The sequence below is a fragment of the Salvia splendens genome, chromosome 20 (assembly GCF_004379255.2).
Source record: "Salvia splendens isolate huo1 chromosome 20, SspV2, whole genome shotgun sequence".
In the NCBI taxonomy this organism is placed as follows: Eukaryota; Viridiplantae; Streptophyta; class Magnoliopsida; order Lamiales; family Lamiaceae; genus Salvia; species Salvia splendens.
The window spans coordinates 1,217,344-1,352,520 of NC_056051.1; the positions used below are offsets into that span (position 1 = coordinate 1,217,344).

Consider the following 135,177-nt stretch of genomic DNA (forward strand, 5'->3'; position numbering starts at 1 on the left):
TTTTCTTGTCCAATAGTTTGTCTTTCTTTTTCTTTTCTCCCCATAAATATATCTTTATGTACTTCCAAATTTTCCATCCAAAAAGGACACTATGGTAATTTCTGAAGAAGTTTCACAATCGTCCCATTTAGATATGTATAGATGAGTACTTCCAATTGTAAATCACTAACAATACATTCTCTAAGTTTAGGTCATAACATTCTTTAATCATCAAATGCTTTTTGTCTCCTTTTATCACACAAACATAAGAATTTTAGTACAGTAACATTCACCGGAGCTCGAACCAATTGCCCATAGTAGTCGGTTAGCTTAAAAAAACTCTTCACTTTCTTGATTGATAGGAAAATTGAGAATTTAGTACTAGAGGCATTTCTTTTTTCCAATCGTTTTGAAAAAATGATAGTAATAAATAGTTAAAGTAGAAAAGAAGTGGAGAAAATGATAATAAATGGATAATTAGTAGCTTCAATCTAATTAACTCTTTAGCAACAACAGTAAAAACACCGGATAGATGTGTTGCTAATCTGCAACATGTTCTGATCATAAATAAACAAAACAAAATTAGATAATTATAAAAAAGAAGACTAACAATGTTTACTTCAATCAAACTTCATCTTTTCTAGTCATGCTTGAAGTTGAACATGAAGCGTCAACCAGAATCCTAGTATCCACTGGAACGTACATACGGTCAACTAAGTCTTTTAAGATTTTGCAGTAACCTCTATAACCCCACTTGGGGCGCCATGAATTTTGACAAATATAATATTTGACCTGCCCTCATGTCCATAGCCAACAAGGGTTATGGCATGAAGCGACACGTCCTTTATGAATTCCATTATTATATTTTTTGGATTCCTTTATGGGCACAATAGAACCGGTCACTGGTTGCTTACACAACATCTGTTCAACATGTTTTTATGTATGCAAAATCTTTAATCCAAATTTTTTCATCTTATACCAAAAGTCAGCGATTAAATTCAATATAAAGAGTTTTTTTTTCAAAAAATGCATATAAGGTAAATTTGATTGCATATTTTATTTCATGTTCGCCTATCTTCACAACACCAGTTATCATCACAAGGTTCATATTTTAAATATAATGGGTCTTCCATCCACCGATAAATGTTTTGGGCTTATCCATGTCCCTTGACATAATCAAATGCGGTTTTCATACCTGAAACTCCAACACATGAAGGACGCTTGAAACGATACAAATGGTCCATGAACTCTTGAACTAAACCAAGACAAGAATGTTTCCTATACACACGACCTCTTCTCCATACATCGTCGTCGTGACAACGTGTGCTTAACACGTGCCCGACAACAAACAAGGAAAAATATCAACTTTTTATAAAAAGTAAAGCAATGATTATAGTAAAATAAATAATATCTCTATCTAATCTGCTCTCTCTATCTACGGTTATTGAAGTGTCTTCTCAAAATTCATTAAAAACAAATGATTCCTTAAATCTATCAGATTTTCGCATCCTCAAAACCTCATACCATTTGCTCTTCAACCCATGTCCACTCTTGTTCTCAAGGCGCATAGCCGATTCGTGAATTCTAGATTTGGTAACAAATGGTATAGGGATTAGAGGCGTTTTCCACTCAATCCTGACTAGAGTAACATTCACCGGAGGTAGAACCAGTGGCACATAGTCATTCACGAAGTTCTTAGTAGTCAATTATCTTAAAATAACTATGAGGTTGAGTAATTTCAACTATAAATCGCTAACATTACATCCCCTAAATCTTTTACGCAAATAGAGTTGGTGTAACTGAAGTTGAAGTTGTTGTTTATAACATTGTCCCTCATTCTTCTCGATTATTACATCAATATATGCACTGCATGTTGTCAAATTGATAATGTTAAGAAGAATTTTGGGTTGTTTGCACTATGTAAACAAGAGAAACGTGCTTATGTATTATTAAGTATTTATATTTACCGATAGTTTTAGCCATCCTTCAATGTGATTTTATTGTCATGAAGATGGGGCAATGTTCGAGGCACATAACAAATATCTCCATATTCATCCTAATTTAAAGAATGATACATTGTTCATAGAGGTTTACATTTTTGCATTTTTTTTTGCATATGATGTTTTTATTAATTAAATTTTAATAATATAGGCACATTGGTTTTTGCTGCTGAAAAATTGCGACCGCATTCTCCCAGTCCCAGACCAAGGAATAACAAGTGAAATTTAAAATTAGATTCTCTATTTTGAGTATGAGCGTTGCCTTAATATCAATAAGAATTAATTTTTCCTTGTTTGTTGTTAGACTTTGTGCTATCTATTTGTTGTCATCGTGACGATGTAACGATGTATGGAGAAGAGGTTGCTAATAGGGTATCTACATGACTTGTTCTGGTCAAGAGTTTATGGACTATATTCATTGTTTCAAACATTCTAAATATGTTGCAACTTCAGATCCATTTAATGTCCCTTGAAAAGTTTACATGTAAACAGTTTACATGTAATTACATAAATTCATTTAAATATGTTAAGAAACATGACATATCCTCAGAATCAGTTTATCTGTGGGTTTGTTATCCATCTTCTTTAAGATATGAACCTTGTAATGGTAATTGAGATGGTATTGTGAAGATGTGCGGACGTCAAGTGAAAAAATTGGGTAAATTTTACATTACATGCATTTTTATAGAAATTATTGCTATGCTAGGGAGATTGAGTACTGATATAGAAATTAGAAATTAAAGATATGTATATGGCCAAAGGCATGAGATGTGATTAATTACTAATTAATTAACAATTTAAAATTAAGACTAATTTTTAACCATTAAATTAGGAGATTTGGTGGTTGATATAATGCCAAGTGGATTATATTTTAAATTTAAATAATTATTAAATAAAATTAAATGGTATTATTGTCAACTCTCTCTTATTAAAATTATCCTAAAACTTTAAATTTACGTAACTCTCTCTATTTAAATTATTTTTTCGCAAAAAAATATCAAATTAAAGGTACTTTTACAAGGATTGTAACGATATCTCAATTGCATATGTTCCGACGACGTTCAGGGGATTAAATTTGATGATTTTTATTTCAATCTTCGTATACGTTGATAAGCAGATTTTTTATCAACAAATACATCAAAAAATCTCAATATAATGCATGTCAAATCTCAATATAAATGCACGTAAAATCTCAATAAAAATGTGTTGATATTTTCGTGTACTTGTGTTGAAATACGCATGTCATTGTATTGATATTTGTAATACACTATGTTGATATAAAAAAACACAAAATTTATGATATGATAACAGAATAACGATTTTACCCTTTAGTTGAAATTCGTAAGATTTAATCTTATCCACTCATTTTAAAATTTAAGGATGTAGATTTGGTCTTTATTTTGGATTATGACGCTATAAGCAGTGTAAGAGTACTTATGAGATATATTAATAGGAGCATAAAATATCTTTTGATGGTAAAATAAAGCAATTTTAATAAAATAATATTTTTTTATAAAATAATACTTTTGAACATTAAGAAATATTTTATACGTGTCATAATTTATAAATCAAATTTCGTGACAAAAATAATCATTATTCCTTTAATTAAATACACCGTAAGATGTGAAAGGAGGTTTTTCTGCACACGAATTAAAATTCAATATGTAATCCAACAAACAAATCCAGGAGGGAAATAAATTTATTAATTTAGGGATTTCTCTGAAATCTGGAAGCCAATGATCTCCAGCGTTACAGCGCCGGCCGACACGGCGGAGGACGGTGTCCCTGCATTACAAGCCCTCACACCGCCGGACTATGACGCCCTTCCTCATTCTCCAAACCTAGAAACCCTCCCTCCGCCCTTCCTGAACTCAATTGCCGAACTTAAAAACTTCTCCGCCGCGATGTCCGCCTTCCTCCGATGCTACGATGACCTCCACAACCACCTCCAATCCATCAAATCCTCTATCTCCGCGATGCTGCCGCCAGAACACCCTCACTTTTCCCTACCTTCCCCACCGAAACCCCAAGCCCTAGCGGAGAAAACCGCGGAGAAGCACCAGGAGGATAAAATCCCCTTGAAATCAGAGCTCGAGGGCCTCTGCAAAGCGATGTGCAGCCGCGGCGTCAGGAAATATCTGGTCTCTCATCTGTCTGATCTCCCAATGCTGAAGGGAGAAGTTCCCAAGGCGTTGAGGCAGGCGCCAAACCCTTGGAAGCTTGTTTTGGAGTGTTTGGGTAAATTCTTTTTGCAGGGGAGTAAGGCCTTTACTAGGAACTCCCCGATGATTCCTGCTCGCGAGGCGTCTATTTTCGTGTTGGAGTGCTTCTTGTTGATGATGGGATTGGATGTTGCCGGTGAGAGTGATAATGGGATCTTGGACATTGGGAAGGCGGACAAGGAGGAGGCGGATGTTGCTGCCTTGGCGTGGCGGAAGAGGTTGATGACTGAAGGCGGTTTGGCCAAGGCTAACCAGATCGATGCACGGGGGCTTTTGCTGTTTGTTGCGTGTTTTGGGGTGCCAGCTATGTTTCGTGTTGAGGATATGCGGGATTTGGTGATTGCGGGGAATGCCAAGGAGATTGTCCATGTGTTGCAGAAGTCTCATTTGCTTATGAGTAAAATTTCGGGTGAAATTTCTCTCCTTGTTAATTTAGAGCATGTGTAGTTTAATACTACTATCTGATAAAGCACTATATAAAGGTTGTGATAATGTGTTTGGTCTTTTCTGTCACACACCAGCAATAGGCAAGGCTTCGCATTTTAGTTGATGTTATGAAGAAGTAGAACTAACAGCTGCAAAAATGGTTAGAAGTGAATCATTTTTGCTGGTATAAGCAAATAAAATTTTAAAGAAACTTAGAATGGGATAATTGAGTCTCATCTATCTTTTTGCCTTGTGCTCTCCAATAATTGAATTTTTCTCCATTGAAACGAGGCATGGATAAAACGATATTGTGGTGGTCCATTTATTGCCCTCTCCCTCATACATTGAACCCTTCATCTATTGCTCTCTAAACCCTTCCTCCACCGGCTCCAGCACCATCCCGCCACCCCAGCCTCTGGTTTAGCCTCTAATACTGATCCAGCGCAGCCCCACCACCCCAGCCTCTAAGACTATTGCTAGTAGGAGTGACATGTGTTTATCATTTTCTAAAATTTTGCATTTAATATTTTGATGCCTTGTCTCAGTTTTTCCGTCATTAACGCCATTGATAACATTGTTTATTTGTGCACCTTTTCCCCCTAAATGTAAAAACGCCTTTTTTTTATACTTAGGTGGAAAAGATTTCTAAATTTTTTTTCTCCCGTTCATCTCTCTCTTTGTGCACATTAACCACAATAAGTGACCATTCAACCATGCACTACAAAAAACATTTGCTTGATTATTTGCTTTTCAATTAGCTAAGAAACCCTTCAAAACAATTGATCAAGAAATTCACAGGCTTCTTGTTTTTTACTTTCCAACCCCTCTTAAAATTTCCACGACCAATTAGGGTTTTGGTGAATGGGGGAGGGGGGTGGATGCATTGTCCATTGTGATTGTTGAGACAATTGAAGGTGAATCAAAGTAGGCATAATATTATGAGCTGCATTATGGTGCTTGATTGCTTGACCTGTAATAAGAAGTTTTATAATGTGTTTGATGAGAGCAAAAGAGAGAAGGTATTTAGTGAGAGCAAAAGAGAGGAATTAATTATCCTCCATCCTCACTCTTGGTTACCCGAAATATCCAATTTCCATCCTTTGGCTGATTTTCTGCTTGTGCAACAATTTTACAGAGATAGTAGAGGAGATGATGAAGAAGAAAATGGAAGTAGATGCTGTTGATATTGTTTATACATTTGGCCTGGAAGAGAGGTTTAATCCACACACAATTTTAATTTCATTTCTACAAGAATCTAATGAAACTTGGAAAAAGTCAAAAAAGGGACCACAGGGTTCCCCAGCTACACTTGTAAGTGATAATCTTATACTGTGAAATAATTCATAAACAAGTTGTGTCATCCATAGAATACTTCCCTTTCCCCTCAAAATCGGTGAACATTTTTTATCATGGTGTTTTATTTTATCCCTTCATGCAGAATGCAGCAAATAAGAAGCAATTGGATATTCTGAAATCTATCAGGAGGTGTTTGGAAAGGCACAGCATTGATCCAGCAAAACTTCTTCCTGGATGGCAAATCAATGAAAAAATTGTAAATCTAGAAAAAGACATCACTGAATTTGATAGGAAATCGGAAGTAGACAAAGCATCTCAGAAAAGAAAACCGAGTGAAATGGAGACGCCAAAAGTCCAAGATGCAAAACGTGTGCGCCATGTTAATCATGGTGCACAGCAGCAGAAAGCTAGTGCTCATGTTGATAGCAGAAGGGGTTTGTTGGATAACAGACATTCTAACCGTGTCAATAGCTATGCTGCTCCAGCTGTGATGTACGGAGGACCTGGTGCAGGGTTACTACCAGAAAGTATGATTCCGTCTGGAGTTGGGGCTGCGAGCCATGGTGGCATGCTTCCGACATATGCTCATCAGGAGCCAGTTTTGGCTGATCCAACAAGTCAGCTTATAAACCGGGGCACTCATCCCTACATGTGGCATCGGGATTCATCCATACACGAAAGGTATACTAGTCAACCTCCACCTACAGGGCTTGGGCTCACTTCCTTATACCGAGCATCATCATCCGTTGACGGCTTCGCAGGGAATACTACCTCATCAGTAAGTCATGGAAATCGGGATCTATATCAGTTTGCTGATTCGATAACAGAGAGTGAATTGCATCCAAGTAGTGTTCCTCGGAGTGGTGTGTCTGGTTCTTGTGTTGTGCCGTCTCATCTTTCATCATATTTTTACCAAGCTTAGCCTCTTACAGCCGTTCAATAGTACATGCGATGATATGTTGCTCCTTGTGCTCTTAATTTAAACTTGTACTATTTTTTCTTGTTGAATAGCTTTGTAGGTATTATAACCCTTAAGGAAGAAAAGTTAATATGTCTGGCTTTTCAAGAATGTGTATAATACTTGCAGAATGCCCACTCAAGTAAAGGTCTCACATAAACCGAAATGACGCAAAATATCAAACATTTTAACGTTTTACACAAAGATTCAATTTAATGGACATGACGATAACATTTATACGTGCGATCAATAAAATTAAATTTTCATAAAACTATGCACGACCTCTTTTCAACGATCGCATTTTTTTTAAACGACAGTTAGATTTCTCCTAAGAATATAACCAGTTGAAAATTCGATTGAGAAAAACAGGAATAGTTCGAACAACCTAATACATGACGAAGAAGACACTTTTTTTCCTGTAAGCGGCTGCAGAAATTCATGTTTTTTGACAAGTACTACATTGCTCGCAGCAAACTCTGTCTCACAAATAAGTTGTTAGCAAGTGCTCTCCTTGCCTATTCATGGCTACTCTGAAATCTTCGTCCGAGAAAATATCAAAGATTACAAACACAGTTTTGCAACATGAAGTGGGCATTAATCATGTTCGGAAGGATACACGATGAATATTAAGTGCTGAATATTCATATGGAACAAACCTATTCCTGAAACGAAAAATGTAAACAAAGTATCTGTTAGATTCATATGTTGAGAGAACAGATCAAAACTGATGGGCTAGATAGCAAACTTAATTTATCACAATCTTACAGTGAAACAGCATGAGTGCAGCTAAACCAAAAAAGACCAAAGGTCCACAGCCTATACACATGTAACATTTAAACATGAATATACCTCTTCCATTTCTGATGGCTCGTCTTTCTTTTCTTCAGGCTCACTTTCGTTAGGTTCATTATTTGCTTCTTTTTCATCTGTGATCATATTATCCTCCTGTTCAGTAGCCTCACCGTTAGGTGCATTGCCATCATCATTGATGTTGAACTCAGCTGGAAGCTGTCCTGATTTTAGTGCCTGCGTTCAAGGATTATTAAAACTCTTGTGGTAAATTTCTAAATGAGGTAGGTAGGTAACGAGAACATGGAAAAAATTCAATATAGACTAATGGACAAGGACAAAATTCAAATATTTTTTGTAAAGGAGTGGCGGGTTGTATATTTCATAATTCAAAATTCATTAGACTATCCTATTTGTATGCAGGGTTGTGAGATAACCTGTTCCAGTCTTGCCACCTCTTCAAGAGTTTGTGAATTCACAATGGCAGCCTGCAAAGTATAAGAGAAATTAAGTAACAATCGATGATGAGAGAAAAATATAACCAGGGTGGACAGTTGGATAGAGGAAAAAGAAATCTCAATGCATTTTGTTTTCTGAGACAAATCTGAAAGCATTCTACAATCAGCCAAAACCCAAAATATATGAAAAACTACTTAAGCTCATCATTTAAAGGGAAAGTATGAGACACTCCAATTTCACTCACATTTATAACTCCCTGTTAAGAATTGGCATGTTCTTTACCTTTTCTAAGTCTTACACTTGGAATTTCACAAATATAAATTTCCCAAGTTACCACCAGAATGTATAGTATTTCATGGTGACCCTTGAAAGATAGGGAGAATGACAGAAGTCTCAGAAAAAAAAAGAATATAAACATACCTTAATAGCCAAAATTTGTTCTGGTGTAGGTGCAGCTGGTTTAGCTGTTTGTTGCTCCCTTGCAGATTCTTGGGTACTAGGAGTCTCAGCAGGTACAATCTTTGCAGATTGCCTTTTAACCTCTTCTTCAGCTTCTTCTGATGCAAACAAAATTTTGGCTTCAGCACGCTCCTGTATGATGTGTAACAGTATTTTGTAAAGTCAGGCCAAAAAATTACTTCAATACAGTGTGAAGCAAATTGAATAAACAGAGCAGGGTAAACTTGGAGAAAATGAGAAACAAGTCAATTCCCAAACAGAAAGAGGTCTGTAACGAACTAATGATACTGTTTGCACTCTGTAATGGCAGCAAAAAGGAGAAAAGGTTATATGCACATAAAGTAACAGTCATAACCTACAATGTAAAGTGACATAACTATAACACAATTTTAACATAGCTCAAATAAACTATAATAAGATACAACAAATTGAACATTTTATATATAGAAGGGTGCACCATTACAATATGATTCTTCTCAAATCACATCCAGGACAGATTTAATCCATGTAGTCAGTGTTGTTATGAGAACGGGGCGCACCAGGGCAATCAGGTAAAACTCAGGTTGTGGGGCGATGGGGCAACGGGGCACACTAAATATGTAAGTATGTTGAATATTCACAATGCAATAGTATAAATTAATAATGAGAAGTTTCTTCTCTACTACTAGGATCACCAATTCAATAATCTTGTAAGGATTAGTGTTCCAACAACTTCCTTAAGGTCCTAAATCCTAATCCATATAAAACTTTCAGTTTCTTCATACCACTTTGGCTAAGCCAGAAAATAACAGAGAAAATTCTACTATCTAGCAGCTGATATTCAAAAAGACCATTAGCTCCTTATACGTTGAACAAACTAGGACACAAACAGCTGCAGTTACAAGGGCTAAAATGCATACATTGTTGTATTTCCTTTTAAGCATGTAATCAAAAAAGGGATTTCATCAGCTCCCAAGAAATGATGAAATAAAGAGCATACATAATCACAAGGAGTAAACATTTGACTGAATTAACCCTGAAACCTAACCGTAATAATTAGGCTAATAGAAATTAAAAAAATTAATGAACTTAGTAACTTCTGGTTTGTTTAACTGAGTTTCAAACACAAAGAACCCAGTTTTAAGACCACCGAATCATGTTCAAGATCAGATACTGGAAATTCGAGTATTAAGCATTGACATAGTGCAGCGGATGCTTAACATTTCGAGTTACTGCCAAGGTATTTAAAAAACAAAGATTTTAATTACATAATATAGGAATGACATTTTTAGTTCCAAATTGTATATAATTTGGTCAACTTAAATTATTATTCATTTTCGTATCTTTCCTAATTTTCAATTTTCACGGTGTCAAAGTGTTGATATTTAAGGACAAAAGAAATGTATATACTCAGATCGTCAAACACAAGATCCAGCATAAAAACAAAGGTGAATGGCAACCGGCTGAAGCCTATTATATTTAAAGAATCAACAGAAATATTCCATCCAAAATTGCTCACAATATATGATTGCATGCAACTGATGTTTAACTTATATTGCTTCATTTGGTGCCAATTGATAAACAACCATGCCTTACAAAGACAGGCAACTCCCTACCACAATGACACATCATTTTTGTGGCATTTCAAAACATATGAAGTGCAGCAGAACAATGAAATTATTATATTTCGAATACTAACCTTTTGTTTTACTTTCTTGAAGTCCAGAACACGCAAGGACTTCAACTTGTGGATAACATACAAACGATAATTAGGTTTTTTCGTAATATTGTTGTCAAGCAGACTAAGGAACTGCAGCTTGGGGAGTGATGCAAGAGGATCGATCTCAGCCAAGTTAGTTAACCTATTGTTGGTGAGGACCAAGGTGTGCAGTTTCGGCAAAAACTCTGCGCAATTCCCAACACAATAACTACATAGCTCAAGGTTGCTCATATATAAAAGTAGCAAAATTGAATTTGTTAAAGTAATGAATAAAATAGGGTTTATACCTCCAAGGTTAGGAGTGATGCGAGTGATTCGGTTATTGTTCAATAACAAGGTTCCTAGGCGATTCATGAGAGGAAAGTTCTCAAGCTTGACAATCTCATTATCGGATAAATCAACTGTGTCGAATTGGTCCTGTTAAAGCAAAATAACAAGCGGAAACCTAAACACATTCATCGCTAAAAGATAGAGGAAGCGAGCATAACTAAAAGTAAAATGCGAAATGAAGTAGAAAGGGGAAACAGTTCACCTCAGTAGCGCCAACGTTCTCTATAACAGGAATTTTGTTCCCTGCTCGGAATTGTAGAGAGAGAAAAACATACCCAAGGAGTTACACACAAACATCATTATGCTTAAAAAATAATAGGGTTTGGAAAAAAAAAAGAAACCTCGGAGATCGAGTTCTCGCTCGCGAATGGCATTGAAGAAATGGGGGCTTTTCCAGATCAAATCCGCCGTTAATCTCACCATTTTATCACCTCTCTCTCTCTCTCGGCAGCGGCAACAGCAGGATTCAGAATTAGAGGTTTAAGAATCCGAATAGAGTGATCCAAACCCGGATTAAATACTCCACATTTGAATAAACTTAATACTTGGAATTAGATTCATTTTTTATTAATCAATTTACACCAACTTTTCATTTATGTAAAAATTGATGGACATATCTCACTACCAGGTCATTTTATTCATATCTAAAAATAAAATCTCTAGTCTCACTTGTTTTAATTTAATTCTCAAAGCACAATTCTTTTAAATATCATGAAAAAAGAAACTGTCTCAAGTAACATTATGTATAATCGTCTCAAAAAACTATAACTATTTAATTTTGAAAAGGATGAACGGATAAGTCGTCATTCCACTAATTTTTCAATGCTAATTGATACACATATTAAATTTTGGTATTGTCATTTATTCCACTAAATTTTCAATGCTAAATTGATACACATAAAATTTTGGTATTGTCAATGAATGACGACGTAAATGTGTATTGATATTACATGGACTAGTAAACGATATCATTTCAAGCTTAATAAACTAAAAATAATACTAGCATAAATTCAGTCAAATTAGAGAACTGAAATATTTTATTAATAAATCAGTTAAATCGGTTCTGCAGTTTTACCTATCGGTTATCAGTTGCTACTGATCTCGTCCTTGAAACAGGAACCGGGACTGAACCAAACCCCAATTAGGTTAGTTATCGGTTCCCCGAGAATCGATGTTCAGGTTCGGGAACCTTTTATGCAAGTATAGAAAGATAATTTTTTATTAAATTGAAATTCAGAAAATAAATTAGGTACTGTAGTATATATGATTTGTTGTATATGTTACAAAACTATTAAAAAATATGTATATGGAATACTAGTTTACAACAAGGTGGTAGTACCATGGAGAATGGGCTTCAATTTTTACGCCCATCATTATATATGAATCGATTATTTACATGTTGGGTTAAAAAATATACAACTCGATCCCCTTATAATTTGGAGCTCGTATCGGATAATTCGATCCTATTTGATTTGTTGGTGACGACCGGATTCCCAGAACTATCGACATCGATTACAGCAATGTCACCAGCCTTGTATTCACCAGAAAGTAGAGATTCACTTACCAGATCTTCAATTATAAGTGTGACTGCTCTTCTGAGAGGCCGAGCCCCATAGCTCCGGTCATAACCTTGTTCGCATATCAACTCCTTAATCGCTTCTGATATCTCCAGAACGATTTCCAAAGATGCCAGACGTTCTTTAACTTCAAGTAGCATTATATCCAATATTTCAAGCAACTGAAACGAGGGGAAACAGTTCAGAAGTACGATTCTCGTGACATTGAAGAAATGAAAAAAAATCACTAGCCAAACCTGAGGTTTCTCAAGAGGACGAAACACCACTACTTCGTCTATTCTGTTTAGTAATTCTGGGCGGAAATAACCCTTTAGCTCTTCCATCAGCAATGCTTTCAGCCCTACATATGATGCTGACTCATCTTCATTGGTGAAAAAACCAAAGGAGTTGTGTCTGCCCTTAGCAATGGCAGCAGATCCCACGTTGGAAGTCATTATTACCAGTGCGTTCTTGAATGATACTCTTCGACCCTATTGAATGAATCTTAAGCAGATTAGTGGTGCATGAAAAAATAAGGCCATTCGAAATAATCATTCGTGGAAAGAAACCTGAGAGTCTGTTAGGTGACCATCTTCAAACAATTGTAGCAAGATGTTGAATATATCTGGGTGAGCTTTCTCAATCTCATCCAACAGCACAACAGTGAACGGCCGTTTTCTTATAGCTTCAGTTAGAGTGCCTCCTTCTCCATAACCGACATAGCCAGGAGGAGATCCGATTAGCTTGCTTACAGTATGCCGCTCCATATATTCACTCATGTCCAATCTTAGCATGGCAGACTCCTACAAGATGAAGTAGAAAAGTATTTCACAAACCGAGTCTTGAATCATACTTCAAGGAAGCAAGAATAATGAAGAAAGCAATAGTTTGATGCATTAAACTTCTCATATCAGGTTTGACCTTGTGAAGATAATAATAAAAGGTGTAGCAAGGAATGATTTTCTTACAGAACCGAAATAACTTGCTGCCAAAGCTTTAGTGAGTTCAGTTTTCCCAACACCAGTAGGGCCACAGAAGAGCATTGCAGCGATTGGTCTATCTGGGTCCTTCAGGCCTACACGGGATCTTTTCACAGCCCGGGAAATAGATGCGACAGCCTCATCTTGACCAACAACTCTTTTCTTCAGCTGCTCATCAAGGCCCACCAGAAGCATTCTTTCGTCAGCTGTTAGTTTGTTAACTGGGATTCCTGACCAGAATGAGGCAACAGAAGCTATATCCTCAGGCCCAACCACTGTAATTCTGCAAGAGATGTAAAGACTAAGTTCTTAGCTCTCTAGGATCAGTCAGAGATGTCATAAGGCAGAACACATACTCATCATCTGAGGAAGAGGACACCAAAGATGGATTAAAAATATGTCTTCCATTCTCATCCAAGCTTGAGCTGTCATCATTTTCTGCCACTGTTGTTGCCAGTGACTGGTCAAATGCAAGACATCAGATACGGACGTGTGAATATTAGAAAGAATCAGCAGAAAATATATATATAGCACTTGTAACAATGAATGCAAAACGTATTTAACATACTGCTTCATGCATGGCCTGAACCGTTCTAATTTCTTGCCAATAATCACTAGGTGACTTTGAAAGTACAGAAGTTCGCTTTTCCTTTTTGCGCTTGGATGCTTCCATTCGAGCTCTACTTCCAGCCTCATCGATAAGATCAATAGCTTTATCAGGAAGATGTCTATCTGGAATATATCTAGCAGACAGATGTACAGCAGCATTAATGGCCTCCAAAGTGTATACACATTTGTGGTGGGACTCATATTTTTCACGCAAGCCCATCAGTATCTGAACAGCGTCGGCCTAGAATATGTTTGAAAATACATCAAGGAGCAATAGTCAAACTGTGACAGTTTTGAGTAATGTGTGTTTCCTGATTGTCAATAAAGATGATCTCACACCTGACTCGGTTCATTAATCAAAACAGGTTGGAATCTCCGTGCCAATGCTTTATCCTTCTCAAAATGCAAGCGGAATTCATCCAGAGTTGTGGATGCGATACACTGCCACAAGAAATTAAAAATAAAATAAAAATAAAAAAATGCAAGCAAATAAAATATAAAGATCTGCCTAATTCTTTGCTAATGCATCCAGCAAGACAACCTACATATTCATTCTCTAATAGGCTAACCCAGGAAACAATATCCTTTCATCTTCATGATCATTTTTTTTCTTGTTCTTGGATGGTCAGCACTCAGCAATGTATCCCAATCTTTCACTCATAGACTTAATGAAACGAAAGTAACAATGATTACACCCACAGCAATGTTGTAAGGCCAGGTACTGATACCAGAGATTGGTGTGCAAAATGCAAGTAACTGTATGATAATTGTCCCTGGATAGAGGAGGTTTCCCTGTTTCCTGCTGATCGTCCCGTGTTCTGATACCTTTTAGTCGTTGATTCATTATTTCTGTTTATTGTTTTAAGGAGTCTAGTTAGTATTTTGTTAGGAGTCTTTAGTAGCTTCTTATAAATAGGGCTTTGTTTTCTACATTTTATTTGTAAGTAGTATAGTTTGATTTCAGCATTTGTTGTCGCCTTCTCAGAGGAATGACCTCTTTGTCCTGAAGGAGGATATTTATATATGTTCTATTTCCAGCAGCACCGCCTTTACTCCATATCAATTTGGTGCGGTGAATGATGGTGTCAACCTGAAGCACATAATCAAGGGTTGATGGATAGGAGACAACGGTGGAACAACTCGATACCAAGTTCGACAGCATCGATGCCATGTTCAACAACATCACCAAATCCAACACTTAAGATGCCAACTGCCAAGTAAGATGCACAATTATATAAGGGTCAGTTGACAACCAGGGTCCAATCCACATGAGGATCTTCCCTGTGTTGCAGGGGTTGCGTCTTCCACCTTCACTTCGTGCAACCCCTTCGTCTCATCCAACCCTCCGCCATGCCTCCGAAAGCACCCCTTTTTCATTCCTGCCCAGTTGTTCCACCATTTCAGCCCCCACCCCTGCCCCTTGCCCCCGTGTTTCGTCCCAGCAGCCGCTACCCATTGAGAATTTTATCTTTTGCCGACAGTTTCAACCATCTTCTTGGTTCAGAGTGCAGCATCTGTTCCCTCTTGTTCGTAGCCATATATTTTTTTGTTCTGCATTTTGACTCTTGTCCGAAAGCGTGAGTATGAGCCTTCACCAGACAAAGCAACATGTTTATATTTTGACCCTAGCCTTGAGGCAAGGCAGTTTTGACAGTTGGGCAGTTGATATCGATCGTCCAATAGAGAACGTTTCATGTTCCCTGCAGGTCGTCCCTTGTTCTGTTATCTTTTAGTTGTTAATTAATTTATTTAGCTGTTTTTTTTTTGCTTTAAAGAGTCTAGTAAGTACTTTTAGAGATAGGTTTTATCTTTTAAACTCGTCAGAAAGAGTTTTATTTCAATTAGGAGTACTCAATAGCTTCTTATAAATAAATAGGACTTTGGTTCCTATATATTTTATTTCTTCGGTATTATAGTTTGATTACCACAATTGTTGTGGCCTTTTTAGAGGATTGACTCTTTGTTCTGTAACGAGGAGATTTATCTTTTATTCTAGTATATTTTTATCGTTCCGTTCGTCCTTTTCTTTCTTCTTTCTGTTCTATTTCCAGCAGCATCCCTTTTACTCCATAACTCAGTAGTAGGTATGCATCTTAAAGAAAAATAAACCTCCAAATGATGCATCAACTAAAAAGATTAAGATATCAAGAATACAGCACAGAAGGATACACTACAGACTTTTCACCTGAAATTCACTCCGTCCAAGTGATGGCTTCAATAGATTGGCTATATCCAGACCAGAACCCTTATTTCCCCGTCCAACTGTGCCGGAACCAATAAGCGTGTGGACCTCATCAATAAATAAAATTATATTTCCTGAAAAGAGGCAACATCAAGCTGAGACAAGATCTCAAAGTTTTAAGAATCCATTAACAGTCCTAATGAAGTGCTTACCTGACTGTTTAATCTCTTTTATTAACATGGACACACGTCCCTCTAACTCTCCCCTCTCCTTTGCACCTGCTATTAGGAGACCTATATCCAAAGATAATATACGCTTTTCCTGGACGAAAAAAAAACAATGACAAACCTCAGCAAGCAACATTTCTAATAGTAATCAATTAAAAATATTAATTAAATAATATGTTATTGTGTGTTCAGATCAAATATGCCAGAAGAATATTAAAATGCTAGCGAGGACAATTTATTTGGATGGCCTAAATGAAGGAATAAATAAGTTGGTTAAAACATGATCTTACTCCAAAAATACATCTACTCCCTCCATCCCACTATAATTGAAGCATTTCTTTTGGGCATGAGATTTAAGAAAATGATAGTTAGTGAGTTAAGTGGAGAGAGAATAAAGTAAATAATAGAAGAGAAAATAAAGTAGGATAGATAATAAAGTATGAGGGATTAACTCAGTTGCTTTTTGCCAAAAAAAAAGAAATTACTCAACTATAGTGGGACAAGAACAAAAGGAATACAAGCGAACTACAATGGGACAAAGGGATTATTTTTCATAGTAATTTATTTTTTGGAGCTTTAAAACTTAAGAAGATAGTTTCTAAAAGATTGTAAAGAACTTACCTCTAACATCTTATAAGCTGTCGTAATAAGTTTATAAGCTCAGCAAAACACATTCAAAGTTTAAGTAACACCATCTAAGTATGTATATAACCATACATTTGACTATCTCAAAATATCCTAGAGTAGAGTAACATAAACTTTGAAGAAGACTTTTGTCTTTTGTAGAGAGTAAACCCACCATTAGAGGGACGGGAACAGTCCCATCAGCAATATTTAGAGCCAGTCCTTCTGCAATAGCTGTCTTTCCAACCCCAGCTTCACCAAGAAGAATGGGATTACTCTTGGTCCTTCGGCAAAGAATTTGAATGACCCTCTGTACTTCAGTATCTCGACCAATTACAGGATCAATGGATCCCTGGCTAGCACGGGCAGTAAGATCCACACAGAATAGGTCAAGAGCTTTTTTCTCTGTTAAAAGAGTAGTGAATCTCAATGTAATTATTGTGCTTCAGAAAAACTTATCCATAAACACCATGGAACAACAGGTAATATTGATCCTGACCTGTTTCCCTTTCAGGAGATTTCGACTGGTTGTTTTTCTCAGGAAAGATATTTCCCTGTAACTTTCTGAATGCAGTGGAAGCTGGTTCTCTTCCCTCTTTGGCAAGCTCTCCTTGAAGTCTGGAGACTGCTGCTGTTGCCAAACGGTTTACATTGACACCTAATCTGAAACCATTTGAGTCTAGTTCAAGAGATAACACATGAAAATCACTAAGCAACTATGTTCTCTTCAACTCAATTAGCATAAAGCGATGAAGAAAAAGAGACTCAGTGAGTTACGAAATAGCATCGTTATTTTGATTTCCAAATCCTTTCCGGCTTACATGTTGTGGCCACATGAAATAAACAAGTTTAGAGGAGAATTACCTACACTAGACAATTTTGTTAGGTTTCTATTATGATCCAATATCAAATATGTAGTATTGACTAAGAAATCCTTGACAGTTGACATTTTTATCGGATAAATATAATGGAATTATTGTCCTCTGAACATCTAATTGTATTACCTATAAGCTAATTACATATTCTAAACAAATGGATCGAGAAAGTATTAGCTATAGACATGCTAAAGTCTCCTAGAAGAACAAACCATTCACATTTGAGGTTGGCAAAATATATTGTAGGCATGCAAATAGAGAGACAGCTACAGCCAATCGCACATCCAAATGCAGAAACTAATAATATGCACAAAGAGAGGAGCAATGAGCATCACAGAGAATATTTTCTCCTTAGAAGCATCAGCCAGCTTAGCAGGCACGGAACCAGAATTCTGAATAAGCCGGTGCTAAACTTACTACTTCATCCGTCCCACTTTAGGAGTCTCGGTTGAGTCGTACACATGTTTTAAGAAAGTGTTTGAGTGTGTAATAAATAAATGTTGTACTGGATGTTGAGACCCACTTTCAACACTTTTTTACTTACTTTGAAGGCATTTTTTATTAGTTTATCCCAACAGGGACTCCTACAGCGGGAAATTGATCAACCGGAACTCCTAAAACAGGACGGAGGGAGTACTATAAAACAACAAAATTTTGTAATCGAAGGTGATGATTACCAAAAATTGAAAGTTTACAATTCAATATTCTGATTTCAAACATTATCAAACTGTGACCTAAATTTTACTAAGTTTTTTAATTTAAATGAATATTATACCATATAAAAATATATGAAATTTGTATTTGAAATTCAATTTGTAATTGTGTTTTCGTCATTTTATAAAAATTTTAAATAAATAAAGAAGGTAAGAAGTAAAAGATAAAAATATATAGTCTAAAAAATAAAGAAGGTAAGAATTATAGCAGTAGTATATACTGTATTCCCAAAATAAACAAAAGATGTTAAACGTAGGACCCACACAGCTGTAAAAATTAATTTGTCATAATTACTCTCTAAATCTACCCTATTTTTTCACTTTCACCTCTTTCTCCCTCTCTCCTCACCTTCCTCCTTCCTGTCAAGAAATGTAGACACAAGCAGCCATTGATGGGATTACCGGCACCGGCTAAGCCTCCGCTGGAGCGGCGGCTTGGCCCATGCCTGGGTCCGTCCCTGCAGCTTAGCACAAGACAATCTAACCATCACAGAAAAATTGATCTGCTACATTAGGAGTATCTATTTACGCCACAAAAACTAGATCGAAATCCCTACATACACTCTCAATCGCATACTATACAAACTAAAAATGATACAAATTGCAACTAAGGAGAAAGTTAATACAATGCTAAAATTGTTGAATAAACACTGGAGTACCTCTTAAGCACACGGTTAGCATTGCCATCATCGACGGTGAACAATCCAACAGCGATATGCTCCGGTGCTATGTAATTATACCCCCTAGTCCTGGAGTAGTCAACTGCAGCCTCAAACACGCGCTTCGTGCTAGCAGAAAACGGCACATCCGTAGCTGAAGTCTCCGACTGCTGCAAACTCCCGTCGTTGTGATTATCTTCCTCCCACAAACTCCGCACAACAGCGCGTGCAGCATCAACGGTAATGCCAGATCCAAGGAAACCACCGGAGGCGCGATCCTCAGCAACGAGGCCTAGCAAGAGGTGCTGCGTGTAAACCATGTCCTTGCCCATAGCCTTGGCTTCTCGCTGCGAGAACATCACCGCCTTGATCGATCTCTCCGTGAACCTCTCGAAGATTCCTGAAACCACGAAAAACGAACGCCTCCTCGTCTTCCTCAGAGCACCTGCGTTATTCCGATTGAATCCGCAATTTTGAGCAAGGGAGGGTCCGAAATAAGAAGAAGAGCTGCTGCTGGTGGTGCTGCAAGCACTAGAAGTGGCGGCAGATGGAGGGCAATTAGGGGAAAACGCTACTAATTGATGGCAACGGCGGTGCGCGGCGGATGCAGAAACACGGCGGATCGGACCGGAATTGAGCACGGAGTTGACGGAGAGCGGCGGTGAACACGACACCTCCATTAAATTATGTACTAAAATGTACAAAAATAAATATTGAAGATGAATGCGTGTGGTTAAGAAGAAAAGAAGAAGAAGAAATAATAGAAAAATGAAATATGAAGTTTATATGGTGGAATAGTTATAGCGTATGAAAAAGGAACTCTGCATTTGCAGAAAGATGGAGAAGAAAGGAATTGAAGGAAAGTCAAATGATCACGGCAGCGCAGCTCAACACAACCCAATTTTTTATTTTATTTTATTTTATATTGTATGCTTTCTCTTTCGCTCTTAGTTCAATAATGTCTGTGCCTTAAATTAAAATTAATTTCACGTTTATTACATGATTATTATGGCTTGATTATTATTCTACAAGTGGATTCAGATTGTTACAGGTTGATTATAATTTACAAGCGTAATTCGAAATTAGAGTTAATCGGATTTCAAATGGCAAGGTATGAATTTTGTAGAGAGAAACTTTTTTTTTAGGGCAGACAATTACGAAATGAAAATGAACGAAGTTAAAAAGTTTTGATAAGTATTATTAGGTTTGATATACTTGAAACGATGCACATTTACAGTCCCTAGACCTTAAAATTTCTCTAAATCCATAAGAGGATATTTGAACATTCACTCTCCAACTGCAAGCCACTCTTTCGCATGTCTTTGATTTTCCAAGATTTTAAAATGTTTTTGTCAAATCAATTTAAATCCCCCTTTTCGTTTTTCTGGTTTCTTCTTCTTTATAAAATGTGCTATGTGTTTAGCGCATCGCCAACGCTACGTGCCGGACCACACTTGGGTCCTGGCCCGCGACCCCCGGCGTTAAACGGTGAAGATTTCCTGTCTGGGACGGTCTCGGTGACGCAGTCGCGTCCCGGGGCCGCGCTCGGGGTCCGGCCAGGCTCAGGGTTAAGCGTCTCGGGACGGGACGCGATGCGGTCCGACCCAGCGTTAAATACGGTTCGGGCCGGACTTTTTTTTTTAATTCGAAAATTTATCTATAAATACCACTCCATCAATTTTTATATCTATTCAACTTCATTTCTCTCCCTCTCACACTATAAAATTCGAAAAAATGCCTCATCGCAGTGAAGGTCCAAGAGCAATCGAAACTCAAATGACCCGAATGTTAGAGGCGGCGATGCCGGCAATCCAAGAAGAAATCAACAACGAGGTGGAACGCTACCAAGTTGTTGTTCAAGCGTGGAACGAACAACACGTCCGGGTACCACGTACTCGGATGTATATCCACCGAGACCGTGAACAAGCTAGTTTGCGGCTTTTCACATATTATTTCTCTAGAGATCCTCGATGGAGTGATCAGATGTTCCGTAGTCGGTTCCGGATGCAGAAGCCTTTGTTCATGCGCATCGTCAACGCAGTTGTAGCTCGTGACTCGTATTTCATGCAAACCACCGATGTTGTTGGGTGGCAAAGTACATTTACTTTGCAGAAATGCACATCCGCCCTACGCCAACTCGCTTACGAAACGATTGCAGATATGTTTGATGAGTACCTCCATGTGAGCGAGCAAACTAGACGCGATTGCCTAGTTAGATTCTATCGGGCAGTGGTCGAAGCATTCAAGGATACATACTTGAGAAAGCCAACGACCGACGACGTTCGCAAGTTGGTGAACAGGCACGAGCGGACCCACTGCTTCCCGGGGTTGCTGGGCAGCATCGACTGTATGCACTGGCAGTGGAAGAATTGTCCAACGGCTTGGAGAGGACAATACACTAGCGGGCACAAGGGCACACATCCAGCGATTGTGTTGGAGGCCGTTGCCGACCAACGATTGTGGATCTGGCATGCCTACTTTGGTGTCGCTGGGTCGAACAACGACTTCAATGTGTTGAACGAGTCTCCATTGTTCAGCGACTTGTGTGCCGGGCGAGCGCCGAATGTAGAGTTCACGACCAACCGTCGTCGGTACAATATGGGGTACTATCTGGCAGACGGGATCTACCCTTGATAGCCCGTGTTCGTGAAGACTATCACATGTCCAACAACGGATAGGAGGGCATTGTTTTCCCAAAAGCAAGAGGTGGTTCGGAAAGATGTAGAGCGTGCATGGAGTCCTCCAATCACGGTGGGCTATGGTAAAGGGAGTGGCCCGTGGTTGGCACCGTCCACTAATCGACGACATCATGTATGCATATATCATAATGCATAACATGATCGTTGAGGACGAGGGAGAAAATGTCACTTTGTGGAGCGACGATCCGCTCTCCAGCACCACCAGTACCTACACTGTCACCGCCCCGCCAGTGCAGGGTGTTCCTCCTGACATGCGCAATGTCATGGCCCGTTCAGTTGCGATGCGCCAAGAAGAACTACACACTCGCCTCCAATCGGATCTAATTGAAGAAATTTGGACACACACCAACGTTTTCCAGCATTGACGTTAGGTTTTAATGGGTTTTTTTTTTATATTTTTAAATTTCTATGTTGTAATTTTTAATTTGTGAATGAAGAACAACTTTTCTGTGTTTGAATATGTTCGGTATTTTTAATTTCACGCGTAAAATAGGTTGAAGTTGTGAATAGTGCAATTTAAGAGTTGTGGTCTGGGATGGGGCCCGCAGGGTTAGAGGAGTTGTGGCTGGGACTCAAATTTAGGAGAATGATGACGTGGAAGGGACTTGGAGCCTGAATTGGAAACGAGGTTGGGGATGCTCTTAGTCCTTAGATCTCAATTTCTTCCTTTCCATATCTACCTTTCGCTCTCATATTCATATTTCCATCACTTATGTTAACAATTCTTTAAACCGAGAAACTGAATGTAGGTGGCTAAGATTCGAATATGAAAAATGTTGGTGTCGCGAAAGGGTTTATCTAAAAATAGTAGCCAATTGAAAGCGAAAATCCTATTGAATGCTCTACTGGCCAACTTTTTGTGATACAAGAAAGGAAAGAAAAGGTTGATACAAGCAGCAGTATGCTGAGGCATCAAGTTCAGAAAAAATAAAAACACAACTTTAATATACTGGACAACATTTTGCAAAACTGGCAAGATGATATAGAACACAAGACATCATCAGCTAACGAACAAGATGAATCCCTATCTATTCAGAACTTCCAACAGTTCCAGTTGTTGCGTAGAATCAATCCTTCGTTCCTACTTATATTAGCCTTAAGTACCTCTTTGAGTAAACTGGGAACAAATGTAGAGGTGGTGCCATCATTCCTCCATACGGTTATCAACTTTCTCAGGTTTCGACACCTTGACCTTGATAGGTAAGGTGAGTGAGGGGTCTCGCTGTAGAGCTCCTGGAGCTTTGACCATTGAAATGCTCTGTTCCAGTTCCCTCGCTGCCTCCCTCTGCAATTGGGCCTTCTTTGGCTTCATCCTGTTCAATTTCATAATTCGTCATATAAGTAGCTAGTCGAGGTAACAAAATATTGCAACAATATAGTGAAAAAACATCAACCTCTTGGCAAGGTGCCTGGCCTCTCTGTCAACCCTGACTTTGTCGATTTTCTTGATGGCTGCGAGAGTGTTCTCTGTCACATTCCTATCGTATCTCTCAGGTCTGTTCCGCTTTCTCTCAAACTCAAACGTAGAATCCTTTGGACGGACATAAAAGGGTCAGTAACAAAAATAAACACTTGAATACTAGAAAATGATTATACAACATTTACCTGTGTCATGTCCTTGCCATGCAACCGTCTGTAAGCCTTAGTCCATTTTACTTTGCGGGGATTTCTCTTCATCTTGAAGTTCTTGTGGCATTTTGATCGACAAAATCTAAATATCTGCAAATCAAAATGACAAGGGTTTATGTACTAAATCTATACATAATCAAGCAGCATCTAATCAACAATAACTAGATCAATGCACCATAGGCACCCATCAATTTCTTAATCAACCGAGAAATGCCAGAAACATATTAGACAGCTTACAAGGTCACTTCATAGTAATTCGCAATGGAGAGCAAATAAGACGAGTTAATGTGAACTGTAACTACTTGACATATTAGAAAAATAAGTCAAGACTTGATTACAGAAAGGCAGCAACAATATATCAATTTTGTTTACCACCGAAAAAAGAACACGAAATTCAGCTCAATATCAATTAAAACACAATGATCTCTGTTATTTTTTTAAAAAAAAAATTCACCAACCATGGCAGTTTCCACAGTGATAGTACACCATTCAAAATTTTCCCTTTTCTTTAGCCCAATGATTTAATTAATTCTTCAGTAAAAGTAATTAACAGAATCATATAGCATCCAGTTCCTCTATTAGGTTTCTACAAGTAATGAAATTTGATTCAACATCCTTACTTTCCATTTACTTAAAAACAAATGAAACTTTTTTATGTGACAAGCACTACAGTAGAAGAGATGTTCCTACAAGTATCGAAGCGACAAGCACCAATTCAAAAGAAATTAGAAATCAACACAAACAAAATTGAGCATTAGTAAAAGGTCTTACCTTTGCATCATTACGAACATATTGAATCCCATGGCCAGGATACACGGTAGAAGAACAGAACCAGCACTTCTCCAATCTCATATTTGCCTTGTTTTAAAATTTCTGATATATTCCAGAAAAAAATTAGGCTTAGAATGCTAAAAATGATACAAACATAAGTTCATAAACCACGGATTTCGCGAATCATATAGTACTATAAATTGTTGATCATTACCTGCGTTCGTGAAGACGAAGAAGGGGAGTATGCTGCTAGGGTTTCAAATTGAAAAGTGTTCGTTTATAGGCCTTCAAAATTGGGCTTACAAAATGGAGTAATTGGATTCGATTTTTTCAGATTTGATAAATGGGTTCGATGGTTTATAATTAGGTATAATTAGCTATTAAATTAATTGGTCATTAAATTTGTTTTGCTATGTTATATTTTAATTTAAGTTTGAACATTATTATAGTGTTTTTAGTGCATATAAACTTTTTAAGTTAGTGCAGTTGTTTTTCTAGATAAAAATATAGTATTTGACGCTCCATTCATCATATTAGATGTGAAGCATTTATTTTTCGAAACGAGATTTTAGGTAAAGTTGTTTTATGAGTTAAGTGGAAAAAGAATAAAGTCAAGAAGATGTTATTTTCATATGAAAATATGTTTAGATAGAGTTGTTTTATGAGTTAAGTGGAAAAAGAATAAAGTCGAGAAGATGTTATTTTCATATGAAAATATGTGACACTTTTAATGGAATAATCCAAAAAGAAAACATATTCAATTAGAAATATATAAATTATCAAATTCAATTAGAATATTTAAATATATAATTAAACTAGTAATCACTGGCGGACACACGTAGAAACTGGGTAGGGCTGAAGCCCTTACCCAATTTTTTTTTTATTTTCTACTTTCAAATTTTTTAAAATTTTTAAAAATTGTATTAAACCCTTACCAAATAATGCCACTGAAGAACAAATTATCTTGGAATGAATAACTGTGAGGGGCTGAAATTAAAGAAGGAAAAAATAAGCATCTGCAAAAGAAAAACGTAAAAATGGTGTTTGAAGAATAAGGAAGATGGAAGTATATTCACAAATGAATTAAATAATTAATAGTACAAAGGTAAAAGTCAGATGGACCCCACTTTATATTCATTGACTAGTTTGTAGAGTACCTTTTTAAAAAGAGAATGTACTCCTATTCTTTAAGTGCTATCACCTTTTCAAGTTGGCACACGTTTTTTTTATTAAAATTTAAGTAAAATGGGTATAAAATTTAAAGTACATACGTCTTTAGAATTTTAAAAAATTAGGGCTTGTTCATTTTGTTTGATATGAAAAGATGAGAATTAAAACATGATAGATTTAAGGGTGAGGGGTCCCACAGAATTCAAATCCAAAACTAATGCTCGGTATATAAGATATAAGCCATGTTTTGATTTAAGAAAAAAATAATGATTTTTGCCTGCTTTATGAGTAGACCAAAAAGCCCTCACTGCACTCATTAAGTAGTAGGGAGTCCAAAATAATGAGGCTAAAATGGTAACTTTGCAATCAATTCTGGGATCCAGCCTTTGAGACAGAAATAAATACCACCTCATTCTCAAGATTTGGAAAACGCTATATCTAAGATGAATAGTGCGGGTCAGACGTCAATACTCGGGCTTCCCATAAATAAATATGGGACACTGAACAGATGTAATCCCCCAGTTTTCACTCCAATTCTTGACATATCTTTACAAAGTGAACGGGTCCTTAAAGCGAGAGAAACAGAAGAGTTTTTGAAGTTTACAGAGAGCGGCCGCAGCAATACAGAAACGGTGCAATTTTGTAAAGGAGAGTTTGAGTCTTTGAAATTTTTGAAGAAATTAATATTCAAATTTTACACAAATTGTGAGTAGGGAGTGTATTAGAGTTATTATTTATTAATTTTATATTCTATTTCTTGTTTTTATAAGATTTTGATAGAATAGTTGCAAGCTAAAAAAGTTATAACAATGGTTAGTTGCAAGCTAATATTCGTGATTGTCGTATAGAATACAGTTTATGTTAGTGAGTGTTGATAGTATCTTATAGAGTTATGGATATTGTACTTCAATCATTATTTTTTGGCTTGACCGTAGAAGATGGAACGCTTCTTTAAAAAAAAGCGTTGGGATGAAAACACATAGAATTCAGTTGCTGCCACTTTAGATGTAAAACCACAGCTGTCACATGTTTTTTTATTAGATATATTTTGGACTACTTCGTATTAAATATATATGCATTTTTACAATTTTTGCAATTTTTATATTATATAATTATATTTGACTGTAAAAAAATATATAGTGAAGTCCAGCCCTTACCGTCAATTTTTTCTGCGTCCGCCCCTGCTAGTAATTATAAAATACTATAGGATTAATATGTAATTTAGATAAAATATAAGTGTAATTGATATATGAAAAAAAACAGTTTGAATTTTGTATAAATAGTTGGTAAAAAATTACTACTGCTATGAATATTGCAAAATATTTCAGAGTTGGTAGAACTAGTTTAAATTCAAATTGAGCATGCGAAATCATGTTACCGGCATAGAAAAAAAAGAAATAAAAGCAAGCCTCCAAGGAGAGAACAAGCAAAGAGGTGAAAGAAGGCAAAATACCACAAACATAAAATCAAACACATGAAAAATCGTCAGCTCAATAAACACAGCGAAAAAATAGATGAAAATCAGCAAGTCATAAAGACAATAAAATCAAACTTACAAAATTGTTGTCCACAAGTAATTCAAATTCAGAATAAGGAAATTGGTTAGAAGATTTGAGATTCATAGTTGGTTGGTGGAGTGTTGAGATTTGCAAACATCTAGTCTACAATAGACTTACAAAATCGTTATATGCATCGAAAAATAAAATATTTCTACACTCTATAGTAGCTTTCCGAATCAACCCAACCCTTAAGAGACAAGTAGGTTCTCCGAGTGGTCTGGATGGGTCAGTTGCACAATCTTCAGGAGTGGTGAGGATCTCAGAGATGAATTTTATGAAAGAGCAAAGCCCGCCTAGGATGTTATGATTAATAACACCCTTGCCTTCATGAACGTGGGCGAAATCAACAAGCTTGATTTCTGCCCGGGGGCTCTTTCCACATGATGCAAGCTCCTTTTCAAACATCATAAGAACTGAGCAAGAATAGAAATGGTAGATCGTTTGATCCTCAAACCATGCCTTTAGTTCCTGTAACTGTGATAAAATACCCGTGGAGCCACCATAAACAGTTGATGCGAATGCACAATCTGGTTTCATTTGTGTCTCTTCTGATGCATTAGACGAAACAAAGTTTTTTAGAAGCAACTTTACTTCATCAGCAGAAAGTTTCTGAATTGAAGATTTGTTCTTCGGCTCCCAGTATCCTAATTTTAAGCTTCCAAAGATTCGCGCACCTGATACCCTGAATCCCATCGGAAGGCTTGAACTTGCCCTATCCTTCTTTAAGCACTTCTGGACGTAGTCCTCTGGCGCATGCGGAGGCTAAGTTCTTGAACCAATTTTGATGTCCATTATAGATGGATTTACACGATCAAATGTAAGATCTTGTAAAACTAGATGAGGTTGCATACCAGATCCATCAGATGCTTCCACAAGCTGAGTACCATCAAACTTGGGGAAGAACCTTGTGATATGATCAGGAATTTTAGTGTTTGAAGAAAATGATGAATAAAAGGAGACCTCATTAGCTCCACGCTCATCACCCTGAAGAGGCTTGTAGAAACGCCCTGAGTCGTCAACCAGTGGTCCAAGCCGTCCATCACCAGCTTTGTGTCCAGCAACCTGATGATCTGGGACCTTAAGCATGCTGCTTCGTAGAAAGACTGTTCTGCAGAAATGTTTTGCTTTTATTCAAAAATGAAACCCCCCTACAACACAGAAATATTAAATCAAGTTTGGTAACGGATTAATAGTCTAACAACCCTGGCCATGAATCCATGATCGGAATACGCCCAACATATTCAAACATACATCAAAAGTGAAAAAGCTGAACATGGAAAAATATAATAAGATTTGGGAATCCTCTAAACGAACTGTGTTAAGAGATTGATTTAAACATTCCAATATTCCAGTAGGGATAAGAGGATTTCAGTAAAGTCGGATGCTCCACAAGTCCGAAGTAAATCCCATATGGCCTAAATTAAACTAGATAACAAGCATCTGTTTTTCAAGGAAGCTATTCCATGCAAAGGCTATCAATTTCTTATGTTTGCAATTTCTATGTATTCACAAACATTTGAGCCATCAAGTCATGGGTGAAATCCAAAAGCAAAATGAGCTAACTTTTCAAAAATCATCTCATGTGCTGTATTTTATTTGCTACACAAGTTTCCATTGACATTGAGCTATCAACAATGCACTATTACCATGTGCTCTCTTTTATGTTTGAATCATCTTCATACAAGTATGTGTTATTTTCAAGTAAATAATCTATATACATATAAATAACATTATAATGTTCTACTCGCAAAGATTAAAGCATCATTTACACAAACATGATGATGACAGATTTAAAAGTATGCAAAACCAGCAATTACATAATTTCAGTAACAAACCAAGATCACTTGATTATGCTATCCAATTTAACAATACAGTACATAAATCAGCACATCTCCAATTTTAATAATATCACTTTCCACCGACTCCATCAAAAGATCCTATAAATCCGCAAAAAAAAGTAACCTGGACACACTCAAAAGAATCGACTTTTCAAATACCTCAAAAAAATGTTTCTATCTGGTAAGAAGATTCAGTGCGCAACTTTTTCCTCTATTGAGAAAGAAGATTTGCATTTGCTGATGAAGAATAACATGTGGAAAACAACCAGAGTGAAGTAGTTCGCCTTTTAAGGATTTGATTTTATTATTATTTTAGGAGTATTATTTTTTCAGAACAATCTGAAAAAATGCGAATAAATAATTTTATATTCCTCTTGAATATTAAATTATTTGGAAAATATCATCATATATCTCTGAATTTTGATTGAATTTCAATGGAAGGATTTTTATTCTTTTGTATACCAAAATGTCCAGCAGCCATTAAAGATTATTTTATATAAAAATAAATAAAGAAGAAAGATAAAAAAGGGGATGAAAAATAAGAAAAAAGAGAAAAATAATGAAAAAAAAATTACCACAAAGAAACTACTCAACGGATAATTTAATCTATCATTTTAAGTAGTATATTCTAAATAATAACAATAAATTAAAAAAAAGCAAAAATATCATGAAAACAAATGCTAGTTGACTAAATTTAATTAGAAGATCCATTAGCATGGGCCCCACATGATTAGAAAATTTAAGGATGGATTAAGCAGCACAGCAAAGCTCAGCACAGTGCATTTGCAGTTTGCAGAGAGAGAAGCGCGATGAGAGCGGGTGTGTCAGCCGGCACGTGCCCTCCGCCGGATGCCCTCCGCCCTACACGTATTTTCTGGTGCCTATGCCTCCTCACCGCCACCGCTGCCGCTTCATTTTCAAATGATCAGATCGCGATTCTCGCCTCGGACTCTGTTGCGCTCCTGGTATTCATTCTCCTCTGCCTTTGCCCTTTCCTGCTTTTCTCTACACTTTTTCTACTGTTTTCTAACGCACTTCCTACTCCTAGTTTCTCTGATCGTCCTTTTGTATGTTCAAAAGCAGCTATGCCTATTCATTTAACACTTCTTAGCTTCTACTTAATCATATCATGTTAGAATTAATTAAAATACTAAATTGGTTCTGTTGTTCAAGTCTGGGCTAATTGAATGGAAGAGTGAATTGAAAGTGAGCTTAAATTGTGTGTTTTGGAATATGTGCATTCCATGACTTATTTATTTAACCATATGATTTGAGTCGAGTTTAAGTCTGCAGAAATCTTTATCAACTTCAGAAGACACTCGATCTTTTTCTGTTCATTAAAACACACTTTTTACATGGAACTTTTTACAGTGGTTAAGAATTATGTGATCAAATTACAGTGGTTAAGAATTATTGTTGCCAAATTCAGATTAGCTTGATCATGTTCCTAAATAGTACTAGCAGGGGGATTACTATTGATATGTGAAATTCAGAACTAAAAATAATTTACCGAGAGCTGAATGAAAGAATTTCCACTCTGTTCTGTTTAGCAGTGAAATCAAGATGTATGGTCTAAAAGTTGTAAAGCAGGTGAAAATGTATAAAAATTTCTGCAATGTGATGATTTCTCAGAAAGTTTGGGGTTGTTCCCATTTCCATTCGTCCAGGTAATCAGTGTCTAGAGGATCAAATGACGAGTTGCTGATGTTATCCTTTTTCTGCTGATACGTTCCTGACATGCCTTGATTTCTATGGTCAGGACAGTACGCAAGTGCACTTGAAAAACCATAGTAAATGCTCTGGAAAGATGGACCGTGATTCATTGTGTAGCATGTTTGGACTCTTGGATGCAGACTTTCTCTCTGATGCCAAGGTACCTAGACCCAATTGCTTGAGAACTGTTAGTTAAATGGGATACTGATTGATGAGATATGAAGCAAAGCAGCACTGTGTGGTTTATGTTGTCTTGTAGATGCTGGAGATTGAAAAGGGTGCCAGAGAACTCAATTTACCTATCATCAAATCCAATCGAGAACTAGCTGCTTCAGCAAATGGAGGATTAGAGAATCCATCTTCTTTGGTATTCAGCGCTTCATGGAGTCATGATCATGCCCAACATGCATCTAAAAGATTTAATTATCCATCTCTACCTCATATTGAAAGGCCGAAGAGTGATGAAGATATTGCTTTCATGAGCGTAAGTTGCTGAATTTAAGCTAATGAACAATCCCACCCACCACATTCAGCATTTTCTCATTCTTGGAATTTGTTGAATCAGATTCTCGAGTTGGGGCAACTAATTAAATCCAAACAAATCACCTCTGAAGTGCTCGCTCAGATATTCTTGAATAGATTGAAAAGGTATCTCCTATTGAAAATCATGAAATGAGTTAGACTGATGCAGTAATATGGTGCTTATCATACATCTGTTACATTGCTGCAGGTATGGTCCAGTTCTTGAATCTGTTATTACCATAACAGAAGAACTGGCATACGAGCAAGCAAGAAAAGCTGATCAATTGCTTGCACAAGGAAAATATCTCGGTATGCAATCTCTCTTTTATTCTTAATTCCAAAGTAGAACACATGAAAAAAGTGGTGGCAAATGATGAGGCGGCGAATTTTTGATGTTTGTAAATGCAGGAAATAAATGAAGATCAACGCAGAGATTTTACGTGGTTCGATTTACTGAGGTAAATCTACGTCCACGGGGAGAAATGGGGGCAGGTTTGTATTGCTTGATCTGCGAATTACAGCTTACAACACTGGCCTGCTTTATGATATTCTCTCTAGAGAGCTTTTTAGAATTTAACAGAAGAAGTTATCTATCTGACCTAGGTTCTATTTATACAGTGAACCAAGATCGTGGCATGCAGCATTTATTAGGTAGTGGATGTCGTGGAGATCGTGGCGACCTTGCATGGGTCCACTATCCTGCATGAGTTAATGACTGCTTGACACCACTAAAAAGATCGTCGGTGTAGTGGAGGTGGAAATCTTGCATGAGTCCACTATCTCCTAGTTCGGTCGAATACTGAGACCGAACTGCTGAATTATTGCCGAGCAGCTTTTGCCGATCTGAGAGTAGAGCTTGATGCCGACCTGAGAGCAGAGCTTGATGAGTTGGCTTTCACCGAGCTGTAGGCTGGGGCCGAACTCTTTGGTTGTGCCGAACTGAACTCTTTAGTCACGCCGGACTGATACTCTTTAGTCATGCCGAACTGATACTCTGTCTTGGGCTTTACTGCTGTTGGGCTTGTTTAGTACGTACTCCATCACTACCCCCCCCGAAAAGCGAAGTGAATCACTTCGGCATTCTGGATAAAAGTATGGGGTAAGTGAACTCTTCTTTGACCGGACTTGGTTTGTGTCCTAATTTGGCGAGTTTTATCGCTCGGATCGGACTTTCCGTTGTCCTAATTTCGGGATCGGACTTTCCCTTGTCCTAATTTGGGGATCGGACTTTCCCTTGTCCTAATTTGGGGATCGGACTTTCCCTTGTCCTAATTCGGCGAGTTTTATCGCGTGGATCGGACTTTCCCTAGTCCTAATTCAGGCAAGTTTTATCGCGAGAATTGGACTTTTGTTGCAGTTCGTTTCAGACGAAGTGCTTGTTTAAGCTGAATTGTGGTCTTGTATCCTCTTTAGAAGCTTTGACGCACAATCGTGGGCTTGTTGCAGCTCGTTTTCAGACGAACTGCTTGTTTAAGCTGAATTGTGGTCTTGTATCCTCTTTAGAAGCTTTGACGCACAATCGTGGGCTTGTACATGTTCTAAGAAGGGGATCAGCCTTCGAAGAACAAGATACCTCAGTAACATTTGTAAGAGACGACACGCACAGAGACAGACGAAACAGACAGACAAAAACGCACAGAGACAAAAAAAAGACCAAGTAAGCCAAATAAAGCACAGAGACAAAAAAAACGCACATAGCCTTAGGACCGAACTAAACACAAGACAGACTGACCGGACTGTCTCTTACAAATGGAACTTTTTGAGGTTGGAAATGTGCCATGTTCGGGGTACCTGTTCTCCTGACATGTGAGCCAATTTGTAAGACCCTTTGCCGAGGACTTCTGACACCCGATACGGACCTTCCCATGTGGGTTCGAGCTTGCCCAGCTTTTCTGCTCGGCTTACTTCGTTGTTTCTCAAGACGAGATCTCCCACTTGAAATTGCAGCTTCTTCACCCTTTGGTTGTAATACCGGGCTACTTGCTCCTTGTACTTGGCTGCTTTTATGCATGCCAATTCTCTTCTTTCTTCGGCAAGATCTAGCTCAGCTTTCAGTCCGTCGTCATTCATTTCTGCTGAGAAATTTAGAGTTCGAGGACTGGGCATGCCGATCTCCACCGGAATTACGGCTTCAGTGCCGTACACAAGACTGTACGGAGTTTCACCGTTGGAGGTTGTGGGTGTAGTTCGGTAGGACCATAGGACTTGAGGGAGATTTTCTACCCATTGTCCTTTGGCTTGTTCTAACCGAGCTTTTAACCCTTTCACCAGGATACGATTTGTTACCTCCGTTTGTCCGTTTGCTTGTGGATGAGAGACCGAAGTGAACCGCTGTTGAATATTCAGCTCTTGGCACCAATTCTTGAACGTCTTGTCGGTGAACTGAGTCCCGTTATCCGAGATGAGGATGTGGGGTATGCCAAATCGGCACACTATGTTCTTCCAGACGAAATCCAATGCCTTCGAGCTCGTTATCGTAGCTAATGGTTCAGCTTCCACCCACTTCGTAAAGTAGTCCACGGCAACGATTAGGAATTTCATTTGCCGAGGAGCTTGAGGAAGTGGTCCCACTATGTCTATGCCCCATTGCATGAAAGGCCAAGGACTTTGCATAGTGGATAGATCAGTCTGCGGCATCCTTGGGATATTTGCATGGATTTGGCACTTCGGGCATGTCTTGACGAGCTGCACTGCTTCTTGTACCAAGGTTGGCCAATAATATCCCCATCTTAGAACTTTTTTAGCTAAAGCTCTAGCTCCGATGTGGCTGCCGCACGATCCTTCATGAACTTCTCTGAGGATGTAGTCCGTCTCTTCTGGTCCTACGCACCGCAATAACGGCTGGAGGTAAGACTTTCTAAAGAGGACTCCTTCATGAAGTTCGTACCGAAGTGCTCGGCACGTGATCTTCCGAGCTTCTCTCTTATCCTCGGGCAATTGTCCTTGATCCAGATACTGCAAGATTGGCGTCATCCAGTTCGGTGAGCTGGATACTGAATGTACTTCGGCTTCATCAATGCTTCGATGCATTAATTCTTCTGCCTTTGAGCTCGGATCTGAGGCCAACTTACTTAAGGTATCTGCTCGGCTATTTTCCGCTCTGGGAACGCGGATTATCCGAAAATAGGAAAAACTTCGGCTGATGCTTTGCGCTTTGTCCAAATACTTCTTCATTCTCTCGTCACGAGCTTCACTTGTACCCAACATGTGATTTACTATGACTTGTGAATCACAATGGACTTTGAGAGATTTGACGAGCAGACTTTGCGCTAACTGGAGTCCGGCAAGGAGGGCTTCGTACTCGGCTTCATTATTAGTAGTGGGGAATAGGAACCGAAGTGAGTAGGTTACCTCGTGTCCGTCGGGAGCGACGAGTAAAATACCAGCTCCACTTCCCATCTTGTTTGAAGCTCCATCTACGAATCCGCTCCAGCAGTCTGGCGGCTCTACTTCGGATTTCAAGGGCTGTGCTAGTTCGGCATTGGCAGACTTTTTCTGTTCGGCAATGACAGGGATTGCTTGATCGAACTTGGCCTCTGTAAGAAAATCTGCCAAGGCTTGTCCCTTGATGGCTTTCCGAGGTAGGTACTCGATTGAGTGTTCTCCCAGCTCTATGGCCCATTTGGCGATTCTGCCTGATGCTTCTGGCTTGGTCAAAACTTGCCGAAGAGGCAGATCGGTTAAGACGCATACCTTGTGAGCATAGAAGTATGGCCGCAGTCTCCTTGCTGCATTTACTAACGCCAGAGCAATTTTTTCCAGAGGTTGATACCTTGTTTCTGGACCTCTTAATGCTCGGCTTGTAAAGTAGATGGGAAGCTGCTTTAGGCCTTCTTCTCGTACAAGCACCGCGCTGATGGTTTGATCTGATGCCGCTAAGTATAAGAATATTACTTCGGCTTCGGTTGGAGCAGAGAGAATAGGAAGCTCGGCTAGATAACTTTTGAGCTCGTCAAAGGCCTTTTTCTGCTCGGCTCCCCACTCGAACTTTGGTGCCTTTTTCAACACCTTGAAGAATGGCAGTTGCTTTTCGGCTGCTTGGGAAAGGAATCGATTCAGTGCGGCTAGACATCCGGTTAGCCTTTGCACGTCATGTATGGACTTCGGCATTGCCATGTGCTGAACGACTTGAACTTTTGAGGGATTTGCCTTGAGTCCGTCCTTTGAAACCCAACAACCCAGAAACTTTCCCGAATCTACCAAAAAGGTACATTTTTGGGGGTTGAGTTTGAGGTTGGCTTTTCGGAGCACGTTGAGAGTGGATTTGAGGTTGTCTTCGTACTCCGAAGTGCTTTTGCTTTTGACAACTATGTCGTCGACATACACTTCAAGCTGTTTCCCGATTAGGTGCCGAAAAAGCTTGTCTACCATCCTTTGATAAGTGGCTCCGGCATTCTTTAAACCGAATGGCATCTTTTTATAAGCGAAAATGCCAAAATCGGTAATGAAAGCTGTTTTCGGAGCGTCACTCTCATCCATCAACACTTGGTGATATCCTTTGTATAAATCAAGAAAACAGAAAATTTCGAAGCCGATCAAAGCTTCTACTTTTTTATCTATATTCGGAAGGGGATAGCAATCTTTTGGACAGTGCTTGTTTAGATCGGTAAAATCTATGCACATCCGCCATCCTCCTCCTTTTTTCTTGATCATAACAGGATTGGCCACCCAAGAAGGATATTTCACCTCGAATAGTACATCCGCTTTTAGTAATTGGCGGACTTCGTCATGGATGACTTGGCTTCTTTCTGCCGCAAAGAGTCTTTGCTTCTGTTTTACTGGCCGGATTGAAGGATCAATATTTAACCGATGAGTGATTACCTCGGGGGGCACTCCGGTCATGTCCAACGGAGACCATGCAAAGACATCTTTGTACTCCTTGAGGAGCTGAATGGTCTTTTCCCGGAGTAGAGGCGTTCCTGCGAAGCCGACGTTGACCGTTCTGGATGGATCATCTTCGTATAACTGAACGGTCATTGAGTTCGGCTCTGAAGTGACTTCGGTCATCTCGCTTGCCTCCGACTCCGGTTGCTGTGATTGCTATGCTTGATGGTGCCGAACTGATTGCTCGGCACTTTTAAGCGCAATCTGCAGACATTCTTTTGCTCTCTTTTGATCACCTCGGATGACCGCTATCCCACCTTTAGTGGGGATCTTGATGGTGAGGTGATAAGTAGAGCAAACGGCCCGAACTGTGTTGAGCCAGTCCCTCCCCAGGATGACGTTGTACGGAGACCGAGCTTTCACCACAAAGAACTCGATCATCGTATTGGAGCTTGTAGGCGCTTTTCCCACCGTGATCGGAAGGCTGATAATACCTTCAGGGCGGGTGTCCTCCTGGGCGAAACTTTTCAGAGGAAGTGGAGCCGGACTGAGCCGAGCTGGATCCACTTCCATTTTATCGAAACATTCTTTAAAAAGAATGCTGACTGACGCTCCTGTATCCACAAATACTCTGTGGACCAGTTTGTTTGCCACCCCGGCTTGAATGACAATAGCGTCTTGGTGAGGAGAGATGGCTGGGACGGGATCGGCATCTGAAAATGTAATCACTTCGTCTTTCTTCAGCCTTTTATGTGTTGGTTCCTCTTGATTGGAACCTCTGCGTTCTGCTTTTAGGGACGACTTAGTCTTCCCGGCTGGGAGAGCATCAATAGTCAGGATTACTCCATCGTATTGCGGCTCGTCGTCGTCTTCGGGATCCTCATGCCTTTTCGGATCCTGAGGATTGCAGTTCGCACTTCTCTGCCTTTTGTTCTTTTTCGGCTGCTTGCTTTGGTATTTTTTTAACGTTCCTGTTTTCACAAGAACATCAATACCTGCAGCCAAATCTCGGCACTCCTCGGTATCGTGACCGTGGGTTTGATGGAAGGAGCAATATTGATCCTGAAGTCGCCGTGCGGCTGATTTTGTTATCCGCTTTGGTTTTTCGAACATATCGGAATGTAGTTCGAAAATTTCCGCTCTTGACTTGTTTAATGGTACGAACTGAGCGGGCGGCTTCTCAGGATTGAGACGTGGCCCCAATCTGCCTTGTACCGGTGCCCTTTGAATTCTTTCAAAAGGAGTTCGGCGAGGAAGCACCTGGTCGCTTTGATCGGGCTTCCTTTTGTCTCCTTGGGATGAGCTGTCTAACGACCGTTTTCGACGGTCTGCCTCATCCGCACGAGAAAACTGGTCCGCAATGTCCCACATTTCTTGAGCTGTTTGCGGACCGCACTCCACGAGCTTTCTGTAGAGAGCTCCGGGCAGGATTCCATTTTGGAATGCCGAGATGACAAGTAGATCATTGAGATTATCTACTTGTAGGCATTCCTTATGGAATCTCGTCAGGAAGTCGCTGATCTTTTCGTCGCGACCTTGACGTATAGAAAGCAGCTGAGCCGAAGTGATTCGGGCTTCCGCTTTCTGAAAGAACCTCCTTCTGGCGTTCCCGATGAGCAGCTCGGGGAACAGCTTGCACATGTGAACCTCATTGAGACCCTGGTTCGCCATATTATATTGATAGCGTCCCAGGAAGTCATGAGGATCCTCCAGCCCGTCATAAGTCATTGACGGTGTCCGGTAGTTCCGCGGCAAAGGAGTTCGGGTGATATCGTCCGAGAACGGAGTCTTTAATGCTCCGTACATGGCGAACCCGACATCTCTTCGGTACGGAGGAGATGGAGTTCTCCTGTGGTTCCGGTACCGAGGAGGAGCAGGAGCATGTTGAGGTTGAGGATTCTTTCTCCTGGAAGACACGTCACTACTGCGGTAGTGACTTTCATGTCTGGATGAGGAGGGAGAATCCGCCGTTGTCTTCTCCGGCTGTTGGCTCTTCTGCAGGAAGGTTAAGAACTCCTCCTGCTTCTCGGCCAAGAACAGCTTGACAGCTTCATTTAAATTGGGCTGCTGGGAAGACTCGGTGCGATGACTCCTGGAGTGGCTTGCTCCTTCTTCGTGAGAACCGGAGGTAGATGTCTCCCGAGGCCGTTTTTCAGACCTACGAGCTGGACTAGCTTCCTCACGGTTATCACGAACGGTATTATGAGTGTTATGTGATCTGGTATGCATTTTTTGGGGTGGAAAAGGGTCAAAAATTCGCTTTATCACAAATTTTGTTCTCTGTTTTCCCACAGACGGCGCCAGTGATGAGGCGGCGAATTTTTGATGTTTGTAAATGCAGGAAATAAATGAAGATCAACGCAGAGATTTTACGTGGTTCGATTTACTGAGGTAAATCTACGTCCACGGGGAGAAATGGGGGCAGGTTTGTATTGCTTGATCTGCGAATTACAGCTTACAACACTGGCCTGCTTTATGATATTCTCTCTAGAGAGCTTTTTAGAATTTAACAGAAGAAGTTATCTATCTGACCTAGGTTCTATTTATACAGTGAACCAAGATCGTGGCATGCAGCATTTATTAGGTAGTGGATGTCGTGGAGATCGTGGCGACCTTGCATGGGTCCACTATCCTGCATGAGTTAATGACTGCTTGACACCACTAAAAAGATCGTCGGTGTAGTGGAGGTGGAAATCTTGCATGAGTCCACTATCTCCTAGTTCGGTCGAATACTGAGACCGAACTGCTGAATTATTGCCGAGCAGCTTTTGCCGATCTGAGAGTAGAGCTTGATGCCGACCTGAGAGCAGAGCTTGATGAGTTGGCTTTCACCGAGCTGTAGGCTGGGGCCGAACTCTTTGGTTGTGCCGAACTGAACTCTTTAGTCACGCCGGACTGATACTCTTTAGTCATGCCGAACTGATACTCTGTCTTGGGCTTTACTGCTGTTGGGCTTGTTTAGTACGTACTCCATCAGCAAACTTGTTTGGTGTAGTCTTTATGGAAGTAAAATAATCTGCCTTAGGAATGAAAGTATATATCTCTACATTCTTTACTTAATCATAGGAAGGGAAAATTTGTTGTATTTATTGGATCTGTCGAGACTGGTGAGGCTCCTGCAGCTTCTTCCTCGACATGGCGGTGCTCGACGAGATCACCCCAAGGGTACTTTTGGCATCCAATAGTCACATACTGGCCATAAAACCTTGTTCTATATGTGAAACGCAATAGCTGTCTGATCGAGTTACATTGCTTCTTCGGCCTGAACCGAGGAAAGAATGGTCTATTTTAAGTTAGCTTTGAAAATCATACAAACATGATAATATACCTGGTTGTAACTTGTGGATTTTCAGAGTTTTATTTTCTTTAACAAAATTTATACTGTTATGATTGGAATAGTACTTATCATTTATTTTATTCACAAAATCATGACAGTTTACCATGTCAGTTGATCAACTATAGATCTGCATTTCCCTGGTCGTGAATTGAAAATATTGTAAACTACCAGTGTTTGGTGAGAGCACTGTTAAATAGCCTCTAAAATCATGAACACTTAATATATTGTGCTGGTTGGTTGAAATGTGTTATGATTTGTTCTTTTTCTAGGAATTGTTGTGCAATGGATTTATAATGTGGTACAAGTATTATCGTGGATCATGAGGGAACCTGTCATTTTATATTCTGGTTTTCTCTGTGAACTGCACAAAACTTTCGATACAAGACTCGAGAGCAACTATTTCTTTTGGCTTTTATTTAGGCCCACTTCATGGGATCCCATACGGTTTGAAGGATATAATTGCAGTGCCCCATTACAAGACAACTTGGGGTTCAAGAACGTTTAAAAACCAAGTTCTTGATACTGAGGCTTGGGTTTATAAGAGGTATTTACGGAACTTCTTAGCTCAATGTAAAACTTTTAAGAGCAAGATTGGTGTGACTTTGACCTTTCACAGTGAACACTGATCATTTCAGGATGAAATCTGCCGGGGCAGTTCTTCTTGCAAAGCTTGTGACAGGGTCACTGGCATATGACGACATCTGGTTTGGGGGTAGAACAAGGAACCCTTGGAATATTGAAGAGTATTCCACTGGTTCATCGGCTGGACCAGCTGCCTCCACCTCAGCTGGTATATCTTTACATAGATTGTTCCTTGTTTCTGATATGAAAGGTCTACTGTGTAAATCTTTAAACTTATGAAGGAAAACTCCAGCGACTGAGATTTTTTTTACTGCAGGAATTGTTCCCTTTGCTATTGGTTCAGAAACGGCTGGATCCATCACTTACCCAGCTGCTCGATGTGGCGTGACAGCATTTCGTCCTACTTTTGGAACTACTGGACGAACGGGTGTTCTAAGCTTATCAGAGAGTCTGGTAGAGATCGTGTTCACTGCTTTAATTGTATACAGTTATTTCTGGAGGTGAATGTTAATCCTGTGTATTTGCAGGATAAACTAGGACCTTTCTGTAGAAGTGCTGCAGATTGTGCAATTGTTTTGGATATAATCCGGGGCAAGGATCCGCGTGATCATTCATCCAGGGATATCCCATTTCCTGATCCTTTTTCTGTTGACATAACAAAGCTAACCGTAGGATACCTTGAGGATGCAGAGATGGATGTAAGTGAACCTCGTATAATTCATCAAGATTTAGCCATTCTGTGCAGACATACAGGGATAAGCTGCCCGGATTTTAAAACGTCCCAGAATGATGTAACTGAACTTACATGTGGATTGTAGGTTGTTGAAAAGCTTAAATCAAAAGGTGTCAGCATGGTTCCTTTTAAGCTGAACTACACTGTTGATTCTGCTCAAGGTATCCTAAACTTCACAATGGATGTCGATATGTTGGCTCATTTTGATGAGTGGCAACGTGCTGGCCTTGATGATGAATTTGAAGCTCAAGACCAATGGCCTGTTGAACTTCGTCGAGCACGTGTTGTACCTGCTGTAGATTATGTTCAAGTACGCCACCTTATCATTCTCAGATTACCTTCCTATTTCTGGATATGCTTATTTTGAGGCTCTTCTTCCCCATCGAAAATTTTATAGCAAGTCCAACACCCTGAATAGCAATGAGCACATTATACGAAAGAGAAAGGTCATGTCCATAAAATGTTGGTAATATCATCAGTATATGTGAACTATGGATGGGCAAGTAACACATATTTATCGTGTTGGCCATCACATCCGCTTAATTGAAATATAATTAACTGAACATTTTGTTTACGTTAAACATTAAGGTGTGATACAAGTCGACATAGAACTAGGGCTATTAATTTTGAATTGATATTCAAATTGTTCTATCTTAGGTGGCGATCTTCTCTCCTACTGAGTTTTCAACAAACAATTCCATGTAAGTTCAGTTTTTTGTTGAGTGCTATGACAACTAAAGTTGTTCACAGGCACAGAGAGCAAGAGGAAAACTAATCCAAGAAGTTAGAGATGGTTTTAAAGTCGATGCATTTATTGGAAACGCAACGGACTGGGAGCGAGTATGTGTTGGAAATCTTGTGGGTATGCCTGTGATTGTAGTGCCTACTGGATTTAAGCCAATATCTGATCCTCCTACAAATAATACTCGAAGAAGAACTACAATCACCACCGGTGTTTACGCTCCACCGGAGCATGATCACATTGTAAGTTTCTTCTTTGTCAATACATATCATCTCCTGTCTTGCATCCCATAGGGATTATACTCACTCGCTTTTTTTTGGGCACGTGAATTAAGAAAGTTGAGCAACTTTGTCTGTATAACATGCCACTTTTAATGAGATAGAGGGAGTTTAGAATAACAAACTTTAAAGATGATTTTTAGGCACGCTCTTAACAGTTATTCCTCTGATTTTCTTGTTTTAGGCTTTGGCACTGGCAATGGCCTATCAGGAAGTGACGGACCATCACAAGCAGCGCCCACCTATAGACGACCTGGGGCCGGACGATTCAATTCCCAACCCCCCTACAAAGACTGTACCTCCTAGGCAGCTACGTGGTTGAGGGATTGGAAGAGTAAAATTTTTAGGTATTTCATCCTCGTGCCTTTTGTAAGGGCTGTTGAAAAGGATATTAGTGTGCAAATGTAGTGTGCATGTGGAAGAAATGTATGAATAGAACTTACTAGATACAGAATCTCTGTTTTTGTTGACTTACAAGGTTGGGTTTATGCAGTGGCTTTATATTTTGGTTGAATAATTTCGTGCTCTATTGATGAGGTCATGCGAGTTGTACCAGGGTTTTGCTTGCATTTCTCGTAAGATTGGTGGACTGACCCAAAATGTAAAAAATGGTTTTTAAGTATCTCATTTAAATGGAGCATGTAATTTTATAAAATTATTGATCATAAAGTGGTATGGGGTTGATGTGCAATTTTGATAAAATATAAAGCTATGAATAAAAAGTAAAATATGATTTTTTTTTTGGATTTCAGATTTGATAGAAAATACAATGCGGCAAATAAAAGATTATTGCAGAAAATAAAATACGGGGAGAACTGTAAAGACTACATTGTAATATGCTTGAATGATTTCTTTCGATGGTTACACAACTATTTATAGGCTCTAATTCGAGCTATACATGGAAAATATATTTTAATTATACTAATATCTTCTTGATTTTTCATAATCTTTAATTGATTTCCTTCTTTATTCTTGTCATAGCTTCATCTCTTGATTTTTTGTTCTCCAATAAATTAATTTCTCCATTCCAACACTCCCCTCATGTTGAGTATCGAGTTTTTTGGACACTCAACTTGCAAGATCTTCACTTTGATAAATAGTTTATACTCGTATTTAGGAGTTCTTTAATTTTCATTAATAGTTTATGCTCGTAGCATAGATCTTCTTCTATTCATCATTGGTTTATACTCGTACCAAGGTATTATTTTTTCTTCATTGAAAGTTTAGGCTCGTATCAAGGAGCTCTTCAATTTTTTGTTGACGGTTTTAACTCATGTCAAGGAGCCAATCTAAACAGTTTTAATTCGTGTCAAGGAGCCAATCTCGACAGTTTTAACTCGTGTCAATGAGCTCTTCAATTTAGGTTGACAGTTTTAACTCGTGTCAAGAGTCAATCTAGACAGTTTTTACTCATGTCCGGGAGCTAGTTAGTCTAAACAATTTTTACTTATATTTAGGAGCCACTTAGATAGTTTTAGCTCGTATCTAGGAGCCAAATTAGACCGTTCTCGGTCCATTCCAAACTCAAACTAAGCAAATTATTTTCATTTCTTTTCTTTCTTGAGCCTAATAACCACTGGGCTCAAATTTACTTCTCTAAAAATGAAGACGTGAAGCCATCAGTCTCCTTTCTCCTCAGAGTGTCCACAATAGGGAGCCGCGGCTTTCGGGCAGGGGCTTGGCCGGGCCGCGGCTCCCTATAGCTGAGGACAACGAAGCCCGGGACGCGGGGAGGGGGGCGACCATGGGCGCTCCACCTAGTTGGCCCGGACACGACTCTTGGGTGCAGGCCGCGGCTCTGCCCAAGTTTTAATTTTTTTTATTTTTTTTAATATTTTTGAAATTTTTTTATGAATACTACATTTAAAACATTTTCACCTCACACACATTTTACTCTCTATATTTTTTTTTATAAATTATGCTTTTTTCTAATTATTATAGTTGGATAATTTTTCTAATTAAATTAAAATATACCAAGAATTGAAAACATAATTAGATTTGTGGCTTGGGCTTGTCCACTAGTAGGGTGGACAAGTTTTTTTGTGGCCCTGGACAAGTTTTTGTGACTTGGGCTTGGGCATGGTCTTCTTATTGTGGACACCCTTATGGGTCTCTTCTCTTTCAAGCCACGCAAACTCGTCGAACTCCGTGGAGCCTCTGCTCCGTATGTCACTTTTCTCTGACAATACTTTTGGTCGTCCATGAAGTCTGCTCATTTCCCGACGGTGAGAACTCTCCCGTTACCCGCTGCCAAAAACTATCTAAGATGACTCCTCTGTTTTCTTCATTTGATGGCGGTTGGGTGGCGCCGCTCAATTTGTGACCACCAACGAACTCTTTCCGTTTTGGCGTCTCCATCTCGGAGACTCGGGCTGCTACCTTCACGACAACCTCTTCCCACAGGTTCTTTCCTATGTTCGAAGAGGAAGAGAGGAATTGTCCGGAGCGTACTTCCGCTCCCCCTCTACCGGGCAATTCCTCGATTGTTTCACCTTATTCCCACGTGTCTCGATTGTCTTGCTGTTGGTCTCAGCGAGTTCCTCTTCATCGACATTCTCTCCCCCTCGCCTCAACGTCTGTGCGGCGTCACTTTCTCTCTCTCTCTCTCGCCTCACAGACGTTGGCACTTGGTGGTGGCATTCCTCGGCCATTCTCGGTAGATGGCATGCGGCCTCTTTAGCCTTCCCGACAGAGGCTTTCTCAATGACCTTCTCGCCCTCTTGGCAACTCCATGCATATCTTTAACTCTCACTCTCAAGCGGATGCATTCTTGGTATCCATTTTTCGGTGACGACCTCTCCCCCTGTGACGGATTCCGCTTTAGAAGCCGACACAAGTTGTCTCCGGCAAGTTTATCACCGTGCTTCTCGCGGTGATCAATTAGCTTACTTCATTCTCTGTGGCCATCTTCTCGGCATCCTTCAAAGCGCCCATTTTTGGCCTCCATCATTGGCCTCTTGATCTCTCCAGCGGGTTGCTCCCTTGGACCCTTTTCATCAACCTTCTCGGTGGCCTTCTCGACAGTGGGCTTCTTTGCCCTATCTCTCGATGATTTAGCTTCCTCTCCTCCTCGGCAGAATTGTTCGGTTGTTTAGTTCCTCTCCTCATCGGCCGGACAATTCGTCGACGACAAGTTTCTCAACCACCTCGGTTTTAGTGGCTTTCTCAACGGCCTTTCTAGCGTTTTTCCTTCCCTGCAACCGAGACCACCTTTTTGGTGCCATGATTCCCCAGCTCGGTAATTTGAACTGGTAATATCTCGGTAATTTGAGATAATGGGATATGTTTTAGGGGTGATTTGGTTTGTAGGTTTCTTGGCTAGATATTTAGATGATTGGGCAGTTTATTGGCTATGGCAGATTAGGTTTTTTGGTTTGCTATTTGATCGGATGATTGATAACATGTAGTTTGGCGGCTGTTTTAGGTTTGGGAAGGTTTTGACTCTATTTGGCTGGTAGGATATTTCATGAGAGTAGGCTAACAAATATAGTTGACTCTTATGAATTGGAATTCTCACTGCTCTTATGGGATATAGAGACAATGACACGACTATTTATAGGCTCTAATTCTAGCTATACCTGAAAAATATATTCTAGTTATACTATTATCTTCTTGATTTAATTTTTCATAATCTTTAATTGATTTCATTCTTTATTCTTACCATAACTTCATCTCTTCATTTCTTATTCTCCAATTAATTGATTTCTCCATTCCAACAAGATTAGTGTAAATAATAGGAGTAGAATTAATGTTTTTGATCAAATGTAAGTATGTGTAAACATTTGGTTGATTTTGCAGCCCACAACATATTGGAATAAGCTTCATACTCCCTTCGCCTCCAAAAATATTAAACATCGAAATATGGCAAGTTTTTCAACAAATAATATTCCTATAAATCATTTATAATGTGGATCTCACAATCCACTTACACTAATTCTATTACTCCCTTTTTTCCTCTTTTTTTTAATTTTTAATTTTTATCAATTATATATTAAAATCCGTGTTATTTACAAGTTTGTCAATTTTTTTAGGACGGCTTGAGTATATTAAAACAACATTCATAGGGTACAACGCACAGTTTTCTCAAAACACACTACATATTCAAACAAAGTTGATACTCCATCCATCCCATAAAAATAAGAATATTTTCTATTTTAGGATGTCTAAAAATATCTCCTTCTATTTTTGATAATTTCTTTCTCTCTAATATGGTGGCCCATTTCCATTAATAATATTATAAGTATTTTTTCTTTCAACCTCTTTATTAGTTAACCAATTGTGCATTAATTTCTGTATTGACGCAAATGTTCATATTTTTATGGGATGGAAGGAGTATATTCAAACGTTTATCGGATAAAGAACACAATCTTGAAACTCGAAAGGGAATCTAATACTCCTTTCGTTCATGAAAAATTATTAGTCCGTCCCTGAAAAGTATATGAACTTTCTAATTTTGGAATAATTAGACAACACATTACCCATACATATCATTTTATTTACGACATATACCATTATACTACACTACTGATAATGTTGAGCATTTTCCTACTAACACTATTCTTTATTTCACTCTTACTTTACTAATTATACATTAAAATTTGTTTCGAACTAAATGTTCATATTTTTCAATAACACCGGAAATAGTAGCAAGATTAAAAAAATCTACGAAAATACACAAAAATGACACATTTTGAAAAATAAAATAATAATGGTATAGTACTATATTTTATTTTTTCTCCTATTAACCTATTATAAAATTATTTGGTAGAAAAGATATTTTATAAAGTTGGTACGTATTTTACCGACGTCATGTTAGGTACCCCACATTACAATTGCAATGAATTTGGCATACAGTCCGCACACAGATGAGAGAGAGAGGGGGAGAGAGAGAGAGAGAGAGAGAGAGAGAGAGAGAGAGAGAGAGAGAGAGAGAGAGAGAGATCATTTGCTACTAAAAAGCGCTCCAATCATTTCCTTCGCGGGAGTGGAGAAGGAGGAGGAGAAACCAATTAACAATGGGTAACAAAAACGACGCCGTTTCCCTGGATCACGTCCTCGCCGCATCGCGGGAGACCGAGGAGGAGCGCGAGGCTAGAATCCGCGGTCTCTTCACCCTGTTCGACTCCAAAAACGTAGGGCACATCGATTCCTCCCAAATCCAGAGCGGCCTGTCCGCCATGCGAATTCCCTCCGATTACAAGTTCGCCAAGGAGCTGTTGCACGTTTGCGACGCCAATCAGGATGGCAGCGTCGATTATAACGAGTTTCGCAAGTATATGGATGACAAGGAGCTCGAGCTCTACGCCATTTTTCAGGCCATCGACGTCGAGCACAACGGCTGCATTGTGCCGGAGGAGCTGTGGGACGCTCTTGTTAAGGCTGGTATATTCTCTCCGATTGCAAATTGAACCACTCCTCTATTTTTAAAATTGCTTTCCCTTTTCTCTGATTTTATTGGTAAAGAAATAGTGCATTTATATTGAAATGAAGACTTGTTTGGGGGAAACGACAACTTAATAAACGATTTGGTCTTTGTGATGGTGTATTGCAGTTGTGTGTTTGTGACAAAGAAGGGGATAGTCAAGTACAAAGAATTGAGATGTTATAACATGCTTTATAGCAGAGGGCTTAGTCAAGTACAGTGACTCGGAGATGTTATAACACGCTCTCCATTTAGAATTCGTTGTTGTGTAAGAGATCAAATATATCAGTGAAAAGATGTGCTTGTGTGATGAGTCTCCCTGTTAGTGTTCTTATTGCCCTTGTGGGAAGAGTTTGATCTCCTACCGTGCATTCCTTGCCATCATCTACTCCCTCTGTCCACCATTAAACATCAAACTTCGACCCGGCACGGGTTTTATGAAATGTAAGAGGAAGTGGGTTGAAAAAGTTAGTTATGTGGGTCCTACTTTTATATACTCCTATTAGTTTTATTATAAAATGCGATGGAAATGAGTGGAATGTGGGGCCCATTACCAAAAGTAGGTGTTGCAAGTATTGGTAGACGGACCGAAAAGGAAACTAGTGGCAAGGAATGGAGGACGAAGGGAGAATTTCTTTGTCCCAATTGTGTTGTTTAAGTTGTGTTTACTTGGTGATTGCATTGTGTCCGAGACATGTATGATTGTATTTAAGAGCAAGACATATTCTAACAAATGATGTTTGAGAAATAATAAGAGAGGGGATTATTTGTTGTAGTGTTGATTATGGGATGTAATAAATATGGGTTCTTAGTAATCGCAATGCAACTTGTGTGGTTTATGCTTAGGAGAGAGTATGACATGGATGGCATGTTCATCATGAGGGTATAGTTTGAAAACAAGAGTTGGAAAGTTTCTAGAAGCTCTGAATATGATAATTTAAAGAATTCTGCTTTTCTGGTGAATTTGAATAGAGTAAATATTGGTCATGCCATCAATCTGAAATTAGATGCTATAGAACTATCTGTTGATGTAGTGTGTTGCTTAATAGTTCCAATCCATCTTGGTAAACAATGGATTACCGTATACTATTTTTTTTTATCTATCTAGGCTAGTTCTTAATAGTAAATGCCTGCTTCTAGAGTGTGTGTTGTCTTCATCTGATAAGCCTTGGCAGTTCTCTTCTGCAGGGATAGAACTTGATGATAAAGAGCTTGCGAGTTTTGTGGAGCATGTAGATGAAGACAATAATGGAGTTATTACTTTTGAAGAGTGGAGGGATTTTCTGCTGCTTTACCCACATGAGGCCACCATGGAGAACATCTATCACTATTGGGAAAGGGTGTATCTTGTAGATATTGGCGAGCATGCTGTGATTCTTGAAGGTATAAGTAAACGTGCTAATGCAACCAAATATCTAATCGCTGGAGGAGTTGCTGGGGCTGCTTCTCGAACTGCCACTGCACCTCTTGATCTATTAAAGGTGATCTTTCAAGTTCAGACTAAACATGTTCCAATTAGTCATGCTGTCCAAAGCATATGGAAGGAGGGTGGTCTTTTAGGTTTCTTTCGAGGCAATGGGCTAAATGTCATAAAGGTCGGACCAGAGAGTGCTATCAAGTTTTACACTTACGAAATGCTGAAAAATGTGATTGGGGATAGTAATGGGGATACAGGAATTTTGGGTCGACTCACTGCTGGTGGGTTGGCAGGAGCGGTGGCACAAACCTCTATTTATCCAATGGATCTTATCAAAACACGATTACAAACATATTCTTCCGACAGAGGGAGTGTTCCAAATATTGGGAAACTAGCAAGAGATATTTTGGCTCAGGAGGGACCTAGAGCCTTTTATAAAGGGTTGATACCATCTCTTCTTGGAATCGTTCCTTATGCAGGCATCGACCTTGCTGCTTACGAGACCCTAAAAGATATGTCCAGGAAATATATTCTCAAGGATGATGGTATGCTGCCGATGCTTTGTATGTTTTATCTTCATTATGTCTAGAACGTTCTAAGACGTGGATACGGTGCAGAACCTGGGATTCTTGTGCAACTCGGTTGTGGAACAGTATCTGGAGCTCTTGGAGCAACATGTGTTTACCCACTACAGGTGGTAAGAACAAGGTAAATGCATAATGGTTTTGATAGAAGCTATAGTTTTGTCATATGTCACAAAGCATGAATTCATTTCTTGATGTTTTACTAAAAAGAAAGGCTTCTCAGGATGCAGGCTCAACGAACTCAGAGCAGCATGTCGGATGTATTCAAGAATACTTATAGGATCGAAAAGTTGAGAGGTTTCTATAAAGGGCTTTTCCCAAATCTTCTCAAAGTTGTGCCATCAGCAGGCATCACATATCTGGTTTATGAAGCCATGAAAAAGAGTTTGCATCTTGACTAGTTCCACGCTTTTCTTTTCCTCAGCTTGTGTATACAAAGCTGGTGATATTCATGGAAGTAATGCCTTATTGGTGATCATTCTTGAGTTTACTCACACTTCGACTATTTTATACTATTGGATTATGCAGTTGTATATTTTGTTTCAGTTGAATAACTTCTAGATGTATGAATTGGTTTATAAAATTGTTTTATTCCAATTTTTTATAGTCGTATGATCATGGTTGGACTAGGGGTGGGTTCGGTATGGTATACTATACCGTACTGAAATTGTAATACTGTACTAAAAAAATTATGTACCAAAATTTTTGGTGTACTTATTCGGTATAGCTAATTTCGGTACCGATATCTTACCACCTTTTTTTGTATTTCTTACCGAAATTCGGTGTTCATAAATTTTAAAGTATGCTACTAGATTTCAGTACAGTATACTGCAACACTGCTATATCATTATATAATATTATATTATAAATAAATATGTCCAAAATAAGTTGAGTCATATTTCATTTTTGAGACGTCCCGACAAATTAGAGTCATTTCTTTTTTTTGATAAAAAATAAAACATCTAATCACTCTTATTTTACTACATTACCTACTTTACTCCCTCTTATCTCTCCCATTACATTTTTCCTACCCCCTACTTTATTTTATTACTCCATCTGTCCACAATAAGAGTCACATTTTGTCATTTCGGCCCGTCCCACAATAAGAGTAACATTTCACTTTTACCATAAATAGAAAGTAAGTATCACATTTCACTAACTCACTTCACACACGTTTTTATTATAAAACCAATATAAAAAAGTGGACTCCATATTCCACTAAATTTTCTAACCCGCTATACTTTACATTTCTTAAAATTCGTGTCCACATCAAATGTGGCTTTTATTGTGGGACAGATGGAGTATCATTTAACTCATTCAATAAAATTTCTTAATCTCCTTGTCCAAAAGAAGCGATCCAACTAAGTTGGGACGAAGGGAGTAATATATATAAATATATTCGGTATTCAAGGTATATACTCCATCCGTCCCCTAAAAATAGGAACATTTGAAACGACACGAGTTTAATACAAAATTGGTAAGTAAGAAAGATGTGGATAGAAAAGTGTATTAGTGGAAAATGGGTCCCACCTCATTAAGAAATTTTCTAAAAAGAAAGTTTCTATTTTTAAGGGATAAAGGAAAGAATTTCTATTTTTAGAGGACGAAGGAAGTACTATTTTTACTGTATATGTTGATGTCTATGAATACCAAGTATACCTAAATTATACCCTCATGTCCCATTAAATATGCAACATTTGGTTTTCGACATGAGATTTTATATAGTGTTGTTTTGTGAGTTACTGAAGAGAGAGTAAAGTAGAGAGAATGTTGTTTCTATTTTTAGAAACGTTTCATTTTTAATGAGACAAATAAAAAAGGAAAATGTTTCATTTCTAATGGGACATAAGAAGTAGTATATACCGTGTAATATACTATATCTATTGAAATTTTGCTGTGCCACAATATATGAAAATGCATATTGTTATCGTACCGAAATGTTCGATATTATACCTTAATGAAGATCACGCTATACTAAATTTTTGATATTTTTTCAGCATGATAAGTTCGGTATTTTGGTAGTGTGCCCCACTCATAGGTTTGATTGATTTTGTTTTTGCATTTGTTCTAGCAGTACAATTTAATTTATTACGAGTGATTTATGGAATGGATCTAAAAGAAAAAATGAACTCCCACAGAATGATGTAAAAACTTGTTGTAGAGAATTTGTATATAGAAAATGAAAAATATGAAAAGAAATCAAATTCTGTTATAATGGTCTGAAGTAAGCATCCGTGTGTCTATACTCCCACAAACTGATGCAATTACCACCGTTTGATCAAAGTGTTGTGATGTAATAAGCATGGATAAATAATACTTTGTTCCAACACATTTTGCTGAAGTCACCCGTCTCCCTTTAAACTTTAAAGCATGAAAAACAAAGGGTGTTTACTCAAATTTGAGTCCATCATCCATATTTTAAAATTATGAATTATAAATAACAAAGTTTAAAATATTCTTACTTGTTCCACTTTGGGTTTTATTAGCAAATGCCATGTAAATTTGTTGATATGGGTAAATAGTGAGAAAGACATGCATTAAGCAACATCATTTTGAGCCTAAAAAATTAAAATAAACAACATCGTTTTAAGCTCAAGAGAATATTGTTATGCCACAATATATACTTTGATTATTTGAATGAAGTGTTGGAGATATGGTGGTTAAAGATATAAAAGCATGAATCAAGAGATATCGAAATAAAGTTAGATTTACTATAGTCCATTTTATAGAAGATCTCTTATATTATATCACTTCATGTATTTCAAATTTCAATTCTGTAATAAGGGCCAGGTTATTATATTTTTCAGTATCAGAATACAATACATGAAACCTTTATCATGAATCAACAATAAGCATACATCTAAACAACTTATTCACCAAATGTAGACGAAGCACTCGTTCCGTTATATTTCTTCGTACCCATTCCGACCACTGTAAATAAGCACGAGAGCCACAACGAGACCAACTCCAAACAGTTCAAAAGGCCAACCAAGATAGGATGCCATCGTATTCATACGCACCTGCAACGGCCGATAAAATGTCGATCTCTTCATAAAAAAAAACACTGCCCCCAAAATAACCACTCTTGAAACTTGCTCTGATGTACCTTTCCTAGTTAAAAATCAATCTATTAGTTGGGAAATTCAAAAGAACTTACTTGTGCTGGAGAATGCTGGACTGCACCCGTGTTCGCTGACGAGTCAGCAATCAAGATGTAAAACAGTCCCATAACTCCTGTGTGTCTCTGTGAACTGCTATAGTTAGACACAAGAGTTAGTGTCTCCCCTGCCGAAATCTTGACACTGCCCGGTGAAGGATAACAGGTGGACATCCCGACAATGTAGCCAGCCTCGTTTCCAGGTTCGTGTCCAGTCCCATAAGTTGGAACCGATGAGCATATGACGTTTCCTCCCTGGATCATATCACAAAACACCAATGAAAAAGAGGAATGCATCGTTCTAGAAACATCATCAATTGTTTAAATACCTCCCTGAAAAGAGTTGAACCAAAGCCTCCCGCGTGCTGATGTCCAACACCGTAGATAACATCACCACCGGTTGGTAAGCTAATAGTTAGGCTTTTGGTATGAATGCATCCATCATTCTCCGCGCCAAAGGGGCAAGGTTCGACATCATACTCAATCTACACCACACATGTTGTTTATCTATTTGTCTCAACCATAAATGTTGTTTATCTACTTCAAGATTGATTTTCAGCAAAAAAGGAGATTTTTCTCCATTGCAGCGCGAAATTATTAATGAATATATTTACCAAGCAACGATGTGTAGCTTTGAGCCCTGTGGATTCATCTGCCTTTCTCCATATGTCAGTGACGTCGAGTATATAAATTTTCACAGGCACGATGGATGCATCCCAGTCCATATACGTGACCGTGTACCTCAAGTAGAGGCTTCGTCTCTCACCCCTAAACCCTCGCTTAACTCTGCATCTAACCCCATCATGGCAGCATTTCAAGCCACCAATATAATCCACCGGCATTGCCTCACCGTTTCCATCTGCAGTCACGTTGTACAAATCGCACCTGCACTCGGTGCAGCCCAGCTTGTCCACAGCACCGCGAGTGTCAATCGCGTGCACATTGAGCATCCATCGCGCCTCGTGTCCAGCAGGCACGTCCGCTGGATTCCCAGCCTCAATGCCATAAGGATCCGGGACGTCAGTAGCTGTCCTTCGAGTCTCAGACCCGAGCCCAAAATACTGCACGAGGCCGTGATCACACATCCCGCTATTTCTAATGAGAGTAGAGTCTGATTGCAACAATCCCGACTCACCAAAGCGCTCCAGAGCATTTTCCCCTTTCCTTTTATAGTAACCTACAACTACCCAGTGATGGAGATAGGTTTCGTGAAGGGGGACCGATTTCCCTTTGTCGTCGACCACTTCGGCATTGAAGCTCTTGATAGCAATATGGCCTGTCGGGAAATCAATCCCATAGTAGAATTTATCTGCAACTGATCCTGGCCCTAGCTCGAATTTAGGCGACAGAAACACATCGGTTTTGATCTCATTTCCACTGGCTTGCAAAGTAGTATGAGAAACAGATAACAATAGAATGATAGCTACGCATTCTAAAGCACAAAGCATCTTCACCTCCAAATCAGCTCAAATGATTACCTACAAACAACCATATCTTTCATCAAATTACTTCTCCCAATTAACAACATAGGTTCAAATTCAATCTATATAATACTCAGTTTCACAAGCCCTATTCAATCCAGTGTGAATTATAAACAATTGCAGTTTTCAAACTAGTTCAATCCACAAAAGGTATTCTCTTTTAATAATTTGATTTCTAAATGAATCAACATCAAGTAATATCATATAATAAAGAGAAAGGGAATTGGGTATATTCAGAAATAGAAAATTTGAGAGAGAATCAGAAACAGTACCGGAAAGTTGGAACAAGTTGCCTTTTTTCCAATCATGAGTGAATATGCAACGAACCGCGAATCGGATGATTGAAAGTGGGCTACAAAAAATACTATTGTGAGAGTGTGGTCATGCAGCCTTACAATTTGTAAACACTGTTGTGATTGATTTGCGTGCACGATTTGATTACCTATTTTCATTTTGGTAATATATAGACAGCTTTATTGAATATTTACGTACTCGTACGTTCTAGAATACGAATACTTTACTCTTTGGCCATGTTTGGTTGGCGGGAAAGTAAAGTTGGCAAGGAAAATGATTCCTGGGAAAATGAATCCCGGGAATATGATATCTAATAACTTTACTTTCCCGTGTTTGGAAAATATCAAGATTTGAAAGTATATATTTGATTTAAACACTAAACTTAAAATATACTTATCATTTTTATTTATAAAAAATAATAATACATATTATTTAATAAATTATTAATTACAAATGATAATAATTATATTATTTTATTTATTATTACGATGGATAGTTTAAATATGGATTATACATCATAATATATAATAATATAATAATAAATAAGATTATTATTATTATTATTATTATTATTATCATTATATTTACTTAATTTTTAATTGAATAAATTTTATAATTTAAAATTTCACTACAATTTTATTGTTAATTACTAATTTATAAATTAATAATTATTATATTATTATATAATTATAATTATATATAATTATTTAATAAATTATTATTATTATTATGATAATAAAAATAAAAATAAATATTAATAATATAGTTATAATTATGATAATTTGAATTATAGTTATTTATTATCCTGAAATTAAGTATGGTTTATACTTTTAAATTATTTTTAAAATACTATAATAAATAATAACAATAATAATGATAATGATGATGATAATAATAATATAATAATAATAATAATAATAATAATAAACTGTACTATATTGCATTAAATATGTAAGAATCCTAAAACTGGGAAAAAGAATACCTAAGAAAAGTTAGGATTCAGAATCCTGGAAAGTTGTACTAACTTTCCTTGTTTCAGGATTTTGATTACTTTCCTAGTTTGATTAAAAACGGAAACAAACACAAGAATTTAAAATTTAAGGAATCAGATTACTTTCCCAGACATAATCCTGACAACCAAACATGACCAAAATGTCCATATTCTTAGGTGATGTTCGATTTACTGAATAAAATAATATCAAGATACAATTTAGGATTAGGCATGCATAAATCGAATTGAATCGCCGGTTCACAAACCGAAACCGGCAGACGGTTCGACGGTTCATGCAGGACGATTCAGATTCAAGAATTTCAAGAACCGAAACCGGCGGTTCAAATAATTTTTTTAAATAAATATTTATTATTTATAAAAATTAATTGTTATATTTAAAAATCAATTTTCACAAATAAATAAATACAAGAATTTCATAATAGCCCATATTTATTTGTTGGGCCTATGAATTCTAAGAAACATCCTTGAATATTTTGTGTTTCACTTTTAATGTGGGACAAATATGTTGAAGTATTTTCCCTTATAACTACATGTTTAGCTCATTCATTCATCTTTTTTCAGTGTGGGACACGAAACATTCTTTTATCTTCTACTTTTATTTATTTTTTTACTATATTTTATTATTCACTAATTTTATCTTTATTTTTGTCATGATTCTTTTTCTAAAACAAATTTATAGATAATAATAGCATCAAACATAATAGTTTAATTAAATTTGAATGTTGCATATTGCTCATAATTTGTATATTTATAGAATGTGGACGTGTTCAAATAATATTTGGATTTAAATGTGCTCACTTTTAATAATTCTAAGAAAACATTCTTGGTTGTTTCACTTTTATAGAGACATCCTTGAATATTTTGTTTTTCACTTTCAATGTGGGACAAAATCTGTTGAAATATTTTCTTTTATAACTATATGTTTAGATCATTCATTCATCTTTTTCTAATGTGGGATACAAAATTTTCTTTTGTTTTCTACTTTTCTTTATTTTTGACTACATTTTATTATTCACTAACTTTATCTTTATATTTGTATGATTCTTTTCCTAAGACAAATTTATAGATAATAATAGTATCAACTAGAATAGTTTAGTTTGAATAGTTTAATTAAATTTGAATGTTGCATGTTGCTCATAATTTGTATATTTATAGAATATAGACGTGTTCAAATAATTAGATTTAAATGTAAGCATGTTGCTAATTTTTCTCAATATATTGATTAAAATGTGAAAAGAATAATGATTAATATAATTTGTATAATAATGATAAAAATAGATAACTAAAGAATGATTTGTATATCGGTATAATATAGTTTATATATTTATATATTAGTAGTAGACTAATAGTATGATTTAGTATAATAGCTATTATTCTAATAGATGTAGTATAATTTATATAAATAAAATTATTATTTGTGAATATATTCTTGATTGATAAGAATAAACAATTATTGAATAATATGCTTTGTATATAGATAAATAATTATTCATATTATAGTTATCGCTAGATTAATACAATTTATAATAATTAGTCTCTTAATGTGTATAATGGTATTTATTAGTTAACATATACTACATAAACTTATACACAAATGAATCGATAATGATAAAGGATTAAAAATAATACTTTATGTAATAATATTTGTTGTAAAATTATAATAATAGAAAATAGTCAAGATATAAACAAAGATGATGGAAATCTACCATTTAGTTACAAATAATTACTTTTATCCCACATTGAAAGAAAGAGCAACACATCTAAGAACATGTAGCTATAAAAGAGAATAATCCAATACATCATCTTTCAACTCAAAGGCTCAAGTCCAACATTAAGTGTAAATTGTTACTTATAAGTTGTGACTTGTAGTCTCGGTGAAATAAAGACTAAAACGAAAAAAGAAAAAAAAATTTGAACCGCTGAACCGGCCAGGAACCAGCGGTTTTGGCTGAAAACCGACGGTTTTGAACCGCCCCATGAACTGCCGGATCTATGAGACAAATTTTCAACCAGAGAATTGAATCTAGATTTTATTGATGGTTTGGATAAGTTTATAAATTTTGTTGTGCAGCAGCCCCCATTTGTGGGCTAAATAATCTACATATATGCCATAGCCCCCATTTAATGAGTCGCAGCAGTTCTACATTTTGTTAGAAACGCCTCAGTCTGATTTGTGGGCGGGGTGTGATTATTTTGAGCTGTCAACAAATGCTCAAATAATGACTATGAAGTCCGAACATCGAATGTCTCAACGAGTTGTTAATGAATTGTGTCAGTTTATGGAGAAGCGTCTAACAAATCGTATGCCTAATAGTTTCTTCAAGTGCAAGAAACAAATGCAGCCTTTAGATATGCCCCGTCTGAAGATATATTGTTGCAAAAAATGGTGCATGATCTATTGGAGAGAAGACAAGAATAGGACCAAATGTAAAGTTTGTGGTCAGGTTAGATTCAAGCACAACAGTCCATTCAAGGAGATGTATTATTTTCCTCTGGGCCCAACATTAAGATGATTGTATGCTGATTTACTTGGTTTTGCATGGTTTTAGAGAGTAGTTTTACTTGGTTTTGATCATATATTATGTACTTTGAGACATGGTTGTAGCTTAATAAGGTTGTTACTTTCAATGTAGGATAATTAACTCTCTTAATTAATCACATGACTTCTCTCATAGCTCATTTAATTAGCTTGCAATTTTGCCCAACTTTAATCCATTATTTCTCACTCACCGGGAATCGGATTTGAGAAAATGAATATATCACGGTCATCTACTCCGAACGTATATCGACGCTATATCATTTAATTTTACAAAATTAAATGTCTCGTTGAAATTATTCTTGGTCAAAACTCTTTGACCGAGCCAATGATTCCGACATATTACGAAAAGTAAATTTATTTTCATGACACTTGTTTTTCGCTTTATTTAGCAACATGGCGACTTTTAATGTAAATGTAAGTTAAAAAAAGGTAATAGAATGTGGATTGCACTTTTCTCTGCTCGTAAAAAATGATCCCAACATACCCGTATATATATAAATTACATACGTGTGTTCGGGAATTTTCTACACATTTCTTGTATATTCTACATATCTAGAATTTTCTTTATAAGATCTGATAGTTTATTACTACATTCGTCCATAGAAAAACAGAGAAAATTATAAATGACACAGGTTTTAATGCACAATTGGTAAAGTAAGAGAGCGAGATGAATCTCTCTCCACTTAACTCAAAACAAAACCTCTTAAATTCACATGTCATTTCACAGGTGTGACATCTTTTATGGGACGAAGAAAGTATTATTAAATTACTTTATCTGCCCATTAAATATAGACCAAAACAAAGCTCTGGCGCGTGGCCTGCCGCCCCGCGAGTCGGCGTAGTCATTGCTGATGCAATAAATATATATTTTTTTAAAAATTGTTTTTTTCGCAAAAAAAATTTAAAAAAATTTAAAAATTTCAATGGTAATATTACCGTTTTTAAATGGTAAAAAAAAATTCTTTTTTAAATTCTATAAATACTCCTACTCTTTGATTTTACACACAAACACATTATCCCTTATCTTTTTTTCTTCTCATCACTGTCATATCATCTCTTTCCTCTCCAATTCTTCTCCCAAATTTAATCAATTCATGGATCCATTTGAGCAAATGCGCCGAATAATGGAAGAATCACTAGAAGAAGAGCGACGTAGGGAGGAGGAGGCCACCGCGGCGCGTCAAAAGCGACCCTGGAAATACATCCATCGTGACCGGGAGGAAGTCGCGGCAAGGTTAGTACGAGATTACTTTTGTGAGAATCCGGTATGGGGAGATACCGACTTCCGTCACCGTTTCCGCATGCGGCGGGAGCTATTTCTACATATCGAAAATACATTGGCGGTCCGGGAAAAGTACTTCCAAGAAGGGTTCGATGCTACTGGCCGTCCCAGTCTCACGACGCTCCAGAAATGTACTGCAGCAATCCGTCAGCTTGCTACTGGACAAACAACGGATTTGTTCGACGAGTACCTGCACACTAGGATAGCACTGGGAGACTGTGTTTGATGAACTTCTGCAAAGGCGTTCGAGCAACCTTCACCGATGAATTCCTGAAGAAGCCAAGCACCGCAGATTGTCAGTTTCTGCTCCGACTTCACGAACAAGCGTACAGATTACCTGGGATGCTTGGCAGCGTCGATTGCATGCATTGGCAATGGAAGAATTGTCCTGTGGCGTGGAGGGGATCATACATGAGCGGCCACAAAGGCACCCACCCCACCGTTATACTCGAGGCCGTTGCCGACTACCGACTATGGATTTGGCATGCGCTTTTCGGGGTCTCCGGATCGAACAACGACATCAACGTGCTCAACCAATCCTACCTCTTCACCGAAGTTTTGAATGGTAAAGCGCTGGCCATCAACTTCACCGCTAACAACTGCCAGTGTAAAATGGGGTACTATCTTGCCGACGGCATATATCCGAAGTGGCCAACCTTCGTGAAGACGTTCAACAGGCCGATAAACAAAAAACAAGCTCTTTTTGCGTAAAAGCAAGAGGTTGCTCGCAAGGATGTGGAGAGAGCGTTCGGGGTTCTACAAGCTCGATTCAACATTATCAAATCCCTGGTCCGTGCATGGTTTATGGAGAATATGGTCGATATCATGTATACATGCATAATCTTGCACAACATGATTGTTGCCGACGAATGACCTAATGCAGGAAATTGGTTCGACCCTGAAACCGCGGGAAGCTCTTCATCAAGTAGTCCGCCTCGCAGTGGAGTGCATCCTCCTTTGCAAGAGCGAATATCTGTTTGGGAAAGGACACGTGATTCTATGGCCCACACCCAACTCCAGGAGGATCTAATGGAGCACATTTGGGCAAAATTTGGCAACCGTTAGACGATCACCGCATCACTTTCCATGATTATGCAGATTTCAATAAATTGTAATATTAGGATTTCAATTATGTATTTTTTTCGTATTTTCGGATGTTGTAATTTTCGTGATTTTTAATGATTTTATGAATTATTAGTATTAATTTAATATTTCAATGAAATATTAATTGAATTTGTTGGAAATAAAAATAAAAAATGAAATTGAATGAATAGTTAAGGGATGAGATGGTTAAGAGATTGATGGATGCATGTGTTGTCTCTTAGTTAAGAGATGGGGTAAAAAGTGCAGTGGGGCCCATGAATAATGAATGGATGAGTCGGTATTGAGACACGGATGGGGATGGCCTTAAGGAAACTTTTTTTCTCTCTATCGAGGTGGTCTCATTCTCCACTAACAATATTTCAATCACTTTTTTCTTTTTATCTCTCATTACTTTACCAATATGCATTAAAACCCGCGTCATTTTAATTGTTGTCTTTTTTTAGAGTATGCACTTTCTAATTTTGGAAATTCTTTTTTCTCACTAATGAGGTAAGACCTATTCTTCAGTAACAATACTTTAATTACTTTTTCTTTCTGCATCCCTTACTTTACAACTGATATATTGAAATTCATACCTAACAAAAAATGCATTCTCTTGTAAGACTGAGCGAATACTAATTACTTAGCCTATACTCTCTCTGTCCACTAAAAATAGAGCACATTTGTCATTTTTGGTTGTCTGCGATAAATAGAAAACATTTAAAAAATGAAAGTTTTCAACAACTTCTCTCTTACTTTTTCTCTTCTCTCTTATTGATAATAGGGACCCCACATTCCACAAACACTACTATTTTGTACTTTTTTCCATTCTCTCTTACTTTACCAATTCCATATTAAAACTCGTGTTATTCACAATGTGTCCTATTGTTTGTGGACGGAGGGAGTATCATATAGGTCGTGATGAGTATGGTCTTTTTGCGACAAAACTTCTCATTTTCAAACAACATCACGAATGAAATAAGACTAGAGTCTTTATGCTTAGTTTTATCGTGAAACACATGATTTTGGCCAAATTGTATTGCTTACTGATTTTGGAAAACACAACCGGAATATTTTTCAAAATACATATTTATAATAGGATGCTATCTCTTATAAACCATATAGTTTCGTTCACAACTCAGAGAGAGGATATCTCGAATATAGGTTAGAGTTATCAAATGATCAAGATGCATAATCCACGTGGGTAAATATGGGCTTAGAAGGAGTGGGCCAAAACAATGCCAAAAGATTGGGCCATAATTTGAGAGAGAAAATAATTGGTAACCACGTGGCTTGTGAGTGTTGAAACATGAGACCCGAGTGACAAAAAAAAAAACAGAAAACGAGAATCAATCTAATCTATTATGGATATAAAAGAAAAGGCAAAAGAGAAAAAGGAAAGGAGGCGCCAAGAGATCTCTCTGCTCCGTACCATCCCTTACACCGATCATCAAAGGCACATTTTCTCAAACTCACACATTCCTTTATATATTATTTAAAATCTTGAAATGTATATGTGAATTTCCTGCTAACACACATTGTATTATTGCGTTTGATTTAGTGACATTTAACAAGTGTGAGTGTTAGCTTGAGCTAGCATTGAGTGATTGTTACTAGTTAGACCATCTTCAATTTTACACTTAAATTGATTTAAATTGGAAATTACTTATCTCTGTGTTTTTATGTGATTGATCAGAATTTAAATGTGTGATGATGTTACGGACTCAATTCCCACATCGGTTGTGAGAACAACTGGTGTGAAGTATATAGACTAAATGGACTATCTCTCCTAATATGCTAGTCTTTTGAGCTGAGTTCTCCTGTTTAGTCTGTATGAAATGATAAGAATTGGTTGTTCAGATGGTGGACCTCCGAAACTATAGCTGTGGTGACCGGTGCAAATAGGGGGATCGGGTTTGAGATAGTCCCACCAGCTCGCGTTGCACGAGATCACAGTCATTCTCACATCACGAGAGACGGGCGTTGGCCAAGAGGTAGCAAAGGTGTTGCAAGAAGGAGGTTTGAATGTAGTGTTTCACCAACTAGACATCACAGACCCTCCATCAATCCAATCATTTGTTCAATGGCTCAAACAAGAATATGATGGTGTGGATATATTGGTAGACTCTCACCCTTTTCTTGGGATATGAAAACTGTTTTCATTGATGGTGTGAGGATTTGTAGATAAACAATGCTGGAGTGAATTACAATGCTGGATCAGACAACTCTGGAAAAAGCTGAGCAAATTATCCAGACAAACTATTTTGGTACCAAAAACATGATCAAGGCAATGGTTCCTCTTATGAGGCCTTCCGAGCCAGGTGCTCGGATCGTTAATGTCAGTTCCAAATTGGGAAGGCTTAGCGGGAGGAGAAATGTAAGGTTGTTCGTTCATAATCAGATCAACGACTCAGATTCTCTGATATGGCCTTATTCGTTGTGTTTGTGTTGGTGTTGTGTAGAGAATTGAAAACGCTGAAGAACGAAAAAAGCTGGAAAACGAGGAGTTGCTGTCCGAGGAGTTGATTGATGAAGTGATGGAAACATTCTTGAAGGAAGTGAAGGATGGGAGTTGGAAAGAAGGGGGATGGCCTAATGTGTTTACAGACTATTCTTTGTCGAAACTGGCGGTTAACACGTACACAAGGCTGATGGCGAGGGAGTTTGCTAGTCGGCCAGAAGGGCAGAAGATATACATCAATTGCTACTGCCCCGGGTGGGTGAGGACCGCTATGACTAGCTGGGCTGGACATATTAGTATCGAGGATGGAGCTGACACAGCCGTGTGGCTCGCCTTGCTTCCTGATCAGTTTGTGACTGGCAAGTTCTTCTCCGAGAGGCGGGAGATCAATTTCTGAGGTGCAAGATGTTGTTCTGTGAAGTACATTTCTGTTGCACTGGCTCCCACGTTTAGTTAGTATTCGGGGAAACAAGCATGGTGCATTGATGGTATATAGTATGTCTGTTTGTGTTTAAATTTTTTTTGGAAATTTGCTGATTGATTTGCATTATGGGAGGACTTCGGAGAATGAACAAGAGCAACGTCGTTCGTCTGCATCGTTCTGTCTGTTCTACTATTGGAATTTGGAACTGGTTTGCTTTTGCTATCGGAATATGATACAAGAACAACAGTCATTTACAACAAGAACAGTACTAGTAGATTTTTGGGTAGTCTTTTTTTGTTTATGATACTAAGATTTAGTTATGCAATTGAGAGAAGTTTATTATTGAGGCTATTTTGGTGAGTTTGGGTTATTATGGTTGCTTGAGCAACTTCAGAAGGTGTTGCTTTCAGCCCATGCATATGCATTTTACAGCATAGACTATACGTAACTACAGATTAACTAATGGAATCAAATTCATTAGTTGGTTATGTGAATTTACCACATTGATGTTATCTTATCCCAATCCAAGTTCAAAAAATCTCTGCTTGCCCATTGTAAATGGGAGATTGTTTTAACTTTTAAGTGATGGCCTGATTATATTATAGGAGTATTGATTAAAATGAGTTGTTGACTAGTAATGTTTTGGCTTAATATCTAATTTCATGACTGTTTAAATGCTGTCTAGTACATAATCATACCATATTTTTTTTTCTCAGATGTTTAAATGTTGCCTGGTGACAAATATTCTACCGCGATCATGTTGGTGGAACACTGTGATTTGTTGCTTTAGAGTAATTCCATATATTTCGAATAACAATAGTAATTAATTTCATCAACCAGTAGATATAATCAAGAATGCAAAAAATAAAATTCAACATTTTCGGTAAATGTCCAGAATTTCTAGGAATCTTTGAAACTTGAAAGTAATATTGGGGAAAATAATAATCAAAGGGAGAAAGTAATATTGGCATTTAAGGTGGTGGGGTTTGTAGACATTTTCAGAGCTTTATCTCTTGCAATTACTTCACTGTGGCACGTTGTCTCTTTATTAACACTGTGTTCTCGGTGACACAATTATTGTACCTGGCTCATCAAAATTAGACACACATGCGATAAATACACCTTGTCTTAGCCTAACCAATATCATGTAGTACTCCATTATATTTCTAATTACTCCCCCTTCCACAATACAAATCTTATTTTACTTTACTATAAACGGTAAGTAGGTCTTACAATTCACTAACTATTTGACTCAAATTCTACTGTAAAACTAATATACAATCCACTAACTCACTTAACTCAAATTCTACTATAAAACTAATATACAATCCACTAACTCACTTAACTCAAATTCTACTGTAAAACTAATACTATATACCACCATAAAAAAATGGATTAATTTTACTAGTTTACGTCGTCTACTAAAATTAGATCAATTATAAATAGGAAAGTTTTTAAACAAATACCAACCATACACATCATTCTAAATGTAGACCTCACAATTCACAAAGAACATCTCTAAGGGGAGAGGTAAATGGAGAGGTAAAGTCATATAACAACCATATTTACCTTTTTTCCATGAAAAATCAATAGGTATTTGAAAATATATTATACCTTTTCTCATTTTGAAGAGGTATCTTTATGGAGAGGTAAAATTTCATAACTACCATATTTGCCTTCTTTTCATGAAAAATCATTCTCCAAATGCGAGGATATTTGAGTAGGTATTGTACTTTTTATTTTTTATGCATTTTGTACTATAATTTATTTTTAAAAAATGTTTTTTCTTTCTATATACCTCTTTCTTTTGGAATGTGTTATTTTTTGAAAGAGTATAAATCACTTTTTAAGAAGCTAGACAGATGATATACCTCTTTCGTTTACTTTTTCTTTTTGAAGGGGTACACTACTTCCACCATATTTTTCCTCTCTCTTACTTTACTAATTACATATTAAAACTCTTTCATTCACAACTTTGTCTATTTTATGTGGATGGAAATAGTATAAAAAAGTGGACACCATATTCCAATAAATATTCCAACCAAATATTCATTATCGTTCTTAAAACTCGTACCCACACCAAACGTGACTCATATTGTGGGATGAAGGAGTAATTTGCAAACCAGAACTGTTCCTTTTATGTACTCCCTCCGTTCCATAAAAATAGGGCATTTAGAGTTGGCACGACCACACTAGTTTTAATGCAGAATTGATAATACTAATTTTATTTATATTTATAAAATAATATCCAATGCTTTAAGGTTTTCCTTGACGCCTATGCTTCCAACTAAAAAACCGCAAGCGAGGAAGAAGGAAGTGTGGACAGAATAAGAACATAGTTATTCTATTTTAGTATTTCTAAGGAAAATTAAAGAGAGTAAGGCACTGAGAAGATAAATGGTAAATTCAGAAGGCAAACAATGCAGAGTGTCTAAGCAGATGCGGAAAACTGAAATTACATGTTGATTAAGCAACCAACACAGATTAAAAGCTTAAGAACTTGCATAATTATTTGATCTCAATCCGATCGCATCAAATCACACCATATGTACACAGCATTAAAACAGAAACAAACCTTGCATTTCAAATCCAAATCCAGAATTAACGCAGCATCATAAAATTGCAAATAAGATGAAGCAATCTATAACTAAAATTTCTGGGCTCTGTGAAACTTGAAAGCTTCAATCCTCCAAAAAAGTGAAAAACCAAACAAGGAAAGCAAATACCCATCTCCGCTTCCTCATTTTATTCAACTTCTCTTAAATGCCCAAAAGCTATCTCATCTAATTAGAAGTGAATTGATCGGTTTTGAAATTGATTCTACTGCATTATGCTCGGCTCCACTGCTGTGTTGACTCAACTCGACTGCTGACTCACTGACTCACCTCTATTTACACTTAGAGCATCCGCAACGGTGGCGCCGTAACCCGCGTCCGTCCGTGCCTCTGGCACGGACATATCTCGCCGCCGCTGGCACGGCGCTGCTCGATGCATCGAGCAGCGCCGTGCCAGCGAGCAGGTGACGTGGCGGTACGCGATTGGGCAACGACATAGCCGTTGCCTTTGAATATTTTTTTATTTAAAATTCGTTATTTAATTATAAATAATGTAAAAAATAAAAAAAATTTATTTTCCAAATCCCAAAGATATTGCCGTTTTTTTGCCCATTTTTCTGATTTTTTTGGATTTTTTTTTATTTTTTTCCCCTAAAATCATCTATAAATACACACATTCATCATCCATTTATTACATCAAATCATCTCTCATTCATAATTCTCATACAAACTATCAACACATTCATCTCTCACTCAAAACCTCAAATGGATTTCACCCATCTCATGGCGGAAGCGGAGCGCGAAGAACAAGAATACTACGAACAACACCGTGCCGCTTACGAAGCATATGTCGCGGTGAATACCCCCGCTCCTCCTTCTCAACAAACTAGATCAACTCGCCGCTACATCCATAGGGACCGGGAGGGAGCCCACGAAAGGCTCGTTGCCGACTACTTTGCCGACCAGCCGCGGTTTCCGACAGATAACTTCAGGCGCTGTTTTCGCATGTCAAAGCACTTGTTTATGCGAATTGTCAACACATTGTCCGCATGTGTTGAATTCTTCCAAACAGGTCCAGATGCAGCCGGCCGGCAAAGTATCACGCCATTGCAGAAGTGTACGTGTGCCATCCGACAACTCGCTACTGGGCAAACGGCCGACATCTTCGACGAGTATTTGCATATCGGTGAGTCAACTGGAATCCTTTGTCTAAAGAATTTTTGCGAGGGCGTTCGTTCAGCCTTCGGGGATGAATTCCTTCGGGTACCCACCACCGATGATTGCCAACGGTTGCTTCGTCTTCACGAATCAGTCCATGGCTTTCCCGGAATGCTTGGCAGCATTGACTGCATGCATTGGAGGTGGAAGAATTGCCCGACTGCTTGGAGGGGGCAACACTTAAGCGGTCACAAAGGCGGCGGCCCAACACTTATCCTTGAGGCGGTCGCCGACCACAGCCTATGGATTTGGCATGCATATTTCGGCGTTGCCGGAGCCAACAACGACTTGAACGTGCTCTATTCGTCACCCCTCTTCAATGATGTGATGAATGGTGTAGCACCGACGATCGACTTCACCGTCAACGGAACTACATACCACATGGGTTACTATCTCGCCGATGGTATCTACCCAAGGTGGTCGACTTTCGTGAAGACGCTCAGCAACCCGCACGACCCGAGACGGGTTCTTTTTGCGCAGCATCAAGAGTCTGCGCGGAAAGACGTTGAAAGAGCCTTCGGGGTCCTTCAAGCCCGATTCAACATTGTGAAGGCCCCGGCTCGGCTGTGGTACGTGAATAATATCGCCGACATCATATTCACGTGTATTATCTTACACAACATGATTATAGCCGACAAAGGGCCGAGGGCGGCTATCTTCTACGACGAGGATGAAGCCGGAAGCTCAACAACGAGGTCTCCCCCACGCCGAGGTGAGCATACGACGGTTGGCCAGAGGATCGAGACAAGGCACACAATGCGCGATACCCGAACCCACATTCAGCTACAAGAAGACCTAATCAAACACATGTGGGCAAAATTCGGCAATGAGTAGTGGTTTTTTTAATTTTTAGTATTTTAATTATGTAATTTTTAATTTTTAGGATTTTAATTATGTCGTTTTTATTTTATTTGTCATTTGTAATATTATTTAGGTTTTTTTAATGAATTTTAGTATTATAGAAATGTTTTTGTTTAATTGAATTTTAAATTAATTGTGCTCGTCCTTGCGGAAGAGCACAGCTGTGGGTGTTGTGCTCTTGCCAGAGAGCAATCAGAAAAAGTGGGGCCGGGCCCACAACCGTGCCGCTGGCAAGAGCACGGTTGTGGATGCTCTTAAATCCATCCAATTTTTTTAAATGGTTTGTTTCGAAAAAAGCTTTTTACCTACTTTCGAAAAATTAAATTAAAAATTAATATCAACTAATTAATCTATAAATAAAATATAAGATATAACCTACTTTATAATTATTAGTATATTTCGTGTATATATGCATTAAATATAAAAGAGGAAAAATTAAAGTATCTCATGATATGGCGTATGACTTTTGTTTATTAATTATGCTAAATATATTTTTAAATTTGTATTTGTATAAATATTAGTGAGGATCACAATTTTAGGAAGAAATTCTATATTTACTTGAATTTTCATATGCAAGTGATCCTTTAAAGATCCATTTATCAAAATATTAGTGGTTGAGTATACCAATTCATTTTGCCTCGTGGTATGTCCGGACTTGGGAATTGTTTCCCCTCTCTTCGTTTTCTGAAAATAAACTTTGTGGACGATGTTTTGATGTGAAAAAGATTTAAGTATAAAAATCTTGTCATTTTTGTCTCTTCTTCCTTAATTCATTTTTCTCTCTTTCCTAATTCATTTTTTTTATTTTCCCTAATTCATTTTTCTCTCTTTCCTAATTCCTTTTTTTTTTTATTTTCCCTAATTCATTTTTCTCTCTTTCCTAATTCCTTTTTTTTTATTTAATTGGTATGCCCAATTTGTAGGCAAAGTTTTTTTATTTTTTAAATTAAAATAAAGTATGATTCAATATATCACAATTTCATTTTTATAAAAATATTATTAGTTAAACATTAGTAGATATAATAGTTTATTCAGTTATTTTTCAATCCCTAAATTCACGCCATTTATTCTTATCATATTGGAAACCTTCATAATATCCTATATTTATGATGCATACAATATTGCCGTTAAAATATCCTATTACTTCCATATCATATTTCCTTGATTATTTTTTTTCCATTTTTTATATGCATTATATTATTTCTTTAATTATTATTATTGTCATTTTTTTCCTTAATCGAGAAACCAACGAACAAAAATTAATTTCCAGTAATCTCTAATCAGCCAAATCGACTTTGCCTAATTGTGTATAGATATTATATTATTTCCTTTTAATACTCGTATAATATGGTATTTTTTCTTTATTTTTTGCATGCTCCATTTGTTCTACATATAATATTGAAGAGGTCAGTATTATCTTATGACCACAAAAGTACGCATTATATCTTGCATTTTATACTCCCCGTCCTAGAAAAATATGAATATTTGGTTTGACACGGGTTTAATGTATAATCGGTAAAGTAAGAGATGGGTAGAGAAAAAGTTTTCAAAATATTATTAATGGAGAATGAGTATCACCCCATTAGAGAGAATATACTTTCCAAAATAAAAATGTTCATATTTTTTAGGACAGACAAAAAAGAAAATAGTTTATACTGGGAAAGGAGTACTATTATTTTTCAAGTTGCATAATTTAACCAATTTAGAAATACAAATAATAGACGTAATGTTGCATTTTACTATCTTTCAAGTTGCATAATAAAAGATTAGGTAAGATTATTGATCATAGTCAAGTGTGTTTAAATCACACTTTTAGTTCTATATATGTTACGTGGTTATTTACTACGTGTTTAAGTAAAACAAGTAATTGGATTACATGATATAATAAAGAAGGAGAAATAGAAATTGAAGAAGAAAAAAGGCAAAACACATCCTTAAGTCTTTGTACTTTGATTGTTTATTTCAGTAGGTCCTTATACAATTTTTTCGTTTTAGTAAATCCTTATACTTTTATATTCGATATATTCCAATCCTTATTTGACTGAACTGTTAACTTTTTCGTTATATAATAACACATCAAATGTTAATTATTTAAATGTATTCCACCTAATATCCTAATTGGAAAATATAAATATAACATAAATATAAAAAAAAGATAAAAAAAACTAAAGAATTCCAAATCGTTAAAAGAAATTTGTTGTTTAATTATTTGAAGTTCGAATACTAATTTATTTGGAACCAAATACTATAAATTAATATTCAAACTTCAAATAATCAAACAACAAATTTCTTTTAACGATTTGAAATTCTTTAGTTTTTTGTTTTTATTTTTGTTTTTATCGTTCTTTTTATATTTAGTTACGTTTATATTTTCCAACTAGGATATTAGGTGGAATATATTCAAATAATTAATATATGATGTATTATTTTATAACGGAAAAGTTAACGGTTCCGTCAAATAAGGATTGAAATATATCGAATATAAAAGTATAAGGATTTACTAAAACAAAAAAAATTGTATAAGGACCTATTGAAATAAACAATCAAAGTACAAGGACTTAAGGATGTGTTTTGCCAAGAAAAAAAGAAAAGAAGGGAAGAAAAAAATTCACATGTTTTGTAGAACCATTTAATTTAAATTTCCAAAAATACCCTTCGTAGCCCAAAAATCACATGTTTGGTACATGTGGTTATTTTTGTCACAAGGTACCAAAAAGTTCCATAAATGGTACTACTAACTATCTTTCACCCACTTTTTCTTAACATTTATTAAAATCCGTGCCGAAAAAAATGAGACTCCTATTCGCGGACGGACTACGAAGGAAGTATAAAACAAAAATCAGATATCATTTTTGTGCAAAAATGAGTAGTATTATTTAAGTAGTTCACTCAACTTTTTAAAACATAAAACAAATTAATTTCGTGGACAAACTAAAATAATTAAAGAGGACTATTTTTTTAATGTTGAATGGAGTACAAGATAAATAGACATGTTTTTATACTATAGTTTATTAAGCGCAACAAAATGTGATACCATTTTGTTCGATTTTAACTAATCAAGTAAGGGGTGTTATATTAAACGTATATTGACATTTTTTTTCTTTGGGATTAACTCTCGCATGTTTTGATAATATATTATAACTCTTATTTTTAAGTAACGTTTATTATTAATACACTCTAAGTCATGATGGAGAGTACTTGGTAATTAACAAAAATATTTTCAAAAACTAATACTACATGCTTTTGAATCAACCGAATCAGATCTTGTGACTTCAATTTTCCAATTACAGAATCATCCAACTTGGACATTATGATGATTCAATCATCTAAAATAATAAAATAGTGATATATGGTATAATAATAATAATAATGATAGCCATTAAATTCATCAACTGCACCTACACCTTCGGTCTCCTTCCATCCATCTATTTAATTTTGTGTATACGTTCATTTGCTCCTCTCCAACAGAGAGACTATCTCTTAACCTATATGTAGAAAATTTTCTTACTTAGCAACTATAATTCGACTTCCTTACATAGAATTTGGTTCGAGAATTTATTATATGGCATATGCGATGAAAGAAGACGACGATATTTTTCATTCTCCAGAAAAAACAATGGAAGATAGAGATGAAAAACATGATGTTGATGTTGATGATGAGGAAAAGAAGAAGCTTGAGCTTATGCTAACCACTCTTAAAAAGAGAGATCCCTCCTTCAAGGTACATTCCATCTTCATTTATAGGTTTTTAATTTCTCTCTAAAATATTCAATTTCTTGTGTTGGTTTATTTTGTAACTATAAATTGTTTGTGGGTTTTAATTGTTGTGCAAGAGATAAGTAGAATTCCTACTTGTTCAAGACTGGATTTTTTTTTTCACCAACGTCTAAAATGAGTTTTGGAAAGAATATACAAATAAATTTATTGTTGAGTATAGTTAGGAGTAAACTAATTATAACAAAAAAAGATGCAAATATACAAAGATAAACTATCAATTAAACTTAAAAGAGTTGTTAAAGTATAAAGGTTCTGTCATAACTAAAATATCCTTGCTAGCTAATTGTTTCTTACACCCTTCACTCTCTTTAAATACTACTTAATACTAGATATCATTATCATCAGAAGCTACCATGGCATGGGTGTATTTTAAAAGATTTATGCTTCTGTCACATAGTTGACCGTTGACTTTATGAAATTCAAAACTTAGAATAGGTCATGAAATGTAGAGCATCCGTCACAGTGTGTGCGCCACCCGCACCAGCGTGCGACAGATTGTAACACGCGTTGTTGCGGGATGTGCACATACATCGTTCTACCCATGTTATGATGTTCATGGGCAGAAGTGAGGATGCGAACTTCATGCACGTGCATCCTATGCCTCGAGGCCGAACTTTTTTTTATTTTTTTATTTTTTGTTTGTGAACGTGTCATGTAGTTGTGGTGTGCTCCATAATAGTAGTACTCCCTCCGTTTCGCCATAGTTGAGGCGAAACTTTTCGGCACAGAGTTTTAGAAATGCATGTTTGGTGTGTTAAATAAATAATAAAAAAAGTAAGAGAAAGGAAAAGGTAGAGAGAATAAAGTATAAAGTGAATAAAGGAGAGAGAATAAAGTAGGAGAGAGTAAAGTAAGAGAGAGAGAAACGTTACCATATATGGAAATGACTCAACTATGAAGAAACTTACCGAAATGATAAAATGACTCAACTATGGCGAAACGGAGGGGAGTACTTGATAATGTTGGTGTACGAACACATACTTCTTTCATATGTAGTGTTACATTAGTTAAAGGGTAGTCCATTTGGTAGGTGAAGATCATAACTAACTTTAATCTGCCCATCCAAAGGAAGCCACCGGGTTCGTTCGACTTTAATAAATGATGAAAATGAAAGCAAATTATTTGAAAGAATAATTTTCCTAGTGACATATCATAGGATGGTAGTTAAACTTAATTTATGCTAGTCATTAAGTTCAAATTAAACCTTAAACATACTATTAGAATTTGAGTTTGATCTTATTTGAATAATTTTCTCTTTAGTCAGTGTGAAAATTGATGACTTGCAAAGTTGCAAGCCCCTTCACTCCATCACCGCAGTTGAACATCAAAATCTTCTAAATTCCAATTATACTAATTGACTTCATTATACAATTAGTATTGAATCCTTAACATTATTCACATTATAAATATGAGCCGTTTTAATTAAATTAATAGTATCATGTTTAAGATTTCTAATATTCATTAATTAATTTAAATATATTGCTATATTTTTTTGTTGGGGGTGCTACAACTCAAACACTGGTCATTATATTGAAGATTAATTCAACTGGCCGATTTTGTATAACCCATATTATATCGTGTCGTTATCGTGTCGTGTCAACCCATATTATATCGTGTCGTTAACGGGTTCGTGTCGGGTTCGGGTCATGTTCAGGTTTGATGGTAATAGGTCGGGTTCGTGTTCGGATCTGCAATTTTTTTAATAGGCCAGGTTCGGGTTAGGTCTTATTGGGTTGGGTCGTTATCAGGTTGACTAACGACCCAATCCGCACAATTTGCCACTCCTAATAGAAAGTGGGTTGAAAAAGTTAGTGGCTTGTAGGTCCTACTTTTATATATTAGTGTTATAATAAAATGTGAGTGAAAATGAATTAGTGAAATGTAGGGTCCATTACCAAAAATGATAAAAGTGAAGGGTGACAATTTTTTAGGGACGGACGGAAATAAAAATAAGTGACATATTTTCAGGGACGGAGGAAGTAGTTACTCATATTATAGGAGATCTAAACAAATTTTATAGATGTTACTCATAGTAACATAGGCATCTTCTTTTCTGGCGTACATCTCATAAGAAATCTAAAGTTAAATGTGCTTAGCTTGGGGCAAGTGTGAGATGTAGGCCCCTGGGAAGCTTCTTTTAGGGAGCGTGAGAGTGAGGACAAAGCACACTGGATAGACTAGTGCTAGTCTATGGGGACAACTGTTAGTCTGGGAGTCAAGGTTGTTACACACAAATTCGTCCCCCTAGTTGTCGAAATTTTCAGCTTCTTTCCGGAGCTAAAGTAATTTTATTTCATTTCTAGTCTAGTCCTTTCTTATTTGATAAGTTTTTCCCACAAAAAGATCAAACATTGAGTTTGGAAAATAGATTAGAAGTTTGGAAAATAGATTAGAAGTTCTGTGGTTGAGTACGGAGAATTTCACGTGGATCCGTAGCAAGTAATCTTTGATTCTTTAGAGAATTAGTTCGGTATATTCAACTAGCTGTAGAATTCTTGATTTAGGATTCAATTCCTTGTGCATGAATTGTGTGTGTTCTTATATGGAATTATTTGTTTAGCATTAGAAAAGGTTAATCTTATAATCGGTGAACTAGAATAATAAGGTTTTGTTATGGGTACAATCCCTTATCGTCGGTGATTTACGGCGATTAAGCTCAGCGATAGATAAAAGTCCGTCGCGAGTGAATTCCCGTCGAATAAGACGTCGCCAATTAGGTCTTCCTGGTGTGAAAACGTGAGAGACAAATAATAAAAGTAAATACTAGTATATGATATTTCTTGATTGACTAAGAGCATCATAACGGATGTCCCGGCGGACATCCCAAAATACTTCCCGCCACGTCATTAGGACATCTCACTCCACAATAGCGTATATCCTCAAGGACATCCCGGAGGACAAGAACAATAATTTTTAAAAAAAATCAAAAAAATGGGACGTTCGCCGGGACGTCAGTCGTGTCGCCGCAATAGCTGACGTCACGACGGACGTCCGCGCACACCTGCGGACGACGTCTCGTCCGCATGGGACATCCGCGTCCGTCTCAGTCAACGCAATAGCAAACGTCCCGGACGGACATCCGACTCCGACCGCTATTGCGGATGCTCTAATGATATGAAATACTCTACACATATACATATATATAATATGTGGGGATAAGAAAAGATATGGTAAATCAATACAAACTAAATAATAAGATATGGGAGACATGGGGCTCGTATCAATTCCCCCACGGTTGAAATCCAACTTGTCCTCAAGGTGGAATCACTAAGCAATAAAGGGAGTCGAAAATAGAAGCTTTGGTGAGGTGTCCCCTCCTAAATGCACCCCGAATAGTTGAGCATCAAATATCACCAATGGAGGACAGTTCTTAAGAGTGCTTTCCTTTTTCTTAAGTTACCAGTTATTGATAGAGCATGTAATGCTACTTCAACTGATAAGCAGGATGTAGATGAGCAAACGCTTAGAAGGTTTCTGCGCGCGCGAGATCTCAACGTGGAGAAAGCATCTACAATGCTAGCCAACTGCTTAACATGGAGACGAACCTTCGTTCCAAAGGGCTTCGTTTCAGAATCAGAGGTGCCAAATGAGATAGCTCAGAACAAGATGTTTCTGCAAGGAACAGACAAGAAAGGCCGCCCCATTTCCGTTGTCTTTGGTGCTAGACATTTTTCCAGGAAAGGAGGCCTCGACGAATTCAGACGTCTGTCTTGCTTCTTCCTATTAATTCTTTGTAGTCTTGATTGTCACTATTCATTTCTAACATGCTAGAATTTCCAGGTTTCTTGGTGTTTGCCCTTGATAAATTGTGTCAAAGGTGCTACATTTTTCCCTCACTATTTTAATTAATTGTTGGTGTGATCAAGATTGATCTAATTAATTAAAATCTGCTTGTTGAAATTGAGCAGGATTCCTGATGGAGTGGGGAAGTTCACGATCATCGGAGATCTGCAAGGATACGGATATTGCAACAGCGACGTTCGTGCAAATCTCGCAGCTATCACCATTTTACAGGTTAAAGATATCTATAGCAAATTTGCAATATTTAACATAAGAATAATTGTTACTATTAGCTAGTGTGTGAATATTGATGTTTGAGCACAGGAATACTACCCAGAGAGGCTAGGGAAAATGTTCATTGTTCATGCACCGTATATATTTATGACAATGTGGAAGCTTGTCTACCCGTTTATCGACAAAAAGACGAGGAACAAGGTTGTGTTCGTTGAAGATAAGAGACTAAAGGAGACTCTGGTGGAGGACATAGACGAAAACCAGCTGCCGGAGATCTATGGAGGCAAACTGCAGCTTGTTCCGATTCAAAATGCCTAGCTAGTTACTTCATTTAGAGCACAAACATGAAACTTATAATGCTTGTGCTTGAGTGTGATGTTAATTTGCATGTGCACATTTAATGTTTTGAAAACTCTTATGCTAAAATTATCTTTGGTTCACACTTGCATGTTTCTTTTGTTATATATTTTCTTTGTTTTGTTTGAGGAAGAAAAGTGATTTAGGGAGTTGACATACTGGCATACTTGCATGACATTAGGTCCAATTTATTTAGAAAGACAAATTTTAAAATAAGTTTTGTACATTGAATTTCTGAATTTTTGAAAATGTGATGCTTTTTTATTGTCTTGATTGAATTTGTAGAAATATTAGGTCAAAATATTCATGAGGAACGAGCATACTTAGAATGAAATAAACCTATCACGTAATCTAGTGATATACAATTCTAAAATTAATTATTTTTAAGTTGACATAAAAATACCCAACAATTGTTAACATTTAAATCTTGGATCTGCAAAACAAAACTTGAAGCATTGATTATATATGCTGAGCTTGAAATGCTTTCATGACCCTAAGAGTTTTTCAAGAGAAGGTGAATGAAATCAAGTTGGATGCTTTCATGACCCACAGTGTTTTTTCATATATTACGTTGGTTTGTAGAAGTGGAGGTGGGTTGATGATCATGGTTTTAAGTAGTTATAATGGGATGATTAAAAAATAAATACAATTTTAATTGGAGAAAGTAATACTGAAATATAGATAAAATGGCAAACAACAAAATAGTTGCAGTTGTGACCTGTTAAATCAATTAATCTTTTATAATGCAGTGGATGCAAAAGACCGTTATCATAATTAAGTTACCTAGCTTGACCCTTCTTGTTTAAGGATAATCTTCCCTGCAAAAGCTGTATTCTAATTTGCTCTACACTTAGGTAAAAGTTATGTCTATTTTGGCCTTTTATACACTGCAGGCTTCAGATATTCTTTAGCTTTTGCATTCACATCAAAATCAGTTTTTTCAATTAACTTACTAACAATGTTTTTGTATAGACATTTATAAATTTTCATTGTAAACAATCGTAATTTAAAATTGTCTTGTCTATATTGGTTTGTTTATTAACACATGAAATTTCTTTTTATTCGCTCACTCTCTCTCTCTAGGTGAAAATAGAAGTTTAAAAAAGTAGGAAAATGAAGGAGGGTGAAGAGAGAAGGGTTGGGGCCAGTCCTTGGCTGCTTAATTTCCATTGTTTGGTTGATAACATATGACAAATCTGACTAGGGATGTCAATCGGGCCAACCCGTTCGGGTTGTCGGGCCATTCGGGTACGGGCTATTCGGGTTATGATTTTTTCGGGTTATAAAAGTTCGACCCTAACCCTAACCCTTCGGGTTTCGGGCTAACCCATCGGGTTATTCAGGCCAATGCGTATTTTTAATTCTTTTAATATTTTCAAAAAATAATACGTATTTTAAATTTTCTTTAATTATATACATATTTTTAATTAATCATTCAACAATGAAATACATATTTTTAATTTTCTTTAATATTTAAAAAAAAGATTAAGTTATTTAAATTTAAATAACTTATTCATTACATAATTATTTATAAAATATCTATCAATAGTATGTTTATGTTTATGTATTTAAAACATAAATAAACACTTTGTTTCAAAATTTAAACATAAATCAATTCGTAGAAAATTAAATAAAATTTGCATAACGTGAGAGGTGCATCGTAGATGTACAAAAATATTTTGAATTGTTAAAGAGTGAATTATCAAGATGCTAGCTAATTGGAGTAACTCTAAGTTTTCTTGAATTATGATTGGTCAAATTTAATTTATTGCAGCTGTAAATAAGTCAAATAATAATTTATCTTTGTTTTAAGAATCATCAAAGTACGCATAATTCAATGACGAAGCGGCGTCAAAACACTTTGCACTATTATATTGGAAATATACTAAAAGAAAGCTTTTATATACGAGTATTTATGAATCCATGAACCACATGGTGATTTTTTTCGTGATCTTATATAGTCGGTTGACGTATTTGGATTTTGCATGGTTTTAGAGGGTTGTCTTGGATGATTTTGATTATATTTCTATATTTTGGTATGTTTACATGTTTGTTGAGAAATGATAGAAATTTGATTAGAAAATGTGCACAAAATATGTGGATGTGCAACAGCCTTGTTTGAGTCAATGTTTCTCGCGATTTTGAAGTCTGATAAACCTCTAATACATATCATTCTCTTCGTCTTCGAAAGAGCTTCGCGTGGATATATTTCACGTGATTTTGAAGTCTGATAAACCTCTAATACATATCATTCTCTTCGTCTTCGAAAGAGCTTCGCGTGGATATATTGCACGCCTCAATCGGAGCTTTGTAGAGAAAGTTATGACCGTTACAAAAACTGCTCGCTGTGCAGAAGCCTTCAACCCGACGGGCCGACCCGTAACCCGAACGGGTCAGCCCGCCTAACCCGACAACCCGAACGGGTCAGCCCGAATGGCCCGATTTTAAATTCGGGCTGCGAAATTACAACCCTAACCCTGTATTTTTATCGGGTTATTCGGGCAGGCCCGCGGGTTCGGGTTACATTGACATCCCTAAATCTGACTATCTTTTGTACTTTGCCTGCTTTCACGTTGCCAAGGAATAGTAAATCTTAAATGTCCCTTATCTATAACATACGTGCATAGTCCCCACCTCCTTCTTTACATCTATCCAGACAAATCAAGGTTTTAACTAAATCGAATTGAAATTTTGGTTGAGTTTTATGCCATCCGCAACGCTGTCTCTTATCCGTCTCTTAACCGTCTCATCTTTTCACTATTCGTGGGCCCCACCGTACTTTTCATCTCTTCTCTTAACTAAGAGACAGCACCGGAAACCCTCCATCTCTTAATCATCTCATCCCTTGACTATTCATTCAATTTCATTTTTTATTTTTATTTCCAACAAATTCAATTAATAAAAACCTACTTCATTAAATAAAATAAAATTACAACTTAAAATTCAAAAAAAAATAAAAAACCACATTAATAAAATCCTAAAAAAAATAAAAAATACATAATTTAAAATCTTCCGCTCACTCTCTATAAATTCAAAATCTCAAAACTCAAAGAAGCAGAAGAAAGAGTTGTCTAATGGCGATCATGTGCATCTACTGGTTGCCAAATTTAGCTCAAATGTGCTTCATTAGTTCCTCCTGGAGTTGGGCGTGGGCGGTAGAATCACGTGTCCTTGCCCGAACAAACAACCGATCTTGCATAAACGGATGCACTCCACTGCGAGGCGGACTACTTGCGGTAGAGCTTCCCGGGGTTTCAGGGTCGAACCAATTTCCCGCCTTAGGTCCTTCGTCGGCGACAATCATGTTGTGCAAGATTATGCACGTATACATGAGGTCGGCCATATTCTCCATAAACCACGTACGAGTCGGGGCTTTGATAATGTTGAAGCGAGCTTGGAGAACCCCGAACGCTCTCTCCACATCCTTGCGAGCAGCCTCTTGCTTCTGCGCAAAAAGAGCCTGTTTTTCGTTCACCCGCCTGTTGAACGTCTTCACGAAGGTTGGCCACTTCGAATAGATGCCGTCGGCAAGATAGTACCCCATTTTATACTGCCGGTTGTTAGCGATGAAGTCGATGGCCGACGCTTTACCATTCAAAACTTCGGTGAAGAGGTCGGATTGGTTGAGCACGTTGACGTCGTTGTTCAAAAAAAAAAATTGTAAAAAATGGCTATAAACGGCTAGTATATTTTTGGGATTTTTTTTTTTCAAATTTTTTCTGAATTAAAAAAAACAATGAAAAATATATTTTCAACGGAAATAAACGACGCCCACTCGCGGGCCGGCGAGTGGGCGTCACGGACGAACCGCAGCTCGCCACGTCACCAACGCGCGTGGTGAGACAGCTCGCTGAGTGTCTCTCCGCGACGAGTTACGGGACGAGACAGAGCCGGCAATGCTGTCTCGCTGCCGTCTCGTCTCTTCGAGACGAGATGGGGACCGCAAAGAGACGCGTTGCGGATGCCCTTAATCTCGATCTTGTTTTTACTTGATGACATTGTTGGTTTCTGGATTAGAAGAGATAACCGGACGTAATACAACCTAAAAGAAGGAATACAAAATAAGAAACTGAAATGAAATTACAATGAAGAATTCAAAACAATAAACTATAAAAAAATGTAAGCTGAGTCGAGGAGACCTCTGTCCGCAAGACGAGATACACCCCGGTAGTGCTTTCGGATTGGTGTGTCTTCCCCAAAGATAAAATAGCTTTTTGTCTCTGGTGAAGCTGCAGAGCTTCGACAGAAGAACAATGCAAAAGAGAGAGAGAGCTTATGATGCAGAATGTTTTGTATTGTGTTGTAGAAATGCATGGAATCTAGCCGATTTTCAGGTTTTACAAGCCGTTACGGGAGCTAGAGCTGGAGAGGCTGATCCTGGACGGACGTATCAGGACAACAATCCAAAGACCAATTGCTAAGTCCAAGGACACGAGCATGTAGCTCGAGGTACGTGGCGGAGCACGCGTGTGATCTCTACAACCCATCTTAGTCCACTATAATAATTAAATGTAATAACTCTTCTTATGAAATACTCTCTCTGTCCCATAATAAGTGTCACATTTGGTGTGGTCATAAGTTTTAAGAAATGTAAAGAATAGTGAGTTGTAAAAGTTAGTGGAATAAGTAGTCCACTTTTTTATATTAATTTTATAATAGAATGTGAGTAAAGCGAGATAGTGAAATGTAGACATATTTACCATTTATCGTAAAATTGAAATGTGACTCTTATAGTTGGACGGACCGAAATGGCAAAATGTGACTCTTATTATGGGACGGAGGGAGTACTAGTTTAATAAGGTTGTCACTTTTAATGTGGGATAATTAGTTCTGTTAATTAATCTCTTAACTTCTCTCATAACTCATTTAATTAGCTCACATTTTTGGATAACTTTAATCCATTATTTCTCACTCACCGGGAATCGTATTTGAGAAATTGAATATACTGCAATCATCTACCCTGAACGTAGATCGACGCTGTATAATTTAATTTTACAAAATTAAACATCTCGTCATATTTATTCTTGGTCAAAATCTTATGACCAAGCACACAATTCCAACATACATTTGATAACAAGCAAAATGTAGGTTGAAGCAGTTATTAATGACTAAAGGTGTAAAGTCGCATGCTTATGTGTATTCGTATTGTCACGTGAAACTATGTCAATGAGCATTTTTGGGTTGTCCAATTATAGTTGAGCCGTTTCTTTTTTTTTAGCAAAAAATAACAACTTTTTTTCTCTCTTACTTTACTCTCTCTTAATTTATTATCTCTTCATCTCTCAACCTTTTTACTTTTCTACTTTATTATTCATTTACTTAACTCATTTAACACAACTTTTCTTAAATTTCGTATCGAAAAGAAGCGCTTATATTACAGAGGGGCGGAGGGAATAAAAATATGGTTCACACTCCATTAACTTTTTTAACTTTGTTATATTTCTTAAATTCATATTGGTCAAAAGTGACACCCATATTAAGGGGTAGATGGAGTATTGTTATTAGTTAATTTAAATTGGTGGAGAACATGTGGATTTTATACTTTTAATGCAATGTTCTTCCATTTGGACAATAAGAGATGTTTTTATTTTATTTTGGACAATAAGAGATGTTTTTATTTTAACCAATTTAATATGCGTATATATAATTACTACTACAAGTTACGAAATTTACCATTTACTATAAGTAACAAATGAAATTTCAGAACTCATTGCCTCTGAATTTGAACCTACAAACTGCATCCATCCAAAAAAAATTCCATCCTCGTATATTTTATCATAAACAACATATTGATCATTGCATATTTTATTATAGCTTTTTTTACAGTTATGAATATACATTTAAGATACTCCTTCCACCTCACTAAATATGAAACGTTTATGAAATTAGAATTAATATTATTTCTACTTTTTTGCTCTCTTATTTTATTATCTTTTCATTAACTGATGAAACGGCACTACATGAAATCTTGTGATTGAACGTAAATAATATTTCATTTTTAATGAGACGGGGGGAGTATGATACTACTCCACTAAAATATTGAATTGGTAACACAACGAAGCACAACTCAGTTGATAAGACGTTTTTCCTCCAAATGATAGATTGGAGGTTCGAGTCAACATGAGAAAGATGGGGAAACATTGTTTATCTTCTTAAAAAAAGACCTCTGTTCAACTTTCTAGTAATGTTGTGCTTGTAATATAGATAAAAAAAAATCTTTAAATAATTAAATACCCACATTATAAAATTTGAAGGACATTAGTTCAATATCTTTAGAATTTATTTAAATTTGAAGGGGGGATTAGCAATAGTGACAACACAAAAGATGGATTGACCTAGACCAAGTACATGATTGATGTCATGAGATGATAGAAAAATGAAGCATCATTAAATTAGAGAGCATGGAATAATTGCAGCAAGGACAATTTTTCTTATAGTATACAGTTGGAAACATTGAATCACACTTTTCAACAGACGACAGAACCCTTCAGAGGAAGCCAATACAACAGTGCCCACTGCTACACTACAGTGTTTCTTCTCAACCCACGTACAAAACCCACATTGCTATTCTGTTATTCCCTACTTTATGCATTTCCCTATACTACCAAAACCCATATTTTACAAAAACTATTCAAACTTCCTTAATAATTTTAACTATTTGCTTAATACTCTCTCCTCCCCTCAAAATAGAAACATACTCACTCCGTCCCATTAAATATGAAACATTTGATTTTCGGCACGAGATTTTACATAGCGTTGTTTTATGAGTTAATGAAGAGAGAAGAAAGTATGAGAGTGGAAAAAGTAGATAAAGTTGTTTCTATTTTATGAAAAGTTTCATTTTAAATGAGACAACCCAAAAAGGAAAATGTTTCAATTTAATGGGACAGAGGGATGCAAATTACTGGAAAATGGGTTCTAACTCATTGGAGAAAAAATTTCCTAAAAAGAAAAGCTTATATTTTTTTTCGAGACGGACCAAAAAGGAAAGTATTTCTATTTTTAGGGTATGCGGGAGTAATATTGCTATTATTATTGATTTTCTATTTCAAACACTATTTTGAGTCTTCTAACCCACTCTTCGTGACGGAGCTACAAAAGTGCACCGAGTGGGGGGCAACTATATAGCAATGTTAAAACGTAACACATGCTAGTATTTCGGCATGGTATCATACTATACCAAAAATCCTGATATTTTCAGTATCTTTTCGTTATATTTCACCACCCCTAGCCATAGATGCAGAGTGTGTCTTCTCTTGCATTTGCTTAAGCTTGGGTTTCCTGACAATAAATAGCTTTAGCAATTAGTCTTCAAAATCCCAATGGGCCTGAGAGACTGAATACCATTGCCTCCCCTTGTCCCTAGTGGTGTAACACACGTTAATATATATGCTTATGCATGTCCCATGTATTTGACCACATTTTAAATGGAAGCCAAGACATTAATTGCCAATATTGAAAATATAGAAAGATAATTAAAAAAAAGTAGTACAAAAGTAAAAAGGAAAGCTATTAATCTTTAAAAGGGAAGCCTTCTCCCCAACCACAAACCTCCAACTATAACTATCACTATTCACTACCAAACAAACAAATCTATACCCATCTATTCTCCTAGTTAGTTTTTTTTTTGGAGGCAAAAAAATGGATCCTGATGCCTTCTCCGCGAGCTTGTTCAAGTGGGACCCTCGGGCCGGCCTCGCGCCCCCGAACCGGCTCCTGGAGGCGGTGGTCCCCCCGCCAATGCGGCCGCGGGAGCTCGGTGGGCTGGAGGAGCTCTTCCAAGCGTACGGGATAAGGTATTTCACGGCGGCTAAGATAGCCGAGCTTGGATTCACGGTGAACACGCTTGTGGACATGAGGGATGAGGAGCTTGATGAGATGATGAACAGCCTCTGCCAGATTTTCCGGTGGGACTTGCTTGTCGGGGAGAGGTATGGCATCCGGGCTGCGGTCAGGGCCGAGCGGCGGCGCCTCGACGAGGAGGACGCGCGGCGACGCCACCTCCTCTCGGGCGACGTGTCGCACGCTCTCGACGCGCTTTCGCAGGAGGGTTGGTTTCTAGTAACTCTTTCTTATCTTTGGTTTGTGCGGATGCAGAAAAAAATATTGGTAAATTTTATGAATTTTTAGGCATTGATTTTGAAAATTTTCTTAGTAATTTTCAAGAAATTGATTTTATGTTGCATGAACATGAAATAAGAGTAAGATAATGTGCGGGTGGGACTTTAAATTTAAATTTATTTGCCTAAAAATATAAAATATCATCCTATAAAAATAAAGATAATTTTTTTTTCGCCTATCTTATAAAAATATCTCATTTTGATTCGTAGAAAGTTATCTCATACTCGTTACTCATATATATCAATTTACTTACAACTTATATCATTACGACCTACCATTAAACACTAATAGTAATTTGGGTCCTACTATCAGCTAAAACCATTTTAACTATCCTTTTTTCTCATCTCTTTTACTTTACGAATTATGCATCAATTCTTTTGTTGTCTCAACTGTCCTTAATTTTTTTGGACGGAAGGAATAGTATATACATATATGAATTAATTATGGAAGGAAATAATTGTGCTAGGGTTGTCGGAGGAGCCGGTACAGCAGGAGAAGGAGGCGGAGGGGAGCGGTGGGGGAGGGGTGTGGGAGATGGTGGTGGCGAACGGGAGGAAGCAGAGGCGGAGGAAGAGTTGCAAGGGGAGGTCGAGGATGGCGTCGATGGAGGAGGATGAGGAGGAGGACGAGGACGAGGAGGAGACAGAGGAGGGCGGGGGGAACGAGAGGCAGAGGGAGCATCCGTTTATCGTGACGGAGCCGGGGGAGGTGGCGCGTGGGAAGAAGAACGGGCTAGATTATCTATTCCATTTGTATGAGCAATGCCGTGATTTCTTGATCCAAGTCCAAGACATAGCCAAGGAGAGAGGGGAAAAATGTCCCACCAAGGTAACTACTAACTAACTCCTTTTAATTAAAATTCAAATGCTATCCTATCTAATAAATCTACTATATGTCACAAACTATATTCTATTTCAAGACATGTGAGTAAATGGACTGTTATCACTGTCGTTTCTTTTATTGACTATACATACGGCCTTATTCACCTTTCTACTATTTTATCAAGCCTAGTTTTAAATAGTATATCTATAAGGTAAGGCTAGTGTAGTACTCCCTCCATCCCGTCCCCGGCTAAGACGCCACATTTATTAGTGGACACAAGATTTCAGGAGTTGTTGGTTAATGTGTTTAATTGGAGAGAGAAAGTGTGAGTGTAAGTATTAAATGAAATGAGAAAGAGAGTTGAATATTTAATTAAAGTGAAAAAAAGTGATTGAGTGTAATAATTGGAGAAATAAAGTTACCAAAAATAAAAATGTGTTGTCTTGGTTGGGACAAACTAAAGAAAAAAGTGTGTCATTTTACTGGGACGGAGGAAGTATCAAATAGTTTTAGTTTTCAAATTGACGAGAGACAAGGAAGTTTGGTAAAATTTTAGTCAATCCCGCAACTTTAATAATTAGTCAATTATATAATAGTTTAAACATTTTTTACAATTGTTAAATTGATTTAGATTTGGTGGGAAATTATGTATGATTTGAAAGTTGAAATCTATGATTTTCTTGCAAGTATTTTGGCTTTTAAATTACACATAAATTCCTCCAATCTAAATCAATGGGACACGTGAGAAATAGTAGTATGAAATTTCATGATTATGCAATTTTGCACTTTATAATAAACGAAATAGTATGAAAGAATATTAGGTTTTTGTTTGGTATTATGAAAAAAGATAAAATTGGGAAGAACATATTAATGTTATAATTTATGTATATATATGGCTACAAGGAGCATAATATCAAATGTAAGTTCTAATTTTAGTGTTGCTTAAAGGGTAAATGGCCAAAAAACCATGAGTTTGGTCATATTCTGGTCCACCCACAATTTTATAAATAGTCAATAATATTATAACTTTAATATTTTTCTCAATTGTCTCATAACAAACCTTTCATCATGCTTCACATCTCAAATGTGTACATATGATAAGATTAACCACATAATTGACTTGTTGTATAAAATGAATCGTTTAAATATCAGAGGTTCAGAATGTTTTGTTCACATGATATTTTTTATTTACCAAAAGCATACATAATTCTCCCAAATCATTGAGACAATTTAGAAAATATTAAAGTTAATATAATAGGCCAATTTTGAAAGCTACAAAATATATCAGAATTTGACCAAACTTCATGGTTTGTTTTAGCCATTTACACTTGTTTACATTGAGTTATATGATAGATAGATACTGATTAATGCTGCTAATATAGGTGACGAACCAAGTGTTCCGGTACGCGAAGAAGGCGGGAGCCAACTACATCAACAAGCCGAAGATGCGGCACTACGTCCACTGCTATGCGCTGCACTGCCTCGACGAGGAGACGTCGAACGCCCTGCGGCGCGCATTCAAGGAACGCGGGGAGAACGTGGGCGCGTGGAGGCAAGCTTGTTACAAGCCCTTGGTTGCGGTTGCATCTAGGCAGGGATGGGACATCGACGCCATCTTCAACGCCCATCCCCTCCTCTCCATTTGGTACGTCCCCACCAAGCTCCGACAGCTCTGCCATGCCGAGAGGAGCAGCACCACCGCATCCACCTCAATCACCGCCGCGGGAGTCGATCACCTCCCTTTCTAGTCTTGTCCAATTTGTGCTTCAACTAACTTGACCTTTGCTTTTGGTTATGCTAGTTTTTATTAGTAATGTCTTTACATTTTCCTGTCTAATGAGATTTTCTTGCATCCTGATGCCATTTTAGAAGAGAGTTGATAATTAATTAGTGGAATCAACTAAAATTAATCATCTCGAAATTAATTAGCCTCAAATTCACATTGTAAAGAATTGAATTAATAGAGTCAAAAGCTGGAGTCATCATTGCCATTATCTCTAGTGATTGTTAGTTAGTTGCAATTCCAATTAATAGTGCATCATTAAATGTAACAAGACTAACAAAGTGAGCTTTATAGGAAAAAAATGATAACATAAATGGTGAATCTCTGTTTGCATTAGCCAACAAAATTGTTTTGGTTCTCTCCTTTCTAAAGTAAATACATATGAATCAAATTATGTGGACTATGAATTGAACATATACAGTTTAAGGAAAATAAACACTATGATCATTTACTACAAATCTAATTAACTCAAAACCCTTCCAGCTAGAGGTGCATTCTGTTGAGATAGGAATTGGGCATCACCACTCTCTGTCTCAGATCCATGTCTCCATTCCTCTATTTATGATGATGAGTCAGTAGTATACTCATCATCATCATCATCATCATCATCATAAACCAGAGCAAAAGATTCAATCGGATCGAAAGGGACGGATTGATCAACATCAACTCCGGCATCATCATCCAAACCTTGAAGGAAGGGATGAAGCAGCAGCATCTCACAAGTGAATCTGAAGTTAGAATTCCTAACAAAGCAGCCCTTGAGAAATTCCCTAGCCTCCTTTGATACTCCATTGGCAATTTCAATCACCTCTCGCCCTTCTCCTATCTTCCTCAGAATCTCAAGCTCCTCTTCCTTTCCCTTCAATGGCGATTTCCCGGCCAGCATCTCGTGCACAATGCAACCAACCGCCCAGATATCGGACGGCGCCTCCTGCACGTGATCCGTGACCGCCTCAGGAGACAAATACATCGGAGTCCCTTCCCAACAACAAACCCCCAATTTCCTCTTCTTGCTAATGCTAACCCTCCTCGCCAGCCCTAAATCCCCAATTTTGGCCCTAATTACTCCACTGATTGGAACGAGCAGAATGTTATCAGGCTTCAAATCGCAATGCACAAATCCAAGCTCGTGAATGTGTTTCAATCCTCTTAGAATAGACCTCGCGTGAAGCTTCGATTCCAATTCACCCAATCCTTCCCTGCCGGATTCCTTAATCCTCCGGGCTAAGGTTCCTCCGGAGCCGTACTCGAGCATCAAATTGAAGGCCATGGTGCCGCTGCTGCCGATTGTAATCTCATCGCCGTAGCACTGAATAATGTAAGGATTCCTCCGCAGATTGGAGTAAACTTCCCTCTCCTTCTGAAGCGAAGCAGAGGAGGAAACCTCCGCAGATTTTACAGCCATCACCGGCGGCAGAGAGATGGATTTGGAAGAGGGCTTTCGCAGAGTAGCGAGATAAACACGCCCAAAACTCCCTCTTCCGATCATCGAAGCCCTAACCCATGCAATTCCATCTCCGTATGAATTCAAATTCAATGCCTCGTCCTCTCCTAACATTGCCAACAAACTTGAAGAAAGAAGCAATGGTATTCAAGGAAAAGGGAAAGTAATTGTGAAGAAGATGGCGATGGATTATATATATAGTTTAGGGTTTGCAATTAAGAGAAGAGAAGGGGTTTTGTTTTCTTATTAAACCAAATTGTGAAGAATAAAAGAAACAGCGGCGTTGCTTTGCGTTTTGGTAAAGGAAACACATTAACGGGAATAACTGTCATATCTATTCGTACGTCACTTATTCTTTTTTTGTCAAACCTCTTCTTTTCTCCAAATTATACTTTCAAACTTATAGCCCACTACTAAAGAGAACAAAATAAGGTATAATGGAATTCAAAATATATTGTAGTTATAATTTTATGTAATTAAATTTAAATTATTTTAAAATTAGATTAATAGTCATTCAAATCATGAATTTTGTTCAAAATCTGGTCTTCCATAAATTTTAAAATTGAAATATTAAATCACTAAATTTAAATCATAAAAATTAACTAAAATTTGACATTGACTCTTAATTAGACTTAATATAGTTGACATAGGACTAGTATAATACTAATACTATCAATCTAAGATCCGTAATTTTTTTAGTGTGTCATTATCCTAAAAATATCACTTATATTTAATATAGGAGTCTATAGACATAGAATTCCCTCGACACCAATACATACTAGTTTTGAATATATTTCTTTATTTAGTTATAATTGTTTGGGAGCATGCAGAAAGTAAATAGCACAAAAAATATCCAAAAACAAACTGTAATAGAATTAATTAAGTAGCACAAAAATTTGGAATCAAAAAATAAAATGAATGATAAAAAAAAGCCAAGAAATTGAAAAAAAGGGATAAATGATCAAAAGCAGGCGAGATGAGTAAAGAAGTATGGTATCAACCATGCGGCCATGTGCTTGTAGCTTTGCTGAGTCATGTGGATGCCATCCCAACTCAGATGTCGATCAACATCTTCACACACACTGACATTAACTCCTCCACACATTCTTCGCAAATCGAAGTTGTATTTACCTCCTATTCCGCAGCAAGCCCTCTCTACCTCATATCCGCTATCTATTCCCGTTTTGAGGAGATCTAGGTAAGCCTTGTAATAGTCGCCGTAGACTATGACAGTATTGGGATTCTCTTGTTTGAGTTCGATGATGGCTTCTTGCAAAAGATCGTTGTGGTGCTTCGCAAATTCATTCAGCTCCTTCACGCAATGTTGGTCGTCAAGGGGTACGCCTTGGAATGCAGTTTTGTATATCGGAAGGCAACCGATCGGGAAGTTTCCGGGAACAATCAATCTTACTGCACCCATCTTTATTGCTCTCTGCAACATTATTCATATTACTTTCAGTTTTCTACTTTTGTAATTGATTAAAATTTTGATTAAATTTGTCTGTATTTTTTTTGTTCGTTTTATCAATATATCTTCAATGAATCATCTAGCAAATTTACCACCATAATGTAGAAGAATGCAAAATTTTGGATACGAAATAGTAGTATTAATCAGGAATTGTAAAGGTAGAAAAGTGATATATTAATTTGATATTTTTTGAAAAATGACAATGCATGGCAATATGAATATGTGAACTCACCTTAGTTCCATTAATGACGGCTTCAACCACTTGAGGAACCATGTTTTTCAATTCCTCCATTTGTTTCCCTTGAAAGATTGCGTAGTTGTAATCATTCCCACCGGTTTCTCCCACCATGAACAGAGCACTTCGGAGTTTCCTCAAACGATCTATAAATACACCAAGCCAAATACTCTATATTAATTATTCTACTACATATATAGATTAGATAGTAAAACAAAGGGTATGTATGGTTTAATTACCTATCTCATTAAGGCTGGTGGAATTGAAGTAGGACTCCATCCAATCCAATTGAACGCCAAGAGAACTATTCGTCACGGGATTCGTTATGTTATGAACAGCCAACGCCTCAGACGACAATGCGGTGGAACCAGCCACGGCAAAGTTGACTCCGTTCCCAAACCAAGTCCCCTTGTGTTTATACGGTGGAAGCAAAGGAAGCCCAGCGGACATTGCTGTTCATCATATATTCACAATTGTAATTGTAACTAAATTAAAAGCAGCTATAATAAATAGTCAAAACAAATTAATATTAATCTTACCAATATAGTCGATCATTAAAAGGCCATTGGAGCAACGCCCTGTAGCTTCCTCAAAGAACGTTTGGCCGTACGGCAGTCTCGCGAAGTTTGTGGAAGCCCCAAGAGGATACTCTCTTATCAGATTTCCAACATCGCTAATTGAATCACCGAGTTGATATATTTCATTGAAGTGGCAATAGCCCAAAACATTAGGAACAGCGCCAACACAAAAAACCAAACCAAAAACAACCAAAACACTGAATACTGTTTTAAACGCCATCGACTGATCTAAACTCACAACAAAAGACAAACACCAATCACCAATGTAGCTAGTATATATAGATGCTCATCCAATTCGAAGTTTGAAAGGATTAGCAATAGATATGCTTGGATATTTTAAATTATACTACTAAGTGCATACTAATTTTATGTTGAAGATAATTAATCGTGTATATTAATATTATTTTTATGCGTATTACAAGGGATCAAAAGAAATATGTACGTCTAAAGGAGTACATGTAAAAGTAATGTAAAAAAGGAAAATAAATCTTGTAGTAGTACTTTTTTTATTCTATTTAATTAGCTGTCAGAATGTTACTAAATCTATTTTTATTCGTCAAGGTTGAATTTAATTAGAATTTGGTATCAAATAGGACTCGAATTGAACTTAAATTCTATCTTTACTTTAATTTAAACAGGTAAAGCATATCTCTAATAAACTAGTAGGAGTAGATTATATTTCTAACAACAAATCAAGCAACTAAACCAATAAAGAAAAACAGCATGGGCGATCCAGATGAGAAAATTTCTCAACAAAGGCAGCCTATTCCACCTAAGCCTCATCATGTAAAATGGAAAGGTATGATTCTGGCCTCCTGTTAGCATTAAATAAGTTTTAATTAACATGTGCTGATCTTGTTTATGTAGGTTTTGAAGAAAATTCATCAGTTATACAACCAAGTGGGAACAAGTGTTTCTTGTGCAAACTGGATGTTGCATACACGGCCGGAGGAGGAACGATGTACGAGCGCCCAAATCTGCCGGCTGTCGCTATTCTTCCTTGCGGTCATGTATTTCATGACCATTGCTTGCAACAAATAACGCCGCCACAAGATTCCAAAACTCCTCCTTGCATTCCTTGTGCCCTTGGTGAAACTTAAATGCAATTTTATTTGGAGGCGCAATTCGAATTCTTTCTGTTAGTTAGGGTTAGGGTTTTTATGTCCCATTATATTCTTGTGAATATTTTGATCAGTTTTATCTCACTTTTCATTCATTGGCTAATTCTTGTTCTCTCCTTGCTTGATGTAGTTCCAACGTGACTTGGATGCTTGTTTTTTATTACTCCCTTCGTCTCTGAAATTTTGTTACATTTTATTTTCTACACTCAAGTTAGATTTATTAGTATATTAAATTATAAAAAAATAAAATTAAATTATATTCTGGTTCCAATTAGAACTGCGGTTTTTCAGTTCCCGGTTTCTCAATTAACCGGCCGGTTACCGTTTAAGCACCCCTAGATTCTTGTATTAATATTATTTATATTTCAATCATATTACTAATATTCCGATAAAACTCTATAAAACTATATCTAAGATGATGATTGTTCTCAAATCAGCTCAAGCCTGCGGGTGGGTCGGTACATTAGCCTAGGGAGTGATTTTAGATACGCAGAATTGGGGTGAAAAAAATATCAAAATTGTTGTGAAAATATTAGGAATAGTTTGGTCAATACGTAAATGTTGTAAGAGAAATAATAAGAAAAAAAGAAGAGGAAATAGAGAAAAAGGTTGAAAATATCTTATTCTAAAAAAATCGCATCCTATGATCTCATATTTCGAAAGATCAACGAATTTAATCCCAAACTCCAAAGCGGCTGCAAATTGAGTCTTTTTTCTGAAATCCCTCCTTGTAGAATTTGGTTTAGGACGAGTGGTCAATATTTCAATAGCGGCAAAAACTAATACTTCCCGCATCCCTTAAAAATAGACTCATTTGCCATTTTGAAATGTCTCTTAAAAATAGACCAATTCTGTTAAAGAAAACTTTTTCCTCTCTAATGATGTTATCTCATTCTCCACTAACAATACTCAAATCACTTTTTTTCTATATATTTTTTACTTTACCAATTGTGCATTAAAACTCGTGCCGTTTTATATGTTGTCGATTTTTTATTGACGGATGACGTATTTTATTGGATTATAATTAAATTGGGATCAAATTTATTGGTAGAAATTCCAATAGGTGATACCATGTCCAACATCAATGAATCCCTACTATGTCGTAATAATATTCTATAAATAGGAGACTAGATGAGAGAAAAACCCTCTCCACTTATGTGACAAATTTCGAACTCCTTACTCTATATATATTCAGGATCTCAAAATCCTCTCAATTTCACACATATATGGGTTTTTCAAGTTCTATTGGTATAATCCAATATTTTCCACACAAAAGATTATACTCTCTCCGTCCCTAATAATGCATCACCATTTGAACTGATACGGGTTTTAAGAGATATAATAAAAAGTGGGTTGAAATGGTTGGTGGCATGTGGGTCCTACTTTAATATATTAGTTTTATATTCCCTCCGTCCCGACTAAGATGACACATTTATTAACTGGCACGGGATTTTAAGAGTTATTGGTTAAAGTGTTTAATTGGAGAGAGAAAAGGTGGGGGTAGGTATTGAAATAGAGAGAGAAAGAAAGATGAATATTTAAATAGATGTGAGAAAAAGTGGTTGTCTTTATTAATTGGAGAGAGAAAGTTTCCAAAAAAAAGAAATGTATCATCTTTGTTGGGACAAACTAAAAAGGAAAATGTGTCATCTTAAGCGGGACATGAGAATAATAAAATGTGAGTGTGAATGAGTTAGTTGAATGTAGGGTACACTACCAAAAATGATAAAAAAAATTGAAAGATGACAAATTTTTAGGAATAGACAAAAATGGGAATAGGTGATAATTTTTTAGGGACGGAGGGAGTACTTGTTATGAACATACATGGAGATTCACGATTAAGTACGGTGAATATCATGTGGAGAAGTAGCAAGTCTTCGTCGATTCTTCGGAAACCGCAAGTTATTTATTTCGTAGAATTTATGCGTATGAATTATTTTTATACATGAATTTATTACGTTATTGGCGTACAATATGTGATTTATATACAAATTGAATTTATCCAAACAATTACCAAAATCTAACTTCTTTTTACACCCTGATAAGTTGCAAGCGGCAAGCCATCATCGGTTCTTTAGAGCATCCACAATGGCTGCGAGCGGACCGGCTAGCCGATCTCCGGCGCTCGCCGGTTCGCTCGCCGAACCATTGTAACCGGCGAGCGCCATTTGGGCGAAAAAATCTGCGAGCGCACGCGGATTCGCGAGCGCTGGGCGATGCGCTCGCCGCCATTGCAGGCTCCGGACCGGCGAGCGATCGGCGAGCGATTTTTTTTTTTTTTCGAAACACTGTATATATGCGCTTTTCACTTCATTTTCATTCGCACCACGGGAATGAAAATAATGTAATTTTTTAAAAATTAATATATTTTTTTAATGTACTTTTTTTAATTTAAATAATATTATTGAATTTTTGCGTATCTGTGTCGTAAATTTAATTCCGTATTTTGTGTGATTGTCAATTATTTGTTTTATATAATTAGGAGTGATGTGGCTAGGCTATTGCTGGGCTATTTGCTTGTCCTGATAATGTGGCAGGAGGATTTTTAGTGCTGATGATGTGGCGGGAGGAGTTTGTGGCTGGGCTATTGCTGGGCGAAAGCCATTGTGGATGCTCACGATTAAGTACGGTGAATATCACGTGGAGAAGTCGCAAGTCTTCGTCGATTCTTCGGAAACCGCAAGTTATTTATTTCGTAGAATTTATGCTTATGAATTATTTTTATACATGAATTTATTACGTTATTGGCGTACACTATGTGATTTATATACAAATTGAATTTATCCAAACAATTACCAAAATCTATCTTCTTTTTACACCCTGAGAAGTTGCAAGCGGCAAGCCATCATCGGTTCTTTAGAATCAAATCATAAGTTCTTCCAAAACCGTAGCATTCTAGGTCAGGATTTAAATTTCTTTATGCTTGAATTGTATGTTGTGGGTGGAGGCAATTCACATCTAACTTAATGATTTCAAAAAGGTACTTATTTCTTTTGGTAATGAGATTTAAGAATGAGATTTAAGACTACCATGTTGAGCGGGTTAAATGAAAAGAATAAAGTACAGAGATTAAGATAAAGTAAGCTAAGAGAGAATAAAGTAAGATAGATGTTATGTGTCGTTTGTTGCCAAAAAAAATGACTGAAATATAGTGGAATAATCCAAAAAGAAATACGAATCAACCATAGTAGAAGGAAAGAATAATAATGTGTTAGGGATGATATACTAAAAACATGTTTCGAACAGTGTGCACGATTAGAAATGTTTGAATACCATAAACTCTACAATTCACTTTTAACCTAAAATGAGAAGAAATAACTTTATCACATTGTTATTAGCTTATGCTTTTAAAAGATGTTTGATTTGCATTTAAATACATGTTAAATCTTTTGCATAGTAGACTAGTTGTGGGACGATGTTCACAGTATAGCTGGTTCTTTGTAGAAGAGAAGTTGTATTTCACAACCTAAATAGGCGTGGAAGGTTGCAATGTCAGTGTGCAAGTTTTCTCACCATTATTAAATAAATAACACTAATGTGGTATAGCAATGAACGGATCTAAGATTGAGATAAGTCTTTCTTGCTATTTATTGAAAAACAAGGTTTTAGTGGTTATTGTATCCTAATTAACGTATTTAACATTGAATATAAGATATTGGCTATCCACTGCTTTAACTTATCATTATGTGCGAGGTTCGTAACCCATGAATTTTGATATATTGGGTAATAATGATTAGTCAGTGTCTAGCGGTGCTAGGATTGTACACTCATATCAAATCTTCCAAATAAAGCAAGATTTGATTTGGATATGTTTTTATTTTGTGAAAAAATCGTTTCATCGGGATTGGGCTTGAGATCTTATGCCTAGGCCGTGTTCGGGCCAAGGGTTGTGCGTTGTTGGGCTCAGTCTGCGAGGGTGGATTGCTCGGGCTTGCTGCAGTTGACGTGATACCTTGTGTTGATTGATTGTGACTGCCAAGTAGACATGCCCATGGTTCGTAAACCGGAGGTTCCGGTTCGGAACCGCCAGTTCTGGTTTCGAGAAATGTGGAACCGGAATCGAACCGTGAGGCTATTTCATAGTTCCGGTTCTGAACCGCCGGTTTTCCGGTAGTTTTTTACGGTTTTTCATGGTTCCGAACCGCCGGTTTCCGGCGGTTTTTCGCGGTTCCGGCTAGATTTCACGGTTTTCCGACCGTTTTTCACGGTTCCGGTTTGGAACCGTCCAGAACCGGCGGTTCCGGCACGGTTTCGGTTCGTAAAATTTAGAACCGAAACCGGCCCGCGGTTCAAAATATGGCTGTTCCGGTTCAAGAAAAAAGTCACGGTTTCAGTTCGGAACCGGAACTAGCGGGTTACGGTTCCGCGGGTAACCGCCGAAACCGAAAACCTTGGGCATCTCTGCTGCCAAGACTCTGGTCTCCATTGCAATGAATATCAATGAATTGGAAAGATTTACGAGAAGAAAGAAATGCTTAGGACTACAATTATCTATGTAGAATCATTTGATGTGTGGGGCATTGAATTCTAGTGACCTTTCCCTAGTTCTTATGGTTACTAGTATATCCTGCTTGTGTGAATTATGTGCCGAGATCGGTGGAGACTATTCCTACCCAACCCAATTTTTTGAAGATGGGAATCAAGTTTATTCAAAATAAAATCTTCACTCCTTTTAAAACACCAAGTGCTCTAATTAGTGAGTAGGGATACACTTCAGAAATTATTTGTTGGTTAATATGCTTGCAAGGTATGGTGGTGCTGGAGTTATCTGGAGATGATGCCGAGAAAGATGCAGACGAATGAGAAGAGAGACTGCACGGATTGTCAAGAGTCACTGCATTGTGTTAATGGAGAGCGTGGTGGACCATTATCTGCTTCGGGCGTTGAGGGATCTGATGCGGATGTGGGATGTCCCCATCGAAGAGTTGGGGCTCGTCTGCATGAGCAAGTCGATTGTATGGACGGCTTGGATAGCCTCAAAAGCTACCTTCACCACTGCCGCATTCTCAACTAATAGTGCATCATTAACTGTAACAAGACTAAGAAATTGAACTTCTTCTAGGAACAAATTGATAGTAACATAAATGGTGAATCTCTGTTTACATTAGCCAACAAAATTGTTTTGGTTCTCTCCTTTCTAAAGTAAATACATATGAATCAAATTATGTGGACTATAAAATAAACTCAATGATCATCTACTACAAATCTCTAACTCAAAAACCTTCCAGTGGTACATTTTGTTGAGATATGAATTGGGCATCACCACTCTCTGTCTCAGATCCATGGCTCCATTCCTCTGTTGATGATGATGTCTCATCAGCATCAGCATCATAAACCAGAGCAAAGGATTCAATCGGATCAAAAGGGACGACGGATTGATCAACATCAACTCCAGCATCAACAATGTCATCATCATCCAAACCTTGAAGGAAGGGATGAAGCAGCAGCATCTCACAAGTGAATCTGAAGTTGGAATTCCTAACAAAGCAGCCCTTGAGAAATTCCCTAGCCTCCTTTGATACTCCATTGGCAATTTCAATCACCTCTCGCCCTTCTCCTATCTTTCTCAGAATCTCAAGCTCCTCTTCCTTTCCCTTCAATGGCGATTTCCCGGTCAGCATCTCGTGCACAATGCAACCAACTGCCCAGATATCGGACGGCGCCTCCTGCACGTGATCCGTGACCGCCTCAGGAGACAAATACATCGGAGTCCCTTCCCAACAACAAACCCCCAATTTCCTCTTCTTGCTAATGCTAACCCTCCTCGCCAGCCCTAAATCCCCAATTTTGGCCCTAATTCCGCCCCTGATTGGAACGAGCAGAATGTTATCAGGCTTCAAATCGCAATGCACAAATCCAAGCTCGTGAATGTGTCTCAATCCTCTCAGAATAGACCTCGCGTGAAGCTTCGATTCCAATTCACCCAATCCTTCCCTGCCGGATTCCTTAATCCTCCGGGCTAAGGTTCCACCGGAGCCGTACTCGAGCATCAGATTGAAGGCCATGGTGCCGCTGCTGCCGATTGTAATCTCATCGCCGTAGCACTGAATTATGTAAGGATTCCTCCGCAGATTGGAGTAAACTTCCCTCTCCTTCTGAAGCGAAGCAGAGGAGGAAACCTCCGCAGATTTTACAGCCATCACCGGCGGCAGAGAGATGGATTTGGAAGAGGGCTTTCGCAGAGTAGCGAGATAAACACGCCCAAAACTCCCTTTTCCGATCATCGAAGCCCTAACCCATGCAATTCCATCTCCGTATGAATTCAAATTCAATGCCTCGTCCTCTCCTAACATTGCCAACAAACTTGAAGAAAGAAGCAATGGTATTGAAGGAAAAGGGAAAGTGATTGTGAAGAAGATGGCGATGGATTATATATATAGTTTAGGGTTTGCAATTAAAGAAGAGAAGGGAAGGGGTTTTGTTTTCTTCTTATAGCGAAGAGTTAAAGAATAAAAGAAACAGCTTTGTTGCGGTAAAGGAAATATATTAACGGGAATAACTGTCATCTGTACTTTTTATATTGGCAGAAATTAAGAAAAAATTATATTTACAATAATTAAATGGGTTAGTGTTAAAAAAAAATCCTTTAATTACCCAAAATTAGAGAAAGTAAAAGCTGATGGAAGAATTGGTGAGAGGATCTCCAAAATTGACTGAAATAGAATAGTGTTTGAATATATTCCAAGTTGGATCATGTATGAAGTTTCCTTTCCCCCTTCTCCTACCCAATTCACATTATGGAAGCAGTCAAGACTATTCCGTGTCTTCACCTACTTTTCTCCCATTCAATTCCAGATTATGGCGTTGCATCTCCACTTGTAATTAAATTCCCTAAACTCATCTCACTGTTGTAATTAATAAATACAGAGAAAGATGATCATCATATTTTTTTCCTTTTAACTTGACATAGGATAGGAAGCAGTTTTTTTCCATGTAAGAGCATCTCCAAGGGGAGAGGTAAACTAATATAACTATCATATTTATCTTTTTTATGAAAAATCATTCTCCATTTTCCACGGGTAGAGGTATTTGAGAAGGTATTATACATTTTCCCATTTTGAAGAGGTATGTATCTTTACCTCCCCATCAATGGAGAGGTAAAATCTTATAACTACCATATTTGTCTTCTTTTCATGAAAAACTCTTCTCCAGGAGAAAAGGTATTTGAGAATGTATTACACTTTATATTTTTTTAATGCATTTTGTACTATTATTTTATTTTTAAAAAATAATTTACCTTTCTATATGCATTTTCCCTTTGCAATATGTTATTTTTTAAAAGGGTATATTCCCTTTTTAAGAAGGTAAATATACCTTCTTCCCTTGGAGATGCTCTAAACCTTATACAATCTTCTTCGCATAATATAGATGGTAGTGTGCTAGATATCCAAACGAAGCAGTTATAAAGACAAAGGGTTAGTATGACAAGTCCTTGGAGCTAAGTAGATTGGTTAATGTTGTTGGACACGCCAGAAATTAGAAGAGACTCAAACTATTCATTTGGCCAAGTCCTTTGGCCTTTCACCTTGAGTAAACCTCCAAATGTTTTATGAGGTGTCTTCATTGGCAGACCTTTCATTTGGTATTTCCTATCTATAAATAGGTGAGGAGTTTGGAGTAGAAGAGCATACAAAAATCACAACAAAAGCATCCTCTTGTTCTCTCAACATCTTAGTGTGCATCTTAGGAGCATTGTCTAGTTCAATTCTCGGAAACTCTATCAAGTTCGTCGGTGCCTAGCGGGTTTGAGGTGCTTCTAAGGCTAAGAAGAATTCATTTTATCTTTGGGAGCAATACACTAATCATTGTTGGATTGTTTTATTATTTTTGTAATAATTTTCATTCAACTTATTATTGTATTTTCCTTTCGATTGTAAATAGTTAGAGTACCGTCTGTACACGGCTTGGGAACTTCATCCCAATATTTCTAACAAATGTCTCAAATGGAGCTTCGAGTACTGTAATTATAATTGCACAGTCTCAGTCTACTATAAATTGTCACATTGGTAGACAACACGTGTTTTAATAAAAAAATTGGTAAAATATAAGATTTAAAGTGTATAAAACACTCTTAAGAGAAAAAGCAAAGAATATGAATAAAATAGAAGAAAGAAAGATAAAAAAAAGTATCCATAGAGTAAATTTTCATCATTTTTAGTATGATTCTGGACGAATGAAAAGTTCATGGATGGAGAGTATATAAGATTTTGGCATTAGAATTCATTACTAAATCCCCAGAGTATATAAGATTTTGGGAGTAGAATTCATCATCAAATCCCAACACTAAAGACTCATGATAAAATGGAATATATACTAAACACTTGGTATCGATTGAGATAGGGATGTCAATCGGGCAGGTTCATTGGGTTTCGGGCCAACCCTACTCGGGTTGCGGGTCAATCGGGTGCGGGCTAACCGGGTTGTATTTTTTTCGGGTTATAAAAGTTCAACCCTAGCCTTAAAAACTCGGGTTTCGGGCTAGTCCAGCGGGTTAATCGGATTTCTACCGATAAAATTAAGATGCGAACAATCTAATAAATCATGATGAAAATTAGTTATATTTATAAAATATAAAATATTTAATTATGATAAATTTGAGATATATGCTTAAACTCAATCATAAACATGATCAATTACTAATATTTGAGATATTTTGTGAAATTTTAATGCATGTTTTAGAAATTTAAATATTTTTTTAGTGAGTTTAATTTATTTAACAATTATAATATTAATTAATATAAAATTGAAAGTTGTTTTTTTAGTTATCTATATCATAAAATTAGTTAATGAAGTGTCGAATTAGGAGTAAGAAAAGAAAATAATATAAATTTTATCGGATTTTCGGGCCAGGCCATCGGGTTTTCGAGTCTGGCCCTAATGGGTTGTGGGTTAATCGGGTGCGGGCTTATCGGGTTTTGATTTTATCGGGCTAGAAATTTTCGGCCCTAACCCTGTTAATTTAACGGGCTATTCGAGCCAGCCCGCGGGTTGCGAGCTACACTGACATCCCTAGATTGAGATATGGGCCTTGGACTCAAAGTCATTTATTAAACAAAAAAATGTCAAACTTACAAAATGACTTATTTTGGTTGCTCCTTATTGAACGAAAATGAGCCTTTTATCCTTTAATTCAAGACTACAAATCCCCATATATACAGTAACAGCATGTTTTATTTCTTGTGACCCAACAAATTAAGAGCAATACAAATCGGATCTCATTTGCTCTCATTTACACTAAACATAGGATCTTCCACATTTATATTCCAAAAGAGAGAAAATCAAGAGAAAAAAAAAACACGTTTATATCACACATAGTAACTAACATGTCCAACGACACCCTCCTCGGCCTGGGCTTCAGCCGCAACCCGGACGGCTCCGTTACCCGTACCATCGACATGCCCAAAACCCCCCCGCAATCCGACACCAACTCCCCTGCCCCGGTCCTGACCAAGGACGTCCCACTCAACCCATCCACCAACACCTCCCTCCGCCTCTTCCTCCCCCGAACAACCCTCGACCCCGCCACCACGGGGCCCACGTTGCTCCCGCTCATCATCTACGCCCACGGAGGCGGCTTCATCATCCTCAGCGCCGCCTCAGCCGTCTGCCACCTCTTCTGCTCCACGCTCGCCCTGTCCACCCCGGCCGTTGTTGCCTCGGTCGAGTACCGCCTTGCGCCAGAGCACCGCCTCCCGGCCGCCTACGACGACTGCATGCAGGCCCTCTCGTGGGCCAAGACCACCACCGATGAGTGGATCGTCAACTACGCCGACCGGTCCAGCTGCTACCTCATGGGCACGGACGCGGGCGCGAACATCGCCCTCCACGTCGGCCTGCGCGCGGCGGCCGAGTGTGGGGACGATCTCAAGCCGCTCGAGATCAAAGGGTTTGTCATAGAAATCTATAGGGTTCATCCTAAACTAAAATCAATTAGTGAAAGAGAAGTGATATGTGATACTTACATAGTGATTCAGATAAATGTTTACGCTGATATGAGATATAATTATACTCTCTTTGTCCCATAAAAATAAACATTTTTTAGATAACATGAATTTTAATATACAATTAGTATGTATAAGAGAGATCAGTGGAGAATGTGGCTAATTTTATTAGAAAGGAAAAATACTAAAAACAAAAGTGAAACATTTTTATGAGACAAACCAAAATAGAAAGATTGTCTATTTTTATGGGGATGAGGGGGTATTTTGAGTGTGTGAGTTGGTCAAGTGGTACATAGGAAATGTCCGAAGCCAGAGGTCTTATGTTCAAATTCTTTATGGAGCGGTCTTTAGATTTATATTCACTTACCAATAAAAAAAGATGAAGGGAGTATTTATTTTTCTTTCATTTGTCAATACTCTCTCCAAAATCCTTCAAGTTGAACTTTGAAGAGAGTGGACCTTTTTTTTACTGGGTTGCACCAACCTTCTAATGATATGACCCAAATTTAAATCATAGTCATTTTCTCAGTTTCAGTTAAATTTAACTACTACATTAGTTAAATTTTGACCAACAGTCAGCGATCTGCTCTGATAGCATTGTTATATTTATGTGAAACATTGTTATATTTATTTTTCTTTCATTCGTCAACAGGTTGATCCTACACCAGCCCTTCTTCGGGGGCATGGAGAGGACGCCGTCAGAGATGATGCTGGCCGATAACACGATTCTTCCGATTGTGGCTGCGGATTTGATGTGGGAGTTGTCGCTACCGGCCGGTGCTGACAGAGACCACGAGTACTGTAATCCGATGAAGGGAAAGGTGGCGCAGAGCTTGGGATTGATTAAGGAGAGAGGGTGGAATGTGACGACGACGAGCTGCGGTGGAGATCCGTTGATTGACCGGCAGAAGGAATTCGAGAAGGCGATGGAGGGAAAGGGTGTGACGCTAGTGTCAAAATATGCCGGCGGGGAATGTCATGGCTACGATCTTCTCGAACCTTCTAAAGCTGAATTGCTCATGTGTGCACTAAAGGACACTGTCCATGTTTCAAGGTAGATAATTTTACCAAAACAGAATTGTTTCATTTCATATCTCTTAATATTCATTTTATACTTCCTATGTCCTAAAATATGGGTCCCGACAGTTTGAATTTTAAGAATGTAAAAGAAAAATGAGTTAGAAAAGTGATGAAATGCATGTACTTTTATATAACGACTTTATAATAAAACGTGAGACCTAATTAGTATAAATATACTAAAAATGATAGTCAACTCTTATTATGAAACATATTAAAATGATAAAAGAGAATTCTTTTTATTAAAAGCTTAGAGCATCCACAATAGGAAGGACTTCCCCACGGACTAGCACTAGGGCATCCCAAAAACATCTTCTGTCACGTTACTATGACTTCTCATCCCACTGCCACATCACTAGGACATCCCACTAGGACTAGCCGACGCCCTAGTCAATAAAATAAATTGAAAAATACGATTAATTCATTTTAATTGTTGGTGTTCATCGAATATAAAAAAAATGAAGTGCAATGAGTTGTAAATATTGAGTATAAATATAAAAAAGTAAAAAGAAAATAAAAATAAATAAATAAAATGCGACGTCCTACCTCTTGTCTGTCGTCTGCCCACAATAGCAGACTAGCACCAATTCCGACGGACGAGCTCTAGTTCGTCTGGCTAGTCCGTCTGCCACTCACCGCCTACAATAGTGGACTAGCACACGGACTAGCGGTTAGTCCGCGCGCTAGTCCACTATTGTGGATGCTCTTATACCAAATGCTCACAACCCAAAAGGGAATACGACTCAGCTACAGAGAGACGAATGGAGTATTAAAAAAATTAAATTTACATGTAAATTTATACTTTTTCCGGACATCCTATCTCACACCTGCCACGTATAAATTTAACAAAAGACTAAAATGCTCTCAGTGACATTAAAGGGAGGCGGCGGCGTAAAAGACTCGAAATCGTAAAAGAAAATGTCTGAAATGATATTAAATTCATACGGATTCTTAAAATGTTTTTTAAACATATATATCTATGATATTCGACTTGGTTATACGTATGGGTCGATTTTCTAGTTCACTCTTTTATTAAATTAATTGTTTAGATTATAGAAAAGGTCAATCATGGAATCAGATCATTGGTTATATATTTTGATTAGGCTTGATAATTTGTGATGATGATACGCAAATTTTAAGTCTAGTAATTTTAATTCAACATTAGTTTTCGGCATTGAAAACAACAAAAGGAAGTACTTGTCAACATCATGCATGCATTCGTTATAATGCACAATATGAAAATTGAAGATGATGACCAACCACTCTTAATTGGTTCAACAAAAATATTCCCAGTTTGTCAAGGTCCGTGACTGCAACTAACCCCACACCATGGCTCACGACACCATTCGGTGAATACCTACGCCGCCAAGAGTTTGTCTCGCAATTCCGCCAACCACACAACATACTCCAACACAATCCACTCAAATATATTTGGGCGAACTTTGGCCATAACTACTAATAATTACATATTATATTATGCGCTTTATCGCTTCCAATTAAATAATTTTAGGATTTTAATTATGTATTTATTAAAACTCGTGTCTGGTCAAATTTAAGGGATGGGGGAGTATGTTGTAATTGCATAAAATAGAAACGAGAACTAGAATGGAGTTTAATTGGAGCAATGGACCGGGCCTAGCCCACTAGGAATAGGGTCAAACGGACTTACTCCAGCAACAAATATATTCTACCAGAATACTAGTACAAATTAGACAAATAATTCAAACTCAAACATGGAGATATTTTCGGCGGTGAGTTTATATAGGAAATTTAATTACTTTTCGAAGAAATCCTAACTCAATATGGGGACGTAATTATGGTGTCTGCAAATCTGTACATACATATATGTATTTTGGTCCCTTATTTGACATAAATTTGAAGAATAAATTTTTATTACATTATTACATACTCCTTTCGTCCCTAAATAATATGCACTTTAGGTTCAACACAGTTTTTAATATAAAATTGGTAAAGTAAGAGAGCGATAGAGAGAAAAAATAATTAAAGTATTGTTAGTGGAGAAAGGATCTCACCTCATTCGAGAGAAAAGAATTTCAAAATTAGAAAGTGCATATTCTTGTGCGAAGGGGGAGAGTATTTAATTATAACTACTATTCTTAATAGAAAATATTTTTAATTATCAAATGTGTAATCTAAAATATGTTGGCATTGTCAAACGTTAACTAAAACGATGTCATGTTTTAGACTGCTAAACAATAACAACATAATATTATACTGGAGTAAATAATTCATTTGTTGAGTTATGATTTATATCAAGTTATATTAGTGACAAAATCTTGATTGGTTACAAAATCAGAACAAATCAATAGTTTATAGGTGAAATCTAAAGCTGGTATTTAAAACCATGAAACGACAGTAAAACCCTAATCCCTTATTATTATTATTAGATAATTAACATTTTAAAATTATCAAATGTGTAATAACAAAATATGTTTGTGTTTTTCTGTAGTTTCTCACTTCTCCATACCGCAGCCGGTTAGTACGTTAATGTAAGCAAAGAGGGAACATCAATTAGTTAAACAGATCAATATGAAGCAATTATCAGGTAGAAATCTTAATACTTATCAAAAGATAATTGTTATTGACACTTAAACTTTTTCTCCTTTTTTACATAACAAAATATTCAAACAAGAAGATAATATATGGGACTTAAAACCCTAACCCTAACTAACAAAAAAAATCGTATTTTGCCTCCAAAAAATTGCATTTAAGTTTCACCAAGGGCACAAGGAATGCAAGGAGGAGTTTTGGAGTCTTGTGGCGGCGTGATTTGTTGCAAGCAATGGTCATGAAATATATGGCCGCACGGGAGAACAGCAACAGCCGGCAGATTTGGGCGCTCGTACATCGTTCCTCCTCCTGCCGCGTATACAACATCCAGTTTGCACAAGAAACACTTGTTCCCACTTGGTTGTAAAACTGATTTTTCTTCAAAACCTACATGAACAAGATCAAAACATATGTGAATAAGATGTTAATTAAAACCTATTTATCATTAAATGTAATCATACCGTTCCATTTTACGTGATGAGGCTTAGGTGGAATAGGATGCCTTTGTTGAGAGATTTTCTCATCTGGATCGCCCATGCTGTTTTTCTTTCGGTTGCTTTGTTCTCTTTGGTATTTATATTATTGGTTGATTAATTGTTTGATTTGCTGTTAGAAATATAATCTACTCCTACTAGTTTATTAGAAATATGCTTTACCTGTTTAAATTAGAGTCAAGATAGAATTTAAGTTCAATCCGAGTCCTATTTGATGGAGTACCAAATATGTTTATTCTAATTAAATTCAACCTTGACAAAAAAATAGATTTAGTAACATTCTAACAAGTAATTAACCTTGTTAGAAAAGGAAAATATTAAATTTAAATAAAAATAATACTAATATGTTTATTTTCTTATTTACATTACTTTTACATGTACTCCTTTAGACGTACATGTTTCTTTTGATCCCTTGTAATACGCATAAAAATAATATTATTATACACTATTAATTATCTTCAACTTAAAACTAGTATATACTTAGTAGTATAATTTAAAAAATCGAAGCATATCCATTGCTAATCCTTTCAAACTTCGAATTGGATGAGCATCTATATATACTAGCTACATTGTTGATTGGTGTTTGTCTATTGTTGTGAGTTTAGATTTTTTTCGATCTTATATATACTAGCTACATTGGTGATTGGTTTTTGTCTATTGTTATGAGTTTAGATTTTTGTCGATGGCGTTTAAAGCAATTATCAGTGTTTTGGTTTGGTTTTTTCTGTTGGCGCTGTTCGTAACGATTTGGGGTATTGCCACTTCAATGATATTTATCAACTCGGAGATTCAATGAGCGATGTCGGAAATCTAATCAGAGAGTATGCATTCACAAACTTTGCGAGACTGCCGTACGGCCAAACGTTCTTTGAGGAAGCTACAGGGCGTTGCTCCAATGGCCTTTTAATGATCGACTATATTGGTAAGATTAATATTAATTTGTTTTGGTTAATTATTATAGTTGCTTTTAATTTAGTTACAATCACAATTGTGAATATATGATGAACAGCAATGGCTGTTGGGCTTCCTTTGCTTCCACCGTACAAACACATGGGGACTTGGTTCAGGAAAGGAGTCAACTTTGCCATGGCTGGTTCGACCGCGTTGGCTGCTCATAACATCACGAATCCGGTGACGAATAGTTCTCTTGGCGTTCAATTAGATTTGATAGAGTCCTATTCTATTTACTTTCTGCATGCTCCCAAACAATTATAACTAAATAAAGAAATATATTCAAAACTAGTATGCATTGGTGTCGAGGGAATTCTATGTCTATAGACGCCTATATTAAATATAAGTGATATTTTTAGGATAATGACACACTAAAAATATTACTCCTCTTAGATTGATAGTATTAGTATTATACTAGTCCTATGTCAACTATATTAAGTCTAATTAAGAGGCAATGTCAAATTTTAGTTAATTTTTATGATTTAAATTTAGTGATTTAATATTTCGATTTTAAAATTTATGGAAGACTAGATTTTGAACAAACTTCATGATTTAAATGACTATTAATCTAATTCTAAAATAATTAAAATTTTATTAATTCAAATTCAATTACATAAAATTATAAATATTTTGAATTCCATTATACCTTATTTTGTTCTCTTTAGTAGTGGGCTATAAGTTTGAAAGTATAATTTGGAGAAAAGAAGAGGTTTGACAAAAATAAAATAAGTGACGTACGAATAGAGATGACAGTTATTCCCGTTAATGTCTTTCCTTTAGCAAAACGCAAAGCAACGCCGCTGTTTCTTTTATTCTTCACAATTTGGTTTAATAAGAAAACAAAACCCCTTCTCTTCTTTAATTGCAAACCCTAAACTATATATATAATCCATCGCCATCTTCTTCACAATCACTTTCCCTTTTCCTTCAATACCATTGCTTCTTTCTTCAAGTTTGTTGGCAATGTTAGGAGAGAACGAGGCATTGAATTTGAATTCATACGGAGATGGAATTGCATGGGTTAGGGCTTCGATGATCGGAAGAGGGAGTTTTGGGCGTGTTTATCTCGCTACTCTGCGAAAGCCCTCTTCCAAATCCATCTCTCTGCCGCCGGTGATGGCTGTAAAATCTGCGGAGGTTTCCTCCTCTGCTTCGCTTCAGAAGGAGAGGGAAGTTTACTCCAATCTGCGGAGGAATCCTTACATAATTCAGTGCTACGGCGATGAGATTACAATCGGCAGCAGCGGCACCATGGCCTTCAATTTGATGCTCGAGTATGGCTCCGGTGGAACCTTAGCCCGGAGGATTAAGGAATCCGGCGGGGAAGGATTGGGTGAATTGGAATCGAAGCTTCACGCGAGGTCTATTCTAAGAGGATTGAAACACATTCACGAGCTTGGATTTGTGCATTGCGATTTGAAGCCTGATAACATTCTTCTCGTTCCAATCAGGGGCGGAATTAGGGCCAAAATTGGGGATTTAGGGCTGGCGAGGAGGGTTAGCATTAGCAAGAAGAGGAAATTGGGGGTTTGTTGTTGGGAAGGGACTCCGATGTATTTGTCTCCTGAGGCGGTCACGGATCACGTGCAGGAGGCGCCGTCCGATATCTGGGCGGTTGGTTGCATTGTGCACGAGATGCTGACCGGGAAATCGCCATTGAAGGGGAAGGAAGAGGAGCTTGAGATTCTGAGAAAGATAGGAGAAGGGCGTGAGGTGATTGAAATTGCCAATGGAGTATCAAAGGAGGCTAGGGAATTTCTCAAGGGCTGCTTTGTTAGGAATTCTAACTTCAGATTCACTTGTGAGATGCTGCTGCTTCATCCCTTCCTTCAAGGTTTGGATGATGATGACATTGTTGATGCTGGAGTTGATGTTGATCAATCCGTCGTCCCTTTTGATCCGATTGAATCCTTTGCTCTGGTTTATGATGATGATGCTGATGAGACATCATCATCAACAGAGGAATGGAGCCATGGATCTGAGACAGAGAGTGGTGATGCCCAATTTCTATCTCAACAAAATGCACCTCTAGCTGGAAGGGTTTTGTTGTAAATGATCATAGAGTTTACTTTCCTTAACTGTATATGTTCAATTTATAGTCCACATAATTTGATTCATATGTATTTACTTTAGAAAGGAGAAATCCATAACAATTTTGTTGTTGGCCAATGTATACAAAGATTCAACATTTATGATATCAATTTTTGCATAGAAGCTCACTGTGTTAGTCTTGTTACAGTTAATGAGGCACTATTAGTTGAAATTGCAACCAACTAACAATCACTAGAGATATTTGGAGGAAGTTTAGAATGCGGCAGTGGTGATCCAAGTTAAGGTAGCTCGTGCAGACGTGACCCACCTCTCCGATGGGGACCTCCCACATCTGATCCCCGGAGGCGACTGATCCCTTAATGCCCGAAGCAGATTGTGGTCCACCACGCTCACCATCAACACAAAGTAGTGACTCCTGTGCCGGCTCAACCCTTCTACAAACATCTGTGTCTCCAGCAGAGCTCGTTGAGAGAGAGCGCTATCTAGATTCGTGTTCCCATCGTAGCTGATGATGGCAATAGAGTACTCGATCAGTATGCCGAGAGTGATGATGGCAATGGCCGAATTTGGTCTTGAAATGGTGCATCAAAGAAATAAATATAGCTGTCTTGAACACCATGCTCCTCACTTTGTGCATACATGATATTGGCTAGCATGTCTTTGAACCACACATGGCCTGAATCTTTTGAGGATGCAGAAAGCACATCCCGCAACTTTTATGTTCGACTCTTGCTTTTAGCTCTTTTCGGGTTAGTTGGATACTAAAAGGTCTTGACGAAACTCTGCCACCTAGACTAGATATCCTCCACAAGGTAGTAGTCTGTGTCATATTGACATTCATTGGTCGCGAACCTATTGGACACCCGACCATCCAACATGTCGTTTAAGACGTCAGAGTCGTTCAGGACATTGATGTCGTTATTTGACCAAGTGACACCAAAGAACGCATGCCAAATCCATAATTGTTAGTCGACGACGGCTTCTAGGATGCAGGGTTGTTGGTATATGACTATCTTATGCTCAATTTTCTCACTTCCAACGGAGAAGCTATGTCGTGCCTCCTGCATATATCAACAAGTATTGTTAGTCTTGGATTTTCGACGACATTGTCATATATTCCCGTTGGATGTGTCTCGAATGCCTTTGCGTGATGCTACATGCAAGTACACATCGCATATAGTCTAACTTTTTTCTTGTCTCGAGTTGTCAGAAGGTTGCCGTATATTTCTGAAGCAGGTCCCCTCATTACACTCATCTTTTATTATAAAATGAATATGTAAAAAGTGGGATCTTTATTTCATCAATTGAGTATACCTACTTTTAATTATAGTTCTTAAAACTCAAGCCGAATCAAAGTAAGATAGATATTTGTGGACAATTAATGCAATAAAAAATTACTCCACTTATTTCTATGAAATAGTATGCGTCTTTCCATTTTCATTCGTCAAAATTAGTCACATGGAGTATTTTTTATCTTTCTATTTAGTAACCATACATTTTCTCTCTTTCTCAACTATTTAAACCACTTTTATCTCATAATTTAATATTTTCGAATTTAAATTCATGCCCTATAATAATGAGACTGTTTATGGTGAACTTTAGGAGTTAGAAAATATGAAAAAAGAAATTGAATTGTGATGCGAAGGTTTCTTATCCTTTATTATAGACAAGCTTAATTGCGCTTCATCCATAATTGCGCTTTATCCATAATTGCATAAAGTTAATCTGAAAATGCATGGTAGCCAATTGTTTCAGGTGCCCACTCTCTAAACTAGCCATCTACACCTATGTGACACGTTAACCTACCTATAAAATTCATCAATCATACCCCACTTGCAGGTCAATTGTCACGTCAATTTCTTTAATTAATTATCACTACACCTAAGAACTCTATTCTTTTAGAGGTTCACAAAATTAAACACATGAGTTAAAAATGTACGCTTTATTTGACATCCAAAAATTAATGAATAAAATAGAGAAGAGAAAGATAATTAAAAATCATGACAACATCGATATCTATATTCGGAAATATTATGGAAAATCGTAATACTAAAAAATGTACTTATAAAATAAATACAAACATGTATAAAAAATAATTAAGTTTTTGAAAAACAAAATTGAATTTTTTTTTGAAGAATGAAACCAAAAATGTCTAGTTTTAAACTTTTAATTATGGGTTCTTAAATTGAAGTCAGAATCAATTTCTTAAATTTTGCGTTTTTGTTATTACTTATTCTTATCATAATAGACTTGTTTTAATTATATTTAATTACAAAACTAGTAGGAAATAAATTAGGGAAGATAAAAAGAGAGTAAAATAGATATTGAAATAAAGTAAGAGTGATTTGATGTTTTATTTTTTTTTAAAAAGAAATAACTTAATTTAGTTGAGACATTCCAAAAAGAAATACGACTCAACTTAGTTAGGACGAAGAAAGTACTTACATGAACAATAGTCTTTTCCTTCTCTATTCTACTTTATTCATTTTCTTTTTTCTATCATACTTTATCAATTACATATCAAAACTCATAATATTATTTATAAATGAGATTATTTTCATAAACACGAAAAATATGTAACTGTGATCAAATCTCAGTAATGGTTTACATTTACTTTCTTTTATATTTCTCAAATGACACAACGAATCAAAATGAGATAGAAACGGTGATAAGATTGCCTATAAACTAATCATCATTATATGTCTACAAATATGTCTATGTAATCGTTCTTCAAGTAATAGTATCACCGCATTCCCTATTCTAAAAATTGAACTGCTAACAACCATTATTTCTCAGTTCAATCAATCAAACTAAAATTAACTACAAATATGGAGTAGCAACACTGTAGCAAATATATATAATCAAGTATATATTATAAAAATATTAGATTTAAATAAATGATAAAATATTTAAAATATTATTAAAATACTTATTAAGTTTTATTATATGTAAAATATAATTAAAATTTAGTTGATGATAAATATAAGTAAATTTATAGAAGATTATACATACAATGTATTAAAATTAAGTACTTTTATTCATAAAAATATACTCATCTAAAAACAAATTAGTACTACTATTGTCTATTAGCTAATGTATATGAATTTTTTGATATTTATACTATATATAAGAGGTGTGATCAATGTTGAACTAATTTCAAAGATTGAACTAGAGATCAAACTAGAGCTATTAGATCTAGTTTTTTTTATGAGATTTGCTGATGTGTGAATTATTTCGGTCTTCATTACAAGTTCGTTTTACTTCATTGTAGTAGGTTTATTACTTCATTCCGGTAAGTTGTACCTTGAAAGTACAGTATTTACTTACTTCAGTAGGTTTTGAAATGATTCAACACATGCTTCATTCGAAATCCATCGAACTAAGTTTTTACTTTATTCACTTTAAAAAGTACAATTTATTCCATTATGTTTCTTACTTCATTAAAAAACGTTATTACGACAAGTTTTTAGTTCATTCAAATAGTGTACATCATTCATGTGCTTGTTACACCATTCAATTAGGCTATCATTCCATTTTGTTTTCAGGGTTGTGGCAGTGATGATAGACATGGTACTTTCTCCGTCCCTGAATAAGAGTTCGTTTTGCAATTTCCGTCTATTAAAAGTTATATTTCACTTTGACCATAAATGATAAGCATGTTTCACATCCCACCAACTTATTTCATTTATATTTTATTATAAAATTATTACTCTCTCCATCCCACTTTAGGAGTCTCATTTGAGTTCGGCACATATTTTAAGAAACGCAAAGGAAAGTTGGTGAAAAAATACTAGTAGAATGTCGGTCCTAATTTTATATATTAGTTTTATAATAAAATGTGAGTGGAAAATGATTAGTGGAATGTGAGGTCCATTACCATTTATGAAATATTCCAACTGAGACTCCTAAAGTGGGACATTCAAAAATGATAAACTAGAACTGCTAAAGTGGGATGGAGGGAGATATATAAGCTGGACTTATATTCTACTAATTTATTCAAATTACTTTTCTTTACATTTCATAAAACTTGTGACATAAATAAATATGACTACTATTATATGACATATGGGCTATTAAAAATTACGCTAAAGTTTCTATATTTGAAAATAAATTATTCTCCCATCTCTTCATTAAATATTTTACCTTTTTCTTTCAACTGACTTCAAATAACAATTATTCCTTTCTCTGCGAATAATAGTCTCATTTCATTCGGAACATCTTGAATGGGATGGGGAGTATATACTTCTCTCCTTACCCGGTATATGCTATTCCCCTTACCCGTATACTATTCCGACATTTTTGAACAATAACAATACCAAATAAAAATTTCAGATTTTTGTCGAAGAATAGTTCCGAAATTGACGAGAAGAAGCAGTCGCCAAAATCCAAAATCAAAAACGGACTCCGTGTTTAAATCTGACTCGGAATGGATAAGATCGTCAATGCTGTCCACGCCGCAAAAACGTCACTCCTTTTGGATAAGGACTGCTGTAGCTCACACGTCACCTTCCTCCCTCACTCATCTCTATATATACCCAAATCATTGAAGCTCAGCAAACCATTCCATTTTCTATCCTCTGCCAAGTTGCAATCCAATAATTCATTTCCGAACACCATTTTTTAATCTAGCCATCGTTTTCTATCTCCATTTTCTCTAATTTCGACCCCTATTGAAATTTACAGAACTCGGCATAAAATTGCTTGGAATTTCTTCAATTCAATTTGAAAGAATGGCTGCTGCTGTGGGTTGCGGGTCTTCCTGGGCTCAATTCAAGGATATCTCGTCGCGAAGAAGTTTGAGGAATAAAAATGGCGGTAGTAAGGGATTTAGGGTTTCGTGTGTGTCTTCTACCGTGGCTGATCCGTACCAGACACTGCGAATTCGCCCTGGTTCGTCGGAATCTGAGATTAAGAAGGCCTTTAGGCAGCTTGCTCTTAAGGTAATTTCTCAGATTTTTGTTCAATTGCATAGAAAAGTCTTATTCTAGAAAATTTAATTTTGTGGGATTCTGAAACTGGAGTCTGTTTAGGCATTGCTGTAGTTAGAATATTGCTGATATTTAGTTGAATTACAATTGGGGATTCCTTATTTAAATCTTGCTAGGATCTAGGATGAATGGATAAGCAGATTTTTTTTCCCCTGTTTTGGAAGAAGCTCATTATAGTAGCCTTGAGATTACTGATTTTTCCACTAAAAACATGATTAGTTTTCAATTCCACCCAAAATAACAAATTTCTTCAGTCCTTTTGCCTTCCTATTAGCTTTGTTGACTTTTCCTCAAATTGATTTGCATCTATGCTTGTTAAAATTTCCAATTGATTGTGCTTGGTTATGTTATGTTTACTGACGTTTTGATTTTGGTGTATTGCAGTATCATCCAGATGTCTGCAGAGGAAGCAATTGTGGCGTCCAATTTCACCAAATCAACGAAGCATACAATGTAAGCAACCACACACACAAACACACTTTGTGCATCATTTTAGCTGTATTGACAGTTACATTTGGCAGTGTTGATTTATTTTGTGAGAGTTGTATTCATGAATTGGTGCCAACATTTGTAAAGTTTGTGTCTTTTTCATACATTATTACTTGTCTGGGACCAAGTTAGCTGATGCGTCGCTCTCAATCAATGTTTATGTTTTCTTGAAATGGTGTTCTTTCCTGACACGTTTCTTCTTTAGATGTGCAAGTTCATTTTTGTTTCTTGAATGATTTGGGTGTGTGACTGGCATGATTTATGATGATTTTTGCAGATTGTAATGAGTAATGTGAGGGGAGAATCAAGTGGGGTGGAGTATTATTATGAAGAGGAGGAGCAGGTTAGTGAAGAACAAGATTTGGAGCTTTGGGAGGAGTGGATGGGGTGGGAAGGAGCTGGGATTCGTGATTACACCTCACATATTAATCCATATATTTGATTCATCTATGTTTTCATCCATAAAGCCCACACTTTCACAACCATTTCCAAGTTGTGAATGGAAGATGAGGTTTTTTTGTTTGTACAGAGTAATTTCCTTTCTATGTTTTAACCCTTGTACATAGTTCTTTTTATGGGGATGGGGGAATGACACCCCTCTATTATAATAAGTAAATCTTCTTGCCCTTTTAGAAAGAGGAAAATAAATCAAGTGTTGATATGTTTTGGGATTTGAAAATTTAGTAGCATTTGTTCTTTCATCATCTTGGATTTTGTCTGTGTTATTGGTGAGGTCTGCATTTTAATTATCTCTTATCGATTTTCTAGTAAAAAAGAAACAATTAGCCAAATACTTCTGCTCTATTGAAAAACTCGAACTTAGACTTCAAATAAGGCCTTTGTGAAAGTATACTCACTTGATTCAAAACTTTCTCACTAATGAAATGATAATAGACTTCAATATGCCTCATTCGAGCATGAAAAACTAGAAAAAGCTACAATATCTTGCTTCTTCGAACAAAACGAAACTACAACTGTGCCAGAATCAAAACAAGTAACTTCTACAACCCAATCAACATATGCAAACCCAGTCAATAAGAAGTCATTACAACTCCGGTGAATTTTTATATAAAAATATTATAAAGATACATTTCTTTTGAATTAAAATAAATGATATGGTTTTTAATTTTAATCTCTTGCTCTAACCCTCTTCTAATTTAAAAGAAATAAATATCAAAATACTTCCCAATTCCACAAAATAATGTCTTATTTTGTCATTTTGAAGTATCCGCGATTTAAAGTCTTATTTACTTTTTCTCATTCCAAGTAAATAGACCCTACCATTCACCTATATCGATATACTCATATTTAATTATAAAATTATTATTATATAAAAATAGAGTCCATTCCACAATGGGTTGAGTGTGGGGCCACCCATAACACGGGAAGTAGTGCTTCCATTTGATTTTTTCATTTTAGGCTATTTTAATTGCTTGAAAATCAAAATTAGAAACAGAAAACATGAAAAAGCAACAGACTCATCTAGAGTTGCTAGTAATCAGTAACTGATTATTTGATCGTTTCTTCTTCTCCACTATAATCCATCCTTCCCGCCGCCCCCAATCCTCGATTCAGGTAATTCCCGAATGTCACTCATTACTTTGATTGCAATCCATCTGCAAACCGCGCTTTCTCTTGATTTTGTGATTCTGGATTCGGATTTTCTCGACGGATTCATGCACTCAGTAGACAAACCCTAATTTTTCTTCGATTATTTTGCTGCTCTAATCATTTTGCGTCAATATTGCGGATGCTTGTGAATTACCTTCCGTTTGAGGCGATTATATTGTTTACTGTTGTTCGGGGTTTTTTCTTTTTCTGTTCTAAACTAGAACTTAGGTTCCTTATTTGTAGTAGACTTTTTTTTTGTTCCGGGTTTGGGAGAGACGCATGACCCTTATGCGTCTCCTTTTATTGAGACGCATGACGATCATGCGTCTTTCATAGAGACGCATGAGGGTCATGCGTCTCTCTTTTTTTCCGGTTTTTTTTAAAGACGCATAGGAAGAGACGCATGATCCTCATGCGTCTCTAAATACATACAGCAATGAGAGAGATTGTATGAGTACTGTGATTTTTGCGGGTTTAGTCAAGGGGGCAGGTTTTGCAGAAAGTAGGAAAAAGTGAGAAGAGAGAGAGATTGTTTATATCAGTAAATACTCATCGGAAATGTTGATTTGAAATATCAGTAAATACATAAACCACAACAACAGTACTATTGTTTATATTCCATCATAAGATAAGTTTGTAAATAAATCATTAGTAATTTATACGTTAACCTCCCCTGCATGTTCGATCCAATCTTTGCCATCTCTCTCTCTTCTCACTTTTTCCTACTTTCTGCAAAACCTACAAAACCTGCCCCCTTGACTAAACCTGCAAAAATCACAGTACTCACACAATCTCTCTCATTGCTGTATGTATTTAGAGACGCATGAGGATCATGCGTCTCTTCCTAAGACGCATGACCCTCATGCGTCTTTAAAAAAAACCGGAAAAAAAAGAGAGACGCATGACCCCCATGCGTCTCTATGAAAGACGCATGATCGTCATGCGTCTCATTAAAAGGAGACGCATAAGGGTCATGCGTCTCTCCCAAACCCGGAACAAAAAAAAAGTCTAGTACAAATAAAGAACCTAAGTTCTAATTTAGAACAGAAAAAGAAAAAACCCCTGTTGTTCGTGAATCGAGTTTCTACTAATTCTGTTTCACTTCCTGGTTTGGCCTGTTGACGTGATGATGAGGCGATTATATAGTTTTCTATTAATATGTGACTGTGATTCAATTTTGTTGGCACTGCTCTTAGCTTGATAAACTGTTGTTGATTGTATTTAATTATCCATATGCAATAAATAGGTTTATAAGGTTATTAATTGCGGGGTAAATGCCAATATTTTATTGTTTGAGGTGGCTATAAAAAATTGTTTTTGTGATGGAAAACATAAATGTGTTTATTTCTGTCTTTGGAGAAGGAATGGATTAGGATTTAAAAGGTTAATTGTGGGGGGTTTATGTTTTCCTCTGCAGTTGTGGAATCTGTTCAGTGATGGCAGACCTCAAACAAAGTCTGCTTCCACCAAAACCTGCGTCGGCTATAAATTTGAGAGACAATTCATACCGGCCATCTGCCTCTGGCCGTGTCCCATTTCAGGGAGTTGATGTATCAGGCTTGAAAAAGCGTGGGCAGGGCCTTCGATCATGGATACGTGTTGATGTAACAGGGAATTCCCAAGTGATTGAGGTTGACAAGTTCAGTATGATGCGTCGATGTGATCTTCCTGCACGTGATCTAAGATTACTAGACCCGTTATTCGTGTACCCATCTACCATCCTTGGCAGAGAGAAGGCGATTGTTGTAAATCTTGAACAGATCCGATGCATCATTACTGCAGATGAGGTTTTGCTCTTAAATTCCCTTGATAGCTATGTTCTGCAGTATGTGGTGGAATTGCAGAGACGGTTACAAGCTGCCGAAGTAGGTGAAGTTTGGCAGTCTGAGGGTCCAGATTCAGGCAGAAGGAGAGGAGGCAGAAATTTTGACAATATGTTCGGGAACATATCTCCGGATTACCTGCCTTTTGAATTCAGAGCTCTTGAAGTTGCATTGGAAGCAGCCTGTACATTTTTGGATTCTCAGGTATTGTTTAGAGAATGCTCGTGACTGCCTGAACTTTCTTTGTTTATCGCTTATTTTATTTCTTAATTGATAAGAAACATGATTATTTATAGAACTAAAAGTAAAACAGAACATGGATTTTAGAACATAAATTTTTGTAGCTACATGACTGTGATATGTAAAAGGATATTCTTTATGATTTCGGAAGGGACCAAGAAAACCTAAATGTAACACCATCCCACACCTTTGCTGTTTTACATCATTCGTCTTTTGATTTCTATTTTTTGGTGTTAAAGTACAAATGGATGTAAGAACTAAGAAGCATTGAATATTTTCTTTGATGTAAGGTAAAACTTTAGAACTGGATATCATTGCAGTACCTAATTCTTTTATCTTCCATCTATTTCTTTCTTATTCAAGGTGTTATGATCTTGATACTAATCATACAAAGAAGTAGCCCTGACTTTTGACTATTTTGGGCAGGAATTTTGGATGTACGTATTATAAAGGATTAATTGTATAAAATATAAATTAATATTAACACAACGACAAAATTTAGCAGTTAAGAAACCAGTCTGAATGTGAAGCTCGACAAGGCTTGATAAAAAAATAAGGAAAGAGCACCTCTGAGAAGGAGAGCTGTATAACAGTCATAATTCCTAAAATTCTGTCCATTAATACACTTTGTATAATATAATTGAATGTGCATTTCAAAAATATCCAAATATGATAGGCAGCAGAATTGGAGATTGAAGCATATCCGCTGTTGGATGAACTTACTTCAAAAATCAGCACACTGAACTTGGAACGAGTTCGTAGACTAAAAAGCAGGCTTGTCGCATTGACTAGGAGAGTTCAAAAGGTATGTAGCTAGTTTATATCAGCTCATATCCAACTAGGTCTTTTATTTTAATATTTCTCTCTTATTTCTGCTCCCTTTATAGTTGTATTATTATCATCTAGGTCAGGGATGAGATAGAACAACTAATGGATGATGACGGAGACATGGCCGAAATGTATCTCACTGAGAAGAAAAGGCGCATGGAAACTTCATTTTATGGTGATCAATCTTTGGTAGGATATAGATCAAATGATGGTGGATTATCTCTCTCTGCACCTGTTTCTCCTGTTTCATCACCTCCTGATAGCGGCAGGAAGCTTGACAAATGCCTTAGCATATCAAGAAGCAGACATGAAAGTGTCAGGAGCTCAGAAAGTGCCACAGAAAATATAGAAGAGCTGGAAATGTTGTTGGAGGCCTACTTCGTTGTCATCGACAGCACACTGAACAAGCTGACCTCGGTATATACTCAACATTTTCCTTTTTCATCTGTCCCATAGAAAACATTAATATTTAACTTTTTTTTTCACACTACCCCACCACAAATTGTTACAGTTATAACCTTTTCTCTACTCACAATACAAACAACATTAAACAGAGACAATATCTCCCCTCACAACACACAACAGTAGATTTCTTATAAGATGTGCCCAAAGATTTGGGCATCTTTTTATGAGTCATTGGAAGTATATAATTATGATATTCAGTTTTCTGCGTTACTCCAACTCCGTTGGTTTTAACAGTTTGCTTGTATTAATTCAGTTGAAGGAGTATATTGACGATACAGAAGATTTCATCAATATTCAGCTGGTATGTGCCTTTCTCTTCTGGTAAATATAAATTGACAATACAGAAGACTAGTAAAAACATTCCTGGTAGTGTTGAAACTTTTTTACTGCAATATAAATTGTTCTTGTATCTTATAGATTATGGTGTTGGATGAAGGTATTTGTATAGTATAGAACTTTGTGATGGTAGAATTCTCAGGGCAGTCAGGGGCTTAATGATGTCACTCTTAGCCGTTGTTTTATTTTAAGCGCCCCAGTTAGCAACTATGAATAATCACAATCTATCTGCAGGATAATGTTCGGAACCAGCTTATACAGTTTGAGTTGTTATTGACTACTGCAACTTTCGTTGTTGCAATATTTGGAGTGGTAGCTGGTATATTTGGCATGAACTTTGAGATACAGATGTTCAACAACCCCGGTGCATTCAAATGGGTCCTAATAATCACAGGAGTTAGCGGAGCCATCATTTTTTCGACATTTTTATGGTTCTTTAAGTATAGAAGACTGATGCCACTGTAGATGACTGGATGAAAATGCAGGCTACTGAGGCTGGAAATGGCCAAGTATAATTGTACAAAAATATATTTGTGTTAGTTGACCTTTCTTTGTAACTAGAAAACTTTTTGATAGCTCCTTACTGCAGTTTGCTTTGCTGCAAGGATAGAAAGATATGTCATTAAACTAAGTTTACAGGAAAAATAAGTGAGCTTTAGCATTGATTTTCAGCAACACAGCCGTTGTCATATACTACTTATTACATGTTTTTCCTTGTGCAAGAATACACACAGGATTTATATTATTTTAGTTAACTTGCTTACAGCCATATCATATCCCAATGAAATCATAGGATTGAAGAATTAAATAATAATGGGAAGTAAATGGCCCCTATAATTTTCCGAGGAAATAATGAGAATTAAAACTATAACACGGGCAAAGGAGAATTCTTGGATATGTAAAGCAAAACTATTCTGATTCTTAAGCCCTTATAATCAATCTGCTTCACAATACTAAGAAATGTCATTGTAGCAGTACATTTTTCATTTATTTTTGCAAGTAAAAGATATGAAAATAAGTTGTTCCTCAAACTCGAAGAAAACCACATTTATAACTCATGGTGCTACGAGGATGGAGAGTGGAAAATGGACTTTCTTAACTTGCTGTGGACGAACCAGTCGAAAGCCTCGCACTCCTAGCTTTATCAGCCCTTTCCATGTAATCTTGATGAGATTGTTGCTTTGACCCTTTTAAAATGAAAACTAGGTTTAGAGATCTAGCTGCCCCTTTTGAACAACAATTGAGATCCAAACAATAAAATAGATGGAGGAGATACTTAAGCAAGAATAACAAGGTATAAGCAAGTATAGAAGGATTACAGCAGAAGTTTTTATAATATTGGGGAATAACCCCCCATATCATTCATTTGTGCCTTTCTTTACCTGCAGTATATGTATTCTAGAAGTTAGAACTTCGGAAAAGAATTCCGTCCATATTTCAACATCATTTAATCTTTAATAAAGAGCACATGATCTACACTTGGTTTTCAGAAGCATGTTTTATATCTTTTGACTATCTATTTGTTCATTCTACCAATGAACAAAACTAGTAAGATATGGTAGACCTCAATTAGATAAATGGAATTGTTTTGAAATGAAAAGAAACCTGTTCTTAATCAACCATATGAGGGTAAGAAGGTACAGAATACAGAAACCTAATGAAAACATGAGTGCCTTGACATCATTTCGATTGATCTCTACTGGATTTATGAAAACAGAAGTGACAAATAGACTGGAAAACGAGCACAGATATCTGGACCGAGGCACGTGAAAAGTAGACAGCAAAGTGAAAATTAATTGGATAATCACAACAAAGTTTCCAAACTCAGTGGCTTGTTTGACGCAAGTAATACACTACCCCTTTTTTCATTTATTGGGAGGGTTTAAGACTAAGGTTTAGCATCAGCTGATCAAGTAGGTAGTCTTTACTCTTACTAATGCACAAACTTGTTTCTAAAGAAACTGAGAGAGTGCCACTTATAGGATAAATTTATGCATTTTAAACTTTTAATAAATGACCATCTAGTCACTGCTTCAGGACTCTGGATCTAACCATTTTAAGATAACTTGCATTTAGTCATTAATTAGATCAAACAGATGAGTGATGTATGAAGGAGGTCTACTGATGCTAACTAATCAGTAATTAGGAAAAACTAGTAAATCAAGCAAAAGCATTGACAGTATCTACAATTTCAATGCTAATCACTCAACAACCATAAACAAAAAGTTACAAGCATATATTTCCTGAAAGCTTGAGTTCCACTCTGATAAATAAAAAAACATCAATGCTACTAAATCATAGCTATCCTGTCAATAACTATATAGAGAAGACCAGCTTCAACAGATCTTCTGATAACAAATTACATTCCGACGAATTGTTTCCAGATTAGTATTCTAATTTGCATTCATCAAAGTCAGAAATTCAAAAACTCAATTGAATTTTAAATTACCACATAAAAGGTATCGGAATTAAAACAAAAATCACAGAAGAATTGTAAGCATATACAAGAACAATAATGCCATAAAAGGTCAAAATCTGCATAGGTTACCACAAAATCAACACCGGAAAAACTAACCAGAAAAAACACGAAAATAGAAAACTGAAAAAGATGATGTAAAGCTCACCGCGAGTCATGAGATACCAAGGGACACCAAAAATTACTCCAAAGATGGCGATGCCAGCAAAAACATGCTTCTTCTCACCACTGTATAAATAATATTCGAATTTCGACCTAAATTGCCAGCCTCCATTTCCTGATTTCTTCGCATCAAAGTTCATTATATTTTTTGCTGGCTTCTGCTGCTACTGTGTTTGTTTATCAGCTAAAGCCTTAGAGCATCCACAACCGTGCTCTTGCCAGCGGCACGGTTGTGGGCCCGGGCGGTACTATTCATGCCTGCTCTCTGGCAAGAGCACAACACCCACAAATGTGCTCTTCCGCAAGGACGAGTACAATTAATTTAAAATTCAATTAAACAATAACATTTCTATAATATTAAAATTCATTTAAAAACCACAATAAATATTACAAATGATAAATAAAATTAAATATTACATAATTAAAACCCTAAAAATTAAAAAAACCATTACTCGTTGCCGAATTTCGTCCACATGTGGTTGATTAGGTCTTCTTGTAGTTGATTGTGGATTCGAGTATCGCGCATTTTGTGTCTTGTCTCGATCCTCTGGCCAACCGTCGTATGCTCGCCTCGGCGTGGGGGAGACCTCGCTGTTGAGCTTCCGGCTTCGTCCTCGTCGTAGAAGCTAGCCGCCCTCGGCCCTTCGTCGGCTATAATCATGTTGTGTAATATAATACACGTGAACATGATGTCGGCGATATTATTCACGTACCACAGCCGAGCCGGGGCCTTCACAATGTTGAATCGAGCTTGAAGGACCCCGAAGGCTCTTTCGAAGTCCTTCCGCGCTGACTCTTGACGCTGCGCAAAAAGAACCCGTCTCGGCTCTCGGGTCGTGCGGGTTGTGGAGCGTCTTCACGAACGTCGACCACCTTGGGTAGATACCATCGGCGAGATAGTAACTCATTCGGTATGTATTTCCGTTGATGGTGAAGTCGATCGCCGGTGCTACACCATTCATCACATCATTCAAGAGTGGTGAAGAATAGAGCACGTTCAAGTCGTTGTTGGATCCGGCAACGCCAAAATATGCATGCCAAATCCATAGGCGATAGTCGGCGACCGCCTCAAGGATAAGTGTTGGGCCGCCGCCTTTGTGACCGCTTAAGTGTTGCCCCCTCCAAGCAGTCGGGCAATTCTTCCACCTCCAATGCATGCAGTCAATGCTGCCAAGCATTCCGGGAAAGCCATGGACTGATTCGTGAAGACGAAGCAACCGTTGGCAATCATCGGTTGTGGGTGCCCGAAGGAATTCATCCCTAAAAGCAGAACGAACGCCCTCGCAAAAATTCTTTAAACAAAGGATTCCAGTGGACTCACCGATATGCAAATACTCGTCGAAGATGTCGGCCGTTTGCCCAGTAGCGAGTTGTCGGATGGCACACGTACACTTTTGCAACGCCGTGATACTTTGCCGGCCGGCTGCATCTACACCTGTTTGAAAGTATTCAACACGTGCGGACAATGTGTTGACAATTCGCATGAACAAGCGCTTTGACATGCGAAAACGGCGCCTGAAGCAATCTGCCGGAAACCGCGGATAGTCGGCAAAGTAGTCGGCAACGAGCCTTTCGTGGGCTCCCTCCCGGTCACGATGGATGTAGCGGCGATTTGATCTAGTGCGTTGAGGAGGATGAGCGGGGGTATTCGCCGCGACATATGCTTCGTAAGCGGCACGATGTTGTTCGTAGTATTCTTGTTCTTCGCGCTCCGCTTCCGCCATGAGATGAGTGAAATCCATTTGATGTTTTGAGTGAAGGTTGAATGTGTTGATAGTTTGTATAAGAATTATGAATGCGAGATGAATGAGAGATGAATTGATGTGATAAATGAGTGATGAATGTGTGTATTTATAGATGATTTTGGGAAAAAAAATTAAAAAAAAATCAAAAAAATTCAGAAAAAAAGGGGAAAAAATGACCATATTTTTGGGATTTAGAATTTTTTTTTTATTTTTTAGCATTATTTATAATTAAATACCGATTTTTTTTAAAAAAAAATTTGAATGCAACGGCTACGCCGTTGCCCAATCCCGTGCCGCCACGTGTGCGTCCGCTGGCACGGACGTGCTCGATACATCGAGCAGCGCCGTGCCAGCGGCGCGAGCGCAGCGGCGGCGACCCTTCTCCTTGCCGCTGGCACGGACGGCGGTGGCGACTACCGCCACCGCTGCGGATGCTCTTATACCCCTCTTCGTGTAGTTACTTATTTATGTTGGTAATTTTTCGTGACAAGGTTAGTCATTTCCAAGCTAAATACATCTCTCTTATTTTATTTTTTTCACGTATTTTATTTAGTTTTCTTTTTCTTATATTTTAGTTTTTTTTTATTTTACATTTTTAAATATCAATTTCTTAAATTTATTTCATGCCAAAAAAATTCTACTAGTGAACAAAAAGAGTTATAAAATGTGAATAAAATGAGTTATATTAAAAGTAGTACCAACAAAAAGTTAGTGTGGAAGTACTGGCAACGTACCAAAAATAATAGTAACATGTAATAGTGGACTAGCAGACATGTAAATCCAAAAATAGTATTTATCGAAAACTCAAAATAGGACAAAATTTGAAATACTAATAAAGTTATTTTCTTACTTAATTCTAAATTTTGAAATACCACTAAAAACATGATCTTATTTGTGAAACTGCATCAACATATAGTATTAGTATTGTGTTTGGTGTTGCAAATCAAAGTTCATGGAAAAAACAAATTTCTTCATATTGGCAATTAAATTCAAAGATGAAATATATTAAGTACTCATTTCCTTTCGTCCGTCAAAGATGACTCATTTTCATTTTTAGTTTGTTTCATCTAATATAATTCATTACTAAAAATAGAATTTCTTTATCTCTACTTTATTCCCTCACTCTTACTTTATTTTCTCCACACAACATACAGAATAAAATTGCATAAAATTACGTGCCGCTTACTACATTCCAATAGTAGATTATAAATTATACTCATATATGTGAAGAATACATATAAGTCCAATAAGAAATGAAGTTGGGAGAAAGGTGATATCAATCTCGCCGTTTCTTGCTGAAGCTCTCCTTGCCATTTTATTCTTTCATGTATAACATGATATCATTACTTTCCGTTGTTTCGTCTCCGATCATTTGGTTGCAGAATATTCAACTACGCCATTCCGATGATAGTTCTGTCTCTACAGCTTCTTCCCACCAAGTTGCAGTCTGAAAGTTTCAAGTATTATAATTGTGAGTCAATATAGATACTGAATTAGGGTGTAAGAGGATCAAAGGAAGACCTTGTAGCCTCTCCGGAGGAACTCGAGCGAGCTTCCTTCTTCCTCCTTGAGTCCGAGCACTCTCAGAAGTTCTTCCTTGGTCTACCATATATACACAGAAATCAGAGCTGGTGATGTTTGAAGTTATGTATATAAGTTTGATGGAATTGTTTTAGCTTACTTCACTGAGAGTGAAACGGCTACTACTTTCTGCTACGCAAGCGTACGAGTTGTCCCCTTGTTTCAACATCACTTGCCATGGCCCTGGATCAGACAATGCCTAAAATGGTTAGCAATTCATTTCTTCTCTTCATAATGGAAGAAGGATTTTATGATCACCTGGATACTGACGGAACAATGCTCCACTGTAGTTCACCAAATAAGGTGCCACTGCAACTGTCTTTCACAGTTAAGAGCAATACTTATATCATTCCACCAAGAAATTGAAGCATGAGCAAAACATATTCGTGTATGGTCATGACAATCTGGCAAGTACCTTTGAATACTCTCTAATTCGTATGTAGAAAACGGGGATGAATTGAGAAAGAAACCGATAGTGCAAGTCTCTGCTAGGAAATCCTACAATTCCCAGATCAGCACTGCACAGACGCTAATGTTTTCAGAGGATGAGAGGTTAAAGAGAACACATAGAAATATATCAACCCTCACACACCGCAACGTGTCCAGTTCCAGGTTGAAGAGAACAGTTGGGGTAGAAGAGGCGAATTTTTCCTGCATTTTTCTATAATCAGCTCTTGGAAATAAAGTATAGTACTTGATAACTTCTGAATGTCGAAAATCGAATGAGACATGGATATTTCTACTAATAATTGATCTCATATTCCCTACTAATATACAGGTCAGTACGTTTCTGAAAATGGTAAGAGCTATTACCGGAGCATACAAAGTTATCTCATAACTGCTATTCATTTGCTAAACACAAGCTTACAAAGTTTGAGTAGAATATATATATCATGATGGAAGCCAGCATTAATTAGCTGGATGAAGGCTCACACCATGAAAGGTGGAGAATCAAGAAAAGAATTTAACTAGAATTATCTATATGCGTTTCTGAACACTCACAAAGTTAGATTATATTTTCAAGCATGCTACTTGCAATAGTAGTTTGATTATTGAGAGGGAAATGGATATCCCACCACATATTTCTCTACATCGGACAAGTCGCGAGTGCTACAGTTGATGAACATATAAAGTGATGGAGGCTTGTCTGGTTGCCAACGATCTGCAGAAGGAATGAGTGTGGAATATGGTCAAGTCTAAACTATCATGGTGATATATATGCTTAAGGGAACACTATTACTTTAAAACAAGAAAAATAACAATTAGGTTATGGAGTATTTAACATAGAAGAGCATAAAATAGAAACATATACAGAGAAAAATATGTCCGATATTGAGAAGGTCACTATATATGCCATTACCTACACATACTTGATACTTTCTACCCAGTAAACCTAAGCCTGAATTTATTAATATACAGAAATTGTGGTCTGCAGATCACATCCATCAATGTCCTGTGGTTGGTTCTAGAAGACCCAAAAATGTACCCCTGATTCAAACATTTTAAGCAGAAGATATCATCTTTGTCCGAACAGTGAGGTCTCTACCGATTGTGACATGCAAAATTATTTCTAGTTATTCTAGTTGCTATATAAGGTGAGCACTATAACATCCCAGAGTCGAGGAGTACCAGAAGAAGTCTATTCATCTCCCAAAAGTAGTCTTAATATCTGATAAGTCTGTAAAGATCTCAGAAGAACAATTCCAGTGCTTAAGTGTAACTACCAACCTTCATTTTCATCAACGAAGTCGAAATCCAAAGTGTCTCGTATGGATTTAAAAAATGAGGTGACGGGGCCACTAGGTATATCATCCAAGGACCCAATAGTTATACCATCAATCTGAAAGGAAAGAGACCAATAAATGAACAGAGAAACAAAATGGAAAGCTTGGAGAACTTAAGACATCAATTTCTCAGTTTGTTGTTTGACCCATGTTCAAAAAGTTAACTAAATATATTTAGTTACATTTAATATTGAATATTTGAATGGTAGCATTCACCAGGAAATGGACTTTAGCTGGAATTATACTTCAACTTGTATCTACATTTTACCTTCCAAATAATTAACAGAAAATTGCAAGAATATTATCTGAACAGACCAAGATTACTCCTCCTTTACTGCTTAGCAAGAAAGGAAATAAGAAACTGTATTGTATACACCCAGATTATAAAGAGTAAAATGAACCGATTTGCAAACAACATAGTACATAAAAAAGTTAAATGTCATTAAATATAAAGAAGCATATTTTATGAAGAACTTCATGCACTTCTCAAGATACATTATTACATACTCTATATTCAATGGCACCTTTATTTAAATATTTACACATACATAAAATCAATACCTTATTGGAAATAGATATCAGAATACTTCAAAAGTAAAATTTTCACAAATGATTATATACATACCGAGTCAAGAGCTGCTTTAAAAAGCTCTGATGCCCTGCGCTTTTCTGGTTTATCAGGAAATACCTAAAAATGCAAATATATAATTCAGAATTCCTTCTGTGGAATGGAAACCCAAATGCCATAAGCTACCAAGTAAATAATATGACGAAGCATGATTAAGCATTCTTTACAACGCATGCTCTTGTTTCTTGCTTCTCTAGCAGCTTCTTGATAACAGCTAATGCAAGTTGAATGTTGGCATCACTGAAATCGTCGGATGAACCCTTCACAGTACAAGAATTTCAGAAAATCAAGCAACAATTTATTCACATGCCAAAACAATAAAATAAATAGTATGATCTTCTTATAAGACAAATTGTGAGTGTGATTGAAATGAAAATCGTAGTGGTGATAAAAGGCAGAATCTATTGAGGTTCCATTTTCTTCAGATATCACAGTGTGTGTGAGGAAGATACCTTATAAGAAGTTACGCTGGTAGGCAATGGACTGAGGATGCCGCCAGAGGAGCATAAATCCAGAAATGTTAGGTGGCAGTAAAACAGATCAGAAATCTTTAAAGTAGCCTTTAAAATGAAACCTATTATCTAAATTTGGGGAATTATGGCTAAAAATCTTATTAAACTCTTCAGACAATAGAGCTAGAAACGTGATGAAGTTTACATATAAACATTTGCATCCAAAATTTCAAACAAAGGACATTGACTATAGATAATGCAGACCTTGTATATAATTTCGAATCATAACTTAGGAACAAAATGATCAATGAACATCATAAACTAACACACATCAATCAAAAAAACTACCTAAGCAAGATGAGGAATCCAATTTTCAACACACATTATAACTATAGAGCAAGATAAATGCGCAGTTCAGGGAGAGTTACGCACGGGAAATCGATCTCCATACGTGTTTTTCCATCTTGCAGGGCACTGAAAAGAGAATTGGCGGCATCCGAGACGAGAACTTGATACGATCGAGGCTTGTAGACGGAAACGCCGACCTTGGGGTTGACTCCAGGTTCAGATTTGGTGGCTTTTGCGGTGATGAACCTCCTCTTGTCGCATTGGGCATTTGCTGCGGTGAATTTGAGAGGAGAAGAGTAAGAGGAGTGAGATAGAAAGGAGATCTGCTGATGAGAGATTTCGGCTGAATAGAAGGCGGTGGTGGATGCGATTTTGGTAGCAGCGGAGATCACGGCGGCCGCGTGAACGGCCATCGAAGCTGATGGATGCAGTGTTTGTGTGAGTGTGTGTGGAAATGATGAGGGAAAAGATAACGGTTGGGAAAATTGGGTGGTTAGGAAACGGTGACGTGGCCTTCCATGATATTTTTAAATTTCTCGTTTATCAGCCTGTTACGTCATCATTCTATATATTTATAATGCTACAGCCTTTAATAAAATTAAGTCACACGTCTCCAAATAATTTGCACTGCTAGTTTTATTTCAAATAATTATAACATTGAAATACATAATAATATAATTATTTTAATAAAATTAAAAATCTACAAATTACAAATAAATAAATAAAAACTTCATTAAAATAACAAAAAATGTATTCCTTCTGCCCCATTAAAAATAAAACGTTTTTCTTCTGGATTGTCTCATTAAAAATTAAATGTTTTCTAAGAAATAAACAACCTCATCTCTATTTTTTATCTCTCTTACTTTATTCTCTCCTCGTTAACTCACAAAATAACCCTACATAAAATCTCATGTCGAAAAGTAAATGTTCCATTTCTAATGGGACCGAGGGAGTACAATTCTACAAATTAATTTTTTTTAAAGTACTAAGTATTGAAATACGTTGGTGCAAGAATACGACACCGCACCCCTAGCAGCATGACGTGCGCTCGCAATGGTTCCCATGCCACGCACCACCCCACCCTCGTACCCGTCCCCATACATTACTGTAAATATATCAGTGCGTATGATATATGAACCTAATTATTCATGTCCATTGAACAACAAATCTTATACTCCCTCCGTCCGCCATTAGGAGGCCGGCATGAGTTTTAAGAAATGTTAAGAAAAGTGAGTGGAAAAAAGTTAGTGGAATATGAACCTCACTTATATATATTAATTTTAAATGAAATGTGAGTGGAATAAGTTAGTAGAATGTGGATCCCTATTATCATTTATGGTAAAAGTGAACTGAGACTCTGTTATGAACCCATCTATTCCACCAGTGATGGAGGTGCCACCGAGCGAGGAGACGGCAGAGCCTACCCCGGAAACACTATCGGGTGAGTCGGTTTCGACATCAACGGAGGAACGTGGAACGGAGGAACGTGGAGAACAGGTGAAGGAGGTTAGGGAGAAGACGGAGAAGAGACAGTTAAGGCCACGGAAGGGACTCAAGCAGCCTGATCTCTTTCAAGACTTCGTGACGAAGTAGCACACCAGCTGCTCGAGGAAAGGCCAGAACCAGTTTACTGTTTTATTCCTTTTATTAGACTTTCGTATTTTATTGTAATTTCCCATTTATTTTTTGCACGAATATTGAGTCGAGCGTTTTATAAGCTCCGTCGGGTTTTCTTTGTTGGTTCTTTCCCGATGTATAGGATTAGGTCGAACCAACCCTAGGGTCCTAGATATTATAAATAGGGCATATCATTAATTCATAAATCAATCAATGAAATATATTTAGCCCACTTATCGTGATTAACACTCTCAACACCCTACTTTGTTGCCGACGGAAATCTCTTCCGCGCCGACGTTTCGTTTTGGCAGCCGACCCTGCACGCGGGGCACCGGAGTTCGTGGTGTTACTCTCGTAACCGGGCGAATATCGAGTTAGGAGAAGGAGTCTCCTAACAACTGGTGCTTTCACATTGCTGAATTCATGGAGATACCTACCGAATCGACGAGCGCTCCTGTCGTGTTGACAGGAGGCAACGCACAAGAATTAGTAACAACCGACGGCCATCGTCACCAGGGTAATCGGAGAAACGGTGGCGGCCCGCCTTGACCTCCTCCGAGAGGCGACCGCCGCCCGACGGATAGGACCCCTACTGATCCGTTGTTGCAGGGATTTGATAGGATCATGGATCGTTTTGACCAATTGGAGTCCCGAATGGATAATTCTGATAGGCGGGTAGATGTTTTGGAGAACCCGCATGTCCCGGACACGTACCCATTGGACGACGAAGTTGATTCGGGGGATGAGGCGTATATGGAGCACCGGGAGTCAGAGTTTGTGAGGAGAGAGGAGAACCCACGTCATCACCAATTGGGGTTCCGGGATCTACGACAGCCTGGGTGGGGCCGTCGGGGTGGTGCCTACGGAGCACGTGGCGATTATCGTCTCGACGGGGCATGGCAGCAGGAAGACGGCGCTGACCGCCGGTTAGGGGTACACCAGCCGCGTCGGTGGTCTAGCTGGGATCCACCACCAACACGCGGGCGCGGTTGGCGTGACAATCGCCGCTCTTCGTGCTGGGACCCGCCACCGCACTGGGACCGTGTATCCTACAATCAGGACTTGGGTTCGCGTCATGGGGTGAAGATGCGTGCCCCCCACTTCGATGGGTCAGACGCGTCTAATTGGATCTCTCGTATTGAGTACAAGCGGGGTATAACAAACAAGGCGGCGGACGCCCTCTCTCGTCGGGATGTCGTCGAGCTGCCGCCTCAACCTTCGGCATCAGCAGACGCGCGAGACCTAACTGGGGCAGAGCCGGCGCTGGACGATTCTGAGGCGATGGGGCGTTATTGGCGACGGCAGCCCACCCGGTCCCGATATTACTCGATGTGTTGCGTCGAGAGACAGCCACTCTGACAGATTTGAGAGACTTAACAGCAAAGATTCAGGCGGGCGACGCACCTCCTCAGTTCTCCTTCGTTGACGGGTTAATCTATTTTAACAGAAGAATTTTCGTAAGCCCCACATCTACTATGAAGACGCTCCTATTGGAAGAGCATCATAACACGCCGGTGGCTGGTCACCCCGGCCAGGATCGCACTTTCCGTTTACTTGCAGCAGGTTTTTATTGGCCGAGAATGAGAAAGGAGGTCAAGGAGTTTGTTGATGCTTGTGTCATCTGCCAATCCACGAAGTACTCCACCCAAAAGCCGGCGGGGCTGCTCCAACCTCTCCCGGTTCCATCCCAGGTGTGGGAGGATATATCCATGGATTTTATAACCGGGCTGCCGCAATCCCGGGGGTACACAACAATAATGGTGGTGGTGGAAAGATTGTCCAAATATGCTCATTTCGCTGCACTGCCGGCACGTTTCGATGCCATCCGTGTAGCCCACCTTTTTGTCAACACGGTAGTACGGCATCACGGCTTCCCGAAGACCTTAGTCTCGGATCGTGACTCGGTATTTCTGAACGCCGTGTGGGAGGAAATTTTACGACTCAGCGGGACCAAGCTCAACTTCACTACGGCCTACCATCCCCAATCCGATGGCCAAACAGAGATTCGGAACAAAGGGCTTGAGCAATACTTGAGGGCATTCACCGCGGATAGACCATCTACGTGGTCCAATTTTTTGCCATGGGCGGAATTATCTCTGAATTGCTTTCATCATGCAGGGTTAGGGACATCTCCTTTTCGAGCATTGTATGGTCGGGAACCGCCTTTACTGGTTGCTGCTCGTCCATCGACAAAAACCCCACCCAAGTTGGCTGAGCTGATCAGACAGCGAGGGGAACTGTTGGAAGAACTTAAACGCAATTTGTCAAGATCTCAACAGCGAATGAGAGATACGGCGAACAAGCATAGGCTGCACATTGAATTTGAGGTGGGTGATTTCGTATGGTTAAAGTTGCAACCGTATAGGCAACATTCGGTGGCCAAACCGTTATCGGCTAAACTGGCCAAACGTTTCTATGGCCCGTTCGAGATTTTAGAGCGGATTGGTCCGGTCGCATATAAACTGAGGTTGCCTGAAGGGAGTCGAATCCACAATGTCTTTCACGTCAGTCTTCTCCGGGCGTTTGTGGGAAGCAACGAGGTGATACCGTTGCCTGACAGATTCTGGGGCAACCGGCCCATTGCTCACCCGGTGTCGATCTTGGACTCCCAAACAATGTGGCATAAGGGGGCAGCGACCGAACACGTGCTGGTGCGATGGTCGGACGGATCCGACTCCCCTCCTGGGAACCGCTTCAAGAGTTGCAGCGCCGATTTCCTTCGATTCCCCTTGAGGCCAAGGAGATACTTAAGGAGGGGAGAGTTGTTATGAACCCATCTATTCCACCAGTGATGGAGGTGCCACCGAGCGAGGAGACGGCAGAGCCTACCCCGGAAACACTATCGGGTGAGTCGGTTTCGACATCAACGGAGGAACGTGGAACGGAGGAACGTGGAGAACAGGTGAAGGAGGTTAGGGAGAAGACGGAGAAGAGACAGTTAAGGCCACGGAAGGGACTCAAGCAGCCTGATCGTTTTCAAGACTTCGTGACGAAGTAGCACACCAGCTGCTCGAGGAAAGGCCAGAACCAGTTTACTGTTTTATTCCTTTTATTAGACTTTCGTATTTTATTGTAATTTCCCATTTATTTTTTGCACGAATATTGAGTCGAGCGTTTTATAAGCTCCGTCGGGTTTTCTTTGTTGGTTCTTTCCCGATGTATAGGATTAGGTCGAACCAACCCTAGGGTCCTAGATATTATAAATAGGGCATATCATTAATTCATAAATCAATCAATGAAATATATTTAGCCCACTTATCGTGATTAACACTCTCAACACCCTACTTTGTTGCCGACGGAAATCTCTTCCGCGCCGACGTTTCGTTTTGGCCGCCGACCCTGCACGCGGGGCGCCGGAGTTCGTGGTGTTACTCTCGTAACCGGGCGAATATCGAGTTAGGAGAAGGAGTCTCCTAACAGACTCTTATTCACGGACGGAAAAAAATGAAAAAATTGAACTCCTTTTCGCATACAGAGTAATGTGACTTGTGAGGCAGTACTTTCAAACCAATGATACATCATCCCTTTCTTCGTATGAAAGATTGAGGTCTCTCAACAAGGGGTGGCCACATCCAGTCGCGCGTTACTCATCGGAGGGTTCATTAGGATTGTTCTAAAAAAAGTGATTTAAGTATTGTGTAATCAATATACATGGCGTGAGAAACTAGCATTAAGAAATACATGAGGTTTGCCTCACTGTGTCGTGAGTCAATACTCGATCCATTTAAGGATTCTAAGGCGCCATTAAAAGTGAAACCAACCGATCCACTCAAGGTGGATCCACTAGTGGACCAAGAGGGTTCTAAAACATTCAAGAGATTGTTGATGGGAGAGAGTGTGTATGCTAAATGCATAGAGAATTTTTTGTGTGTGGAATGTCTGGTGTGACAACCATATTTATAGGCGTAGTCTACTACATTAGAACCAGCTTAAGTCAACACAAAATTAAGTATGCCATTAATATTGGAGCATAGCGGTTGACACTACAGACATTGCAGAAATAATTCAGGGACCCATACTGGAGTGCGAACCTGGACGGATGTATCTAGACATCACTATCAATATGAGTGCATGGCTGGATAGTTATATGCCATGCCACGTATACTTGTTTACCACATTGCGTTGCGCTGCATGTCCATTGCAGGATTAGACTATTTTAATTGGTCCATTTAGTGGTCTAAAAAGATTGTACAGAACTTAAATAAAGCCCAAGCACCAAGTCCAATCACTAGGCCCAAAGACCAACTCAAAAACCAATTGTTATAATCCAAGTTCAAGGCGCACAACCCTGACCCGCCGACAAAGCCTTGACTTCGACAAAGGGGTCGGCGGTGCGCGGGTGGGCTTTATAGCTCATCATTTGTGGACACTATTACTACTACATGTAATAATTCCATCTCTTATGGAGCACAAGTTTAATGAAGACTATAAAGTAAATGTAGGATAATTAAATTAATATCACAACTTCATGTGACCAACTCTTTCCTTATTTTTCACTCATCATAAATCAGTTTAGAAAAAAATAATATACCATGATCATTAACTCTAAATGTATGTAGATTAATTTTATATCACAAATTAAATTTTTCGTCATTTGTTCAATTCGGTCAAATGACCGGACTTTATTCCAACATGTCCTGTACGAGATTATAAAAGTGAAAATTATAGTCCAGAAGATTGTGTTATGAAATTATAAAAGTGAAAATTTGTGTTACCCAAATAGTTATACTTATGAATATACATCATTTCTAAACAAAAAGACCCACTTAACTGTCGTACATAGCTTCTATTTATTTCGTTCATTCACTTCACATATCCTTCAAAAAGTACTAATAGTATTTCACCATATTCCACTATCAATAGAAAAGCATATTTCACCATAATCCACTATCCACAATAATTTAATTGCTTTGGTTTCAACGTCAGGCTATTGCATACCCAGTGGGCAAAAAGATTAAAAGCTAAAGGTAGAAAAAGTGAAAAAAAAGGAAAATGAAAAAGAAGTGTCAGAAAAAGTAAACAAAATAAAGGAAAGAAAAACAAATTCCAAATCCAACACTCTCCCAAAGTAATACTACAAAAACTCAATTGTTAATATATTTACTTTAATCAATAGAGTAGATTGCGTATTTAATAGAAAATTCGTAAATTAAGTGATTTTTGAGAAAATGCTTAATAACGTGTAGCGACACTCACAGATTAAATAAAAATGGAAATATAATGGCAAACACATGATCTTATTCCGAGTGTGATTAAACTTTGTTGTGCCACCTTTTAACGTTAAGATATTATGCATATAATTCGGGTTTTTTCTTTTTTTTTTGTTCTAGAATGCAGTTATCATTCCTCGTGTGTACTGGACTTTTTTTTTATTCCGTGTTTGGGAGAGACGCATGACCCTCATGCGTCTTCTTTTAATGAAACGCATGACGGAGATGCGTATTTCATAGCGACGCATGATGGACATGCGTCGTTAAAATTTTAATTTTTTTTCTTTATTTTTTTTGAAATACGCATGAGCATTATGCGTCACAGGTAGGGGTGGGTAGGTACGGTATACCTTACCGAA

The 135,177-nt window shown here is 37.4% G+C and overlaps 20 protein-coding genes across 28 annotated transcripts; 11 read left to right on the forward strand and 9 right to left on the reverse strand.

Annotated features, from left to right (window-relative positions):
* Positions 1-3,627: 3,627 nt before the first annotated feature.
* On the forward strand, positions 3,628-6,974 carry LOC121782407 (protein FRIGIDA-like). Its single transcript, XM_042180239.1, has 3 exons — positions 3,628-4,610; positions 5,763-5,938; positions 6,066-6,974. The coding sequence occupies exons 1-3, from the start codon at positions 3,716-3,718 to the stop codon at positions 6,843-6,845; spliced, it is 1,851 nt and encodes a 616-aa protein (XP_042036173.1). The 5' UTR covers positions 3,628-3,715; the 3' UTR covers positions 6,846-6,974.
* A 236-nt stretch (positions 6,975-7,210) lies between these two features.
* On the reverse strand, positions 7,211-11,126 carry LOC121782408 (U2 small nuclear ribonucleoprotein A'-like). The gene is made up of 8 exons (XM_042180240.1): positions 10,959-11,126; positions 10,820-10,860; positions 10,575-10,704; positions 10,267-10,472; positions 8,550-8,720; positions 8,108-8,158; positions 7,731-7,907; positions 7,211-7,543 (listed from the first exon to the last, which is right to left on the reverse strand). The coding sequence occupies exons 1-8, from the start codon at positions 11,038-11,040 to the stop codon at positions 7,538-7,540; spliced, it is 864 nt and encodes a 287-aa protein (XP_042036174.1). The 5' UTR covers positions 11,041-11,126; the 3' UTR covers positions 7,211-7,537.
* A 723-nt stretch (positions 11,127-11,849) lies between these two features.
* LOC121782475 (chaperone protein ClpD, chloroplastic-like) lies at positions 11,850-19,939 on the reverse strand. Its single transcript, XM_042180333.1, has 12 exons — positions 19,043-19,939; positions 17,295-17,458; positions 16,971-17,200; positions 16,157-16,265; positions 15,948-16,078; positions 14,102-14,203; positions 13,722-14,003; positions 13,510-13,613; positions 13,142-13,436; positions 12,743-12,976; positions 12,431-12,664; positions 11,850-12,355 (listed from the first exon to the last, which is right to left on the reverse strand). Exons 1-12 carry the CDS (start codon positions 19,720-19,722, stop codon positions 12,047-12,049), a joined length of 2,874 nt encoding a protein of 957 aa, XP_042036267.1. The 5' UTR covers positions 19,723-19,939; the 3' UTR covers positions 11,850-12,046.
* Positions 19,940-22,546: 2,607 nt separating this feature from the next.
* Positions 22,547-24,473, reverse strand: LOC121780821 (probable ribosome biogenesis protein RLP24). Its single transcript, XM_042178456.1, has 5 exons — positions 24,356-24,473; positions 24,142-24,243; positions 23,347-23,460; positions 23,136-23,272; positions 22,547-23,054 (listed from the first exon to the last, which is right to left on the reverse strand). Exons 2-5 carry the CDS (start codon positions 24,220-24,222, stop codon positions 22,886-22,888), a joined length of 501 nt encoding a protein of 166 aa, XP_042034390.1. The 5' UTR covers positions 24,223-24,243; positions 24,356-24,473; the 3' UTR covers positions 22,547-22,885.
* A 2,349-nt stretch (positions 24,474-26,822) lies between these two features.
* Positions 26,823-29,002, reverse strand: LOC121780991 (inositol polyphosphate multikinase alpha-like). The gene is made up of 3 exons (XM_042178660.1): positions 28,868-29,002; positions 27,722-28,018; positions 26,823-27,616 (listed from the first exon to the last, which is right to left on the reverse strand). The coding sequence occupies exons 2-3, from the start codon at positions 27,954-27,956 to the stop codon at positions 26,973-26,975; spliced, it is 879 nt and encodes a 292-aa protein (XP_042034594.1). The 5' UTR covers positions 27,957-28,018; positions 28,868-29,002; the 3' UTR covers positions 26,823-26,972.
* A 489-nt stretch (positions 29,003-29,491) lies between these two features.
* Positions 29,492-31,407, forward strand: LOC121780712. 4 transcript variants are annotated; one of them, XM_042178344.1, is made up of 7 exons: positions 29,543-29,673; positions 30,262-30,375; positions 30,468-30,581; positions 30,681-30,905; positions 30,987-31,069; positions 31,152-31,252; positions 31,352-31,407. In XM_042178344.1, the coding sequence occupies exons 3-7, from the start codon at positions 30,516-30,518 to the stop codon at positions 31,360-31,362; spliced, it is 486 nt and encodes a 161-aa protein (XP_042034278.1). In that variant the 5' UTR covers positions 29,543-29,673; positions 30,262-30,375; positions 30,468-30,515; the 3' UTR covers positions 31,363-31,407. The 4 variants fall into 4 exon arrangements, with proteins under 4 accessions (XP_042034275.1, XP_042034278.1, XP_042034276.1 ...); XM_042178343.1 differs by having other exon boundaries at positions 29,544-29,673; positions 30,259-30,375; XM_042178341.1 differs by lacking the exon at positions 30,262-30,375 and having other exon boundaries at positions 29,492-29,673.
* A 6,732-nt stretch (positions 31,408-38,139) lies between these two features.
* On the forward strand, positions 38,140-41,956 carry LOC121780710 (glutamyl-tRNA(Gln) amidotransferase subunit A-like). 5 transcript variants are annotated; one of them, XM_042178336.1, is made up of 8 exons: positions 38,140-38,192; positions 39,525-39,648; positions 39,740-39,894; positions 40,003-40,139; positions 40,214-40,384; positions 40,505-40,729; positions 41,170-41,403; positions 41,624-41,956. In XM_042178336.1, the coding sequence occupies exons 1-8, from the start codon at positions 38,183-38,185 to the stop codon at positions 41,759-41,761; spliced, it is 1,194 nt and encodes a 397-aa protein (XP_042034270.1). In that variant the 5' UTR covers positions 38,140-38,182; the 3' UTR covers positions 41,762-41,956. The 5 variants fall into 5 exon arrangements, with proteins under 5 accessions (XP_042034270.1, XP_042034274.1, XP_042034272.1 ...); XM_042178338.1 differs by having other exon boundaries at positions 38,178-38,192; positions 39,374-39,648; XM_042178337.1 differs by lacking the exon at positions 38,140-38,192 and adding an exon at positions 38,621-39,281 and having other exon boundaries at positions 39,374-39,648.
* A 4,368-nt stretch (positions 41,957-46,324) lies between these two features.
* Positions 46,325-49,461, forward strand: LOC121780973 (calcium-dependent mitochondrial ATP-magnesium/phosphate carrier protein 2-like). Of its 2 annotated transcripts, none has more exons than XM_042178638.1 (4): positions 46,325-46,821; positions 48,050-48,823; positions 48,896-48,986; positions 49,086-49,461. In XM_042178638.1, the coding sequence occupies exons 1-4, from the start codon at positions 46,455-46,457 to the stop codon at positions 49,261-49,263; spliced, it is 1,410 nt and encodes a 469-aa protein (XP_042034572.1). In that variant the 5' UTR covers positions 46,325-46,454; the 3' UTR covers positions 49,264-49,461. The 2 variants fall into 2 exon arrangements, with proteins under 2 accessions (XP_042034572.1, XP_042034573.1); XM_042178639.1 differs by having other exon boundaries at positions 46,540-46,821; positions 48,037-48,823.
* A 2,108-nt stretch (positions 49,462-51,569) lies between these two features.
* On the reverse strand, positions 51,570-53,920 carry LOC121782761. Its single transcript, XM_042180707.1, has 5 exons — positions 53,773-53,920; positions 52,634-53,497; positions 52,349-52,504; positions 52,020-52,274; positions 51,570-51,882 (listed from the first exon to the last, which is right to left on the reverse strand). Exons 2-5 carry the CDS (start codon positions 53,465-53,467, stop codon positions 51,766-51,768), a joined length of 1,362 nt encoding a protein of 453 aa, XP_042036641.1. The 5' UTR covers positions 53,468-53,497; positions 53,773-53,920; the 3' UTR covers positions 51,570-51,765.
* Positions 53,921-61,582: 7,662 nt separating this feature from the next.
* LOC121781911 ((-)-isopiperitenone reductase-like) lies at positions 61,583-62,883 on the forward strand. The gene is made up of 3 exons (XM_042179619.1): positions 61,583-61,816; positions 61,895-62,087; positions 62,173-62,883. The coding sequence occupies exons 2-3, from the start codon at positions 61,920-61,922 to the stop codon at positions 62,566-62,568; spliced, it is 564 nt and encodes a 187-aa protein (XP_042035553.1). The 5' UTR covers positions 61,583-61,816; positions 61,895-61,919; the 3' UTR covers positions 62,569-62,883.
* A 7,779-nt stretch (positions 62,884-70,662) lies between these two features.
* LOC121780958 (phosphatidylinositol transfer protein 3-like) lies at positions 70,663-75,460 on the forward strand. The gene is made up of 5 exons (XM_042178622.1): positions 70,663-70,950; positions 74,451-74,709; positions 74,787-74,823; positions 74,915-75,020; positions 75,111-75,460. The coding sequence occupies exons 1-5, from the start codon at positions 70,792-70,794 to the stop codon at positions 75,336-75,338; spliced, it is 789 nt and encodes a 262-aa protein (XP_042034556.1). The 5' UTR covers positions 70,663-70,791; the 3' UTR covers positions 75,339-75,460.
* Positions 75,461-82,946: 7,486 nt separating this feature from the next.
* Positions 82,947-86,171, forward strand: LOC121781289 (floricaula protein-like). Its single transcript, XM_042179029.1, has 3 exons — positions 82,947-83,427; positions 83,965-84,326; positions 85,703-86,171. Exons 1-3 carry the CDS (start codon positions 83,019-83,021, stop codon positions 86,066-86,068), a joined length of 1,137 nt encoding a protein of 378 aa, XP_042034963.1. The 5' UTR covers positions 82,947-83,018; the 3' UTR covers positions 86,069-86,171.
* A 254-nt stretch (positions 86,172-86,425) lies between these two features.
* On the reverse strand, positions 86,426-87,844 carry LOC121781194 (mitogen-activated protein kinase kinase kinase 20-like). Its single transcript, XM_042178908.1, has one exon. It carries the CDS (start codon positions 87,659-87,661, stop codon positions 86,663-86,665), a length of 999 nt encoding a protein of 332 aa, XP_042034842.1. The 5' UTR covers positions 87,662-87,844; the 3' UTR covers positions 86,426-86,662.
* A 569-nt stretch (positions 87,845-88,413) lies between these two features.
* LOC121781881 (GDSL esterase/lipase At5g03980-like) lies at positions 88,414-90,056 on the reverse strand. Its single transcript, XM_042179579.1, has 4 exons — positions 89,790-90,056; positions 89,490-89,702; positions 89,248-89,396; positions 88,414-88,979 (listed from the first exon to the last, which is right to left on the reverse strand). Exons 1-4 carry the CDS (start codon positions 90,046-90,048, stop codon positions 88,509-88,511), a joined length of 1,092 nt encoding a protein of 363 aa, XP_042035513.1. The 5' UTR covers positions 90,049-90,056; the 3' UTR covers positions 88,414-88,508.
* A 5,991-nt stretch (positions 90,057-96,047) lies between these two features.
* LOC121780924 (mitogen-activated protein kinase kinase kinase 20-like) lies at positions 96,048-97,413 on the reverse strand. The gene has a single exon (XM_042178581.1). The coding sequence runs from the start codon at positions 97,240-97,242 to the stop codon at positions 96,163-96,165; it is 1,080 nt and encodes a 359-aa protein (XP_042034515.1). The 5' UTR covers positions 97,243-97,413; the 3' UTR covers positions 96,048-96,162.
* Positions 97,414-100,272: 2,859 nt separating this feature from the next.
* On the forward strand, positions 100,273-101,948 carry LOC121782713 (carboxylesterase 1-like). Its single transcript, XM_042180663.1, has 2 exons — positions 100,273-100,835; positions 101,543-101,948. Exons 1-2 carry the CDS (start codon positions 100,273-100,275, stop codon positions 101,946-101,948), a joined length of 969 nt encoding a protein of 322 aa, XP_042036597.1.
* Positions 101,949-106,869: 4,921 nt separating this feature from the next.
* LOC121781257 (mitogen-activated protein kinase kinase kinase 20-like) lies at positions 106,870-108,148 on the forward strand. Its single transcript, XM_042178998.1, has one exon. It carries the CDS (start codon positions 106,947-106,949, stop codon positions 108,033-108,035), a length of 1,089 nt encoding a protein of 362 aa, XP_042034932.1. The 5' UTR covers positions 106,870-106,946; the 3' UTR covers positions 108,036-108,148.
* A 4,429-nt stretch (positions 108,149-112,577) lies between these two features.
* Positions 112,578-114,191, forward strand: LOC121783026 (chaperone protein dnaJ 8, chloroplastic-like). Its single transcript, XM_042181061.1, has 3 exons — positions 112,578-112,975; positions 113,408-113,476; positions 113,790-114,191. The coding sequence occupies exons 1-3, from the start codon at positions 112,766-112,768 to the stop codon at positions 113,952-113,954; spliced, it is 444 nt and encodes a 147-aa protein (XP_042036995.1). The 5' UTR covers positions 112,578-112,765; the 3' UTR covers positions 113,955-114,191.
* Positions 114,192-114,909: 718 nt separating this feature from the next.
* On the forward strand, positions 114,910-119,490 carry LOC121780840 (magnesium transporter MRS2-1-like). The gene is made up of 6 exons (XM_042178477.1): positions 114,910-115,087; positions 116,541-117,150; positions 117,863-117,991; positions 118,093-118,431; positions 118,733-118,780; positions 119,050-119,490. Exons 2-6 carry the CDS (start codon positions 116,560-116,562, stop codon positions 119,278-119,280), a joined length of 1,338 nt encoding a protein of 445 aa, XP_042034411.1. The 5' UTR covers positions 114,910-115,087; positions 116,541-116,559; the 3' UTR covers positions 119,281-119,490.
* A 4,857-nt stretch (positions 119,491-124,347) lies between these two features.
* LOC121780983 (protein LPA3-like) lies at positions 124,348-128,454 on the reverse strand. Its single transcript, XM_042178649.1, has 12 exons — positions 128,076-128,454; positions 127,644-127,674; positions 127,359-127,451; positions 127,189-127,251; positions 126,508-126,619; positions 125,856-125,941; positions 125,372-125,430; positions 125,195-125,297; positions 125,038-125,098; positions 124,880-124,962; positions 124,720-124,800; positions 124,348-124,645 (listed from the first exon to the last, which is right to left on the reverse strand). The coding sequence occupies exons 1-12, from the start codon at positions 128,402-128,404 to the stop codon at positions 124,586-124,588; spliced, it is 1,161 nt and encodes a 386-aa protein (XP_042034583.1). The 5' UTR covers positions 128,405-128,454; the 3' UTR covers positions 124,348-124,585.
* Positions 128,455-135,177: the final 6,723 nt, after the last annotated feature.

What these genes read in the sequence shown, in the direction of transcription:
- LOC121780924 (XM_042178581.1), bottom strand. Translation starts at nt 97,242, where the DNA reads ATGTTAGGAGAGGACGAGGCATTGAATTTGAATTCATACGGAGATGGA.
- LOC121782713 (XM_042180663.1), top strand. Translation starts at nt 100,273, where the DNA reads ATGTCCAACGACACCCTCCTCGGCCTGGGCTTCAGCCGCAACCCGGAC. An exon ending in AAGCCGCTCGAGATCAAAGG is followed by an intron (nt 100,836 to 101,542) that starts GTTTGTCATAGA and finishes ATTCGTCAACAG; the next exon opens with GTTGATCCTACACCAGCCCT.
- LOC121780840 (XM_042178477.1), top strand. Translation starts at nt 116,560, where the DNA reads ATGGCAGACCTCAAACAAAGTCTGCTTCCACCAAAACCTGCGTCGGCT. An exon ending in TGACTAGGAGAGTTCAAAAG is followed by an intron (nt 117,992 to 118,092) that starts GTATGTAGCTAG and finishes ATTATCATCTAG; the next exon opens with GTCAGGGATGAGATAGAACA. An exon ending in ATTTCATCAATATTCAGCTG is followed by an intron (nt 118,781 to 119,049) that starts GTATGTGCCTTT and finishes ATCTATCTGCAG; the next exon opens with GATAATGTTCGGAACCAGCT.
- LOC121780991 (XM_042178660.1), bottom strand. Translation starts at nt 27,956, where the DNA reads ATGCTTAAGGTCCCAGATCATCAGGTTGCTGGACACAAAGCTGGTGAT. An exon ending in GGAAGCATCTGATGGATCTG is followed by an intron (nt 27,617 to 27,721) that starts GTATGCAACCTC and finishes CGCATGCGCCAG; the next exon opens with AGGACTACGTCCAGAAGTGC.
- LOC121783026 (XM_042181061.1), top strand. Translation starts at nt 112,766, where the DNA reads ATGGCTGCTGCTGTGGGTTGCGGGTCTTCCTGGGCTCAATTCAAGGAT. An exon ending in TTAGGCAGCTTGCTCTTAAG is followed by an intron (nt 112,976 to 113,407) that starts GTAATTTCTCAG and finishes GGTGTATTGCAG; the next exon opens with TATCATCCAGATGTCTGCAG. An exon ending in AAATCAACGAAGCATACAAT is followed by an intron (nt 113,477 to 113,789) that starts GTAAGCAACCAC and finishes TGATTTTTGCAG; the next exon opens with ATTGTAATGAGTAATGTGAG.
- LOC121780710 (XM_042178336.1), top strand. An exon ending in AGCTGCCTCCACCTCAGCTG is followed by an intron (nt 39,895 to 40,002) that starts GTATATCTTTAC and finishes TTTTTACTGCAG; the next exon opens with GAATTGTTCCCTTTGCTATT. An exon ending in TTGAGGATGCAGAGATGGAT is followed by an intron (nt 40,385 to 40,504) that starts GTAAGTGAACCT and finishes TGTGGATTGTAG; the next exon opens with GTTGTTGAAAAGCTTAAATC.
- LOC121782407 (XM_042180239.1), top strand. Translation starts at nt 3,716, where the DNA reads ATGATCTCCAGCGTTACAGCGCCGGCCGACACGGCGGAGGACGGTGTC. An exon ending in GCTTATGAGTAAAATTTCGG is followed by an intron (nt 4,611 to 5,762) that starts GTGAAATTTCTC and finishes ACAATTTTACAG; the next exon opens with AGATAGTAGAGGAGATGATG. An exon ending in AGGGTTCCCCAGCTACACTT is followed by an intron (nt 5,939 to 6,065) that starts GTAAGTGATAAT and finishes CCCTTCATGCAG; the next exon opens with AATGCAGCAAATAAGAAGCA.
- LOC121780983 (XM_042178649.1), bottom strand. Translation starts at nt 128,404, where the DNA reads ATGGCCGTTCACGCGGCCGCCGTGATCTCCGCTGCTACCAAAATCGCA. An exon ending in TTAAAGCAGCTCTTGACTCG is followed by an intron (nt 126,620 to 127,188) that starts GTATGTATATAA and finishes CTTTCCTTTCAG; the next exon opens with ATTGATGGTATAACTATTGG. An exon ending in CCGATGTAGAGAAATATGTG is followed by an intron (nt 125,431 to 125,855) that starts GTGGGATATCCA and finishes AGAAAAATGCAG; the next exon opens with GAAAAATTCGCCTCTTCTAC.
- LOC121780973 (XM_042178638.1), top strand. Translation starts at nt 46,455, where the DNA reads ATGGGTAACAAAAACGACGCCGTTTCCCTGGATCACGTCCTCGCCGCA. An exon ending in GGACGCTCTTGTTAAGGCTG is followed by an intron (nt 46,822 to 48,049) that starts GTATATTCTCTC and finishes TCTCTTCTGCAG; the next exon opens with GGATAGAACTTGATGATAAA. An exon ending in ATATATTCTCAAGGATGATG is followed by an intron (nt 48,824 to 48,895) that starts GTATGCTGCCGA and finishes GATACGGTGCAG; the next exon opens with AACCTGGGATTCTTGTGCAA.
- LOC121780821 (XM_042178456.1), bottom strand. Translation starts at nt 24,222, where the DNA reads ATGAGATTGGAGAAGTGCTGGTTCTGTTCTTCTACCGTGTATCCTGGC. An exon ending in ATGGCAAGGACATGACACAG is followed by an intron (nt 23,273 to 23,346) that starts GTAAATGTTGTA and finishes GTCCGTCCAAAG; the next exon opens with GATTCTACGTTTGAGTTTGA. An exon ending in GCCAGGCACCTTGCCAAGAG is followed by an intron (nt 23,055 to 23,135) that starts GTTGATGTTTTT and finishes GAAATTGAACAG; the next exon opens with GATGAAGCCAAAGAAGGCCC.
- LOC121782408 (XM_042180240.1), bottom strand. Translation starts at nt 11,040, where the DNA reads ATGGTGAGATTAACGGCGGATTTGATCTGGAAAAGCCCCCATTTCTTC. An exon ending in CATCACTCCTAACCTTGGAG is followed by an intron (nt 10,473 to 10,574) that starts GTATAAACCCTA and finishes GGAATTGCGCAG; the next exon opens with AGTTTTTGCCGAAACTGCAC. An exon ending in AACAAATTTTGGCTATTAAG is followed by an intron (nt 8,159 to 8,549) that starts GTATGTTTATAT and finishes TATACTTTGCAG; the next exon opens with GCTGCCATTGTGAATTCACA.
- LOC121780958 (XM_042178622.1), top strand. Translation starts at nt 70,792, where the DNA reads ATGGCATATGCGATGAAAGAAGACGACGATATTTTTCATTCTCCAGAA. An exon ending in AGAGAGATCCCTCCTTCAAG is followed by an intron (nt 70,951 to 74,450) that starts GTACATTCCATC and finishes ACTGATAAGCAG; the next exon opens with GATGTAGATGAGCAAACGCT. An exon ending in AGGCCTCGACGAATTCAGAC is followed by an intron (nt 74,710 to 74,786) that starts GTCTGTCTTGCT and finishes TAGAATTTCCAG; the next exon opens with GTTTCTTGGTGTTTGCCCTT.
- LOC121781257 (XM_042178998.1), top strand. Translation starts at nt 106,947, where the DNA reads ATGTTAGGAGAGAACGAGGCATTGAATTTGAATTCATACGGAGATGGA.
- LOC121782475 (XM_042180333.1), bottom strand. Translation starts at nt 19,722, where the DNA reads ATGGAGGTGTCGTGTTCACCGCCGCTCTCCGTCAACTCCGTGCTCAAT. An exon ending in TTCAGGCCATGCATGAAGCA is followed by an intron (nt 13,614 to 13,721) that starts GTATGTTAAATA and finishes GCATTTGACCAG; the next exon opens with TCACTGGCAACAACAGTGGC. An exon ending in GTCACCTAACAGACTCTCAG is followed by an intron (nt 12,665 to 12,742) that starts GTTTCTTTCCAC and finishes TTCATTCAATAG; the next exon opens with GGTCGAAGAGTATCATTCAA.
- LOC121781911 (XM_042179619.1), top strand. Translation starts at nt 61,920, where the DNA reads ATGCTGGATCAGACAACTCTGGAAAAAGCTGAGCAAATTATCCAGACA. An exon ending in GGCTTAGCGGGAGGAGAAAT is followed by an intron (nt 62,088 to 62,172) that starts GTAAGGTTGTTC and finishes GGTGTTGTGTAG; the next exon opens with AGAATTGAAAACGCTGAAGA.
- LOC121781194 (XM_042178908.1), bottom strand. Translation starts at nt 87,661, where the DNA reads ATGTTAGGAGAGGACGAGGCATTGAATTTGAATTCATACGGAGATGGA.
- LOC121782761 (XM_042180707.1), bottom strand. Translation starts at nt 53,467, where the DNA reads ATGCTTTGTGCTTTAGAATGCGTAGCTATCATTCTATTGTTATCTGTT. An exon ending in AAGCTACACATCGTTGCTTG is followed by an intron (nt 52,505 to 52,633) that starts GTAAATATATTC and finishes TGTGTGGTGTAG; the next exon opens with ATTGAGTATGATGTCGAACC. An exon ending in GTTCAACTCTTTTCAGGGAG is followed by an intron (nt 52,275 to 52,348) that starts GTATTTAAACAA and finishes GATATGATCCAG; the next exon opens with GGAGGAAACGTCATATGCTC.
- LOC121781289 (XM_042179029.1), top strand. Translation starts at nt 83,019, where the DNA reads ATGGATCCTGATGCCTTCTCCGCGAGCTTGTTCAAGTGGGACCCTCGG. An exon ending in CGACGCGCTTTCGCAGGAGG is followed by an intron (nt 83,428 to 83,964) that starts GTTGGTTTCTAG and finishes TAATTGTGCTAG; the next exon opens with GGTTGTCGGAGGAGCCGGTA. An exon ending in GGGAAAAATGTCCCACCAAG is followed by an intron (nt 84,327 to 85,702) that starts GTAACTACTAAC and finishes CTGCTAATATAG; the next exon opens with GTGACGAACCAAGTGTTCCG.
- LOC121781881 (XM_042179579.1), bottom strand. Translation starts at nt 90,048, where the DNA reads ATGGCGTTTAAAACAGTATTCAGTGTTTTGGTTGTTTTTGGTTTGGTT. An exon ending in CACCAGCCTTAATGAGATAG is followed by an intron (nt 89,397 to 89,489) that starts GTAATTAAACCA and finishes GTGTATTTATAG; the next exon opens with ATCGTTTGAGGAAACTCCGA. An exon ending in CCGTCATTAATGGAACTAAG is followed by an intron (nt 88,980 to 89,247) that starts GTGAGTTCACAT and finishes ATAATGTTGCAG; the next exon opens with AGAGCAATAAAGATGGGTGC.
- LOC121780712 (XM_042178341.1), top strand. Translation starts at nt 29,518, where the DNA reads ATGAGAGCGGGTGTGTCAGCCGGCACGTGCCCTCCGCCGGATGCCCTC. An exon ending in ACTTTCTCTCTGATGCCAAG is followed by an intron (nt 30,582 to 30,680) that starts GTACCTAGACCC and finishes GTTGTCTTGTAG; the next exon opens with ATGCTGGAGATTGAAAAGGG. An exon ending in AAGATATTGCTTTCATGAGC is followed by an intron (nt 30,906 to 30,986) that starts GTAAGTTGCTGA and finishes TTGTTGAATCAG; the next exon opens with ATTCTCGAGTTGGGGCAACT.